We start from the raw sequence: 140,898 nt of genomic DNA on the forward strand, positions 1-140,898 counted from the left end.
AGACCCCTCACCCTGACTGCTCCTGACGAGCTGGCTGTCGCTTTGAGGGGTTGAGCCCGCCGTGAATGTGTGCATGAATGGATGAATGTTTGGCAATATTGTAAAGTGCTTTGAGTGACCACTGGGTAGAAAAGCGCTCTATATTATAAATGCCATACCATTGAGCTGTGGACATCATTGGTCCGATGCGGAGAACATCAAATCCTTTGCCGCTGACGTCAGCACTCCCCCCTCACCCCTCACCCCTCACCCCTCTCCTGTCTCTCCCCCCAAACACCTGTCCCCCCCCCTCCCCCTCACTTGTCCGCAGGTAAATACGTCTACCAGCCGATGACCGACGTGGTCCAGCTCCCCAGCACGCCCATCCCCTCCGGCCCGGCAGGCCACGCCCCCTCGCTGAGCCTCTCCGCCCTACTGGCCGAGCGCTTCCTGAGGACCGCCTCCTGCCTGGTCTCCCCGACGACCTCTGACCCCCTGGGCCTGGGGGCTCGCGCCCCAAAGAAGGACTACGCCGTAACACGCATCGACGGGCGGGCCTTCTACGTACCCCTCGCTCGGCGGACTGCGACCTCACGCACGTCTCAGACGACCAGCGTGCCGGAGAACGCAGAACTTTGGGATAATGCCGAACTTCAGGATAAAGCCAAACCTCGGGGTAAAGCTGAACGCGGTTTACGACCGTGTTCTCGGTCGGTTTTGTCCCGTGGAGAAGCTCCGCTCCGAGGGGAATCTCCAGCCCAGAGACAGGCCTCGGACCAAGGGTTGGCTGGGCAGAAATCCTGGGGCGGCCGCTCTCCTGCCAGCCTGGAGGACTCGGGAAAACCCGGAGTGGACCAATGCTGCGCGGATCCAGAGCCCGACGAGGGACAAACCGACATCAGCGAGGCTCTTTACGAGGATCTAAATGAGGAAATGAATGAGGATCTTAACGAGGGGAAGTGGGATCTTCCTCCCCTTTCTGGCTCAGGGTCTCTGCAGGACTTGGCCGAGGCCCTGGAAACCACAGTCTGACACACGCACGCACGCACACACACACACACACACACACACACACACACACGCCGCATGCTATATGTAAGCAATTTCAACTAGGGTTCGAACCGCTGGGTTGGCTTGTCACGGTTCGGGGCGTGTGCGTATTGTCCGGTTCATTCTGTTAAAAATTCATTCTAAAAAAGGGTTGCTTGTGACCTGAACCGAACCGTGAACTCTGAACCGCTCCACCCCAGATGTAAACGGTTCTGTTTAATCTCTGCTGTTGAAGGTGGTTTGAATTTCGCAGTTGATCGAGGGTAACAACTCATACCACTAATAAAAAATGCTTTAATGGAAACGCTGACTGCCTTGGCTATGGTAACCGTTTTGTTGGATTGCCGTTTTAATCTTCCAGCTTTAACCAATTTTTTTTACTTTTCACTTTGAGATACATTCTGTGTTTGAAAGATGCAATTAGAATAAAGTTTGAATTACTCTTAGAAAGCCAGCCAGACCGCACAGGGAGTCGTTTAGCTCTGAGAGCTCGTAAATGATTAGCATCATATTATGTAGCTTAGCTCAGCCAACTCTTGATTCCCTAAACTAAAAGTCAGGCTAGCTGGAGGTGTGCGAGCGTGCGTGTGTGCGTGCGTGTATGGTGTTTACTTACAACAGAGCTTCTGCTGTAGTCTTCCATCAGGTGGCCAGACTGGAACCAGCTGGTAAACACATTTGCATGGGTGGTAACACATCAAATAGACAATCTATTTTGAGAACAGAAGATAGAGCTTGTAAAGCTCGTTCAACAGTTAGGAGGGTCCAACCCCTGGGACCCTCATCACCCAACAGACCTCTCTCCCTCAAGCTGCTGGTCTCCTAACGATCTGCTAATGAAGGGTGGGCGTAGTGGATGGTCTGGAGCCCAGCTGGTTCCTCCCCCTCCCTAGCCGAAGTCGGACCAGGAACACCTCCACCCACCCTGGGGAGAGCTCTGTCGTCCCCGTCCCCCCCCCTGACTCCAGAACCATAACATCCTGTCTTGGTGCCCCCCCCCCCTCCCATTTTATTTGTATAGCACTTAATCACAGGTCCAGTCTCAAAGGGCTTGACAGGCAATGTGTTTATGACCCCCCCCCCCCCCCCTGACCCTAGCCCCCCAGAGGGCCAGAAAAAACCTCAAGAAATCTTGAGATGGAACGCAGAGTGGGAGATCCCTCCTTCCTGGGATGCTCAGGAGTGCAATGAAGTGACATACATACATACATTTTGAATCGCTGATGGAGTCCTGGCCGGTTCACCATAAGGAAGGCATTCAGTTGTAGTCACTGCGAAATCGACTCGCAAATGAGGTTTCAGGGCCTTCAACCAGACAAGGAATAGAGGCACAAAGGCGATAGCACGGCCCGAGGATTCGAAACAACAACAGGATAACGAGAGCTGATAGGAATCCAAAATGAGGAAGTTGTGACATTCATTTTGCCGTACATTGTGAATGGACTTCATTTATACTGCGATATTCTAACCAGTGGCCACTCACAATACTGCCAAACATTCACCCATTCATACACACATTCACTCAGAGACGGCGAAGTCAACCAGGCAAGGTAACAGCCAGCTCGTCAGGAGCAGTCAGGCTGAGGGGTCTTGCTCAATGACAGCTCGACAATCACAGCTAGGAGGAGCCGGGGATTGAACCAGCAACCTTGTGGTTACGAGACAACCTCCCTTACCTCCTCAGCCACATGCCACCCCATTGTCTCGTAGTTGTCAGCATGTTCACACCAATCCAACGAGACACAAGCACACGGAGGATGTCGAATAATAAGACTTCCTGTCCAGATTGTTTTTGTCCTGGAATTCGGATGATGCAAGACCGTGGATAAACTCCCAACTGAAGCCCGGCCGCGTGGCCACACTGGTGTCAGACTCCTAGCCTGGGATTCGGCACTTCATTGAGGTAGACCCCAGACAGACATGCTGATGCAGACGGACAGATCAACCTACCTTCCACTCCCCCCTGTAAAGTCATCCCAAGCATTTTACAAAATTTAATTTACAAAATCTGAAATGAACGAGTGAATTTTTTTAACAATAACGAAAACATATTCAACCAAAACATGTTGTATGATATTTTATTTAATAATCCCCTTTTACAGATTATGATAAGTATTAAGTAACAAAGAATCATTAAGTCTTTTCCACGTCTAAGACTTGATAAACCGCAGATGCTGATACACGACACAGATAAACATCTATCAACAATAAAACATTTTAGTGTTCCCAAAGAGTTGTTTTTCATCAACAAATGCACTCACTGTTTCAACTAGTAGAGTACAAAAACTACTCTCTCCCTCTGAACCAGACGGGGTCATCCCTGGGTTATTTATACATGAGCAGAGTGACTAGTTCATCAGCTGGTGAACCATCCCACCACACTGCTGATAACTGCTAGTACTACTGTGTGTACAGGAGACGTATTCTCTGTACTACTCATACTCTGTGTAGGGATAGTACTACTGTATGTACACAGGCAGAAGTATTATGTGTACTGCTGTAAGTCTTTGTACTGCTTGAACTACTAAGTGTATAAAGGGAGATGTATTCTATGTACTGCTAGTACTATGTGTACTTCTACTACTGTATGTGTACAGGGAGAAGTATTCTGTGTACTGCTATAACTTTGTGTTAGAGCAGTAGGATTGTATGTACTGGTCGTACTGGTTTTAGTTCTAGTGGTTTGTCCTGGCCTTCTGGCTGCCCTCCGAATCGACAAAGGCTGCAAAGTATTCTGGACCTCAAGCGAAGCCGTTTCATAGTCGGACCGACCACGTTTAGGTCACATCACATTCCCCGATCTTGGATTACTTTCGATCTAACGTTTTGGTTGGGTTGTTTCCTGACGGCTCCATGGAGCAGGGAGCTGAACACTGGAGCCCCTCAGAGCCCCACTCTACTCCTCCACCGCCGGCGGGGGGGACAGCTTCAGCTTGAAGTCCTCGCTGTGGAACACACTTCCTGTGCCCTGGGGGGCAGGATGCAGAAGCCCCGAATTCTCGTTGCCATGGCAATGCGTGAGCTCCGAGAGGATCGCCAGCTGGTGGGGGACGACGACGACAAGAACACTGCAGTGTTTAGAAAAGCCTCAACTTCTCCTCCTCACGTCCTATTGGCTCCTGCTCTTAATGAGATGCAAACTCGTTGGCATCAGTGCTTTGTGAGCGAGCATCATCTAACCCGTGGAGCTGCAGTCTCCCACTGGTTACGTAGCAGACCTAGCGTGTAGCTTGTAGCTAGCATGTAGCTAGAGTATAGCTAGCTTGCAGATCAAACACAGTTAGAGTATACATAGAGAGTGGAGAGCTTGTATCTAGCACATAGATACATAGATAGCATGTATATATCATGTAGATAGCGCTTAGCTAGACGCTATCTACGTGCTAGCTCCACGCTATCTACATGCAAGCCTAAGGCTATCAACGTGCTAGCTAAACGCAATCTACGTGCAAGCCTAACGCTATCTACGTGCTAGCCTAAGGCTATCCAAGTGCTAGCTAAAGAATATCTACCTGCTAGCCTAACGCTATCTACGTGATAGGTAGACAGCTTTGAGCTATGGTGTAAGCGATGGGTGTTCGCGTTAGGTGTTAGCGGTGGGTGTTAGCGGTGGGTGAAAACGGTGGGTGTAGGCGGTAGGTGTAGGCGGTGGGTGTAGGCGGTGGGTGTAGGCGGTGGGTGTTAGCACTGGGTGTTAGCGGTGGATGAAAACGGTGGGTGTTAGCAGTGGAGGGTTAGAGCTGGGTGTTAGCGCCGGGTGTTAGCGCCGGGGGTTAGCAGTGGAGGTTAGCGGTGGGTCCTACCCGCGACGGCCCGTGGTACAAACACCGCAGGTGGTCCCAGGACTGGGCCTGCTGGGGGTCAAGGGTCGCCTCCACGAACAGCTGGAGGACACACAACACAAAATGTTGTACTTCGTGAAACACAGCATCAGGACCGGGACCAGTCCACCACCTGGGGCTCAGCCAGGCACCGTCCCCTCGGCCCGGTCCATAGAGCGGGTTAAGGCTAAGAGAGCTGACGCCAACAGAGCTAACGGTTAGTAAATGAGAGCGTTACCTTTTTCCCATGAGCCTCCAGGCCGGGCTCTCAGAGCGATGAGGTCACGTTCGTCTGGAGGGGGGGTACAGATGAGTGTGGTGGGGGGATACAGAGGAGGAATGTCAGGACCGATCCATCCCGTCTGAATAAACAGTGTGGTCGGGGACTCTGGTCCCTCCTGTCCCTGCCTTACTCAGCGCCCAATCAGCAGCTGTCCGTGTGACCCTATCAGCCAATCAGGGGCTATGCCTGCGTTATTATATGTGTTTAATGCTAACAGTCATCTGATCCCCACCAGTGTACCGGTGGTGGTGGGGTTCAGTTTTTGGTCATTTATAATCTTTATTTATAATAATATATTTGTGTTCTTCTAGGTATCGCAGTGTTTGATGTTCTCTGTGTAGTAAATGAGTCAAGTGAAGGTATCGGGTCGGCCGTTAACATTTTAGGCACTATCGGAGGAATGTCCAATCCTGGTACCGGTATCGGACCGACCCTAATCAGGACAATGACATCGTCTGGTAGCGCTCACAGGGAGGCGGTCAAACACGAGGGGGGCTCCACCGACCTGGGCTAGAGAGGTGCTCCGGGCCCGCCTCTGGTCTGCCATGGCTCCGCCCCTTCCTCCCTGATTGGACGAGCACTTGAAGCAGCTCCACTGCTGCGGTCGCTCCGAGCCGGAGCCACTCCCACAGTCTTTGGCCTGCAGGCACTGGCACTGGTACAGGTGGCCACAGCTGGAGGCAGAAACACGCAAACACACACACGAACACACAAGGCCACCAACAATTCATTGAATCGGAATACACAATGTATCAGGATTTACAAATGTTCAGCACGGTTTCTGTCGCCATCGCAGAAACTATTTCACAGAAAACGGTTTCCATGCGACTTCAGGTAACTCCGTTTATATGAGCAATACCTAGCTCTGTAAGCAGCTAGGCAGCTCTATGTGTGTGTACGGTTTTCTGTGTGTGTGTGTGTGTGTGTGTGTGTGTGTGTGTGTGTGTGTGTGTGTGTGTGTGTGTGTGTGTGTGTGTGTGTGTGTGTGTGTGTGTGTGTTGAGCCCTCGGGTTGACCCCTGACCTGAAGATGACGATCTCCTCGGGGGGGTCGTGGCGCCTCCTGTACTGCAGCAGGCAGATGTTGCAGGTGTCCTGCCGTGGCACCAGCCCCCGCGTCACGCTGGCCCGCAGGTGGGCAAGGGACCAGTGGAGGTCGTGGTTCAGCAGGCTGGTGGTGGTCTCAAGGAGGGTCTGAGGGGGGGGGGGGGACAGAGAGGAGAGAGAGAGAGAAAGAGAAAGAGCCATAAATAAACAGGATAATTAATTTATAATGACAATAATTAATCATATACGGTGAATGTTAATCAATATTTTTTATAATGTAATTGAATGTATGTCTTCTTGCCATATTTGACCTTGTGATCTCTATTTAGCACTGACCCCTGTCCTGTCCTGGTGCGTTGACCCTGTGATTGGCTGCCCTACCAGAGGCCTCAGACTCTTAAGGCTTGTGATTGGCTGCCCTACCAAAGGCCTCAGACTCTTAAGGCGTGTGGGTTTGTGGTGGTACCTGCTCATAGTTGAAAGTGTGAGTGTGTGTGAGTGGTACCTGCTCATAGTTGAAGGTGTGAGTGTGTGTGTGTGGTGGTACCTGCTCATAGTTGAAGGTGTGAGTGGTACCTGCTCATAGTTGAAGGCGTGAGTGAGTGTGTGTGTGGTACCTGCTCATAGTTTAAGGTGTGAGTGTGTGTGTGGTACCTGCTCATAGTTGAAGGTGTCCAGCATCCCCAGGATCAGACCCTGGATCTCTGACAGCTTCCCTTTACCGTACACTGGGTCCTGAGACACACACACACACACACACACACACACACACACACACACACACACACACACACACACACACACACACACACACACACACACACACACACACGCACACACACACACAGAACCGTACACACACACACACACACACACACACACAAATACATACACACAAACACACACACAAAAGGAAATACGCACACACACAGACACACACACACACACACACACACACACACACACACACACACACACACACACACACACACACACACACACACACACACACACACACACACACACACACACACACACACACACATAAAATCAATAAGCATCCTGCCCATCCACTATAGAGGATAAAAAAGCTCCAGTATTAAGGACAAACAATGCCCAAATCCACCCTGCCGCAGATGTTATTGTTATTCTTTTTTAATTTCCTGTTTATTAAATCTTGTTATTCCCCTATCACCGGCAGAATGCAGCTGGGACTTGAATGTTCACCCAAAATAGGACTTTTAGGAAAGAGGAGCTTTCTGTAAACGATGTCGTTATTTCAGATAAACGGGCCTATCGGAGCATGTTGGAGAACTCCCGCCAGGCGGACGCAGGTGAGGGGGGAGTGGCCTAACGTACACACCTGCAGGGTCCTCTGTAACCCTTACCCTCAGTGTTATGTATGCATTAGACAGTCAACAGTATGCATTGTTATTCCCATGGCTTAGGCACCGCTCTACGGCACCGGTTAGGTGTAACTGGTAACATTGTTCGGGTGCTAGTAAATCAGAGTTAAAATGGATATCAACGTCTCGACCTGCGTTCGACACGCACATGATGCACGACGAAACGCTTCCAGAGGGAGCAAGGAACGGTACGCTCAGTCAGGGGCATGAAGTGTAAACAACAACATCTGAATAATCTAAACTGGTACTCCCTGTAAAATGGGGGTGGATTGACAGGTATCGCATGGGATAGACAGTGCAATTATATATACAACCACCAGATGGCGCCGTTTCAATTCCATTCAAAAAGCTTTATGGCACGACTATTGTTGTGAACATGCCAATGCATTACTTATCTTTATTTTTTGTACCTAATGGAAGTATGTTTTCTTTCTCTTCGAGACTTTTGTACTTTGTTAATGCTAAATAATAATAAAAATAAAGATAAAATAATTATAAATATATGCATATAGATAATATATTTATGTTTTTTTTCAATACATTGTTAGTCAAGGCGGGGCCATAATGTTGTTCAGGTGGCCGCCTTAACCATACAGTGCTGGGGGAAACACTGACAATACAAACTTAATGCTTGAACGACAAACATCAGAGAAGATGAATGACGATGGAACGAGCTGATAATCATAGAAGGAAGAGAGAGAAGAGAGAGATGGGGTTGAGGCGAGGACAGACCTTGTTGTAGGGGAAGGTCATCCACACTTTGAGGGAGGGCTTGAGCCCGATCTGAAACAGAAGAAATTGGCTTTACATTTGCTTTGATATATGTGTTTATATTATATGATATAGATGATATGTTGGTAAATACGATGGTTTCAATCACATGCCATAAAATAAGTTAAACTGACCGTCTTGGGACTTCTTGACTAACAATTCTACAATACCTAAGAAACCAGTTGCTTTTTATTTTTATCATTAATGGGGAAAAAACACCAACATGGCTTCTTTGAATGTGTGTGACGTCATACACTGAAACCATCCTTCCTAATTGAATTTGCTGCTTCTTTTTCGTTCTCCTATAGTTGCGTTATTCGGCCGCAGTTGCCCCCAAAACGTTTTAACCGGGATCATCAGTTCATGCATCCCATAATGACTTCTATTCACCGCCGACCCTGACCCAGAGCCCATACCTTGATGAGGGCGCCCATGGCCAGCAGGGAGTAGGGTGTGTTGTGGTGGTCCCTCAGGTCCGGGGGGGTTTGCAGGGGCTCGATGCAGCATACCTCCCCCCTAGAGCCGCTGAAGAGACAGCGTGAGTCGCACGACCACATGCCCATCACCCTCCTGGCAGAGGACGACCAGACCGTCAAGGCACACATGTGTTTGATACGCTCGGTCACCCTTCTTACTTAAAGCAGCACCCATTTATTTCCGTCCACTAGAGGGCAGAAGATACAATCATCCTTTCATTAACTTAAGGTTATTAGGCTAATGGTCATTTTTCATAATTCAATTAAGCGGGCCATTTATTTATTTATTAATTAGACATTTTTATCCAGAGGGAAAGTGGTTTATACGATTTCCAGTGCATTTGAGAAAAAAATTCTTTCAGGAGCAGGTTGAGATTAGGCCATTAGAAGGAGGTGTGTTGTGTAGTACTTGTGTTCTCCAGGTCATTAACATGCTGTGTGGTACTTGTTAATTGCATGTCATTAACATGTTGTGCAGTGCTTGTTAACTCCACCCCATTAAAATGTTACATGTTAGTACTTGCTGGGTGTATTTGTTTACCTGAAGGCCAACTCAAACACTGATCTGCCGCTGTCGTTGTTGTTCATTAATATCTTTGCTGACTGAAAACTTTTTTATTTAGTTGTTTGACAATTTTACATTAACATGCACTACTGGAGTATGTCCTAAAACTTTAACGAGTAGTATTTTATTGTGTACTAAAGCCTTAACAAGTAGTATTTGAGTGTGCACTAGCACCTTGACATGCAGTACTGAGTGTGTAATAGTACCTTGACATGCAGTAGTGAGTGTGTACTAGTACCTCGACATGCAGTAGGGAGTGTGTACTAGTACATTGACAAGCAGTAGTGAGTGTGTACTAGTACCTTGCCAGGCAGAAGTGAGTGTGAACTAGTACCTTGTCAGGCAGTAGTGGGAGTGTACTAGTACCTTGACATGCAGTAGTGGGTGTTTACTAGTACCTTGACATGCAGTAGTGAGTGTTCACTAGTACCTTGACATGCAGTACCGTGGTCCCAGGGGGGTGTGCGTCTGTGATGGTCCTCAGCAGCTTCCCATTGGCCAGATCCCACATGGTGATCTGAGGAACACACACTCCACTTCAGAGTGCTGTAATTTGGAAAGGATTTTGTTCTTCGTCAATATCTGTTCCATGACATCTAAGTGCATTGCTGTATAAGAAGAGAGTGTGTGTGTTTGTGTGTGTGTGTGTGTGTGTGTGTGTGTGTGTGTGTGTGTGTGTGTGTGTGTGTGTGTGTGTGTGTGTGTGTGCGCGCGCGCACGCACCTGCCCTTTTGCAAAACCACACAGCAACCGCGAGCAGTCGTGGTTGACACTGAGGGCGGACACGGCGCCAAATTCTGCCTCAACTTTTGCTCTCTGGATCGCCGGTGTGTTGCGGTGCGTTCCGTCGCTTATCAGCATTCAACATGTCTGACAGGAATCAACCATCAAATGCTGGGCCCGTGTGCCGGACTCACACTCACAACACCCACGGGAGCTCAAACGTTTCAGGAGAAAAGCCATGCAGTGGGAGCACATCAATGTGGGAACACATCAATGTGTTCCCACTGCACGCATCAACGTATCAATGGAAGAGTAACCATAAAGGGGATTCCCGTGTGGAATAAACAAATGAATAAGTAATAAGTATTAATAAATAGAACAAGGAACAAGGCAGGTGTGCAGCAGAGCAGCGAAATGAAGCAGGACAGCAGGTTAGTTCAGATGCTTATTTGTGTACCTTGTGCCAACTAGCTAGACAGATTAGAATCTCAGCTGATTGAGCTGAACAGATAGAATCTCTTTCATACAATATATTTGTTTATATTATGCATTTTTTAAATGTGTTGCTATGCCTCACCCTAGATGAGTATGAGAACCCAAATACCCCACAGACATAGCAATGTATAAAGGGTTGGTTATACACATAAAAGGGGCTAAAGAAGATGATGATGATGAATAGTCCAGGATACACACACAAGCAGCATGCACCCTCAGAGAGACCCTACCTTTTCCTGTGGGGGGCATCGAATCGAAGGCATGATGAAGAGAGAACACCATCTTTATAAACACACACCAGACAATACATCCGCCACATCGCTCACACACCAACATTTGGAAGTATTTTTTTTTACTTTTATATAACCCTTTGTAATGTAGTTCCCCTTCCTGTATACATTTCCATATTAAACTTAATGAAGTTAATTAGATAAAAAGAAAGAAAGGTTCCAAGACAGGGCTTTCAAGAACGTATGGGGATGCAGGATATGGGCCAACCTCTGCAGCCCCTATTTCCTGTTTAGTAGATTTGATCCGATACCGATACCAGTATCGGTAACCGGCTCTGTGGGCGTCTTCACCTAAGACCTGTCGAAAGACTGCCACAAACCCCACAACGACCCCAACAATGATCAACTCAAGCTGGCCGTCGTATTGTAGGGTGGCGGGGCCACCCTACAATACAAGGGAGAGTAAGTTGTGATCCAAGCCGAGATGTCCAACACCGGCACGGCCTTGATGAGGGTCAAAGTCAGTGACAGGAAAGAGGAGTGTGGCTCTGTGTTCAGTACTCCCTGTAGGTTCAACCACATCAATCAGATGGTCGTCATAAAACCAGGTTTTAAAAATCAATGCACAACAATGCACAAAAGTAGGTTACCCTCTTAAAATACGCAGCCTTAACCACGATTATGAAGTTTGTGTCATTATTTACCACCCTGCTTATCTTACGTCTTCTTTTGTACACATTACCTTATTTTTTCGAAAATAAGGCCGCATTTATTATAAGCCGGGCGGTAGAGCGGTAAAATGGGGTTGAATGTTTCAAAACACCACAAAGAAGATGCTCCGTAGTATATGCCACATCTAAGAAGGCAACACTTCCTGGCCGTGTACACGTACTGCCCAATGCTGGCATAAATCCTGAACAAAACTGTTTAATAGCCGCGGTGCCGGTCAGGCCGGCCAATGTCTAATCAGAAACCTCTAATGTGAATTAGCACACGGGCTTCACTTCGTGAAGGCATTTGGATACTAATGTGAAACTGAATGTTTCATCACTCGAACACATATCACTGAAAACTGCACCGATTTTTGCTTTGCTTAGTGTTTGCAACTCCCAGCTATAAGCCAAGATTAATTTTCTAACTTTTTTTACATTTTTATGCATATGTATAATGGGTAGTCTGGCTATTGCCAGACCAAGCTCAATCGTACATTGGTCTTGGGAAGCTACTGTCATTTTCTTCAGCACAAGAGGCGTGATCAACGGGCCTAGTTCAACTGACTCTGTCTATACGCGATTGGCTGCTGGCCGTTGCTTCCTGTCTACATTGTGTTAAACCAGCCAATAGCACCAAGGGGAAAAGGCAGCTTGGACTGGAGCCCAGTAATGGAGCTAAGTTATCAGGTGGGGGAACCCGGGGCCACTAATAACCTGATCCTTTCGAACTTTTCTTATTTAGCTTACTAATTATGGGAAGCAGAAAATTGCACTGGTTTCAAATGTAAGTAAAAATACATCCCAAAATTCTGAATATCAACCTGAAGGATATAATGTATTGCTTGATTTTGTTATCCTTAATATGAAAATCGTTTCCCTGTGGGAAATTCTTTTGGCAAATCTTGCCCTCAAAATTGCCCTCTGATGAAAAAACAGAAACCTGGAGATTGGTTTACTGCAGAGATGATTTCATACAATGAATTCATTAACACTATCATCAACTGTTGAAAGATTTTCTGGTGATTACAACAATGATGGTATCATGCTAATCCTAAACGTTAATGATGCCAATTGAATGGGTCCAGGTTATAGCGTTTCATTCAAAGGTATTGTGGCGGGAACACTGATCCTTCCCTCCGTTTGAAGGCCGAAGTAGAAAGAGCAGAGCTTGCGGCGTGCGTCGCGTTGAAGTAAAAGTAGGCTGGAAACTCGAATACCTTGTAGCATTGTTAACTTCGGACAGCCAATGTCTCTCAAAACAAGCATCGGATGAAATCCTTGTCAGTGTTCACAAGGCCACTGAATACAGATGTTGCCATTCCCCAACCCCCTTTTTCTGGAACAAGTTCTAAGGCCCATAATCAAAGGGATTGAATTCAGAAGCAGATGCAATCTCTGCAACTCAGTCTCCATTTGAAGTCCAATCGGAGCGCTCGGCCACAACCTTCTGCTGAAGACAGTGACTTATCTTCTGGAAACATGACCAAGTTATTGCAAAGAACTAATTGAATGGACACAACAACTTAAACAGCAACAGCATGCTACCTCTGTACCCCACAGAGAGATTGTTGTTTTTGGAGACCTCCTGCAACATACATCCTTCATCAGAGCATTTGAGGACCGCTGAAGGACAACACAAGTAACAAAGGGATGCCTGTGTTTTAAGAAACAAGAGTTCCTTCGGTTCTGGAACACGAAACAAGAAAATGTAGAAGAAGTTCCAGGGAGAATATGCAAATTTCATAGACAAAACACGGTACAGGGAAATGGATTCCATTCTCTTGCTGATTAGAGACAAAGATTGCATGGTCTTTGTTGAGTGAGGTATTTTGTTTACAATGTCACCAAATTTGTTATCCGCTTGAAGTATGCTTACCGCATCGGAACAATTGACAACGACTTCTTGGGTTGAAACAAATTATACAAAGTTCCGAGAAGAATATAACAATTTCATGCAGGATGTAATTAATTATAAATCATTAGTACCATTTAATTCATTTCTTAATATCCCCAGCTGAAATGTGAGGAAAGGTGTATTGCACAATACCTTTGGTTATAGATTGTCAAGATTTGAAAAAACTACAACCTAAAGTATCGTACAATTGCACGTTGCCTGGACAAGTAGAACACATTGTGCAATCTCTCTAAATGATGAATAACAACTCCTTAAAGAATAAGAGAGAGGGCATGGGAGGGAAGGTCCCCCCCCCCCATGTTTTCACATGAGGCGGGGTATTACACTGCAGAGATGAGCCACATTTGTTCACTTAACATTTCAGAATCATTGTTTGGAAGAGGTTTTAATGATGGGATTATGTTTGAACGATCCCCTTTAACCAAGAAGTTTACAAGAAGTATAACCAGCCTAATCAACCGCTCTCTTTCATCCATGCAAAAAAACAACAATTTTGACCTTTTATAAGTTTTGAAACAGACACCCGACAACACATCTGCTCCATCGCTGTTTTTCAACTTTGGGATGGGGATGGGGATGCAGGAACTGGCCAACCTCGGCAGCATATTTCCTGTATAGTAAGGTTGTTCCGATACCGATCAGAATCGCCATTCCTCAGACACTGTCAAAAATGCAGTGTTGGCGAATTTGCGAGTCTATGCACCAATTCCGATCACATAACTAGCTCATTCACTACACAGGCTGAGAAAATCGGAGGAGGAGCGATAGTGAAGTTAGGCCAGTTCTTGATTCCCTGAGTGAATAAAACCTGTTGAGTTGACTGATAGTTGACTGATACCCGTTCAGAGCACCACTCTTCAGCAACACCTCGCTGCCTTCCTCATCGACGCTGAAAAGGGTAAAAAAAATATCTCTCGCATTACTATCGGCAAAAAGTTATATTTACATCCCAAATTCAAAAAAAATTTAACGGCGTTAAATTTTTTATCGCGCGATTAACGCAATTATTTTATAAAAAAAAAAAAAAAAAACTTTTTTTTTTTTTTTTTTTCTTTGGCTCAAAACAAAGAAGCAGTAGCCTGACTGCTATGTTCAAATGACATTTGTTCAAAGCAGTCGTTTAATTGCACTATAGGCTCTTTTTTTGCATCGTCCTGTTTTGATCAGTGTATATGCCAATGTTGTTATCAATAAAAAATCATTTGAACAAGGCAAGCCGATGCACTTCACCATGTTGATAAGAGAATTAAAATGAGAAGAATTATGGGACAAAAAAATCAAGGGATATTTAGCATAGAAAAATAATTTGCGATTAATCGCGATTAATTAGAGTTAACTATGACATTAATGCGATTAATCACGATTAAATATTTTAATCGCTTGACAGCTCTACTCTTAATGCATACTGATGTTATGTCTTTGACACATATAAGATATATCCACGCTTTTAGGCCATCCTTAAAAATATACCGACTGGCCGGTTGTAAACTTGCGGCAAGCAAATCAGAGGCAGAGTTGGCAGGTGTTGTTCACACATATTCGAAAGCACGTATCGATTCTCGAGTCAACAGTGAGAAACAGGAATGGTGAGCCCAAATAATCCAAAAGAGATTAATTGAACAAGCTAACCAATAGACTGTTAGCCTGCTATATTCTAATCCAACCCGGTCTCACGAAAAGACGTGACACTGTCACGTTATTTAATCTATTGAAACGTGATCAGGAACACGTATTTTAAAAATTTTCGTGTCAAAAAGCACAATTTTCACGAGCACGAGAATTCCCCCAGGCCGTGGTGCAAACAATATTATTCACGAGTTATAATCAAGCCCAACACATCAATATTAGTGACAACCCATTAAATACGATATCATTTCTAGAGGTCATGGCAACGTCCGCTCGCGACACTGGACTTGCGAGGCGTCGATGCGGACTTTCATTACATAGCCAAAAACAAGACAATAGATGGCTAGATAAAATAAACATTAAGACATACAGCGCACCTGAATTTAATATATCCGTGAATTGTCACAATTTCTCAGAATCAAAGGTGAAAGTAGAAACGGGGGGCCAAAAGATGTCATATTGTTAGTTATCACAGACAATTTTTAACAATAAATGTTCTGTACGGGACTTTAGGGGGAACGCTCCCGGACAGAACCTTAGTTTGGAAATTGTGCTTTTTGACACGAAAAAAATTAAAATACGTGTTCCTGATCACGTTTCAATAGATTAAATAACGTGACAGTGTCACGTCTTTTCGTGAGACCGGGTTGTCTAATCGTGACCAAGGGCTTTCATAGCTGATATCACTCTCAATCATCCTCTCTCTCTCTCTCTCTCTCTCTCTCTCTCTCTCTCTCTCTCTCTCTCTCTCTCTCTCTCTCTATATATAGATATATCTATCTAGATATAGATCTACATCTATATATCCTTTCCAACTAAAATGTTTCCAATGTACATTTCTACATGCAATGTAGCAGCTCTCATTGATTAGAGTGGGAGCGTTTCCTTACGGCTCGACTTAAGGCGAGTGGTGTTACAACAACTCCTTAAACAACCAGAGAGAGGGCTTGGAAGCCCAGAGGGGATATTACACTGCTTACTGTGTTTACTTAAAATTTCAGAATCAAAGTGCAAGAGGTTTTAATGATGACCTAGAAGTTTATTAGAAGTTTGTGATTGAAGTGATTGGAGCCTATCTGCTCTGTTTCCAACAGCAAAGCAGAGACCATGGCTGGCATCTACCCACAGTAAGTCCACCATTGGTTCATTTAAATGCAGAACACACAGGAAGTACAACCCTCTCATTTTCAGCAGATTCTTCTGCTGATGTTTGAGTGATCCCCTTTGAGGAAGTAATTTATTCGAAGGTTAAAGAGAATGGAGCCTAACCAACTGCTCTGTTTCATCCAGGCTAGAAAACCTTGTCCGTGGCTGCTACGTGGAGTTAGTAAACTCCTGTGATACCGTCACCCTCACTAACCCACAGTAAGCCTGTCATTTGTTCAATTATTTGCCAGACACACAAACAGGGAGTACAACTCTCAGATTATATATTTTAGGGACAGGAGAGTAATGGGGCTTGGATCCCAGCCATAAAGGTGCTGGGTTCAATTCCCCATGTCGTCAGTTGGCATCTTCGACCAAGATGCCCGCTAACCCCTACCTGCGCCTTAATGACAGGTTTCTAAAACTCATTTGAATTCCTTTTGGATAAAGCGTCAAAGCGTCTATAAAGCAAATTTATTAAACCATACTTAGGCTATCATAGTTCATGTTTTCTTACCCCATCAGTGTGTTCAATTTGGGGACAATAGGTTACATAGTTATCAATAGTTATTCCTATCTTCAGGTTGTACATCGAAAGAGGGCGTTGCAGTGTCCCCCTGGCCCTCAACCTGGGACCGAAATCCAGCAAAATGGCTACATTCGTCAAGACCAGCGGCACGGCCACCGGTGCGGTGGGCGTCCTTACCTACGACCTGGTGAAAGCCGAAGCGCAGAGCAACGCCCGTAATATTCAACTCAAGCTGGCCGTCATGTACTCTGTGCCCTTTAACCGTAACAGTTATACAAACTGGTTTGCCATTGGCCTCATGAATAGCCAAACTAACTGCTGCAAAGAGCTCTACTCCCGTATGTACTACAATGAAGTAGTACATTATGGTGATTTTGTCCGTGCCAAAGGGGGTGGCAGCAGCCTACAAAAAGAGAGAGACCATGTTGTGGTCCAAGCCAGCATGTCCAACACCGGCACGGCCATGCTGAGGGTTGAAGTCACTGAAAAATAGAGCAGGGCGGTTAATCAATTTTTATTCATAATTCGAATTGATGGTCTAGGACGATCTTTTTAAATAAAAATCTATAAAAAAATAAATAAAGATAAAATTTAACTTTTTTATTTTTTATCAAGTGCAGTGATTTTAATCTGGTATTTACAGTAGCACCACCACTTCCTTCTCTGAGGTCCCGTGGTCCATAGTAACGCCCCCTCCTCTTTAGAAAAAGTAAAATATCAACATGGCAGAATGCGCTGATAAAAGTGAGTATGTAGAGATTGCCTAAAGTCTGTGGCAACCAAACTGAAGCATGCAGCAGAGTAGGAGATGTGTGTTATTTATTTTGCTTTTGTTAATCATTGTTATTCTTCAAATACAATCCAAACTTATAAAACGGGTTTAGTTGGAAAAAATCTGAGATACATTTTTTAGGCCAAATCGCCCAGCCCTAGTGACAACAAAGAGAAGAAGGATGGCCCTGTGTGAATACCCCCTGTAGACTAAACTATATCAATCAGATGGTCGTCATTCATTAAAGCCTTGACCATGATAATTAAGTGTTGTGTCATTCATTACACGTATCTAATGCCTCGTTTCCACCGAGCAGTGCGGTACGGTTCGGTGCGGTTAGATTATATTGGCGCTTTCTCCTCTAAAACTTGGGCAGGGTCCCAAAAATAAGCAGGCTGAGCCATGCTGAGCTGCGCTGAACCACGCTGAGCCTCCTATTTTCGGTACTCCTCCATTGGGGTACCAAGTAGGGATGGGGATCGAAACCCGGTTCTGTCAAGGCACTTTTTTCAAAACCCGAAAATCATTAACGTTTGGGCTTATCGATACCACTATCGAGTCCCTGCGTTCATTTATAAAAAGATTAGTCCCCTAGGTCCTGTAACGTAATGTTCTGTCCCCCGAGTCGCGTCACGGCATTTAAATCAAATCAATGCAATCACTGCAGCGTGTCCACCAATGTTTTTGAATGGAATTGTAAGCAAACAGGTATTACAAGTCTGGCAGTTAACTTTGCTCACGAGGATGGCTGAACGGGCGAAAAGGGCAAAAATCATTTCTGTAAAGGGAGGAACACAACCTCAATTGCCAAGGACATTAGCATTGTGCATCAAATAAAGACCAAATGCAGTACCTTCGACTGTCCGAGTTGAAAAGTATCCTCCTTCTCCTGTCACACCACAGACGGGCCCGTCTTAATCATCCACTCAAAGAACGAGCCGTAATCGCACACACAGACATTGTCGCTAGCCCCGTCAGTTAAAAATACTAATCCAATTGTGAAATCGATGTTTTAATCGGCATCATACAAGCTAGTTATCTTAAAAAGTAAATAAAGATTCAGATGTGCTGCGTGATGATGTGTTGAGGTTAGCTCCATAGGCGTCGATTATGCTGGGGACGCTGGGGACACGTCCCCACCAGATTTCGTCAAGATTAGTTTTGTACCCACCACTTGTAAAAAGATTAAAAATAATCGAGTTGAATTGTTATGGATTATTACACGGGTCTTCTCAATGCCGTGAAACGCTCCGTTCACTTGCATGGGCTCTTCACAACTTCCGGCGGTGAATTATATTTCATAATTCACCGTTGCTAAGTATAATTCACCGCTGTCAAGGATGCCGTGTTCTTTAGAAAAGGTACTCGAATCAGGATTGCTTTTAACTCACTTTATTCGGTAAAAGTTTAGTCTAGTCTCTATGAAGCAAAAGGAGGGGAATTGTATAGGCACGCGTGGAGATATACTTAGTAGGGCATCTGAAGGATGCGTTACCTGGAGTGTTCTGGCCCCCTGGGCTATGTGTTGTGACTTTAATACTGGGCAGGCGTGGGCTCAGTTATGTGCTCTGATTGGCTAAGCATGGCTCTGAATTCCCGCCTCCTGGATATCCGTATGTGTACTCTGTGCTGATCCCTTGCGGCTAGGTGTTGGCATTGCAACTTGGTTTGTGCCTTGGTGCTGACCTCTTGTGGCTTTGTGCGGGAATTACACTTGTTTTTGTGGCCTAGAGCTTCTGGGTCTCTCGAACATCTTGACTGCTTGTATCTCTAGAATTGACACATGATGAATGGCTTCCTGTATGAGCCCTCCCTAAGATGAGAAAGAAGCCTCTTTTATTGGTAAGGGCATATGTGGCTTGTTGGTATGAATGTGTGAATTATGTCACAAGGAAAGCAAAGGACTTTTGCCACTAATGAAGTCTTTGGTATCATTCCTGAAGTAGTCCGGTAACTTTTTAACCCCAGCGTCTTCGGTTGCTAAGCGACGTCAACATCATTGGAGGACTATTTCTCTGCTGATCAACACTCGAATGCTGGTAACAAATAAATTGTAAAAAGACACACCATGGGAAGTTATTTCTTCGTTTTGGCAAGTAGCCGTGTAACAAGCGGGGTAATGTATAGAACGTCGCAAAAGAAGCCCCTTCAGGGCGAAGCAAGACCCCTTCGCTGCGTCGGTGTCCTGTTCGCCCTGTCGGGACTTATTTTCCCGATAATGGAAAATAATTATCAGGAAAATATGGGAAACCGGGAAACAATAGCGTTGCCACATTCGTCAAGACCAGCGGCAGGCTGGTCATCTTCACGACCTGTCAAATGCCAACGACACAAAAGCTGCCAAAACAACCATCTCAAGCTGGCTGTCCTGTTCTCTGTGCCCTTTAACCGTAACTTCTATAAGAACTTGTTTTCTATTGGCCTCTTTAAAAGCACGATCAAGCGCGACCACGATAACTACCTCCTCATGTACTACGGACATGATTCTCGCTTTGTCCATGACATGGGGCAAGGCTGCAGCTAACAACAAGAAAAAACATGTTGCGATCCAACACTGGCACGGCCATGCTGAGGGTTGAAGTCAGTGACAACCAAGAGAAGGTTCGCTCTGTGTGAAGACCCCCTGTAGTTTCAACCACATCAATCAGATGGCCTTTTACACGTACTGCCCACTGCTGGCGTAAATCCTGAACAAAACGGTTGAATAGCCGCGTTGCCGGTCAACTACTCGGGGAGTAAGTGTTTGTAAGAAAGTGTAATTGTTTTTAAATTTTTGAAGGTTTTATCCTTTTTATGCATCTCCTGAACTTTGAGGTGCAAGTGTGTGCTGAAGGAGGGAGGCACTGGTTTGGTTTCACCACAATCAAAGCAAAGTCATTTGGTTTGCACAGTTGACAAACGTATTCATCAAGTATGCAGACTGCACCAGAACAAAGAACTTCTTGGGTTGAAACGAAGATTGTAACAAAGGTTGCAAAAAAAGATAAGAAGTTCCCAGGAAGAATACAAAGATTTCATGCTGGATGTAATTAATGATTAAATCGTAAAAGTGATTTATTTATTAATATCACCGAACCAGCTGAAAGGTGAGGAAAGGTGAGGTAGGAGGAGCGATACTGAAGCTAGGCCAATGAGAGGCAGCGATGGGTGGGAGATAAGGTGGGCATCACCAGGTCTTTATTACCTGTATATACCTGTATATACCTGTGTATAGTATACCTGTGTATAAAACCTCAGGTTGGTGACAGGTCCAGCACAAGTTGACTTGTACCCGTTCAGAGCACCACTCTTCAGCCCCACCTCGCTTCCTTCCTCATCGTCGCTTCGTCTTTTTTTAGACACTAAAAAGGGTAAGATCTTGGCAAACCTTTTTTTTTCTCTCCCTCAATCTGCTGGTCTCCTAACAATCTGCTAATGAAGGGCGGGCGTAGTGGATGGTCTCAGCTGGTTCCTCCCCCTCCCTAGCCGAGGTCAGACCAGGAACCCCTCCACCCATCCTGGGGAGAGCTCTGCCGTCGCCCCCGCCCCCCCCATCACATTTTATTTGTATAGCCCTTAATCACAGGTCCAGTCTCAAAGGGCTAGACAGTGTTACGTATTTTTAAGAACACAAGCTATATTTCCCTCACTTAACCACTAGGGAGTAGGACCATACATATAAGCCGTAAATACTATACATAGCCACAAGGGGAGCAAGACCTTACTTAAGGCTGCAATAAATACTTTAGCCACAGAAGGCAGCACCACAGACCAGGCGAGAAAGCCGAGGGTTACCTCACATCGGCTCCTCCCACTACTTCCGGACCGCGCTGTTCAGACCATAACAGACCTACAGATCGAGCATGTCTTCAGAATCTTCTTGGCAGCTATTAGACATACATGGGTTAATGCTTTTGATCAGCTAGGAGACAATCGCACGTGCTTAGATACATCTTCAATCTCTCTTTGCTTCAGAGTATCATTTTACCATACCGAAAATACTTTATACCAAATAAAGTCTCTTTAAAGCTATTCCTTTGGATTCGATCACTTTCCTTGAAGAACTCAGCAACAGGCAATGTGTTTATGACCCCCCCCCCTGACCATAGCCCCCCAGATGGCCAGAAAAATCTCCCCTTAATAGTGAGGAAGAGATCATGAGAAGGAACCCAGAGTGGGGGATCCCTCCTTCCAGGGATGCTCAGGAGTGCAATGGGGGCCATCATTGACATTCATACATACTGGGGTGCTGGCTGGTTAACCGAAAGGAGAGTCCAGGCATTCAGTTGTAGTCACTGCAAAATCGACTCACAAGTGAGGTTTGGGCCCATCAGATTCTTCAACCTGACCTGGAGTAGAGGCACAAAGCGGTGCTAGCACGGCCCGAGGTGAATGGACTTCATTCATACAGCGCTTTTCTAACCACTTGACACTCAGCTAGGAGGAGCTGGGGATAGAGCTACCGACCTTCCGGTTACCAGCCAACCCTCTCTACCTCCTCAGCCACATGTCTCACGGTCGACTCGTCAGCATGTTCAGACCAATCCACCGAGATACAGACAGGAAGTCAAACAATAAGAGTCTTCCTCTCCAGATTGTTTTTGTCCGGAATTCGGATGATGCAAGACCGTGGATGAACTCGCAACTGAAGCCCGGCCGCGTGGCCACACTGGTGTCAGACTCCCAGCCTGGGCTTCGGCACTTCATTGAGGTAGACCCCAGACAGACATGCTGATGCAGACAGACTGATCAACCTACCTGCCACTCCCCCCTGTAAAGTCAGTAAGGGGTCGATTGTGGAGTGTAACAAAATTTACACATTCCTACCAACAGGCCACATATGCCCTTGCCGATTAAAAGAGGCTTCTTTTTCCACGTTAAGGAGGGATCCGGAGACTATGGAGGCATCCAGCTCATATAGGAGGCCATTCATCATGTGTCAATTCTAGAGATACGAGCGGTCAAGGTGTTCGAGAGACCCAGATGCTCAAGTCCACAAGAACAAGTGTAATTCCCGCACATAGCCACAAACCAAGTTGCAATGCCAACACATAGCCGCAAGGGACAGCATAAAGACACATACGGGTATCCAGGGGGGCGGGAGCTCAGCGCCATGCTTAGCCACTCAGAGCACATAACTGAGTCCACGCCTGCCCAGTAGATAAGTCACAACACATAGCCCAGGGGGCTAGAACGCTCCAGGTAACGCATCTTTCAGATGCCCTACTAAGTGTATCTCCACGCGTGCCCATACGATTCCTCCTCCTCCTTTGCTTCAGAGACTAGTCCAAAACGTTACCAAATAAAGTGAGTTAAAGCGATCCTGACTCGGCAGACTTTTTTCCAGAAGAACACGGCAGGAGTGCCTCGAGGGGGCAAATCAACATCACCCCTGCTGCTGGAGAGGTTGAGTTACGTTCAAAACAACCAAATCATCGGAGCTGCTCCCACCAGGAAGGGAGATGTTGAGACATGTTTGGCAGATTCAGGTTTATTGGCTGATGCGTGTAAAACAAGTGGAGATGCCAAGCATATTACTAAATATTATTTACAAAATCTGAAATGAACTAGTGAACTTGAACAATAACGAAAACATATTAAACCAATGATATTTTTTATGATATTTTATTTAATAATCCCTTTTTACAGATTTTTAAGTATTAAGTAAATAAGAATCATTAAGTCTTTTCCATGTTATCTGCAGATGCTGATACATGACACAGAAAAACATCTATCAACAATAAAACACTTTAGTGTTCCGAACAAGTTGTTTTCCATCAACAAATGCACTCATTGAGTACAAAAACTCGAAAAAAATCTCTCTCCCTCTGAACCAGACAGGGTCATCCCTGGGTTATTTATACATGAGCAGAGTGACTAGTTCATCAGCTGGTGAACCAGCCCACCACACTGCTGATTACTGCTAGTACTACTATGTGTACAGGAGACGTATTCTCTGTACTACTCATACTCTGTGTACGGCTAGTACTACTGTATGTATGCAGGGAGAAGTATTATGTGTACTGCTGTAAGTCTGTGTACTGCTTGAACTACTGAGCGTATAAAGGGAGATGTATTCCGTGTACTGCTAGTACTATGTGTACTTCTACTACTGTATGTGTACAGGGAGAAGTATTCTGTGTACTGCTATAACTCTGTGTTAGAGCAGTAGGATTGTATGTACTGGTCGTACTGGTTTTAGTTCTGGTGGTTTGTCCTGGCCTTCTGGCTGCCCTCCGAATCGACAAAGGCTGCAAAGTATTCTGGACCTCAAGCGAAGCCGTTTCCTAGTCGGACCGACCACGTTTAGGTCACATCACATTCCCCGATCTTGGATTACTTTCTATCTAACGTTTTGGTTTGGTTGTTTCCTGACGGCTCCATGCAGCAGGGAGCTGAACACTGGAGCCCCTCAGAGCCCCACTCTACTCCTCCACCGCCGGCGGGGGGCACAGCTTCAGCTTGAAGTCCTCGCTGTGGAACACACTTCCTGTGCCCTGGGGGGCAGGATGCAGAAGCCCCGCCTTCTCGTTGCCATGGCAATGCGTGAGCTCCGAGAGGATCGCCAGCTGGTGGGGGGGGGGAAACAAGAACACTGGAGTGTTTAGAAAACCCTCAACTTCTCCTCCTCACGTCCTATTGGCTCCTGCTATTAATGAGATGCAGACTCGTTGTCATCAGAGCTCTGTGAGCGAGCATCAACTAACCCGAGGAACTGCAGTCTCCCACTGGTTACATAGCAGACCTAGCGTGTAGCTTGTAGCTAGCATGTAGCTAGAGTATAGCTAGCTTGCATATCAAACACAGCTAGAATATACATAGAGAGTGGAGAGCTTGTATCTAGCACATAGACACATAGCATTTATATATCATGTAGATAGCGTTTAGCTAGACGCTATCTACGTGCTAGCTTAACGCTATCTACATGCAAGCCTAAGGCTATTGATCTGCTAGCTAAACGCAATCTACGTGCAAGCCTAAGGCTATCAATTTGCTAGCTAAATGCAATCTACGTGCAAGCCTAACGCTATCTAGGTGCTAGCCTAAGGCTATCCAAGTGCTAGCTAAAGAATATCTACCTGCTAGCCTAACGCTATCTATGTGATAGGTAGACAGCTTTGAGCTATGGTGTAAGCGATGGGTGTTAGCGTTGGGTGTAGGCGGTGGGTGTAGGCGGTGGGTATTAGCGCGGTGGCCGTTAGCGGTGGGTGTTAGCGGTGGGGGTTAGCGGTGGGTCCTACCCGCGACGGCCCGTGGTACAAACACCGCAGGTGGTCCCAGGACTGGGCCTGCTGGGGGTCAAGGGTCGCCTCCACGAACAGCTGGAGGACACACAACACAAAATGTTGTACTGCGTGAAACACAGCATCAGGACCGGGACCAGTCCACAACCTGGGGCTCAGCCAGGCACCGTCCCCTCGGCCCGGTCCAAAGAGTGGGTTAAGGCTAACAGAGCTAACGGTTAGTAAATGAGAGCGTTACCTTTTTCCCATGAGCCTCCAGGCCGGGCTCTCGGAGCGATGAGGTCACGTTCGTCTGGAGAGGGGGGATGAGTGTGGGGGGGGGATACAGAGGAGGCAATGTCAGGACCGATCCATGCCCTCTGAATAAACAGTGTGGTCGGGGACTCTGGTCCCTCCTGTCCCTGCCTTACTCAGCGCCCAATCAGCAGCTGACGTGTGACCCTATCAGCCAATCAGAGGCTATGCCTGCGTTATTAGATGTGTTTAATGCCTAGTGTTTGATGTTCTCTGTGTAGGAAATGAGTCAAGTGAAGGTATCGGATCGGCCGTTAACATTTTAGGCAGAATCGGTGGAATGTCCAATCCTGGTACCGGTATCGGACCGACCCTAATCAGGACAATGACATCGTCTGGTAGCGCTCACAGGAAGGCGCTCAAACACGAGGGGGTCTCCACCGACCTGGGCTAGAGAGGTGCTCCGGGCCCGCCTCTGGTCTGCCATGGCTCCGCCCCTTCCTCCCTGATTGGACGAGCACTTGAAGCAGCTCCACTGCTGCGGTCGCTCCGAGCCGGAGCCACTCCCACAGTCTTTGGCCTGCAGGCACTGGCAGTGGTACAGGTGGCCACAGCTGGAGGCAGAAACACGCAAACACACACAAACACACAAGGCCACCAACAATTCATTGAATCGGAATACACAATGTATCAGGATTTACAAATGTTCAGCACGGTTTCTGTCGCCATCGCAGAAACTATTTCACAGAAAACGGTTTCCATGCGACTTCAGGTAACTCCATTTATTTGAGCAATACCTAGCTCTGTAAGCAGCTAGGCAGCTCTATGTGTGTGTGTGTGTGTGTGTGTGTGTGTGTGTGTGTGTGTGTGTGTGTGTGTGTGTGTGTGTGTGTGTGTGTGTGTGTGTGTGTGTGTGTGTGTGTGCTGAGCCCTCGGGTTGACCCCTGACCTGAAGATGACGATCTCCTCGGGGGGGTCGTGGCGCCTCCTGTACTGCAGCAGGCAGATGTTGCAGGTGTCCTGCCGCGGCACCAGCCCCCGCGTCACGCTGGCCCGCAGGTGGGCCAGGGACCAGTGGAGGTCGTGGTTCAGCAGGCTGGTGGTGGTCTCAAGGAGGGTCTGGGGGGGGGGGGGGGGGGGAGTCGGGTGACAGAGAGGAGAGAAGAGAGGAGAGAAAGAAACACATACGTAAACAGAATGATTTGAATTCATGTACAGTGACAATAATTAATCATGTAAGGTGAATGTTAATCAATGTTTAAACTCAACTCTACTTATTATATTTTTTGCATATTCATATATTTGAAATTGTGATCTCTGTTTAGCACTGATCCCTGTCCTGTCCTGGTGCGTTGACCTTGTGATTGGCTGCCCTACCTAAGGCCTCAGACTCTCAAGGCTTGTGATTGGCTGCCCTACCTAAGGCCTCAGACTCTCAAGGCTTGTGATTGGCTGCCCTACCTGAGGCCTCAGACTCTCAAGGCGTGCGAGTGTGTGTGTGGTACCTGCTCATAGTTGAAGGTGTGTGTGTGTGTGGTGGTACCTGCTCATAGTTGAAGGTGTGAGTGTGTGTGTGTACCTGCTCATAGTTGAAGGTGTCCAGCATCCCCAGGATCAGACCCTGGATCTCTGACAGCTTCCCTTTACCGTACACTGGGTCCTGAGACACACACACACACACACAAATACGTACACACACAACCGTACATACATCCACAAATAAAATGAATAAGCATCCTGCCCATCCACTATAGAGGATAAAAAAGCTCCAGTATTAAGGACAAAAAATCCCCAAATCCACCCTGCCGCAGATGTTATTGTTATTCTTTTTTAATTTCCTGTTTATTAAATCTTGTTATTCTCCTCCCCTATCACCGGCAGAATGCAGATGGGACTTGAATGTTCACCCAAAAATAGGACTTTTAGGAAAGGGGAGCTTTCTGTAGACGACGGTTTTATTTCAGATAAACGGGCCTATCGGAGCATGTTGAAGACCTCCCGCCAGGCGGACGCAGGTGAGGGGGGAGTGGCCTAACGTACACACCTGCAGGATCCTTTGGATGATGTCGGGCAGCGGGATGAAGCTGCTCATGGCGTTCAGGACCTTCATGGTCAGCTCCTTCAGCGCTGAGCCACACACAACACAACACAGAGGTCAATACACACTGTGTGTGTGTGTGTGTGTGTGTGTGTGTGTGTGTGTGTGTGTGTGTGTGTGTGTGTGTGTGTGTGTGTGTGTGTGTGTGTGTGTGTGTGTGTGTACCTTCAGAAGTATGGTTAGTGTTGGGTCCTCTCAGGAGCTTCTGAGGAGCCATCATGGCCTCCAGCAGAGGAAACCACAACACCTGGAGGAGAGACGGTTACCATGGTTACTACAACAACCAGCACAACACCTGCAGGAGCGAGGATAAACATGGTTACTACAAAAATCTCCAATACAATTGTAGAAGAGATAGTTACCACGGTTACTACAACAACCTCCACAACATCTTTGGAGAGACTGTTGCCATGGTTACCACAAGAACCACACCACAGACAGTGACCATGGCTAATACTACAACAAGATAATTACCAGAGACACCAACACCTTGAGTAAGACATTTCCATGGATACAACAACCCCATCCCCTTGGGGAGAGGCGGTTCCCACTGCAGGCACCAGGTGTGTGGACCCTGACCTCTGACCTCTCTCCTCCAGGCACCAGGTGTGTGGACCCTGACCTCTGACCTCTCTCCTACAGGCACCAGGTGAGTGGACCCTGACCTCTGACCTCTCTCCTACAGGCACCAGGTGTGTGGTCCCTGGGCTGACCTATGACCTCTGACCTCACACCTCTCTCTGCTGCTGGTTCAGGTTCTGGGAGTTCCGTTGGCACAGGGCGATGATGTCATCCAGAGAGCTCTCCAGGCCCTCCAATGGCACGCTGCCGTCCTTGGCCCCGCCTCCGTCTCCCTCGGCCACGCCCCCATCCCTGGTGATGGACTCCAGGATTCTCTTCAACTTCTGTTCGGACGGAAGGGACGAGATGATGTGTGATTTAATTCATTTATATGATATAAACTATATACTATAGACCGTATAATCTATACTATATCGCTACAGTGATGAGGATGAGGACGTACGGTGAGCAGCACGGTGAAGGCCCCGTGGGCGTCGCCCTTCTTCTCCAGCAGGTAGGAGGTGGCCTCACTGTGACCGTACTGCTCTGTCATCTGGAGACACACACACACACACAGGGGAGAGAGAGACAGGCAGGAGGGAGAGACACACACACAGGGGAGAGAGACAGGCAGGAGAGAGAGAGACACACACAGGGGAGAGAGAGACAGGCAGGAGGGAGAGACAGACACACAGGGGAGAGAGACAGGCAGGAGGGAGAGACACACACAGGGGAGAGAGAGACAGGCAGGAGAGAGACACACACACAGGGGAGAGAGAGACAGGCAAGAGAGAGAGAAACACACACAGGGGAGAGAGAGACAGCCAGGAGAGAGAGACAGACACACAGGAGAGAGACACACACACAGGGGAGAGAGAGACAGGCAGGAGAGAGAGACACACACAGGGGAGAGAGAGACAGCCAGGAGAGAGAGAGACACACACAGGAGAGAGAGACAGGCAGGAGAGAGAGACACACACACACAGGGGAGAGAGAGACAGGCAGGAGGGAGAGACACACACACAGGGGAGAGAGAGACAGGCAGGAGGGAGAGACACACACACAGGGGAGAGAGAGACTGGCAGGAGGGAGAGACACACACACACAGGGGAGAGAGAGACAGGCAGGAGGGAGAGAGACACACACAGGGGAGAGAGAGACAGGCAGGAGAGAGACACACACACAGGGGAGAGAGAGACAGGCAGGAGAGAGAGACACACACAGGGGAGAGAGAGACACACACACACAGGGGAGAGAGAGACAGGCAGGAGAGAGAGACAGACACACAGGGAAGAGAGACACACACACAAGGGAGAGAGACAGGCAGGAGAGAGAGACAGACACACAGGGGAGAGAGACACACACACACCGGGGAGAGAGAGACAGGCAGGAGAGAGAGACACACACACAGGGGAGAGAGAGACAGGCAGGAGGGAGAGACACACACACAGGGGAGAGAGAGACACACACAGGGGAGAGAGAGACAGGCAGCAGAGAGAGACAGACACACAGGAGAGAGACACACACAAACACAGACAGGGGAGAGAGAGACAGGCAGGAGAGAGAGACACACACATAGGGGAGAGAGAGACAGGCAGGAGAGAGAGACACACACACACAGGGGAGAGAGACAGGCAGGAGAGAGAGACATACACACAGGAGAGAGAGAGAGACACAAACACAGGAGGGGATAGAGAGACAGACAGAATAGAAAGAGAGACACACAGGAGAGAGAGACAGACAGGATAGAGAGAAAGAAAAACTGACAGGATATACAGACACACGTGCGTCCACAGGGAAGGAGACAGATGATGAGAACGTTAACAAAAAGCTCCAATAAAACACCATCACTTTAAACTTAGTTATAGTAGTTATTCAGTCACAAAATATGTTAATCTTTCAAGGTTCATGGGTGACCACACCCCCCCGGCCCCCTGACCACACCCCTCTGGTCCCCTGACCACACCCCCCCAGCCCCCTGACCACACCCCCCTGGTCCCCAGACCACACCCCCCCCAGCACCCTGACCACACTCCCCCGGCCCCCAGACCACACCCCCCCGGCCCCCTGACCACACCCCCCTGGTCCCCAGACCACACCCCCCAGCCCCCTGACCACACCCCCCCCCGGCCCCCTGACCACAAACCCCCGGCCCCCTGACCACACCCCCCTGGTCCCCAGACCACGCCCCTCTGGTCCCTTGACCACAGCCCCCTGACCACACCCCTCTGGTCCCCCGACCACACACCCCTGGCCCCCTAACCACACGCCTCTGGTCCTCTGACCACACCCCTCTGGTCCCCTGACCACACCCCTCTGGTCCTCTGACCACACCCCTCTGGTCCCCTGACCACACCCCCCTGGCCCCCTGACCACACCCCTCTGGTCCCCAGACCACGCCCACCTGGCCCCCTGACCACACCCCCCTGGCCCCCAGACCACACCCACCTTGATGGCTGCCTCCAGGGGGTAGAGCTGGGAGGTCTCCAGGAAGGCCTGGAGCCCGGGGGGGTCGAAGCGACACAACAAGCCCACCTGCTGCTCATGGAGGTCGGGGTCAAGGGTCACCGTGCTGTCGGCAGGCCGGCCCTCTCTGGAGGGTCAGACAGACAGGAGCAGGGACAGGAGGGTCGACAGATGAACAGACAGACAGGAGAGACAGACAGACAGGAGGAGAAGAGAGGGGAGGATAAGAGAGACACAGACAGACAGGAGAAGAGACAAACAGAGAGAAAGACATTCAGGAGGAGAGGAGAGATGGAAACACAGACAGACAGACAAGAGAGTTACAGACAGAGAGACAGACAGACAGGAGGTGAGAGAGACAGGGAGACGATAGGTCAACGGCCGTCGTAGAAGCAACCCACTCAGTGTTAGTACTCAGTACACACCCACATCAATGCAAATACACACACACACACACACACACACACACACACACACACACACACACACACACACACACACACACACACAGTACCTGGGCTCCAGCAGGCTCGTGAGGAACTGAAAACGTAACTTATCATCCTGGAGCGAGAGAGAGATGAAAAGTATTACATTTTGACAATGCCAAACATAAGTGTGAGACTCTTCCCGTCCACTAAGGGGCGAGAGAGAGCGAACCATCTGGAGCCCTCACCTCCAGCTGAGAGAGGATTGGTTGCACGTGTTCCGAGAAGTGACACGTGACCAGGTCAGCTGACCTGCTGGGGTCAAGGGCCACCAGTTCCTGAAAAATTCAAAAACATAACGTGTGTGTGTGTGTGTGTGTGTGTGTGTGTGTGTGTGTGTGTGTGTGTGTGTGTGTGTGTGTGTGTGTGTGTATGTGAATGTGTTTGTGCTTGCGTGCTGTAATGTGTGTGCGCGCGTGTGTGTGTGTGTGTGTGTCTATGGTGTGTCTGTGAATGTGTTTGTGCTTGCGTGCTGTAATGTGTATGCGTGTGTGTGTGTGTGTTTGTGCTTGCGTGCGTGCTGTAATGTGTGTGCGTGTGCGTGTGCGTGTGTGTACCTGTATGTGCTGTAGTGATTTGTCCCAGACGTTCTGTTTCTCTGCAGGGCTGTAACCCGGCATCGAGAGCAGGTTGTGGATGTAGCTGAACACCTCCACCTGTCACACACATACACAGGACCACACATACACAAACACACACAGGACCACACACACACAAACACAAAAGTGCACAATTAAGTAACCGCCCGATGCAACAGAGCAGGAATCAATCACTGTCTATCTATCCATGTATATTACACTACATATTAGTGTTGACATTTTGATTTGTGTGTGTGTGTTACCTTTCTAAGGTTGTCCCTCAGGTAACAGTCGATGATTTTCTCGTACAGATGTTGCTTCTCATACAGGAACTCACAGATCTGGTAGCTGGGGAGGGGAGGGGGGAGGGGGAGGGAGAGAGGGAGAGGGAGAGAGAGAAAGTGAGACAGAGAGACAGAGAGACAGAGACAGAGAGAAGAGAGAGAGAGAGAGAGAGAGAGAGAGGAAGCGAGACAGAGGGGAGAAGGGGAGAGAGAGACAGAGAATGGGAGAGCGAGAGAGAGAGGGAGGGGGGGTGGTGGAGGAGGAGAGAAATTTAGGGGAAAGAGAGGGAGACAGAAAATGGGAGAGAGAGGCAGGTATGAAGATGCATTATGGGGTTAATTCAATCTGTTCACTTGTATGTAGATATGCTTAGATCATGTCCTAGCTGATTAAAAGAGTTTATGAGGAACAGATTGATATCTCTCAGGATCAGATCAGCAGGCCTCATTATCGTTCATTACCATGTGACCAGGAGTCACAGTGAAATGTGTTAATTAAAGATGTTTCGATTCATCCCTATTACCGTAGATATGCTCATTAACTACATTGGGATTACTAATTAAGGATAAGGATTTAATTTAGCGCTTTTCTTCCTCGTATTTTCTGATTGGCTGAATCCCATCCAGGCCCCGGTCACAACAAGCACAACATTCTCCTGATTGGTTTGACCACTCACAACTCTGCCTTCTCCGCCAGGGCCAATAGGCTCCCTTCGTCAAACTGGACCACACCCCCAACGTGCAGAAGCTCCAACAAGACCTAGAAAACAAAAATCCCCAATTCATCAATAATCCATTCAATCTAAATCCATCAGTATCCGTCTGCTACACCTCCCGGTCTGGCGTGTGCGTGAACCCACCTGCTGCCGCTCGGTGTGTCGCGAGTCATCGTCCGGGCAACACAGGAACTCCAGGACCTGGGGAGCCAATCACACAACAGGATGAGCAGCAGTGGGTGGGCTTCTAGACAGGAAGTGAGCTGACCAGCTGAAGAGGAGGCGGGGTTACCTGGTCAAACAGCTTCCTGTTGACAAACAGCGTGTTGTCGGGCTTGGCCATCTGGCGGGCCAGGAAGGTGAAGAGCCCGCCCACCTGGGAGGGTGTGAAGTCAGGGTTGTCCACCATCACCTGGGAGACGGGGGACACACCTGGTCACACCTGGCCGGCCAATGAGGGAGCCAGCCAATCAGAGAGTGAGACCGTCACACAGTTAGCCAATGAGAGAGCTGACCAGTCACACAGTTAGCCAATGAGAGAGCTGAGCAGTCACACAGCTAGCCAATCAGAGAGCAGAAGAGTCACACAGCTAGCAAATCAGAGAGCTAGACAGTCACACAGTTAGCCAATGAGGGAGCTGAGACAGTCACAGCCAATCAGAGAGCTGATCAGTCACACAGCTAGTCATTCAGAGAGTTTGGCGATCAAACCGCTAGCCAATAAGAGTTGGACAGTTTGAGAGCCAACCAATCAGAGAACGCCAATTACAGAAACAGAGGAATAATAGGAAAGGGATCAGTCAGAGAGGATTACACGGTTGGACCAGTGACCCTACCAGGGGAGGGGAGCATGATATAACAACAGTATGTGAACCATTAGGGTAGACATCGGTGGTGAGAAGGTTTCTCCATAGAGAACGCCTGGAGATTGTCTCACAAATCGCAACGTTGACCTCAACACATCGGGCAGACGGGAGCCCTGGATAATGTCAGATGTCAGATCCTACAGCCCTAGATGGTTCTAAACACTCAGCCTCTGAAGGGTACCTTCAGCAAGATGTCCACTATCCTCTGCTGGTACTCCAAGGCCTGCTTGTCATTCCTGAAGTCCTCAAAGGTCTGTCCGGCGAAAGGAAAGAGAGACGCACGTTACACAAGAAGATGATCACACCTCTGGATCACAGGATTCTTCTTTATCATGTGTTTGTTTTTGAAGATCACTTGAATTGATCAGAGATCAAAATAATGATTTGAGGTGATCTAATCAGACTGTAATCAAGAGGTTTTTTTCGGTTTATATTGTAAAAAACTATTTTCTGTTCTGCTTATACAAGGCTCCTATTCTTTATATCGTGGACTTGGAATAATTTTTTTTTGTGAAATTACACAGTGAAAGATATTAATTTGGTTTCGCTTTTCATTATTCATATAATATATTAATAGGTTTAACGATTTTACGATTGAAATTGTGCTGAAACTATCCATTCTATATTCTGAGCAATGAATGTCAACATAACGTTTAAAATCATTTTTGGAATATAATTTAGGGAAGAAAGGAGGAAAAAGAATGTATGGGCCCCCCTGCCCAGAATTTGGTGGGCGATCGGCCTCGAGTGTTTTGATTGGTTGTCGTTGATCCGTTGGGCAGTTTGGGGACGGCCAATGGGAGGAGAGTCCGTACCTGGGGGGCGGGTGGTATAGTTTGGCTGAAGCTCACCAGCGCCAGAACATTGAGGAACTCTCTGGTGTCAAAGTGGAGCAGAGTCCTGATGAAGGGGAACACCTCCTCTTCCTCAGAGGTCTCCGAGTGCAGACGGATCAGGAAGTCAAACACCTGGAGGGGAACAAATGAACACAGCCGCTTCATATGAACACATGAACACAGTCACTACATATTAACACATGAACACATGAACAGTCACTTCACATGAACACAGTAACTACATATTAACACATGAACAGCCACTTCATATGAACACATGAACACAGTAACTACACGTTAACACATGAAAACATGAACAGTCACTTCATATGAACACATGAACAGTCACTTTAACACATGACCACATGAACAGTCACTTCATATGAACAAAGTCACTTAATATGAACACAGTCACTTCATATTAACACATGAACACAGCTGCTTCACATCAACACACAAACACAGCTGATTCGTATGAAACCATGAACACAGTCACTTCATATGAACACATGAACACAGCTGAATCGTAAAAAAACACATGAACACAGTCACTTCATATGAACACATGAACACAGCTGATTCGTACGAACACATGAACACAGTCACTTCATATGCACACATGAACACAATCACTTCATATGAACACATGAACATGATAATAGGATCACACAGAACATTGAGGAATACTGAAAAAATAATGCAGGGTTAAGGGGTTTGATTCCTCGTCTGGCTCTCAGGATAGAGCAAGGCAGTAACTCTGCCAGGGCCGGGGGTTCGAGTCCCCCCGGGTCCGGCCGTGCTGGGCGTGTCTGCCCTAGTGTGGTGTGCTGTGGACCCCCACCTTGTTCTTGACCTGGGGCACCAGGTCTTCAGGGATGTCCCCCAGGGGGTAGGCCCGGCCCGCCAGGCTGCAGCTGGGGGGGGGACACAGGGAGTTACACACAGACCCCCACAGAAGTACACAGCTACACACACAAACAAATGAATGCTTAGTAGATTTAACAGTTTAAATCTAGCTAGTTGTACCTTATATAAACCAGCAGCTTGTTCCCGATCACCACCTGTTCATCTGTAGAGGAAACACATTTGGGTTTATCTGCTAATACGTAATAAATTAAATAATGATGATGGTATTGATATAATAATTGCTGTGAAGCAAGACCTACTAGTCAGCTGTCTCCCCTCTCGGAGATGGGGTCCAATTTCAGCAAAAAGTTTCTGAAATATACATTAGAACCAAACATAGAGAGTTTAGGGTTCTCACATAACATAGAACCACAGAGACCTTAGGGTTTCACATAACATAGAACCACAAATAGAGACTTTATGGTTCTCACGCAACATAGAACCACACATACAGACCTTTGGGTTCTCACATAACATAGAACCACACAGAGACTTTAGGGTCCTCACGCAAAATAGAAAAACACATACAGACTTTAGGGTTCTCAGGTAACATAGAACACATATAGAGAATTTAGGGTTCGAACATAAAATAGAACTCTAAGATTTCAGTAGTAAACTGCATCCTCGTAAGCATCTATATCTCGTTAAGTCTTCGCTTGTAATTATCCTCGTTAATATCTATATCTCGTTGTCTTCAGTAGTAATCTGTATCCTCGTTAGTACCGGCAACTCGCTATGTGGTCAGTAGTAACCTGTATCCTTGTTAGCATGTTTATCTCGTTATACTTCAGTTGTAATTATCCTTGTTAGTATCTATATCTCGTTAAGTCTTCAGTATTAATCTGTATCCTCGTTAGTACGTGTAACTCATTAAGTCTTCAGTAGTAACCTGTATCCTTGTTAGTACTTGTATCTCTTTAAGACTTCAGTAGTAATCTGTATCCTCGTTAGTACGTGTATCTCGTTAGGTCTCAGTGATTCCTCGTACCTCCAGAGGAGTGATGTAGTCGTTCATCCCGCGGTTGAACACGTAGATCATCGCATCGTACAGATGATTCTCCCAGCACATCTGGACCACCTAGCTCACACACACACGCACAAACACCCACACCCACACAGCATTAACACTATTCAAAGCGTAAAGCGTAAACAAGTCCAGATATCCGATAAACCTTTCTCAGAAAGGTGTTCTAATAGGACGTTATTAATCTCGGAAGGGATTTCCCAACGACAGTTTGACATAACAGAACAAACAACCCCCCCCCCCCCCCCCCCCCCCACACACACACACACACACACCCAACCGGACCTACAAACCGAACTCGCACAACCCGATCCTATACACAAACCCCAAGAAACGCACGCACACACACACACTCGCACACACACCTGCTGCATGTCGAGGCTGGTGACGTCCAGGTGTACGATGAGCCGCTCCAGCCTGTCCATCAGGCCGTTGCCGTGGTAATGGGCCAGCAGGTCCTTCATGATGGGCGTGGTCAGGTGGGCCAGGCGCTGGCTGATGATGTAGCTCTCCAGCGCCTCCAGGAACATCCCGCGGGAAACCACGTTCTCCACCAGCCGCGAGTACAGCTGCTCGAACAGCAGGTCGCTGCACGCACACACACACGCACGCACGCACGCACGCACACACACACACACACACACGTACACGCACACACACACACACAAAATAATTGTTATACCTGTTCTTTTTCAAAACAGTCTTTAAAATGATACATTATTAAACACTCAAAATCCATTCAACTAAATCCGTCCTGCATGTATATGTAGATGTAGTGAATAGAGCTGGTCAAACACAGGGCACTGGACCAACACAAACACACATATGCAATACAAACAAGCACACACAGAAATACATCATTCATACATAACCATAATGTGAGTGTCTGTGTGTTTATTTTACCTTCTCTGAAGCAACAGACAGTAATCCACCACTACAGGAACCACCTCCTGGATATATGAGAGAGACAGAGACAGAGAGAGGGATTTTTGTAGTTAATTTATTTAGATGTACCGGTATGTATTTTATGTACTGCAATATAATAGTATATTTTTCTTACTAATAAAGCTTCATTAAATGTAATTTAAATTCAATGCATTGAGAGAGAGTGCGAGAGAGAGAGAGAGTGCGAGAGAGAGAGAGAGTGCGAGAGAGAGAGAGAGTGCGAGAGAGTGCGAGAGAGAGCGAAAGAGCGAGAGAGCGAGAGTGCGAGAGTGCGAGAGAGAGAGAGAGAGAGACATCTTTCACTGCATATGAATCCTACAGGTAGTTTTAAAGACATAACCCCTGAACTAAATGGAAACATTAAAGCTTGAACCCAGAACGCAGACTAAAGCTGGGTCCTAGTTTCTGTGGGCAGGTGGTCTGTGGTCTGGGGGTCACCTGGAAGTGCTGCTCTAGGACCTGGATCTTCCCCTGGTCCGGACACCGCTTCAGAGACCGCTCCACGAACAGGATGAGGATCTCCACCATCTGGACAGCACGCGCACAAACACACACACAAACATGATGACACAGACGCACAAACACACACACAAACATGATGACACACACGCACAAACACACACACAAACATGATGACACAGACGCACAGACACACACACACACACACACACACACACACACACATGCATGCACACTCACAATCACGCACTCACAGACGCAAATACACACACAGACACACACACACACATACGCACACACACACACACACACACACATGGAAATGCAACAATGTCTGACTAAAATCCACATCCACTGGAGGGAAGGAGGGAATGTTAGAAGAGTGAGAGAGCAGCTGGAGCTCATACCTTGTCTGCTACCACTCCCCTCCTCTTCCCTGGATCTCCGTACAGACCTGCACACATACAAAGCTTGGTTGGTGAAGAGCGTTTATACCCAGTGGCTTTCACAGACAGAGGGTTAACAACACAATGCGGAACCAACATGGTGCTACAATAACCTGTCTAGAAGAAATGTGTGTTTGTGTTCCTGTATGTGTCAGTTAGTGTGTGTGTGTGTTTACCCACCGACCACGGCCTTAGCGGTGCCCTCATGGAAGGACCAGGCCAGAGCTAGTGCCTCTCCAAACCGCTCCTGCCTCAACAGGAAGTCCACACGCTGGGGGGGGGGGTGGGAGAGAGAGAGCGAGAGCGAGAGAGAGAGAGAGAGAGAGAGAGAGAGAGAGAGAGAGAGAGAGAGAGAGAGAGAGAGAGAGAGAGAGAGAGAGAGAGAGAGCGAGAGCGAGTTATTCGAAGCACTTGGAATGCCTTAAAAAATAAAAAAATAAAAAAATATTGCAAAGTATTCTTCTTCTCTGATGTATTGTTGTTGTTGTTGTGTGTTCCTACCTCCCTCCAGTTCCTCAGAGTCATGATGTGAGCCGACTGCAGATAAACAATACAACACCGTTGTTAGATAACACAACGTATAATATGTAAAACAATATATTATACAACATACAGTATAAAAATTCCAGATTCAATACATATCATACAATTTTAATTGTAGGTAACAATTAAAAATAATAGCACAAACATGATGTCTTCCATGTTGTATATGCTATAATTCTTTTCATTTAAATAAAAAATAAAAAAATAAAAATCCTGAAGCCGGTGGATACCTTGGTGCCCAGATACAGGATCTGCCCGGCGTAGCTGCAGACAGACTCATAGCAGGCCTTCTCTCCTACCAACGCCTGCACACACACACAATTTTCACAACTCCTCATATCCTCTCTCCACCATTCTCCTGTAACATCAGAACATTCTCACTCTCTCTCCTTCTCCCTCTCTCCCTCTCTCCCTCCTTCTCTCCCTCCCTCCCTCCCTCCCTCCCTCCCTCCCTCCCTCCTCACCAGGGCCTCTGAGACGTTGCCCCCGGTGGCCAGAGACTTGAAGTGCCGGCTGTTGTAGACCAGCTGCACCTGCTCCAGGTCCAGCTGGTCCAGGACCTCCTGGCTTGGCCGGTCCACCACCTGCAGCTGCTCCTGGCTGTTCACCAAGACCAGGGTCCGGCTGCTGATCCACTGGGGAGGGGTTAAGACAAGGTTCAACATCCTACACAACCGATTAAGTCCACAGAAAAACAGTCAATGGTAGACTGCATTTATAAAGCGTTGTTCTAACCAGTGGCCGCTCAAAGGAATTTACAACACTGCCTCACATTCACACATTCATACACACATTCACACAACGACAGCGGAGTCAACCACGCAGGCCGACAGCCAGCGCGTCGGGAGCAGTCAGGGTGAGGCGTCTTGCTAACCAGCTAACTTTCAGTTACCAGCCCACCCTCGCCTCGAGTCCGATGATGTCATCACCCTCGCCTCGAGTCCGATGATGTCATCCCCCTCGCCTTGAGGCCGATGATGTCATCACCCTCGCCTTGAGGCCGATGATGTTATCGGCCTGCTGGTACTCACGCTCAGGCTGATGAGGTCACAGTTGAGGTGCAGCTGCCTCTGCTTGACCACGTGGATGGAGCCCGCCTCCTCCTTCTTCACCTGGGCACACGCGTGACGGAGGGAGGGCGGGGTCAGCACGCGCACACGCCTCAACATGTCTAACTCAGCACTCTAAAAATGTATCAATTAAAATTGTATTTCTTAATTGTGTCTTATAATGTAGCATTTAATGCAAATATACTCGTTGAATTGTTGTTAGTTTCACTGCTATTTGTATCTATGTAATCTGAGTAAGGGGAAAGTGAGTCGTCTTGATGAGAGGGGAAAGGGGCGTGTCTGCAGGAAGTGGTCAGAGGGTTCCGGGGTACCAGCAGGAAGTGGACGGTGTCCCCCCTGCAGAAGGCCAGGACGGGGTTGTAGGTCTTCTGGGCGGGAACAAACTGCCAGGCCAGCTGGGGGACACTGGAGGGGTCAGACTGGAGGGGGAGGGGGGGGGGGGGGGGGGGGGGACGCATAGGAGCACGGGTCACAAATCATCATCATGATCATCATATTTTCCCGCTAGGTGCAGTAGTGGCTTTCGGGGCGCTCCCGCTTTAACCTTTCGTCCAGCAATCGCAGGAACTGTGTTCTCTTCATCATAATTCTCCTGGCCTCGATCCTTGATGTCCAGCAGCCTCTCTATCCGAGTCCAAACCTCAGGTCAAATATCATCTGTTTCTGTAGTTCGCTATTGTCCAGGCTACATACATGACCCACGCACTTCAGATGTTGTAGGTAGCAAAAGTCACGCTTTGGGAGTTAGATAGAGCAGCTGTTCGTTGATCTTCAACCCTTACCCTCAATGTTATGTATGCATTACACCAGGGGTTCTCAAAGTTTTGACAGCTGAGGGCCAATTTAGGAACCCAAAATTTGACTGAGGGCCGCCAAAGGAAAAAAGTAATGTACAGTGGGATTAAAACGAACAAATGTAACAGGATTTAATTGAAAGTTAGAGAGAGTCGACTTTTCTCTTTAGCTGTTAACTGTGACTGGTAACATTGTTCGGGTGCTAGTAAATCAGGGTTAAAATGGATATCAACGTCTGGACCTGCGTTTGACACGCACATGATGCATGACGAAACGCTTCCAGAGGGAGCAAGGAACGGTACGCTCAGTCAGGGGCATGAAGTGTAAACAACAACATCTGAATAATCTAAACTGGTACTCCCTGTAAAACGGGGGTAGATTGACAGGCAACGCATGGATAGAAAGTGCAATTATATTGACAACCACCAGATGGCGCCGTTTCAATTCCATTTAAAAAGCTTTATGGCACGACTTGTTGTAATAATAATAATAATAATTCATTGAATTTATTTAGCGCTTTTCTAGACACTCAAAGACGCCTACAGTGAAGGGGGGGGGGGGGGGGACCTCACTAACCACCACCAGTATGTAGCACCCATTTGTTGTGAACATTATTGCCAATGCATTATCATGCTTACCTTTATATTTTGTACCTGATGGAAGTATGTTTTATTTCCCTACGAGAGTTTTGTACTTTTCTAATGCATAATAATAATAACAATAAGATTACAAATATTACATAAATTTAGCACAAAAAGTAACTAAATTTAATGTATGGTAGATTATTTCTCTGAGGTAACAATGCTTTTTGGCAATAAATCTTTTACCGTTGGAAAACCTGTTTAGTTCCCTTTCAGATGGTGCCCCATTTGTAAGGAACATGCATTTTGGGATGAGTAGCAGCGTTGAGTATGTGGGTGGCGCCCATGAAAAATTTGCCAAATCTTTTCTGCCATTGTCAAACAGGTTAATCTGCTGGTGCTATTGACCCATGTTTTGAGCTTCTGGTACCCCGAGATGCTGCCAATCAGGTGCCTGATTGGCAACTGATTGACAGTTCATAGAAGAGAAGGAGAGAGGGAAGAGAGAGATGGAGTTGAGGCGAGGACAGACCTTGTTGTAGGGGAAGGTCATCCATACTTTGAGGGAGGGCTTGAGTCCGATCACAAGAATCTGAAACAGAAGAAATTGGCTTTACATTTACCTTGATATATGGGTTTATATTATGTGATTATATATATATTGGTTAATACGATGGTTTCAATCACATGCCATAAAATAGGTTAAACTGACCATCTTGGTACTTCTCGACCAATAATTCTACAATACCCAAGAAACCAGATAGTTTTTATTTTGATCATAAATGGCTGCTTTGAATGTGTGTGACATCATACACTGAAACCAACCTTCTTATTTTCTATTTCCTTTTCCTTTTTCATTCTCCTACAGTTGGGTAATTCGGGCGCTGTTGCCCCCAAAACATTCCACCCGGGATCATCCCAGTTCATGCATCCCATAATGACTTCTATTCACCGCCGACCCTGACCCAGAGCCCATACCTTGGTGAGGGAGCCCATGGCCAGCAGGGAGTAGGGTGTGATGGGGTGGTCCCTCAGGTCCGGGGGGGTGTGCAGTGGCTCGATGCAGCACACCTCCCCCTTAGAGCCGCTGAAGAGACAGCGCGAGTCGCACGACCGCATGCCCATCACCCTCCTGGCAGAGGACGACCAGAACGTCAGGACACACGTGTGTTTGATACGCTCACTTAAAGCAGCACTTGTTTATTTCCGTCCACTAGAGGGCAGCAGATACAATCATCCTTTCATTAACTACAGGTTATCAGGCTAATGGTAATTTTTCATATATCAATAAAACAGGCCATTTATTTATTAAGGAGACATTTTTATCCAGAGGGAAAGTGGTTTATATGATTTTCATTGCATTTTGGAAAAAAAGTCTTTCAGGAGCAGATTGAGATTAGGGCATTAGAAGGAGGTATGTTGTGTAGTACTTGTTATCTCCAGGTCATTAACATGCTGTGTAGTACTTGTTAACTGCATGTCATTAACATGTTGTGTTGTGCTTGTTTACTGCAGGTCATTAACATGTTGTGTACAACTTTCACCTCAAGGTCATAAATATGTTGTGTAGTTCTTGTTAACTGCAGGTCATTAACATGTTACATGTTAGTACTTGCTGGATGTATTTGTTTACCTGAAGGCCAACTCAAACACTGATCCTCCGCTGTCGTTGCAGATGGCCAGTGTCGGGTCGTCTGTAAACTGAGCCCAAAGAAAAGATGTTGAGGCAAGACATCTGTCAATCATACTGGTTCATTAATCTGTTGTTATTAATCTGTTAATATTACTGTTAATGGATCTGTTGTTATTAATCTTTCCATTATGCTAGTTAATTAATCTGTTGATAAACATTTGTAGTTAGTTGTTGTTTGACAAGCTGTTCGAGTGTTATTTTACTTTAGAATGCACTACTGGAGTGTGTACTAAAACCTAAACAAGTAGTATTGGAGTGTGTACTAGTACCTTGACATGCAGTAGTGAGTGTCTACTAGTACCTTGACATGCAGTAGTGAGTGTCGACTATAACCGTGACCTGCAGCAGTGAGTGTGTACTAGTACCTTGACATGCAGTAGTTAGTGTGTACTAGTACCTTGACATGCAGTAGTTAGTGTGTACTAGTACCTTGACATGCAGTAGTGAGTGTCGACTATAACCGTGACCTGCAGCAGTGAGTGTGTACTAGTATCTTGCCATGCAGTCGTGAGTGTTTACTAGTACCTTGACATGCAGTAGTGAGTGTGCATAGTACCCTGACATGCAGTCGTGAGTGTGTACTAGTATCTTTCCAAGCAGTAGCGAGTGTGCACTAATACCTTGACATGCAGTAGTGAGTGTGTACTAGTACCTTGACATGTAGTAGTGAGTGTGCACTAGTACCTTGACATGCAGTAGTGAGTGTGTACTAGTACCTTGACATGCAGTAGTGAGTGTGCATAGTACCCTGACATGCAGTCGTGAGTGTGTACTAGTATCTTTCCATGCAGTAGTGAGTGTATACTAGTAGGCCTACCTTGACATGCAGTATCGCGGTCCCAGGGGGGTGTGCGTCTGTGATGGTCCTCAGCAGCTTCCCATTGGCCAGATCCCACATGGTGATCTGAGGAACACACACTCTGCTTCAGAATACTTTCATTTGGAAAATATTTGTTCTTCATCAATCTGTGTTCCATGACAAGTGCATTGCTGTATGAGAAGAGATGATCTTCCTCTCTGTCTGTGTGTGTGTGTGTGTGTGTGTGTGTGTGTGTGTGTGTGTGTGTGTGTGTGTGTGGTGTGTGTGTGTGTGTGTGTGTGTGTGTGTGTGTGTACGAACCTGCCCTTTGGCAAAACCACACAGCAACCGCGAGCAGTCATGGTTGATACTGAGGGCGGACACGGCGCCAAACTCCGCCCCCGTTGCCGTGGTTCCCAGGCACAGCCGCAGCGCCTGATTGACATCTGGAAGACAGGAGGCAACACGGTTTAGATAGACCGGGTAAATCGCCTCACTTACGTTGTGTTTCTCCGGTTTTGCTCTCTGGATCGCCGGTTGGTTGCGGTGTGTTCCGTCGCTAATCAGCATTCAACATGTCTGACAGGAATCATCCCCTGCTGTGTGCCGGACTCACACTCACAACACCCACGGGAACTCAGACCTCTCAGGAGAAAAGCCATGCAGTGGGAACAAGTATGAATGGAAAGGTCACCATCAATTCGGGGAATCCCGTGAGGAATAAACAAATGAATGAATAATAAGTAATGCATATTAATAAATACAAAAGGGAACAAGGTGGACGTGCAGCAGAGCAGCGACGTGAAGCAGGACAACAGGTTAGCTCAGATGCTAATCTGTCTACCGAGTTAGCAACAGACATAATCACTTTCCTATAATACATTTATTAAGATTATACCTATATGCTTCCCCCTGGATGTGTATGAGAACCCAAACACCCCACACACATAGCAATGTATAAAGGGTTGGTTATATACATAAAAGGGGCAGAAAAAGATGATGATGATGAATGGTCCAGGATACACACATGAGCAGCATGCACCCCTCAGAGAGACCCTACCTTTTCCTGTGGGGGGCATCGAATCGAAGGCATGATGAAGAGAGAACACCATATTAATACGTTGTGAAACAGACACTAGACAACCGCCACATCGCAGACACCCCAATATTTTGAGTCTTTTTTATTAACTTTTATATAACTTTGTAATGTAATTCCCCTTCCTGTATACATTTCCATATTATACTTAATTAAGTTAAAGGGGTAGTTCGGAATTTTGGACATAGGGCCTGATTCCGAAGTGAGCATTGGTATTCTATATCACTGGAGACAGTTTTCAACACATTTCATTCAGTCCTTCTAGTTGCAGAGTTCGCTCGTGCTAGGCTAGCGCATGTCAACGGGCAATGCTAGCCTGCTATTAAAAACTGTCTTACCCACTCCACAGTACACCCGAGGTAAATCAATTATGACGCCAGACTATAGATTTAAATGTCTGTGTTGATAGAATAATGTTAGAAATAAAACTAACCATGCATCGCATGAATCATCGAGGGACTACTTTCTCAGCAGAAGCGGAATTCTACTATGCGCTGGTTAGGTTTGTAACCGAATCACGACAGATGCCTTCCACTTGGCCTTCACCAAGTTCTCAAAGCACTGGGACATACATCCAGCCAGAGAGGTCTACAGGCTGGTAAGGGTGTTCGATCCAAGGCAGGCTCCAGCTATGGAAAAGTCGATTGAAGCCTACAACACACTGAAAACCAATGGCAAATCCATCACCAGAGCTCAGTGAGCAGTGTGATCGCCTTCCAGCACTGTGTGTCCAGGGAGCAGTGTTGGTTTTATTTCTAACATTATTCTATAAACAGACATTTAGATGTATAGTCTGTGTCGTTATAATTGATTTACCTCGGGTGTACTGTGGAGTGGGTAAGGCTGTTTTTAATAGCAGGCTAGCATTGCCCGTTTACTTGCGCTAGCCTAGCACGAGCGAACTCTGCAACTAGAAGGACTGAATGAAATGTGTTGAAAACTGTCTCCAGTGATATAGAATACCAATGCTCACTTCGGAGTCAGGCCCTATGTCCAAAATTCCGAACTACCCCTTTAACTTGATAAAAAAAGAAAGCTTCAAAGACAGGGCTTTCAGGAAGGAATGGGGATGCAGGAAATGGGCTCTGCAGCATATATTTACTGTTTAGTAGAGATGTTCCGATACCGATACTAGTATCGGAAATTCCTCAGATACTGCCTTAAATGCAGTATCGGTATCGGCGAGTACGCAAGTCTATGCGCCAATCTGATACCATCACATGACTAGCTAATTTACTACACAGGCAAAGAACGTCACAAACACTGCGGTGTTGTGCTGCGTTAGCTAACGGTCGCAGGTGGAAAGTCGGAATGGGAAACGCATCATCTCAGACCTACGTGCGTTTGAGCTACCAAGTTGGAAAAACATTGATGCTCACCCTTAACTATTTACAGAATCATGAAGGACAAAATAGTATCGGAACATCTATATATCTATATCTATATCTCTATATATCTCTATATATCTATATCTATATCTATATCTATATATATCTCTATATCTATATCTATATATATCTCTATCTCTATCTCTATATATATATATATATATATATATATATATATACACATCCGTGTTCCAGAACTGAAGGAACTCTTGTTGTTTCTTAAAACCCAACTACAGTTGTGACTGCTTTTTTGTGTATATATATATATATATATATATATATACATATACATATATATATATACACACATATATACACACAAAAAAAGCAGTCACAACTGTAGTTGTGTTTTAAGAAACGACAAGAGTTCCTTCAGTTCTGGAACACGGAACAAGGAAATGAACAGGAAATTGAAGGACAAATATACATATTTCATTGATTATCAAGTTTCATTGTATGAAATGTGTGATTTATTACACATTTACGGACCTTGAAGTTAAAGATTATAGTCAGAGTACAGACCTTAAGTTAAAGATTAACATTTTGAAGGAAACCAAAAACCCTCGGCTTTCAAATCCCAGCATGATTTCTTTCATTGGCAAGAAAACCTTCCAGACCGTCTGAGACCCTCATCCCCCTAGGGGTGGCATGTGGCTCAGGAGGTAGAGTGACTTAACTGGTAACCAGAAAGTCGCTAGTTCGATCCCCTGCTCCTCCTAGCTGAGTTCCGCGATGTCCCTAAGCAAGACACATCACCCTGACTGCTCCTGACGAGCTGGCTGTCGCCTTGCATGGTCGACACCGCCGTCGTGTGTGAATGTGTGCATGAAAGGGTGAATGTTAGGCAATATTGTAAAGCGCTTTGAGTGGCCACTGGTAAGAAAAGCACTGGTTAGAAAATGCAGTCTATTCACCATTTATCGGACTGCACTATAAATTTCATGGACAAAACACTAAACAGGGAAATGAGATAAAAATGAATCATGCCTCCTGTTTCTGGCTAATCACACACAAAGACTGCATGGTCTTTTTTTTAGTGAGGCTTTGGTTTGGTTTCTCCACAATCACGTCATTCTGTTTACAACATCAACAAAATTATGCAGCATATAATTAAGGATTAAATCATAAGTAACATGTTAGTTATTTATTAATCACCGAACCAGGGGGAAAGGTGCGGAAAGGTCAGGTGAGGAGAAGCGATAGTGAGGCTACGACCATGAGAGGGATCGATAGTTTGGGTTGGAGATAAGGTGGGCATCACCAGGTCTTGATTCCCTGAGTGAATAAAACCTGAGGTTGGTGAGAGGTCCAGCACAAGTTGACTGGTACCCGTTCAGAGCATCACACTTCAGCCCCACCTCGCTGCCTTCCTCATCGTCGCTTCGTCCTTTTTTTTTTTAAACACTGAAAGGGGTAAGATCTAGGCAAAACTGTTTTCTTCACTCCCATAACAATTGACAAACATTTATATTTACAGCCTAAATTGAAAGATCATTTTAGTTACAAGATCTACCCGATAATAATATGGTGGATTCACTTAATAATTGGTGTCGTGTCTCAGTCATTATTTTGAAGATGTTTTAATGAGTGTGTTTATCTGACTCTTCTGGACCTGCCCCTGTGTTCCCCAGACCAGCAGAGACCATGTCTTTCTCAGCTGCACCGTGGAGATCAGCAACTCCAGCTCCAGCGTCCTCTCGGACCCAGGGTAAGCCCTTCATCGATTGACAAACAACATCAGGGTGTTGAACACGTGCTAAATAATAGTGGCCAGTACTTGGTCACATTGGTATGTTTGTTTGGGTGTCGTCCGAGTGTCTCTGTCCTCTTATTCAGGATGCTCCTGCCGAGCGGGCAATGCTCCTTGCCCCTGTCACCCCTTCTGATGCCGGGCTCCGATGGCGGAGCCTCCTTCACCGGCCCCGCAGGCGACGACTTGGACTGTCTGTTCGCCTACCTCCTGCCTAACAAAGGCGTCATGCTGGCCGTCTGGTTCAACGTGCCTTCCGAATGCAGCAATGGTTCCAACGACTTCGCTGTGGCCATCTATGACTGAGTAGAGTTGTTCCGATACCGATACCAGTATCGGAAATTCCTCAGGTACTGCCTAAAATGAAGTATCGGGTATCGGCGAGTGCTTTTTTATTGTGATTCTCATCTATCCCAATTGTTTCCACGTATATGCTCATGCGCTCGACGAGCACGGAAGCGACAGCCTGCAGGAGTGTGCCCGCTTGTCGTGCCGCTCGACAGGAAGCTGTGCCTCCTCTCTGCCTGCTCGCCTCTCCATTGAGAATTTATTAGCAGGCGCGACATACGCTTCCCGTCTGAAAAGCCCTTTATGGCACCTGAGGCAGAGTCCTGCACGGGTTTGGGTACCCAGGGGTAGCCGACGGGAGACTCGCACAACTTGGATGAAACAAGCTAAAAATAATGTACTGTGTCGGAATCAGAAACGCATCATCACCGACCTACATGCGTTCGAGCTACCAAGTTGGAATAACATGGATGCTCACACTTAACTATATTACATTTATAGATTATAAATGCAAATGATCTAGTTCTGGAAAAAAAAAAAGAATTGACAGTAAGTGAACCGGTGCTGAAGTTCAGGAGTCGGAAGCGGTGCTGGGAAGGATAACATTGCATCCGAACATCCCTTCTAGTATCTATTATATATATATATATATATATATATATATATATATATATATATATATATATATATATAGTATGAGAACTAATATACATACATATATATATTTTGGCCAAACTTATTCATCTTAAGTATGCGAACTGCACCGGAACAAACAACTTCTTTAGGTTGAAACAAAGGTTGAAAAATATAGATACATAGAAGAAAAAAGAATTGAAGTGAAGCGATGCCGAAGTTCAGGAGTCGGAATCGGTACTGGGAATGATAACATTGTATCGGAACATCTCTTCTGTCTTGTAACATATTATAGTACACATATGCGGACTGCACCGGAACAAACAACTTCTGTAAATGAAACAAAGGTTGCAAAAAAGAATAGGTATGTATGTGTATGTATATAAATATATAAATAAAGCAGTCACCACTGTTGTTCCTTCAGTTCTGGATCACGGAACAAGGAAATGTACTGTAAATTCCAGGAAGGTTGCATGGTGATTTAACCCTTAATATAATTAAGGGTTCAATCCATAAGTAACATGTTTAGTTATTTGTTAATGTCATGGCGAAAGTGAGGTCAGGAGAAGCGATACTGAGGCCTAGGCCAATGAGAGGCAGCGATAGTGTGGGTGGGTGATATGGTGGTTATCAACAGGTCTTGATTCCCTGAGTGAATAAAACCTGCACAAGTTGACTGGTACCCGTTCAGAGCACCACTCTTCAGCCCCACCTCGCTGCCTTCCTCATCGTCGCTTCGTCCTTTTTTTTTTTTAAACACCAAAAAGGGTAAACTATTTTTTCTTCTACATTACAATTCAAGGGTTCCTATTGTAAAAATCTGAGTTTTTCTAAACTTACACTTGCGATGTTAACAGTTAACTGTTTAGCTGTTAATCTCAAATATTTGGACAGATAACAGATACAATTTTTTTTAATTGTTTAATTGTTAATCTGTCAATTTGTACTAATTATAAAAATATATACATCCATAAAAATAAAGAGTTGTCCCTAAATATTCTAATTGCCAAAGTATCCTTTGTTAATTTTGGAATCAAACATTATAACTGTAATTTCGTTGTTTAGTTAATCAGTACGTCATCAATTATTGACGTTATTTTGCCTTAAAGATTTCATTTACCTTTAATATGTGAAGTTGTCAGGCATGATGCAATCTTAATGCATACTGTTGTTATGTACTTTACAAATTTAGGTATATCCACGCTTTTAGAAATTCTGTTTCTGCTTTTTTCCTCTCAACGAAGAGAATTGAGAAACGTCGAGACTGACAAAACTGTCAAGATTTGTCACTAGGAGGACTTTAAACTAACCGATTGGCTGTTAGCCTGCTATATTCTAATCGTGACCAAGTGGCTTCATAGCTGGTATCATTAGTTAGTCGTAATAAAAGCCTGAGTAATAATCTGTTTTATTTAATAAAGTATATGCTCACACATGCTTGACATAACCAGTGGACACCTAACAAAAATCTGATGTAGGTGTTTAACTATTTGAATATACCTTTGGAAAATTAAACGATTATATGAAGTTGGAATTTGAGATCATGCATTGGGCCAGCCTTTTTTTCCAATGAAGAAAAGCATTAAAAAATATAAAAATAGAATTCCATGTCGGTTATCGGTCGGAAAACAATTCAAATCCCTACTTTACACACAGAGACGATGAAAAATGTTCATTGGAAACATTCTGCCTCTTTGAATTCCTGAATTCTACATTCTACATTCAAATTCTCCTGAATTTGATAATTGGTGACGTCTCTCATTTCAAACTCATTATTTTGTGTGTTCCCCAGCCCAGCAAGAGACCATGTCTTTCTTCAGCTGCACCGTGGAGATCAGCAACTCCAGCGTCCTCTCGGACTCCAGCTCCAGCGTCCTCTCGGACCCAGAGTAAGCCCTTCATCGATTGACAAACAACATCAGGGTGTTGAACACGTGCTAAATAGTAGTGGCCAGTACTTGGTCACATTGGTATGTTTGTTTGGGTGTCATCCGAGTGTCTCTGTCCCCTTATTCAGGATGCTCCCGAGCAGGCAATGCTCCGTGGCCGGGCCCCTGTCACCCATACTGATAGAGGGCTCCGATGGCGGAGCCTCCTTCACCAGCCCCGCAGGCGTCGCCTTGGAATGTCTGTTCATCTACCACCTGCTTGACAAAGGCGTCATGCTGGTCGTCTGGTTCAAAGTGCCTTCTGAACGCAGCCATAGTTCCAACGAGTTCGAGGTGGCCATCTATGACCCGACCGAGTGCGACCACAATCTGCTCCAACGCATGACCAAGCGCTCAGAGAAAGGCCCTCTGAAGGCAACCAAGGCGAGTGTCTCCTGTCACGGCTTGGTGGTCCGAGCCACCATGTCTGACACACCCAATGCCGTGCTGAAGGTGAACGTCAGCAACGTTCCCCTTCCTACCAAAGGGGTGAAGGTCGGCTCTGCGTGAAGACCGGCTCTGTGTGAAGACCCCTGTAGTTTCAACCACATCAATCTGATGGTCGTCATGAAACCAAATTTTAAAATCAATGCACAACAATGGGTGTCAGAGTAGGATACCCTCTTAGAAAACGCATTAAAGCCTTAACCACAGAAATTAAGTGTTGCATCATTTTTTACACCTCTGTTTATCCTAGTCATCCAATCACTTATTTTGTAAAAATTACCATATTTCTCTATAAGCCGCAGGAGCGGTAAAATGGGGTTGAAAGAAATTGCTCCATAGTATATGCCACATCTAATAAGGCAAAACCTCCTGACCTTGTACATGTACTGCCCAATGCTGGCGTGAATCCTGAACAATACGGTTGAATAGCCGCGTTGCCGGTCAACTGCTCGGGGAGCAAGCGTTTGTAAGTAGTGTAATTGTTTTAGATTTTTTAGATTGAGGTTTTATTCTTTTTTACTGTAGAGTAAGACAGGATGTTATGGTATAGAGAGGAGGAGACATGCAGCAAAGGACCACGGGCAGGAATCGAAACGCGTTCACTGTGGTAATGACTGGGCCTTAATGGTACACACTCCACCTGTGAACCACCTGGGCTGACTAAAATGTTTATCCCTCAGGAGCATATCACTGAAAACGTCACAGATCTTTCCTAATTTTTAACGAACTGCCAGGATGTACAACATACAATAAGTGTGTAAGGGGGGGACGGTGGGGGGATAAGAGGGATGGCTATGCAGAGTCTCGGTGTCTAAGTAAGGGCCCTATTTTAACGGTCTGAAACCCATGTGAGAAGCGCTAGTAGTTTTGTGGGCGGATCGCTGGCGCTGTTGCTTTTATACCTGGCGGATAAATGACTCTTGCACCCGATGCAAATCTAAAATGGGTTGGTCTGAAACCCGTAGGTGTGTAATGGGCATAACGTGAAACAAACCAATGAGAATTCCATCTCCCAACCCCTGTAAGAGCCAGCGCATTTGAACTTGACGAGTTGATATTTTGACAGCGAGCTTGCGGCCTACGCTGAGATAGATGCATGACCGCATGAGTTGGGCCGTTGGAAAGAAAGAGACCGGCCCAGACCTGTTCAGCGGATCTGCGCCAAATGATAGACAAGACCTGGGCCAAATCTGGACCAATTACATTATGCTGTCTGGGTGACCACATGAATTTCAAACTTCAAATGGCTCAGTTTATGGCCAAATAATAGGCCTAATTCACACATGGAATAGCGTTTTCTTCTACAACTTCAGAAACTGAGTCGTCAGGTAAATATCGCAAAAGAGAACTTAACACACATAAGAAATGTGGTCCTGTGGACCCAACTGTGGGTTTATTTAATGATATGCCGCAATACATTAACAAACATCGTTTCTTACCAGTATTGTATACATTATCGTTATCGACTTGTGCTCATAATATGCATTAATATAATAATATATTAATAATATAATAATATACATGGCCATGGACTGTATTATGCGTTCCGTGTTTAGTTTGCATGTGTTTAAACAGATGGGTGCACACACGCCCCACTCATCACCCGCATTCATTCATTCTTTTAAACACTCACTCGCGGTAAAACTATGTTTTCTCACAATCAAATACTCATCAATCCTAAAAGTTATGGACTGGTACATGATGTCTGTGTTAAGAATGTATGTGTTTGCTGTATGGTGTTTGCAGATGCATTGATTTATGAATAAAACTTATTACCGCTGTATCAGCTGTTCTTTCCCAAATCATTTAACCAATGTTATCATTTACCCTAAAACGAGATTTTGTTTTAGAAGGCTGGGATATACTTTGCTCGAGTTTATTATTATTATTATTATTATTTTAATGCATGGCATAGCCTACTACAGTGTTCATGTAGTAGGCTTATGGAATTTAAGCCTTCCACAATCCACACGCTATTTCTATGCAGTTTCACACATGTGAACAATCTTTGATATCATAATATTTCAATTAGGCAAATTGTTTGCATGTTTGTGCTGTGTATTGCCTACGTGTGTAGTGTTGCTTTCATCAACGAAAATTATGACTAAATATTGTCATAATTGGCCCTTCGTAATGATCAGGGCCGCCATTGGCTTGCGTCTCCATCTTATTTATTCTGAGGTAGCTTTTTATGTCGGGAGGTGCCACAATTTGTCTCCTCGTTACTTCCTGATACGCCCCTCCAGGCAACTTGTTACCGGTAGTGGTGCAGAGATGACGCCTCATGAAACGTCAAAGCCTCGCAGCCAGACGAACCATCAAAGTGGTTCGACCTCCAAGCTTCAAATGAGTACGCTAGGGACACCTAGTGGTGAATGAAATTATGATGAAAGAAAGAGTTTCCTGTGATGATGTGATGTTTGCTTCGTAGCCTACAACATCAAAACATTTGAGAATTAAAGTCGTTTCAGTGATACGTGCCGTTCATAAATATTTCCCAGGCTCATGGTAGAAAACAAATCATTTGACAAAGATTTTCATCCCGGGCAAAATAGAATGTCTTATCAACTACAGTAGCCTACTAATAATTGTAATAATATAACTGCATGATGACTGAGAATGAGTGTCATTAATTACATAGCCATTAAAGTGATCTTGGAACTGGGTAGTCTTCTTTTTGTAAAAATGTGCCAATTGTGAACCCATATCGCGGAACAGCCCGAGATGAAGCCTCGAGCGTCACAAGCTACATCATTTCGCCTACGGAGCTTCGTTCGGGGAACGAGCCGAGGTACTCCGACACACGCCCCGATGCCTCGACGCAAACCATAACATCACTAGCTACCGGTACGTACGCACACTTTTCCTATGGACGCTCTGACTCTTGTTTGCAGCATGGTGATTTGCTTTTTCACACTGGTCGCTTTGCAGCGCTTTTGCCTGTTGCTTGCTGGTGCGTGCGGGATTATTGACCGTGTAACATTCTCGTGTGGATTCCTACCGAACGTTAACATTCAGCGGTGCTCCGTGAGCTCGCTGGCTTAAAGGGACTCTTACCTTTGTTGCATTTTTACACTTTTTTTGGATAAGGTTAAATTGGTATTAATAAGGTAATAACACTCTAATATGCAAGACAGACCCACCAGGAGTAAAAACAAACAATTATTTTACTCTCATAATATTTAGTGAAAACTTCAACCAATAAAATTCTTCGGACCGAATGACCTTATTGGCCGACAGACCTGTCTGTTTGCTGCATGGATATATAAGGTTTTCCGTCTGCTTCTTGTGGCGCATTCGGGCCCGCGTCATCAAGGCGCGTCCTCAACTAGAGGGTTTGTTTTGATTCCACGGCAGACAGTAGCGAGTAGCTACCGTAGCGACTGACGATGGCAGACCAAAGTGGTCCACGGCGTACTGAAACTGCACCATTCAGTCCGATTAGGGGACTCATCTCGGACTCAGACTCACAGAGTTACCCTCCTCTGGAGCCTCAGGAAGACCTCCAGACTGTTGGCCACCAACTGCACCATTCAGTCCGACAAGGGGACCCGATTCGGCCTCAGAAGCCAAGTGGTCCCGCTCCCCTGGATGATTCTCAGGACCTCCAGACCGTTGGCAACCAACCGCACCACTTAGTCCGATTAGGGGACCCGTTTCGGACTCAGACGCGAAGTTGTCCCGCTACTCTGGAGCTCCGGGAAGACCTCCAGACCGTTGGCCACCCAACCGCACCACTCAGTCCGATTACGGGACCCATTCGGACTCAGACGCGACGTTGTCCCGCTACTCTGAGCTACAGGAAGACCTCCAGACCGTTGGCACCCAACCGCAACCACTCAGTCCGATACGGGACCCATTTCGGACTCAGACGCGACGTTGTCCCGCTACTCTGGAGCTACAGGAAGACCTCCAGACCGTTGGCACCCAAACCGCACCACTCAGGTCCAGATTACGCGAACCATTTCGGACTCAGACGCGACGTTTGTCCCGCTACTCTGGAGCTACAGGAAGACCTCCAGACCGTTGGCACCCAAACCGCACATTCAGTCCGATTAGGGGACCCATTTCGGCCTCAGACGCTACGTTGTCCCGCTACTCTGTTTGTAATGCTTATACACCTTTCTTATACTCAGTTGGGACCACTGTCCTTCAACATGGGGCCTCAAAACGGTATCACACGAAGCCCATAAACTACAGTGAGCCACCTGCTAAATTTCTGTTTACTAGACCCCTGGTAGATATTATGACCCCTGGGAGTCTAAACATAACCCATGGGAGTCTAGAACTTTTGTACTGTAGCGACCCTGGGACAGTTAAATAGTTTGTGTGTTATGTGTTACATTATATTTCGTTGTCCGCTATGCCAGTTGTTCTATGTGCATGTATTGTAATGTTCTTCTTGTCAATCAGCGTGGGGGCGAATCATTAGGTCAGCTGGGGGAGGGCCTTGGAAGAACAGGAGGGTGGGGGCCTGCACGCGAGTGAGACCGTGTGGGGGTGCCGGGGTAACCGGGGTTTGTTTTGTGTCGGTTTTCTGCCGTTGGTTACAATGTTACGGGTTTCAGTGACCCTGGTTTTGGTTCATTAAACTACCTTCAACTACTAATGACTCGACATCATTATGTCACCGGCGAGGTCGTTACAGTACTCTAAAAAATAACGCTTAGTTTTGTACTCCTAAAAAATAACGCTTAGGGGGTGGGGCATTGGAGGAAGGCGGGATGATTTGAATGTGCTGTAATTCTCAAATGCAACAAAGGTGAGAGTCCCTTTAAGTAGGAAGTTGCCAACTTCCTGGTATGTATCCCTTATTTTAGATCGCTATTGTTTTTGTTTTAGAATTATGTTGAGCACTAACGGGGTGACCTGGGGGGTATACCACGAACCTCCGCTGAACATACCCAGGCTTTCTTGGGAAAACCTGTCTCGACAGAGACGCAACTCGCAATCAGAGTTAAATGGTACCACGACGCTCACTTTAGATTCAATTAGTTGAACCATGTTTTCCGCTTTAGGTTCAATGCCGCGTTCACATAAAAGGGGCGTTTATCGCGTCATTTGACTCACCCTAATGAGAAATGAATCGAGCCGAGAGCGGTGTATTTCACCCAAGGAGAGCAGTGTATTATTATGAACTCCAACGAGGAATTCAAAGTTCAAATCACAGCCAAGGGGAAAAACGGTTGCCCATAATATGGCCTAGGGTTGCGTGCTGGCAAAAAATAGCCGACGCGTTAATTCGTAAGTGAAAGATCTGCATATTGTCTAAAAAATATCATGTATCATCATGCGTTTACCCCCATAGATGTGGTGCCAGCAAGCTCCTACAAACATGGGGGCCAAGCCAAAATAAATATAAAATATTATTCAATGTGGTAAGTTGTAAGCATCCATTTGAATAATTTCAGGTGAATCTAGCCTATGATTTGCAATGGCCTAGGCTCCAACCTTTAATCTCATGTTTCTTACTGTAGCAAATAAAAGAAAACCCAAATTAATACGCCTGGGAGGGGGACCGCTCCACCACCCTTCACCACTTCGGAGGAGCTGGCTCTCGCCAATAACGAAGGTCGGCCGATGATGGTGGAAGGGGGGATGTCCTCTGACCCCACTGTCTCGACACGACAATCCAATGCGTTTGTAATGAGTATGTATTCATGTATTGGCAATGGACATAAATAATTGTCTTGCTAATCAAATGTGAAATGATTGAGTGTAAATTAATTGTGTCCATTTTTAGTTGAAGGTACAAACATTATTTTGGAGGAGCCGCCGACAATCAATCTCCAATCAGAGGTATATAACTATCAAAGCAAAGTATCACGTATTCTTCTAAATGTTTAATTTTTGGAAAGAATGTCTAGGTTTCCCTGAATTCTAGCAGGAGACTCTGTCGCCCTGTGACTCCAGGGCGACTATGGAGGTGATTTTTCTTAACAATTCTCACAGCTATAATATGAATTTGTAGAATAAAAAATACCTAGGCCTAATTGTGTCACTGACATAGCGGTTATGTAAAGGATAATGGACAACACGGCACTTGGACTATCCAAGGTTAATGTACGTTGAACGTGGGGCCACCTTTGAACTTGAAACACAGACACACTGCGCAACAGTAAGTGCACGGCTTCTTTGTGTAGCATTGCATTGCCTACATTACGGTCCAACAAGGACGATCAAATAACGAATACCCTCTGATGAGAATCTGTATCTCTCAAAGAATATCGTCAGACAATGCCAAGGGATCGGTTCTGTCCTGAAAAACCTTCTGTCTCCGGAGAGGCGCCCTGTCCGATAAGTGCGCGAGGTCCACGGGAACACCCACAAATGGTGACCCCATTGACGGAGGAGGGGCTAGGAAGCTGCGCACGCCGATTTAAGGAGCCTATCTCCGGGTAGAATAAGCTGAAAACCTGCTCCGACCAGGTTTGGTTGCAAGCATAAGTCACCATGGTGATACAGCGACGCTTAAAGAGATCGACTTTCGTTGGGTCCACGTAACCCAGGCTTTGAGCTCAACATACCCTCGCTAAACCTCTAATCGAGGTTCGTACTAGTACAGGCCCCTGTATGCCTTCTAGGTACTGCCGATTGTGTCGTTTGCCGACTGCTGTTTTTTGCCACCCGTTGCTTACCTGCAAAGCTGCCTTAGCCGTCTTGGGCTAGCCTGGAAGATAGCGGCGAAGACGCTAACGACGACTCCTTTAAACCATATCCGGCTATCTGTTGTCTGGTCCTTGTGTGTTTCCATCTGTCCGTGTCGCAATTAGTGTGTGTGTAGAGTGTTTGCGTGTGCGTGAGTGTGTGTCCTGGGGAAGTGTTTGGTTTAATTTGGGGATTCTGTTTATGGTTTGTTTGAGCCCTGCTTCTGTTAAGCCACTGGCAGGAGGCCTTTTTATAGCTGCGGATAGCCAGTGGGCTATCAGGCATGTTTAGATCCTTTGGGCCTGGTTTGTGCATTTGTGTTTTTTAATTTTTCAGTTTGTTTCTTTTGATTATCGAGTTTGACACTAGTGGGAGGCTGTTTGTAACTGCTGCGGATCACTAGTGATCACGTAGTTGGCCAATTCCCCATTTGTTTTGGTTGCTCATTTCTTTTTGTGAATTACATTCTGTGAGTTTGGTTGCTAGCACTTGTGGTAGGCCATTCTATAGCGGCGGATCACTTAAAGGTTGTATGGGATTTGCGAAACGCCAGCAGATTTTGAATATACACAACTCAAATGGTCCTACCCCTTCTCCTTCAACTCTGACTCCACCCATTCCAAGTACATGGACGCTCAATCATGCACGAGCTAATAGATGTGCGAGAGCGAGCCATTAGCTAGTTAGCTAGCTCCAGTAGCTACCGCAGGATAACAACAAACAGAAGCTTGCTCTGGGTCACAAGCTTTGAGTATGTGCACGAAGGGGTCACGTGCGGGGGGAGTGCAGTACGACCGTTTGACGTACTTACTGTCCAATGCCACTCGGTGGTTCTGGAAATCATTGGCTGGAGTTTTTCGAGCCCTGCCCGTTCCACAGATGATTGACTTGTTTAATTTTCATGTCAGTACTTCTAACTCAGTGGCTGTAAGTGGGTTATGAATTATGATAAGTATTTCAAGTAATTTTGCAAAATGGCCAAAAAGAGAATTCCATACCCAACCTTTAAAGGTTGGGTATGGTTGGGTATACTATATTTTTTGGCCATTTTTGCAAAATGACTTAATCGTTATCATAACCCACTTACAGCCACTGAGTTAGAAGTACTGACATGAAAATTAAACAAGTCAATCATCTGACGAGGTCTGCCCAGTTCAGTGGTGCAATGGCTTTATTGATCAGTAAGATACCTCCATGTATCATTTGCGCTGGAACACGCCTCTGCTTTTCGCCTAACGCCTCTCAGGGCGCAAATGTAGTGGCGCGAGATTGCGATGGGGGGAAATCAGCTTTGCGCCCGGGTGCAAACTAGCAACGATACATGTGTCAGTGTAGAAAGTTATTGTGCTGGATGCAAGATAGGGCCCTAAGAGTCTAAGTGACTCTTGAGTCTTTTGCGGAGCTGGTGAGCGACTCTGCGGTCCTGACATCGACAGGGAGCTCGTTCCACCACTGCGGGCCGAAAAGGAGAAGAAAACGACTATGAGTGGGGTGTTTACTGGAGCGCTCTGTCTGGTTTCACCAGCGCACACTACACTCACCCATCAAAGGACTGAGTAGGAAGAGTGGGAGATGAGTGCTGGAGGATGAACCCAGCATGATGTTCCCGTCCTGATGATTAACAAGCCCTTAAGAGCGTTGGCGGTGTGACTCAGGTACAGGTGTGGTCCAACCTTCTGGTGAGTTCCAGGGAAGGGACAGGGGGCGGACGGGGGGAGACAATCCGAAAGAGTGACACTGAGGCCAGGCCAATGAGAGGCAGCGATAGTGCGGTCTGTTTGTCCTAGTCATCTGATTATTATTTTGTGCGAATTACCGTATTGTTCTATAAGCCGCAGGAGTGGTAAAACGGGGTTGAAAGAGGCTGCTCCATAGCGTATGTTACATCTTATAAGGCAAAACTTCCAGACCATGTACATGTACTGCCCAATGCTGGTGTAAATCCGGAAAAAAACTGTTGAATAGCCGCGTTGCCGGTCAACTGCTCGGGGAGTAAGCGTTTGTAACTAAGTGTATGATTTTTGATTGTTTGAAGGTTTTATCCTTTTTACTGTAGAGTAAGACAGGAAGATATGGGATAGAGAGGAGACATGAAGCCAAGGACCACGGGCAGGAATCGCACCCGGTTGCTGCGGTAATGACTGGGCCTTAATGGTACACACTACCACGTGTGCCAACATCGTTTTGTTTACGTCACCAAATATATTATCCCATGATGTAGGCTGACTGCGTCTAACCATTGATGAGGACTTCTTGGGTTGAAGAAAAGGTACAAAGTTCCAGGAAGAATACTTAATCAGTAATCTGACATCGTAACTACGGAGACCCCTCGAGCATTCGAAGTTCTCCGTCGGGATGTCGGATACGCAATGCAATTCGCCGCCCATCGTTCTTATGTGTTGACTACAAACCATGTAAATAGTGTTGTACATAAACTTCCAAAGCTTTTTCAAATCACATTTGGTGTTTTATTGCTCCTTAATGTGCAAAGTTAAACAATGTACAAAACTAAGTAAATAAGGTGCAAAGTCAAACCGGAGAAGTGATTCCGGAAATTATTTTGTTAGAGAACCATCACAGTGCTTGCCGTCTCCGTTGCGTCGACAGGATAGTTAAATATTTTTTGGATGCGCCCGTAATCTACTGAGAGGTCTCAATAGGCTCTCCGCTATGGAGAGGGCTCTCCGTGACTATGTACAGCACTTTACGGAGGACTATAAACCGGCATTTACTTTCATCGTCAGCACCGGCCCCCTTCTTCTTGGCACGGCTGTCAACATCAGGAACATTCGCTAGTTCGATTTTCTCAAAAAGTTTCAAAATAGATCTAGTAGTAAGTACGGGTAGCATCGAACTAACGTTAGCCCAAGGGAGGCTCCATGATTGCTAAATCGAATGAGGGAGTAAAAATTGCCATTAAAGAAGGAAAGCATAGTATGCCTTGCGACTATGCTTCGCAGTATGCCTTGTGAAACCCAGTATGCCTTTGAAACACCTCATGATTATTCAATGAAACGCTACCAGGAACGCCTAATGGCGTTCCTGGTAGCGTTTCATGTTAGATTTTTTATTTCATGCCAATGACAGATAAAGAATGTGAAGTTAAACCTTGTAAATTGAAAATGCACTCCTGCCTCTTGCCTTACATAGATATCATGTGATTATGTTTTCCACTGTAGTCATTTGTGTCAATGTGTCATGGACTGAAACGCCCAAAGCCTTGCAGCTGGAACCTTCTCATAAAACCTGAGGTTGATGACAGGTCCAGCACAAGTTTATTGATAACCTGTTCAGAGCACCAACTCTTCAGCCCACCTTGCTATCTTCTCATCGCCGCTTCGTCCTTTTTTTAAAAAAAACACTAAAAAGGGTAGATCTCGGCAAACCTTTTCTTTCTCTCGCATTACAATTGGCAAAAATGTATATTTACAGCCTAAATTGAAAGAACATTTCATTTACAAGAACTACTGGGTATTAATATGGTGATTCACTTTTGATAATTGGTGACGTTTTAATTTTTAAACTCATTATTTGAAGATGTTTTAATGAGTGTGTTTATCTGACCCTTCTGGCCACTGTGTTCCCCAGCCCAGCTGAGACCATGACTAACTTCAGCGTGCAACCATGGAGATCACCAACTCCAGCCCCAGCGTCCTCTTGGACCAGGGTAAGCACTTCAGCGATTGATAAACAACATCAGGGTGTTGAAACATGTTGCTAAATAGTCGTGGCCAGTCCTTGGTCATATTGGTGTTTGTTTGGGTGCTGTCAGAATGTCACTTGTCTCTGTCCCCATCCTCAGGATGTACATGCCGAGCGGGCAATGCTCGTTGCCCCCGTCACCCCTTCTGATGTCAGACTCCAGCGGCAGCGTCTTCCGTCACCGGCCCCTTTGGCCACGACTTTATGGCTGTATTCACCTACAATCCTGCTGGCCAACACATGCTGGCCGTCTGGTTTCCACGTGCCCGTACCCAGAAGAGAGGATTCACGACCTTCGCTGTGGCCATCATTGACCGGACCAAGTGCGACGACAATCTCCTCAAACTCATGACCAAGGGCTCAGAGAAAGGCCCTCTGAGGCCAGCAAGGCGAGTGTCTCCTGTAACGGCTTTGTGGTCCGAGCCACCATGTCTGACACATTCAATGCCGTGCTGAAGGTGGAGTCAGCAACGTTCCCCTTTCTAACTAAGGGGTGAAGGTCGGCCCCTGTAGTTTCAACCACATCAATCAGATGGTCCGTCATGAAACCAGGTTTTAAAATCAATACACAACAATTGGTGTCTGTGTAGGTTACCCTCTTAATAAATGCATTAAAGCCTTAAACACGATAATCAAGTGTTGTGTCAATACTTACACCTCTGCTTATCTTAATTCTTTACTTATTTTTTGTTCACATTACCACATTTTTCGAAAATAAGGCCACATTTATTATAACGCCTCTGCCTTTTCGCCTAACGCCTCTCAGGGCGCAAATGTAGGCCACAACGACTCTACGAGTGGGGGTTTACTGGAGCGCTCTGTCCGGTTTCGTCAGAGGTCCCCACACTTACCCAATCAAGGACTGAGTAGGAAGAGTGAGGGATGAGTGCTGGAGGATGAACCCCGCGTGATGTTTCCCGTCCTGATGATTAACAAGCCCTTAAGAGCGTTGCCTTGTGACTTGTTTGCTCAGGTACAGGTGTGGTCCAACTTCTGGTGAGTTCCAGGGAGAGAACAGGGACGGGGGGGAGCCAATCAGAAGGAGCGACACTGAGGCCGGGGCCAATGAAGGCAGTGATAGTGCGTGTGGGAGATAAGGTACAAGTCGCCTGGCACACCAGGTCTTGATTACCTGAGTCAATAAAAACCTCAGGTTGGTGAGAGGTGCAGCACAAGGTGACCGGTACCCATTCAGAGCAACACTCTTCAAGCCCACACTCGGACCTCCTCATCGTCGCTGGCCTCATCTTCTGCAAACTCTTCCAGGCCCTCTTGTCATATACGGTCCGTTTCGGAAGTGAAAAAGGTACGTCCATTTTGAATCGCTGGGTGGCCCTCCACCTTGTTAAAAGACGTTCTCTAGAAGAGTCGTTTTTCTGCGTAACAATTGGTTAGAATTATATTTAGGGTCTACCACTACCACAAGATATAACTGGAATGGTAAAATATTGATTTGACAACCCTACAGTTTCCATTAAGATGTTTTAGGAGAAAATAAAGCAATCCTGTCGTAACTAGCATAGTTCTAGGAACATAATATTAATAGTTACGTAGTAAGTAGTAGTAGTAAAAGCAGCAGTAGTATAGTAATAGTACAAAGGATCACGCCCATCACTCAACATGACTTAATGTTTCATTATTAAGAGCTGAATATGAATATCTCCATTCTGAGTTCAAACCACACCACAGTCTCCCCTACTTCACAATTTCCACTGCTGCGATGGACTGAGGACACTAGAAGACGACCAGCTTCAGCCACCTAAGCCGGTTTAACCTGACCCCCCGTTGTGTCTCCTCCAGCCCAGCAGAGAACATGCCTCACCGCAGCTGCACCGTGGAGATCAACAACTCCTCTGGGTCGTACAGCCTCTCTGACCCCAGGTAGGCCCGCCATTGGTTCTATTTACCGGCAAGCACTCGAACAGGAAGTACAAGCTGGTGGAACTAGCAGAGGAGTCGCTCACCAGCTTTGGACGCAGAGTCGCTCACCAGCTTTGGACGCAGAGTCGCTCACCAGCTTTCCGCAAGAGACTCACTTGTTCAGAGTTCTACCAGACTATGCATAGCCTCCCGCTCCAAATGTACTTAGAGGTCCCGTTTATATCACCAGGTTTGAGTGTGATTAGCCGTTACAAGCCGCTTTGAAAAGCTGCCCCTTCTGACATCACAAGTGGGCGTGTCTACCAAGATGTATGCTGGACAGATCAGTCTACCAGTCTACCCAGTGGACTGTAGCAAACGTTGCTCATCTATCCGTCATACATCTAGGTAGACACACACACCTCAGGTCAGAAGAGGCAGATTTTCGAAAACGGCTTGTAATAGCTAATCATGTGAATTAAGCATAATCTTCCAAGGTTTGGGAACAGTAGAGTAGCGTGGATGGGTTTTTTCCCCATTTCTATTCAAAAGGAACCGGGTTCGATCCCCGATATCCGCACGAACCGGTTGTAGTCCGCCCTGAGCTAGACGCCTTAACCCCGACCCGCTTCTGAATCCACTGTGGGTCCCTAATGACACAACAGTAGTCATTTGATCGTATTTGTTGGTTTGAGTACGTCTGGCGTCTGGGGGTCATTGTCCTGCCCATCTGGACCCACTGAGGCCATCTGATAAAAATATGCTGAGTCAAACCAAACAATTACGATCAAATGACTTAGCATGGTGTAGCATCTTAGCCTAGCTATGTTTCTTGCACACAGGGAATGGGTTAACTTAGTGATTGTTAGTGCTCGACACTTGGTTCTTTGAACATCCTTACCGTACCGACAGTGATATATTGTTTCTCTAACTTCTGACTAATGTAAGTCTCTTTGGATAGAAGCGTCTGCTATACGCCCTCAATGTAAACATCATATTCGGGTCATTGTATTTGCTCCATGGGGCTCCCCTGGGAGCTGTCGGGTGCTAACCTGCTGTCCTTGGCCCCCCCGTCCTCAGGGTGTTCATGGAGAGCGGGTGCTGCGAGGTGCCCCTGCCCCCCATGGTCGGCCCGTGCTCCCAGGCCAGCGCCTTCTTCAACAAGACGGAGGGCGCGGCCACGGGCGCGGTGGGCGTGTTCACCTACAACCTGTTCAACTACGATCTCAACGACTACAGCCACTTGCTGGCCGTCATGTACTCCGTGCCCTACGACCGCATCCTCTACTCCAACTGGTGCGCCGTGGGCGTGTTCGAGCGCGGCACCGAGTGCGACTACAGCCTGTACGACGCCTTGTACAACGGCTCCGAGGACCGCTTCGCCCGCGCCAAGGCCGACGGCGGGGGCGTGTCCTACGAGGGCGACTACGTGGTGGTCGGCGCCTCCATGTCTGACTCAGGGGAGGCCGTGGTGAGGGTGGACATCAACGACCTGGGCATGTACTAGGGCCGGGAGGTGGGGGAGGTGGAGGAGGTGGAGGAGTGGGACTAGACTAGGACAGGGGGAGGTGGAGGAGGGGAAGGAGCATGGCTAGACAAAGACAGGGGGAGGTGGAGGAGGGGGAGGAGGTGAGCTAGACTAGGACAGGGGAGGTGGAGGAAGGGTGGTGCTGTGTGTGTGAACCCTCCCGTGGTTTCAATCAAATCGTATCTTGATAATAAAAGGTAATAATGATAAAGGTGATCGTTATCTTTTAACCGGTGCACTAAAGCCCACTAACGACATTCAACAGCGGTTGGCGTCATTCTTTATTGCTAGGAAGTCATTTATCATTTGAATTAAAGAAATTATAATTTTATATTTTTGACTCCCCGTTATTTTACCTCACCTCTTGTATCTGAGTGTGTTGCACTAAAACCTCTGTGGTGATCGTTGAAGGAGGTACGGCTGAAATCAGACAGCCAGACCACTCCACCGGCCCGCCCCGCCCAACATCCCAGTCGTCCTCATGACTCAGACAGCCGATACCACGCAGAGACCCAGGGAGCACTGGGTGCTAATCTCCCGTCCAGTCAGAGATAAGCAGCCTGGCTCCTGTGATAACACGCCCCGGTACTACGAATACTACGGCCAGGGAGGGACCGGCCGTACGTTTAGTAACCTCTCAGGATTGGACCTGCGATAACGGCGGTGCTTAGAGAACCTACAACACTCACCAAACACCAGGGCCAGCCCATGGGAGGTCCCCACCGCGATGACTCCAGACACCGTCTACAAGGAGGACGAAGCAGACCAATGAAACACAGGAACCATACTTGATAGGCTCCGGCCTGAGCAGGGCCTGGACTTCTGCATGAATACAGCTTCAGAGAGAGCGGTGGATGAAGGGAGGGACAGACAGGTGGACACTGAGCACTGACTCCCACACCGTTTGATTAGGTTTATTAAGATAAAGTTACATGTTATTGTCAGGTTGGGTCTTGCAGCAGCTTGTAAAACAGCAATGGGCAAGAACTGAATAATACAATGAAAGTAATGAAGAATAATACAAATAACTAAGAAAAGATAATCAAAAAGACAGAGAGCCTCTCTAGTACCAGGGTACTTACTATGGCTGTAGGGAGTCCTGCATCCACTTTATCCTGCAGAGACGGAACACAAGGAGAGACCGTTACAAACGCTGTGTGTGTGTGTGTTGTGTGTGTGTGTGTGTGTGTGTGTGTGGTGTGTGTGTGTGTGTGTGTGTGTGTGTGTGTGTGTGTGTGTGTGTGTGGTGTGTGTGTGTGTGTGTGTGTGTGCATGCGTGAGTACGTGCATGGCTTACAGCAGCAGAGACGATCTGGGCAGAGATCCCCTTCAGCAGACTGTGTCTAAGAACAGATCCGTGCACGCTGGCGTTCATCTCCACGGTCTTCTTCCTCCTTCAAACACACAGACACACGCGCAGACATCAATATGACACAATTTTGACATCAAGTGGTTCATCAGTCAGAACTATTCAATGATTAATTACAATTCCATTGTTAACATTCTTCAGAATACCCGAATAATAGGACAATACATGGGGCTCTGAGGTGGACACATTAAACTTAACTTAAACGGACAGATGATTTTACATCACTGATCGGCCGACATTATGATCCTAAGGTATACACTTCAGGGCCATCACTTCATTAATACATATAATAATAATAATTCTAATATCGTTATACATTGCGTTCATAAGCACTTTTCAAGGCACTGCTTTACATAGTGTATGCATGTGTGTGCACGTGCGTGTGTACCACCAATCACTGGCTCTCATAGCGGAGAGGGGAGGTATAGAACTATCCAATCAGACACCAGAGGAACACCAGTGGGGTGGCCATGTTTGAACAAGAGCCCGGACACCGGGGTCATCCCCTTCTATTGTCGCCGACGCTAGTGAGTGGCGCTGCGCTACCGTTTGAGGTGGGCCGGGTCCCCGCTGTCGGAGCTGGCCAGGGACGACGTCTCACAGGAGTGGCTGTCCACGGGGTCCGTGTTCAGGAGGCTGGTGTCCTCCCACAGGAACGTCTCCTCCTCGGTCTCAGGCTGCAGAGGACACAGAGCACATGGTAAATGGACCGCGTTTGTACAGCGCTTTTCTAACTAAAGCGCTTTACAATGTGACCTAACTTTCAACCATTCGTACGCACATTCCCACACCGACGGCGGGGTCAGGAGTGGTCAGGTTGAGGCGCCTCGCTCAGGGACACCTCGACACTCGATGAAACCGGTTACCAGTCAACCCGCTCTACGTCCTGAGCCACATGCCATCCCACACCCCCTCAGTCACATGACCACACTCAAACCCTGGACCAGTTACAAGGCGCGTCTCGTTCATGGAGATGAGGGGATGTATGTGAAGCAGCGTATTCAGAAGACTTTGCCAGGAAAGCAGGATATGTGACCCTTATTCGTGTATGTTTTATCGTAGAGCAGGTACATTAGACTACAGCATATACCGGTGTAGAATAAGAGTACCAGCAGGTATATAAAGTAGTTGGGGTCCAAAAATGAACCACTTCCACCAGCCAATGGAGAGTAGATATGAACATTAGGCCGGTAATCAATGTGCAGGGTCACAAACTAGAAAGATCACTTTGCTTTCCAGTATGCAGGGTTAAAAAACAACAGTCCTGAAAGTTCATTTTGGACCCTGCAAGTACCTCATTGATAAAGACGAAAACTCATGGCATAACTGTAACGTATTAATATAGAATAACACCATGCATTATATCTGTACCTCATTAATATAGAGTAAACTGGCATTATACTGTACCTCATTACCATAGATTTAACACATGCATTACACCCTACCTCATTAACATAGAGTTACAGGCATTATACTGTACCTCAAAAAATATATAGAAAACACATGCATTATACTGTACCTCATTAACATCGAGTAAGCAGCAGTTATACTTTACCTCGTTAATATAGAGTTAACAGGCATTTTACTGTACCTCATTAACATAAAGTCAACACATGCATTAGACATTCCTAAATGAATATAGAGTAAGCACAAGCAGTCATTCGTCTCAATAGTGTCATTGAACACAGGCAGTGAACTGTACCTCATTTAGGATGCTTTTCCAGTGTAGGAGGGGTGTCAACTTGGGGAATGTCAAACTCCTTATCGTCGATCTGAGGACAGAAGAATACAAGATTATTAAGAACATCATTTGTCTTCCCATCAGCTCTCCTCTGACCTGAGGAGTCCAATCTAACATATATGATTAGACAGAAAGACACACAGACAGACGGACTGCAAGAGATTAAAGATAGGTAAAAAACAAAATAGAGAGACAGCATTATTATATTCAGTCCAGAGTGCCGTCGCCAGCGCTGTGATGAGAGGGGCCATGGCCCATAAGGAGACACTGAACATGATGACAGGAGGAAGGCTGGTCCACTCACTGCGTCTATCTCCATGAGGTTGAGCTGCGAGGACGCCGACAGCAGGCTGCGACAGTCGGGAGACTCCGACATGCTTCCAGCTTCAACACCCACTCTGTTAAAACGTTAAACTGGACCGAAACTGGAGGAGAAACACGACATGAACACAGCGGATCCAGCCCAGTCCTGCGCAGTGCACTTCCTTGTTTGCAGCGGAAGGGAGACCTCACGTGACCGGGGATGTCACATGACCGGTCACATGTTAACTTACGTTCACGAGGGTTAAAACAAACATGAAGTTATTAACGTAATTCTCCATAAAATAGATAATTATTATTATGTACAATTACCATCATTACATTTTTATGATATTATATACAACTGCATATACGTAAAAAAATGTTTTTTACTCAAAATGCAAATAGCCTACTCCAATTTTATCTAAATTTGAATCTATTTATAATGCATAGTAAAATACGCATTAGAAATATACGTCCTATTAAATATAACAGGGAATTGTGGTTAGTGTGATAAAAATGCATTGTGTGTGTGTGTGTGTGTGTGTGTGTGTGTGTGTGTGTGTGTGTGTGTGTGTGTGTGTGTGTGTGTGTGTGTGTGTGTGTGGTGTGTGTGTGTGTGTGTGTGTGTGTGTGTGAGGTTATTTTTATGCAAATTCTAGTTTTTCTTGGGCTTAAACGTTTCAGTAATGCCAGAAAGTACTAAAAATACTAAAATATAAATACATCAAGTACTCGTTGAAGAGGCCGCCTACCAAACACTAATATTACAGAGAAATACAGACGAATCATTGAGGGGGAATATCGGTGGCGTGAAAACAAAACTGACAGGAGAAATCGATCCATAATAAATAATAAAGAGCAGATAATAATCAGAGTAGCGGAACGTTTAAAGAACGCGGCGAAGGAACTGCGGCGCTGATCAGTACGAGGCTGGGAGCTGTCCCTGGGCCACTGGTGCTGAACCCGGGGGGGGAAGTGATGTAGAGCCGCGCTCCTCCTCTGGCAGCCGCCACGTTTCACCAGCTCGATCCCACACCTCAGGCTCGGAGACAGAGCTGCTCTTTCCGAGGATCATGGCTCATCCAGAACAATGAGAGCCTTGGTGGGGTTTTAAACCGGGCCGTGGATACTGGGGAGAGTCAGGGTGCCGCGGGACCCGGGCTTGAGGTATGGGGCTTCGGGTCTCGGCTTGTGAACACATTCTTCGACTCCCGTTCGCACGGTTCGGTTCGACTGGTGTTTTGTTCGACTGATGCTATATATGCTATAATACGGCTATATATTTAGACTACGAGGAAGGGAGATCAGCCAGCGCCGCAGGACAGGGGCTTCCAAACCGCCCAGGATGTAGCCCACCCCCTCGGACTCATCCCTGGGAGGAGGACCGGACGCTAGGACCCCGGACAGCGGGATGGCTGAGACCACACACCGCTCGTACCGGAACGACTGGGGAGGGGATCCTACGGATGGATATCGGTCCACGCGTGTTTTTAACCGGACGGTAACGACCGGGACTACGGCCTGACTTCAGGACCCGGGCGGCGGGTGTAGAGTCCAAGAGACCAGCGGGAGCACGGAGTGTTTTGCTCGAGCGGCCGGAGGGGAAGGCCCAGCGAGGCGGGTGTTTTTAGGCTCGTTGTCCCCGCGGGGCTGGGGTTTTGAGACCCGTCAGGTCCAGCCTGGGGAGAACCGTACGAGGACTCGCGTTTGCGTTTCGCGGTGAATATCAGGAATACCATCAGATATAATATCAGTTATTATATCAGTAATAATATCGTTATAATATTAGTAATAATATCAGTAATAATATCAGATATAATATAATTTATAATCTATGTAATAATATCAGTGTGTTTGCGTATATTTTAAACACCCAACCAATCAGAGGGACGCTCGTGCTCTCTTCACTCAGGGCGAGAACGGTTGGAAATAACGGTGAAAACATATTCTAATTAGGCAAAAGAAACACTGATTGCGTCGATTATTTTTACCTCGTTATAGTCTATTTCGGATTCATACCAGTTTGATTGTTCACTAGTTATAACTACGCCGCCATTGTTTTGTTGGAACCCGGCAGATTTCCTTTACGCTCAGAAACCGAACTTCCCTCCCTGGCCCGAGCGCTGATTGGTCCGTCCACTTATAGAGTTCTGGAAGGCGGTTTTAAACGGGCTCAAGGCCGCGGGAAACATGAGGTGAGCTCGCGAGATCGGGACGGTATCGCGAGGCTACCTTAGAACGTGGTGGTCGCAGGATTTGGACAAAAATAAACAAAAGAATGCGACTTGGGAGTACAACCGGCTGGTCAACGGAAGAGGAACTCCGCTGCCAAAATAAGAGTAAGACCTGAATTTTTCTTCTTTTTTTTCTGATATTAACGTCTTCTAACGGTACCTTTCAACCGCCCGCCACATGTTGTCGGGGGTGGTCAACTCGGCTGTCTTTATTCTGATACAGACAACTTTATTGATCCCAAGAAGGGCAGTTCATTTGCAGCTCACCCAGCTTACCTCCTTATGGGAATTCACCTGGCCCGTCCGCCGATGCAGGTAGGCGGCTGGGGGGACGCTACAGGACGCTGCTGCTGCCGCTTCACTTATCGCTTCTCCGTCGCCGCGTCCCGCAGCGATCTGAAGGTTCATCCGCCGTTCAAATTGGAGGCGCGGCGTACGAGCAGCAGCTGCATGAGCGAACTGCCACCACCGCCATACCGCGATGCGCTTAGCAGTGTCATCACCTGTACAAGAGACCCGCTCACAGCCGAACCGTCTTCACCTCCAACCAAAGCCCGAGTGACCCAAGCCCCCCGCCCCCAAGCCCCCTGCGGGCCAGAGGTGGATGAGAAGGAGAGGGAGGAGGAGGGGGAGGAGGAAGAGGAGAAGGGGAGCCGGGAGGAGAAGTTTCACGACGACATGTCCATCAACAGCCTGAACGACAGCGGCGCCCGCACGCCGCTCTGCCGCATCTGCTTCCAGGGTCCGGAGCAGGTGGGAGACACTGTGTGTGTGTGTGTGTGTGTGTGTGTGTGTGTGTGTGTGTGTGTGTGTGTGTGTGTGTGTGTGTGTGTGTGTGTGTGTGTGTGTGTGTGTGTGTGTGTGTGTCTTGTGGTCTTGGTGGTAGGGGGGGCTCTCCTGGGTTGTGTGGATGTCAGGGAACTAGCCTTGTCTCTCTCTCTCTCTCTCTTTCTTTGAAAGGATTCAAACTGAAAGAGTCCACCGCTACAGCGCACACACACACACACACACACACACACACACACACACCACACACACACACACACACACACACACACACACTATAGGGTGCACAGACATACACACTTATATACACACTATCGGTGTATGCAGACACCACAAACACACACACACACACACACACACACACACACACACGACACACACACACTCACTCACACACTATTGAACAGTGCAGGTGTTCCCGCTTCCTGCTCCCTATGCTGCCCTCTCCCTGACCCCCCCTCAGCCCCCCTGTCCCCCCCGGTCGCTGGTTATCTCACTGTGTGTTATCTCACTGTGTGTTATCTCACACTGTGTTTTATCTCTCTGTGTGTTATCTCACTGTGTGTTATCTCACTGTGTGTTATCTCTCTGTGTGTTATCTCTCTGTGTGTTTATCTCACTGTGTGTTATCTCACTGTGTGTTATCTCTCTGTGTGTTATCTCACTGTGTGTTATCTCACTGTGTGTTATCTCATTGCGTGTGTCCTCCTCCCGTCCTGCAGGGGGAGCTGCTGAGCCCGTGCCGCTGCAGTGGCTCGGTGCGCTGCAGTCACGAGCCCTGACTGGTGAAGTGGATCAGCGAGAGGGGCCTCCTGGAGCTGTGAGATCTGCTACTACAAGTACCACGTGGTCAGCATCAGCACCAAGAACCCCCTGCAGGTAGAACTGGGCGTCTGCGTGGGTCCAGCAGGCCTGCTACATCATAGCAGAACCTCTGGTCCAGCAGTCCTACTGTGTTAAGGCAGAACCTCTGGTCCATCAGTCCTACTGTGTTACAGCGGAACCTCTGGTCCAGCATTCCTACTGTGTTACAGCGGAACCTCTGGTCCAGCAGTCCTACTGTGTTACAGCGGAAACCTCTGGTCCAGCAGTCCTACTGTGTTACAGCGGAACCTCTGGTCCAGCAGTCCTACTGTGTTACAGCGGAACCTCTGGTCCAGCAGTCCTACTGTGTTACAGCGGAACCTCTGGTCCAGCAGTCCTACTGTGTTACAGCAGAACCTCTGGTCCAGCAGTCCTACTGTGTTACAGCAGAACCTCTGGTCCATCGGTCCTACTGTGTTACAGAGGCACTCACAACTATGGTCACCCATTTGATAGGTAGCCAGTAGGGAGAATAAACCCCGCCCATTAAAGCTGAATGATTGACTAGAAGAAACTGTAGTGAATCAATCCATCAGACTGTCCATCATTCACAAACGTAAAACCGAGGTCTTCAATGCAAGCCATCTGTTGAATACCGCTTGAAAGGTGGTCTAATGGCTGTATGGGAAACCAATAGGAGCACGGGGAGAAATAGACAGATAGATGGACTCAGGCTCAAGACACCCAGCGACCGTTGGACATCAGACCTCCCCTCCCGCCTCATGGGAACACCGGGCGGTCAGAGCGGCACCAGGCCTGGAGCCCACGGCTCAGCAGGTCTGCTGGTACACTGGGGCCAGCGGCTTACTGAGGCTCCCACAGTGTGTGTGTGTGTGTGTGTGTGTGTGTGTGGTGTGTGTGTGTGGTGGTAGTGTGTGTGTGGTGTGTGTGTGTGGTAGTGTGTGTGTGTCTTCATGTCTAAGTGTGCGTGCGTGTGAGTGTGTAAATGTGTGTGTGTGTCTGTGCGTGCGTGCGACGTAGAGAACTCCAGCTCTCTGAAGCGACGACAGATCCTATAGCTCTGCTCTGCGGACATGCTTCAAGGATTCAAACACTGCTTCTGTTCACCAGGAACCAAGAGACAACAAGACCGGTTCTATAACGCCTGCTTCTGATTCCGCCCAGACCGGTTCTATGCGCCTGTTTCAGATTCAGCCCAGACCTGTTCTATATGTCTGGTTCTGATTCAGCTCAGACCTGTTCTATATGTCTGTTTCTGATTAAGCGCAGACCGGTTCTAAAAGTCTGGTTCGGATTCAGCCCAGACCGGTTCTATAAGTCTGGTTCTGATTCAGCCCACACCGGTTTCTATAAGTCTGGTCCTGATTCAGCCCAGACCGGTTCTATAAGTCTGGTTCTGATTCAGCCCAGACCGGTTCTATGCGTCTGCTTCTGATTCCACCTGAAGCCTTGATTGATTTCCTTTGCTACTTGTAGTTAAAAATAACAATCCGTTTTTAACAGCCAATTAAATCCCCACACCAGGGAGCCCGAGCAGTCGTTTGTATTTGTGGCGTGAAGCAAATTAAAACCAACCACAGAATTCACCCCGAAGATACATCCGGAAAACCCTATTCCCGAAGCTTAGGTATTCAGCCTCACAGGACCAAGACAGTGAAGCCTCTGATCTTATTATGAAAAGACCTGAAATAACTCCCTCCTCCCTCCCTGTCGCCTTCCCTATTCCTCCCCCTCTATCCTCCCTTGCTTTGTTTCCCTTTTTCCCCCCTCGTTCACATCCTATCTCCCACCTTCATTTACTCCTCCCCTCCCTCCCATCCTCTCCCCCACACTCTCCCCCCCACCACTCTCCCCCCGCCCTCCTCCCTCCCTCCATCCTCTCCCCTGCCCTCCCTCCCATCCTCCCCTCCCTCCAGCCTCTCCCCCTCCTCCACTCTCTCCCCTGCCCTCCTCCCCTCCATCCTATCCCCTGCCCTCCTCCCCTCCCTCCCACACTCTCCCCCCCCACCACTCTCTCCCCTGCCCTCCTCCCATCCTCTCCCCTGCCCTCCCTCCTATCCTCCCCTCCCTCCATCCTCTCCCCCCCCTCCCCTCTCTCCCCTGCCCTCCCTCCTCCCCCCCCCTCCACTCTCCTTGCCTCTCCGCCCCCGTCCAGTGGCGCTCCATCACCCTGACGGTGATTGAGCGCGTGCAGATGGCGGCGGCCCTGCTGGGCTCCCTCATTCCTGCTGGCGTCTGTCTCCTGGCTGGTGTGGTCGTCGCTCAGCCCCAACGCCCGCTGGCAGCGCCGCGACCTGCTCTTCCAGATCTGCTACGCCATGTACGGCTTCATGGACCTGGTCTGCATAGGTGAGGAGCGGGAGGGGGGGGTTGCAGGATAGTCTGAGACATGGATCTGAATTTAACGGGAGACGCGCTAGATAAAAGCGGTCGCTGAATGTGAAAAAAAGGATGGTTAAGCATTGATTAGCATATTAGCATTTATTTAATTTGTGTGTGTGTGTGTGTGTGTGTGTGTGTGTGTGTGTGTGTGTGTGTGTGTGTGTGTGTGTGTGTGTGTGTGTGTGTGTGTGTGTGTGGTGTGTGTGTGTGTGTGTGCACGCGCAGCGCAGTGCTCATCATCCACGAGGGCCCGTCCGTCTTCCGGATCTTCCACCGGTGGCAGGCAGTCAACCAGCGCTGGAAGGTCCTCAAACTACGACAAGGTACCGGAACCGGCTCCGTCCGGCCTGATCCCGTCTGCTCCATAGAGGAGAGGGAATATTTCGGACAAAAATTTATAAACGTTTTTAAACAAGGGAATTTCTGCATAAGACCCCTAACTAGTACTAATAAGACCCCTAACTAGTACCCAGACCACTAATGAGTCCGGAGGCCGGACCCCTGTAAATCATGATCATGTGCCCCCCCCGCCTCAGGCCCGGGACCTGGCGGAGCAGCAGAAGCCGGATGCCCCCCCCAGGAGACAACCCCCCCTGCCGTGCCCCCAGCGGACGGGCCCCCCCGTCGCCCAGCCCGCCCCGGCACAGACAGACGGGCACCGCCCCCTTCCTCGCGCTCCTCGGCTCTCCTGGCCGCCGTCGCCATGACGATGACCCCGGCCCACCCAGGTGTGACCTCCTCGCCCGACCCGGAGGAAGAGGAGGAGGAGCGGGGGGGGCCAGCCATGGAGGAGTCAGAGGTCACGCCCACGACGGCGGGGGGGGGTGACGGCGGGGTCCGAAGGGGAGAACCACCTCCACCAACACAGGGAAGGTGGAGGTGGTGGAGGTGAAGGTGGTGGAGGTGGAGGAAGTGGAGGAGGAGGAGGGGGCTACCGCTGGACCTACAGCATGCTGCACCTCCTGGGGCAGCGGGGGGCCCCGGGACCCCAGGCCCGGAGCCCCAGCCCACCTCCTCCAACCCCCCAGACCCAGGGACCCAGAGACCCCAACAGGGAGCTGGTGATGAGGGTCACCTCGCTGTGAGGGGGGCCGGGGGCGGGGGGGGAGAGGGCTCCAGCGAGGGAACAAAATAAAACTCTAAACTAAAACATGTGGAGGTCGGAGGACGGAGGGAGTCAGTGTGGTGACTGCAGAGACCCCCGCTTTGGGGGAGTACAGGGACAAGAGGGGAAGGGGGGGGGCAGGGGAGTGGGGAGGTGAGGGAGTGGGTCAGAAACGGCGAGGTGAGGGATCGGGTGAGAGATGGGGAGGAGGGGGAGGTGAGGGAGTGGGTGAGAGATGGGGAGGGGGAGGGAGGTGAGAGGATGGGGAGGAGGGGGAGGTGAGGGAGTGGGTGAGAGATGGGGAGGTGAGGGAGTCGGGTGAGAGATGGGGGAGGAGGGGAAGGCGAGGGAGTGGGTGAGAGATGGGGAGGAGGGGGAGGCGAGGGAGTGGGTGAGAGATGGGGAGGAGGGGGAGGGCGAGGGAGTGGGTGAGAGATGGGGAGGAGGGGGAGGCGAGGGAGTGGGTGAGAGATGGGGAGGAGGGGGAGGCGAGGGAGTGGGTGAGAGATGGGGAGGAGGGGGAGGCGAGGGAGTGGGTGAGAGATGGGGAGGAGGGGGAGGCGAGGGAGTGGGTGAGAGATGGGGAGGAGGGGGAGGCGAGGGAGTGGGTGAGAGATGGGGAGGAGGGTGAGCCGTTGGGGGTGAGGGAGGCATCGGGGGAGAGGGAGTGGGTGAGGGTGAGGGAGGGAGGGATCAGGGGAGACTGTGTTGTCCCTATGGTGCAAAGCATCAGTCCGTTCTCCTGTCGACCGTCTCCTTAACACGGAGGACGGCCCCTAGAGACCCGTGGCCCTGCAGGGTGATGTCACAGGCCCCTAACGACGCCTTTAAAACCAAGCAGGGGACCCTGACCCGCGGATAGAGGACCTGACCCGCGGGGAGAGGACCCTGACCCGCGGGGAGAGGACCCTGACCCGCGGGTAGAGGACCCGGACCCACATGGGGGGGGGGGGGGGGGACCGCCCGTGTCTGCATGAATGGAATGCCTTTTCATTTAATTTATCGGTTTTGGTTTCGCTGCTACTTTTGTACCTCAAAGAGTCTTCTGAGCTCAGCTCTGCTTCTAAAGTCTGCGGTTTTAAGTTGCATTAAAAGCTCTTTAAAAGCTCTCCAACCACGCGCCTCTGTGAACCGCCGGAGTCCAGGTGTGTTTGCTGTGGTCTACGACGTGCGTTTTGTTTCCCCCTCCAGCGTTCGCCTGGCAGAACTCTGTTTCACACATTATTTGCTGCTTGATTACTTCAGCGAACGAGTCTGCTTGTTGATCTTCGACGGGCCAGGTCTCCTTTATGAGCAGAAAAGAGGATCTGTTCCTGTGGTTGGTTTGTCCTGGGCAGCGCTTCTTAAAGTATGAGTCGGGACTGCAAATCGGACTTGATCCGGAGTCCTGTACAGAACACAAGTGATGTGTGGTAAATTGACTGCATTTACACTGCGTTTCCTAACCAGTGGCCACAATACAATACTGTTAACATTCACCCATTCACACACCGACGGCGGGGTCAGCCACAAAAGACGACACCAGCTCGCATTTAGGGTGAGGTGTCGTGCTCAGGGGACGCCTCGACACAGGATCGAACTAGCAACCTTCCGGTTACCAGCCCACCCCACTTCGAACTCCTGAGCTACAATCCGCTCCTGACACCAAAGGATCTCCAATCCCAGCGTGCTCAGAGTTCTCGGAGTGGGCCGTCAGGTCCAGTGGAGACACATGTTGTCTTTGAGACCTAGACCACGTGGGCTCCTTTCAGAGTAGACTCTAGTCTCGTAGCGTCTAGTGTGTGTGTGTAAAGTGAAACTCAATGGGCAACAATTCAAGACGCATTGCGTTGCAATTTGTAAGACAAATTTTATTAGTGTCCTATAAATACATTGGAATTTAAACGGAATTGTACCGATTTCTTTTGTGTGCATATTTTCCACGGTGAACCAACCAATAGGGTAAGAGGAGAGGGGAGGTACATCCTTGTCTTGGCCGGACCCCCATAATCCCATTTTACAGCCCACTTCTCAGTGTCACGTTCAAACAAAAAGGACCTATCAGGCTAGAAGGGAGCCCAGAGTCGATTCAACATTGTGTGTGTAGGTTATAGGAAAAAGCAGTGGAACCCAGCAAAGGGGGTCCAAACCGAGCATGGAAACACAGGAAGACCCCCTAACACAGGTAAACCCCCTAACCAACAGTAGTAGTGGGGTACACAGTCAATACTGCATAGTACCGTCTATTAACGGTCTCTGGTGAACAGAGTCTCTTTCACTCCCAGAAGCTCAATGCTCGTCGGTCGGTGAAATGATACGGGACGACCTGTTCATTCAAATGGAGACCTTTGTCTTTATTATTCACGTCTCTCGTAACACTTCTTTCACAATCTACAGTATCTACAGTATTTAACACGTTACAAAAACACCAAAGGTAATCACTTTAGGGGGGTTTGTACTAGAGGAGGGAGAAAGGCACGACTGTGACGCAATGGGAGTAAGCCCCACCCCCCCCCCCCCAGCGGTCCGACACATCCTGTACTGCACTAACGGACAGGAAGTGAGACCGGATACTTCCTGTAGGACAGGAAGTGAGACCGGGTACTTCCTGTAGGACAGGAAGTGAGACCGGGTACTTCCTGTAGGACAGGAAGTGAGACCGGGTACTTCCTGTGGCACACCATACAGTCCATGAAGGTAATGTCCCAGGTCGGAGCCAAGTGAACTGGCGGGAGAAAAAAGGATGGAACACGACGGAGAAGGTTCACTTGGATGGAGGTTCTCCCTGGTCGCATGAGGAGCTGGGGGAGCTGGGGGGCCGGGTCGGAGGTGGAGTTGGCCGCGGCCGGAGGGGTCTGGTGCTGTCAGAGGGGGTGGAGGTGACCAGAGGGTGGAGGTGGCCGTGGCTGGAGGGGTCCGGTGGTGTGAGGGGTGGAGTCAGATGTTTTAAAAGGCCTCCGAAGGACGGTGTATCTCTACTCCAGCTCCACCAACAGATCGCCCTCTCCCACCGTCTCTCCGGCCTTGCAGTGGACGCTCTTCACCTGAGAGGAGGAGGAGGAGGAGCAAAAATGACCAAAGGGTTCCGGAGGAGGAGATCAAAGATGACCAGAGACGACCAGAGAGTAGGACCAGATGAAGACATGGACACCACACACAGGACAGTGAGCTCATTCTGTGCTGGACCTGGGAGTAGAGACATCACTAATATCTCCCTGTTGTTTGACATAGTCAGCGGAGTGGCTCACCTTTCCAGTCTTGGCCGCCGTCATGCTGTTCTGCATCTTCATGGCCTCGATCACGCAGATCTCCTGGCCCTCGGCCACCTGCAAACACACAACACGAGGAGTTACACAGACGCTTGATCAAGACACAAACCTATGAAGGGGTTGGCTTTGAGCTGGGCGGCATGTGGCTCCGGAGGTAGAGCGGGTTGGCTGCAACCACAAGGTTGCTAGTTTGATCTCGCTCAGGTTTCCCTGAGCGAGACGCCTTACCCTCACTGCTCCCGACGAGCTGGCTGTCGCCTTGACAGGCTGACACCGCCGTCAGTGTGTGAATGTGTGCATGAATGGGTGAAGTTGGCAATATTGTATCGCGCTTTGAGTGGGCACTGTTTACAAAAGCGCTGTTTGAATGCAGTCCGTTTAGCATTTAGCTTCACACTACAACCAAACATGGCAGGATGAGAAGATGCACCACTCGGTATTACGAGCAAGTGAACATGGGTAGCGTGGAGTGAAGGGATGGCTTCCTACTCCTCCTCATGCACCAGCTACAGTCACATGTTCAGCGCTGCTTTCCTAGTCAGAGGAGAACCTTTAAGGAGAGATATACTGTACGTATCCAAGAGGCAGAATGTGGGCCTGCTTGACTCCATGCTGCCTAAACTGTGGAGCGACGGGGGGATTCCCAGCTGTCGACGTGGAGCCTCAGTGCTGGCGGCTGCGCCCTGAACGGAGGTCACTTCACATCCATACTTTGTGCGTTGGAAAATTATGGTGTGTTCACTTCACAGTAGCCAGTGGATTGTGTTATTTGCACAGAGTGAGTGAGACCATGTGAGTAAGTGAAATAATGTGACTGAGTGAGTGAGTAAGATTATGTATGTTAGTGAGTGAGTTAATGTGGGTGAGTAAACGTGAGTGCATGTATGATAGTGTGAGTGAGTGAGCGTGCATGTATTCACCGTGTCTCCGGGCTTGACGGACACGGCCACCACGGAGCCCGGCATGGGCGAGCGCAGGATGCTGCTGGTGTCTTCTGGAACCTTCTCCGGCATGAAGGAGCTCAGCTCAGCAGCCAGCGGGGACAGGACGCGCACCTTGAACTACAAACACACACACAACCAGAGATACACACACACACACACACACACACACACACAACCAGAGATACACACACCCACACACAACCAGAGATACACACACACACACACACACACACACACACACACACACACACACACACACCACACACACACACACACACACACACACACACACAACCAGAGAGATACACACACACACACCCACACAACCAGAGAGATACATACACACACACACACACCCACACACACAACCAGAGATACACACACAAACACAGCCAGAGACACACACACACACACACACACACACACAACCAGAGACACACACACACAACAAACAAGAGACACACACACACACAACCAACAAGAGACACACACATCCATAGGAGACACACACAACCAGAGACACACACACAGACACACACCCACCCACAGAGAGACACATACACATTAACACAACCACAGAAACACCCACACACATACACACTTTGTTGATATGGCAATACACCTATCGGCCAATTATGTAGATTTTCTGTATCCGAAATCTAAATGGTCTCTAGCTTAAGCATGGTACTTTTATATACATACTTACATACACACATATGTCTATTTTATTAAGAGGCAGTCTTACCGATGTTCCCAGGTACTGAAGACAGATGTCCCCAGACGCAGTCCTGGACAGACACTAGAGCACAACATGCACTCAGTCATCATGTCTGGAGTAAGAACACTCAATGTTAAACAGGCTCGCTGTAGCTAACCCTCAGGCTACACTATAAACCTGGAGCCAACCGCTTGGTAGCTCGTAGCTGTAGCCAACTAGCTAGGATCTAGTAGCTTGCTGCTGATAAAATAGTAGCTAAATACTTGTAGCTGTAGCCAACTGCTGGATAGCTAGTTGCTGTAGGTAGCTAAGCTACCTAGATGGCTAGTAGAAGTAACCATCTGCTAGTTAGCTTGTAGCTGTATGTAGCCAAGTGCAAGCAAGATACTAGCAGTAACCATCTGCTAGGTAGCAAGTAGCTGCAGCTAAGAGCTAGTAGTAGTAACCATCTGCTAGTTAGCCGGTGGCGGTAACCAAATGCTAGTTTGATAGCAGCTGCTGCCAAGTGCTACATGGCTAGCAGCTGAAGGCCCTGAAGTACCTGCAACATCCTGGGAGTGTTGTTGATCTTCAGGGGCAGCAGGGGGGAGGCAAGATCCCACTCCCCACTCACCACCAGGCTCTCTCCCCCCACCTCCACCTGGGGGAGAGAGGGAGAGGGACAGACACAAGCAGAGGGAGGGAGACACGGAAAAAAGGGAGAGGGACAGACACAGAGGGAGGGAGGGAGACCGAGAGAGGAGATTCTGAATACTTGAATAGTTCCGGGAGAACTTCTTTCAAAGGCTGAAACAATAGAAAACTCTGCAAAAATACAAGAAAAATGAACTATAAAAGTGGTGAGGGTAAACTGTAAGAGTTTTCCCCATGAGCTGCAGCTCTACTCTGCAGTAGGGGACTCACCGTGTAGGTCTGTCCTGTTCTGGAGACCACCACCGGGTGGCGCTCCCCCCCCAGCTCCACACACAGGTCCCAGCGCCGCCGCTCCTGGGAGGAGGCGGACACCCTGAGGACACAGGTCAACCCTTCAGGACGCGAGGTGCTCCGACAGCACCGGTACCCTGGTCACTGGAGAACCTCTGGACAGACGCCGTAGCTACGAGTCTCCTAGTGATCAACACGCTTGCTAAGCTACGTGTAGCCTAGTGATCAACACGCTAGCTAAGCTACGTGTAGCCTAGTGATCAATACGCTAGCTAAGCTACGTGTAGCCTAGTGATCAATACGCTAGCTAAGCTACGTGTAGCCTAATGATCAACAAGCTTGCTAAGCTATGTGTACCCTAATGATTAACACGCTAGCTAGGCTACGTGTAGCCTAGTGACCACGCAGTAGCAGCGTTTCACCACTAGAGGGAGACAGCTGAAGCAGACCCAGGTCAGCCTAGTGGGGTGGCTCTCTGGTTCCTGTGGTTCCTCACCTCAGCGTGCCCAGGAAGGTCTGCGCGCGCAGCTGTGCGGAGACGTGCAGCGCGGCCGCCGAAGCCAGCAGCTCCCTCTGCCCCCCCGCCGTCAGCTGGTGACCATTGAACCCGTCGGGGTAGACCTCCGGCAGGAAGTTGGTGCTGATGTCCCCGGAGATGAAGCGGGGGTGGGTGATGATCTCCCGCAGGAGAGGGATGTTGTGGGTCACACCTTCGGGAGGGGGAGGGAGAGAGGGAGGGAGACACAGAGGGAGGGAGAGAGACAGAGAGGGAGGGAGAAAGAGAGGGAGGGAGAGAGAGGGAGGGAGACAAAGAAGGAGGGAGAGAGACAGAGAGGGAGAGAGAAAGAGAGGGAGGGAGAGAGAGAGAGGGAGACAAAGAAGGAGGGAGAGAGACAGAGAGGGAGGGAGAAAGAGAGGGAGGGAGAGAGAGGGAGGGAGAGCTTTAGGACAGCATTTCCTCTGTTGGGCCATGACCCCCTTACTGTACCGATAGCAACATATCGTTGTGCACGTGCACGCGTGTGTACCTCTGATGACGTAGTTATCCAGGGCGTCCTCCATCTTGGAGAGGGCCTCCGCCCGCGTGGCCCCGTAGGTGACCAGCTGCCGGAGACAAACGAGAGGACAACTCAGTCTCCCGCATCGCTACATCGTCACGACCAGTGCCGGAGCGGAGGGAGAGCGTTACCTTGGAGATCATGGGGTCGTAGTAGATGCTGATGTCACTTCCTTCACTGATGCCGCTGTCCACACGCACCTGTGAGGGACAGGAAGAGGAATTACTGAATGGGGAGAGAGGGCGCCATGTTTAGAACTGTAGTTGTGAACACAAATGAACACACTACGCAACCAAATGGCCATTACTTGAACATATAAACGTGTATGAATGTATGAAATGTATCAAATATATAAATTATATGAATTACATGGAAATGTACAACATAGGGATGGATATGAATACTCACATAAATTTGGTATTCCTGTTAAAATGCTACTATTGTATATTAATGTCTAAAACAAACTAGGATGTGTGGACCCACATGACAGACTAACATGTGCCTCACAGACCATTATGTGGATATGGACAGCATCTGTAGCTCAGCGATCTGAATGTGAAGTCGAACACAGACGCGTCCTGATGGGTAACTGAGAGGCTGAACGTACGTTGCTGAGGTTCAACGGCTCCTGGTACTGAGACAACCTGCCGATGGACGGGAGGCCGAAGGACTTGTACGGGTCCTAAGAGGGGAGGAGGGAAGGAGAGAGGAGGAGGGAAGGAGGGAGGAGGGGAAGGAGAGGAGGGAAGAAGAGAGGAGGAGGGAAGGAGAGGAGAGGAGAGGGGAGGGGAGGGGAGGAAGGGAAGAAGAGAGAAAGAGGAAAGGAGAGGAAGGGAGAGGAGGAAGGGAGAGGGGAGGAGAAACATTAAGGATACATTTTATAGGTTCCAAGATGACAACAACAAAATGTTTCAATATGGATTTGAATGTTAGTAACGCAATAGCAATACAATGTGTTCTAGAAAGTAAAAGGAAACACAAGGCACACTCATATACACACCAACACACACACACACACACACGCGCGCCCCTACCTCTGCGTAGACGCGGCTCTCGATGGCCCAGCCGTTGATGGGGATGTCCTCCTGTTTGTGGAGGAGGGGGTAACCCTTGGCGACGCGGATCATCTGCTGCACCAGGTCCAGCCCAGTGATGAGCTCTGTGATTGGATGCTCCACCTGGAAGCAGTTCAGCCAATGGGACGGCAGTTACAACGCAGGCCGAGGAGAACATGGGGAGATTTAGTAGGGAGAGATTTCTTCCTGCTAAAAAATTGTGTCTTCTCACTTCACACAACGAAGACACAGACACACGCAGAATCTCAGTCACACACAGACACACACAATTTCGGTCATACACAGACACACCCACGAAATTTCAGACACATACACACACAATTTCAGAGACACACAGACACCGAGCCAGACAGACACACAAACAAAGCAGACAGACAGGCCGATGGACAGTTGAGTAGAGAGTACGAGAGACCGACGCGTGACGCAGACGGTTGGAATGCGGCCCTCCCCCACCTGCAGCCGAGTGTTCATCTCCAGGAAGTAGAAGTTCTTGTGGGAGTCGACCAGGAACTCCACGGTGCCGGCGGAGGAGTACTGCACCGCCTGGGCCAGCTGCACCGCCTGCTCCCCCATGGCCCGGCGGGTGTCCGCGTCCAGGAAGGTGCTGCGCACACACCCACACAGGTCAATACATCACAACACACACAACTGTAGGTCAACACATTACAACACACACAACTGTAGGTCAACACATTACAACACACACAACTGTAGGTCAACACATTACAACACACACAACTGTAGGTCAACACATTACAACACACACAACTGTAGGTCAACACATTACAACACACACAACTGTAGGTCAATACATTACAACACACACAACTGTAGGTCAACACATCACAACACACAAAACTGTAGGTCAACACATTACAACACACAACTGTAGGTCAACACATCACACACACGGGTCAATACAACAGATCACACACAGGTCAATACAACACACACACACACACACACAGGTCAAAACATCACAACACACACAACTGTAGGTCAACACATCACAACACACACAACTGTAGGTCAACACATCACACACACGCAAAAAGGTCAATACAACACACACACACACACACCTGTAGGTCAGCACATCACAAAACACACAAAATTACGACTGCATTTCAACACACACAGACACACACAAACCCTGACCCTGACACACAGATGTCACTGGTTTTCTGGGAAAACAAAGAATGGGGTTTAGGTTTGTGTGGGACCATCAGCTGTCGGGGGTCTAGCGGGGCTGACCTGGGAGCCTCCTCCACCACCTTCTGGTTCCTCCTCTGGATGGAGCACTCCCTCTCGTTCAGCCACAGAGCGTTACCGTGTTTATCAGCCAGCACCTGCAATAACACACTACACCTTCAACAACAAGCATCACCACTGGTTTATCTGACCACAGCTTTAATAACAGACTACACCTTAAATAACACACATCAGCCCTGTGCTCATCAGACTACACCTTTATTAAAACAAGCACCTTTAATTAGATGTAACCCGATATAGGTACAGTGTGTATGTGTGTGTATATTTCTATATCTCTGTGTTTGTTAATTTCTATGTGTGTGCGTGTGTGTGTGTGTGTCTCTCTATACCTGTATCTCTATGTGTGTACCTGTATCTCTATACCTGTATCTCTATTTGTATATCCCTATACCTGTATCTCTATGTGTATCTCTCTATACCTGTATCTCTATGTGTATCTCTATTCCTGTATCTCTATACCTGTATCTCTATGTGTATATCTCTATACCTGTATCTCTATGTGTGTATCTCTATACCTGTATCTCTATGTGTATCTCTATACCTGTATCTCTATTTGTGTATCTCTATACCTGTATCTCTATGTGTATCTCTATTCCTGTATCTCTATACCTGTATCTCTATACCTGTATCTCTATGTGTGTATCTCTATACCTGTATCTCTATGCGTGTATCTCTATACCTGTATCTTTATGTGTATCTCTATACCTGTATCTCTATGTGTATCTCAATGTGTATCTCTATACCTGTATCTCTATGCGTGTATCTCTATACCTGTATCTCTATGTGTATCTCTATACCTGTATCTCTATGTGTCGGGGGTTGTCGATGAACTTCTCGATCAGCAGTCTGCTGTCACCGAAGCTGGAGGCCGCTTCCTGAGTGGAAAAGCGGAAGCCATCCCTGAAACACAAACACACAATGTCAGACACACACGCACACAAACAAACACACAAATTCAGACACACGCACACTCAAACGTCTGCAGAGAGACGGAGAAAAAGAGCCAGACAGACCAATCAAGCAGACAGACCAAGACAGATGGATACAGACCAGGTAGAGAGACAGACAGGCAGGCAGGCTGACAGAGCGACAGGACAGACAGACAGACAGACAGACAGACAGACAGACAGACAGACAGACAGACAGACAGACAGAGCGACAGAGCGACAGGCCAGACAGACAAGACAGACAAGACAGGCAGACAGACGGGCAGGCAGACAGGCAGGCAGACAGGCAGGCAGGCAGGCAGGCAGGCAGGCAGGCAGGCAGGCAGACAGACAGACAGGCAGCCAGAGTGACAGGGCAGACAGGGCACCTGGTCTCCTCTTCGTTCCAGGCTATCCTCATGCCTTTCCCTCCTCCTCCGGCTGAAGCTTTGATCATCACCGGGTAACCTGGACACAAACACGCACGCCCTAAAGAGCCTGGACCCAAACACACCCGTACCCCCCTGAACTCTAAAGCGTTTGACAGACAGCTCCTTCCTTACCGATGTCCAGGGCGATCCTCACCGCGTCCTCCACCGTCTGGAACACAAGGCGTTCGTCAGCGACTCATCGTTACACACAGTCCAAACATCGTTTAAAAGGTGACCTATTATACCACCAGGTGTGAGTGTGATTAGCCATTACAAGCCGTTTGGAAAATCTGCCTCTTTTGGCTTGTTACAGCTAATCACACCCACACCTGGTGGTATGATAGGTCACCTTTAAAATGTAGTTTTTTAATTTTCATGTACCAAAACAGACTTGAGGCCCATTAGACAAGAGTGAGACGCTACACTAGGATTGTGTGGCGTCACCACCACGAGGATCAATCTGCACTCTGCGGGCTTCGTACGGACATTTGACAGACGGACGGCGTGGTAACCAGGGTGCGCGTTGCCATGGGGACCGTACCTCGACGACGCCGTCGAACCCCGGGATGGTGTTGACCTGGGCAGCCTTGGCGATCAGCTTGCTCTCGATCTTGTCGCCCATCGCCTGGATGGCGTGCGTGTCCGGCCCGATGAAGGCCACGCCCTCCGCTGCCTAGCAACCGAAACAAGCCGCTGTCAATCAAATCCACCCTTTATATTTATAACTTTCTTTAAAGAGTGCTTATAAAAAAGAAAAAACACCAATGAAGTTAAAAAACATTTTCTAAATATTAAATTTGAAACATTTATCTAAATAGAGACTCGTGAGTCACTGGGATACATTGTAGAGTTAATTTTAAAAAAGAGTATAGAATTAAAGTAAAGAGGCTGAAATAAATTAGATGTTGTATTATTAACAGATGAGAGATGACAGATTGTGTTCGTTTGGATGATTCATAATAAACACAACAATTATTCAACAACCACATACCTTTGTGTAAGTTAACTATGACAGGATCCCTGCCGTTTAAATCAACGCGGTATCATTATCCACCACTAGGCGTCGCCCTTGCTAAAACTCCGTTACACCTTTTTTGTTTACCGAAACGCACCAAAAAAGAAAGCTCAACGTAAACTCTAAAACGACATCGAAAGTTCTACACTAAAAGTAAACATCGATCTCAGTACAATGACAGAAGAATAAGAAAGACAATTATTTAGTTTTGTGCTGGTTCAGGATTGCTTGTTTTATTGGTAGTTTAATTGCCATGTAGGAGCCCATCATCACCACTCCCCTAGGACACTAACAAGGAACTGGAGACGCAATAAAGCGTTCATTTGGAGAGGAAATACTCAAACTCTGGGATTGTAACATGCTAATGTTTATGGTTGTCATTTAGTTGAACACAATAAAAAAAACGTCTGTTGCTTTTATTCGTGAGATGGGAGTCATGTTCAGCTTAGGAAATACATCTTTCAACTAGGCAGACAACCACAACCGCACCCCCCCCCCCCCCCCCCCCCCCCCCCCCACACACACACACACACACACACACACACACACACACACACACACACACACACACTTCTGCAGCAAGAAAACAAAGTAGGAGTTTCTCTTAGAGAACAGTTTAGGACCTATAGCCATTTGCGCACTATAATTTACTGTATACATGAAAAACCTGTTTATAATGCAAAATACAACTTTTGTTGTATTTTGCATTATACTTTGGATTGAGTCTCGACTTCCTACCCATAGGGTAGGAAGTCGAGACTCAATCCACCCAACCTGACTGGTACACATCATCTATCCCTGGTCTCATCATCACATGGTACATCGTTCATCCCTGCTTGTCTTCATCATCACACGATACACAACATTTATCCCTGTTCTAATCATCACATGGCACACATCATCTATCCCTTTTCTTCTTAATCATAGCATGGTACACATCAGCCATCCCTGGTCTAACCATCACATGGTACACATCTATATCCCTGGTCCTCTTTATCATCACATGGTACACATCATGCATCCCTGGTCCTCTTATCATCACGTGGTGATAGACAATCCTAGCGTCTGGGGTTAGACTCCAAATCAGAGTTTATCTGATGAAGAAGCAGCCAGCTGTACCCAGTCCTCCACCCCTATCTGCTTGAGGACTTTATCACCCCTCCTCCCCCCTCTCCCCCCCTCAACCCCCCCCCCCCCCCCTCCCCCCTCCATCTGTAGTTCCCTGCAGACTCTTTCTCATGCTAAGAGGGCCCTTACCCCCCTGAGGCCCAAGGGCCGCGTTAGCATGGAGATGTCTGCCCCCAGTCCGCACAAAGACCCTCCATTCAACTGCTAATGTTATGACATCTCCATTTCCACACACACACACACACAGCTACACAAAAACACTCACACAGCTACACGGGAACACACACAGGACCCGATGGCCCAGCCACACAACCCCGCATTAATATGCATTTATACCCCTGAAAAAAATACAGTTACACAAAAGAAAGCGCACTACCCCTGTTTGCACACACAGTGATGTCGAAAGGGAGCAATATATTCGTATAACTGTTGTTTCATGTGTAAACATCCACTCCTACTGGTTTACTTGTTTATTATGTTATCCCTATAAAATGTTACCCCTAGATATAGCATAGCAGGACTGCTGGACCAAAGGTTCTGCTGTAACACAGTAGGACTGCTGGATCTGGTGTTAGTTTATCATTGATGCAAAGAAATGTTCTGTGTGAGCTGGAAAGATTCGCATCTGAATGAAGTGTGCCACGTACATGACGCGTCCAGCTGTATTACGGACTATACGGACAACATTCAGTAAAAACATGTCGTTGTAATTTGCATTTTTAAATCTCAATTGGTGCTGGACCCAGCAGGACAGAGTCCCTGTCCAGCTCATCCGTGGGCGACGACTTAAGGGCTGATTATGGTTCCAGGTCGACGCAACGCAAGGACCAGGAAGATGCTGCAACGCAGTCGTGGACCTGTTTTGGTTCTGCGTCGGGTTAGTTAGCGGACCAGTCCCAGACACAAGGTTAACATTTTTTGGAGGCGCACGTCATGCTCTTACGGTGGACGCAAGGAGGGTCCGCAAGGACGTAATGGGTCCGTAAACCCCCTGCGTTGGGTCGACGTGAAACCATAATCAGCCCTTTACCCCGACTAAAAGTGAAGGAATGTCACTTTTAGTCAGTTAGGGGTTCGGACCCAAGACCGCCGGATAGGGGGAGGTCAAACCCCCCCCGCCCTCCCCAACACTCGCCCACCCTCCCCCCCTCACGCAGAGCCTCGTAGCTGGCGTCAGGGCGGCCTTATCTCTAATAGAACAACCCTGTGGTCATTAGTGTGAGCGGCCGTGTGGCTGTGTGTTTGAAGGCGTCCCCCTCGGCCCTGGCTATCAGCGCGGGCCGCGGGGGGGGGGGCAGGTGACAGAACCAACAGAGGAGGTGTGAGGGGACCGGGCAGCACTCACCAGACGCCTCGCAAACTCTTTGTTTTCCGACAGAAAGCCGTAGCCTGGATGGACCTTCAGAGAGAGGGACAGACAGACAGCAGCGTTCAACACGGTGCGTGTGTGTGTCTTAGCGAGCATTACTTTCCCTAATGTTAGCCTCCCACAGCTAGCCGCTAATAGTGTGTGTCTTAGCAACCACAGCGATTCTGCTATGCATGAGCTTGCACGCAGAAACACACACACACACACACACACACACACACACACACACACACACACACACACACACACACACACACACACACACACACACACACACACACAGCTAGCCTTTCGCCCTGTGTGTGCCGGTCGGAGGCTCCGCCTACCGCCTGGGCGCCGGTGCTGCGGACCGCCTCCATGATGGCGTCCATGTTCAGGTAGCTCTGATTGGTCGGTGCCGGGCCGACGCACACCGCCTGGTCGGCCATCTTGACGTGCACCTGGACGAGAAGAAGAGGATGAAACACCGATGTATTGATCTATTGATCAGAGCGGTCGCCTAGCAAGAGTTAAAAGGGTCAGCGTGTCGGTTGGCCGCGGAATGGCGGACACACATGTGGCCACGTCATTTGCATTAATTAACATCATTGCAAATTAACCTTTCCTTTTCACATGCATCCGACACACACACACACACACACACACACACACCTGAGTGATTGACAGACAACTCAATGGGATTAACATTAACATCTGGATAAACAAAGTGAGTGTGTGTGTTAGCATATGTGTATGCAAATGAGTATGTGTGTGTGTTTGTGTGTGTGCTTGTGTGTGGGGGGGATGGTGTTGTCCTGTGTGCGTGTGTGAGTTTCCTTGCAGCTCCTCGCCGCTCTTCTTCTCAGTTGTCGTTCAAAACACAGCTTACTTTAAAATGTGTTCTCACTAATAATATAGTTTGAGAGTGAGCCAGGGAGAGTGTGTGTATGTATGCATGCATACATTTCTGTAATATATATATATATAAAATATATATATTTATATATATAAATATCAATCCATCTCTATGGCTATATCTCTATATATCTGTGAGGGAATGGAAACGCATGTCTTGCTCCGCTGGTAAACAAGTCAAACATTACATTGAGGGCCGCATTCCAACACTCTGCCTCAGACACGTTCCCGGTCGCTGTTTGCATTGACTGATGGTTAGAGGTTGGACTCACCGCGCTGGCGTCCACGTCGCTGTGCACCGCCACCGTCTGGATCCCCATCATCCTGCACGTCTTCATCACCTGAGGAAGAGCCGGCAGCGTCAGCCTCCACTGGTACGGACCAGCGTCAGCCTCCACTGGTACGGACCAGCGGCAGCCTCCACTGGTACGGACCAGCGGCAGCCTCCACTGGTACGGACCAGCGGCAGCCTCCACTGGTACGGACCAGCGACAGCCTCCACTGGTACGGACCAGCGACAGCCTCCACTGGTACGGACCAGCGACCCACCACTCTGGACTCACCTGGAGCCCCACGGACATTTCTGCACCTAGTCTCTACTGGGCGTTTAGACTGATTCTCTGCGCATTCCTTGGTAGTGTGTGTGTGTGTGTGTGTGTGTGTGTGTGTGTGTGTGTGTGTGTGTGTGTGTGTGTGTGTGTGTGTGTGTGTGTGTGTGTGTGTGTGTGTGTGTGTGTGTGTGTGTATGTATGTATGTATGTATATATATATATATATATATATATATATTTCAATTTTTTATGCATCTGTATCTATATTTATATATCTATATAAATATACATCTCTATATCTATATCTATCTTTATCTATATATTTATATTTGTATTGCGGGTAAGGGTAACACATAAATATAGTTTTGCTTTCATCACCTTGGATGAAATTCATTACAATAGTAACTTTTATCCATATATCCAAGTGGCCAAATAGTTTCATTAAACCCGTCACAATAATGAGTCACATCATTGGGTGAGATTCTAGTTGCTTTCTGCTTTGTACTCACACTCACATTCAAGTCTCAAGTCTAAATCAAGCTCTAGCTTAATGTAAGGGTAATTTCAGCGGCGTTGTTATTAAGCCTAACCTCATCTTGTTCTTTAGATGCCTCTCTTCTTAAAGTTTAATGTGTGATGCTTCCCGGTGCTTTAATGACTACGTCTGGGAGTCATAAAGTTAATCTTATCTTCTGTTATTCATGCAGCAGCAGGTCTTACCCTGCAGGCGATCTCTCCTCGGTTGGCGATGAGGATTTTATCAAAGGTCTGAGGAAAGGACAGATTAGAGGAGTCAGCTCCCTCCGACTTCCCCACGTCGACCCAAACATGCTGATAAACCCACAGAGAACCGACTACACGTCCACAGAACAGGCAGGCTGTCCTCTGAGGACAGGCAGGACCCTCTAGAGGAGGGGGAGCTTGACTTGGGTTAGGTTGGCGACTAAATGTCTAAAGAGTTAGAAAAGTATGATAAATAGTATGTATACTATTATATCATTACATTGTGCTGAACTAAGGAGAGATGACAGCCTATAAACAGCTGAACTAAGGGGAGATGGCAGCCTATAAACAGGTGAACTAAAGGGAGACTGCAGCCTATAAACAGGTGAACTAAGGGGAGATGGCAGCCTATAAACAGGTGAACTAAGGGGAGATGGCAGCCTATAAACAGGTGAACTAAGGGGAGACTGCAGCCTATAAACAGGTGAACTAAAGGGAGACTGCAGCCTATAAACAGGTGAACTAAGGGGAGATGGTGGTAGTGTAGACCCCCCCCCCCTCACCTTCTCCTGAGGGACCGGGACGGTGGAGTAGCGGACGGCAGAGTGGGCCACCGCCTGCCATCGGGCGTGGAGCGATGCATTCTGGGAAACCAACGGCAAACATCTCACATGACAGAACGATATACAACCAGAGAATTCAACTTTTAATACACTGTATTCAAGAATACGTTCTGATTGTGCTACAATCACAACACACAGAAACATTCACTTTTCCACACAGTGTACTCGTCGTAACACTACAACCAATGGTGTCACATCTGACAAGACGTTTAGTCTGTTGTTCATCACACACACGCAGAATTAGGACTGTAGGTCACAACACACACTTCCTTCCCTCTACTCCAGCAGATCATTACTAGGACCCCCAGTACATGCATCGCCCTGGCACTTGTTGTTCGTATCCCAGCAGCGTGAATTTGGACCCCGGGTCTAACCCCGGCATCAGTCTCCCCTGGGGGTTATGATAGCAGTGTGTGGGGGGGGGGGGGGGGGGGCACTAGTTTGACATTGACGTCTGCGGTGGGACATCGAGTCAACTAAACGACAGAGGAGTCCGTCAAGGACAGTCTGACCACTCCGCCACTCCGTATGGACGGTGGGGTCTGATCCACACGTCCTGGGGCTGTAACCTCACACGCAACTGCTGGGTGACTGCTGGACCCGCTGGCTGACTGTGGACTAGTGGAGGAGTTAGCGGGGTTAGCCCCGACTCCTGTCCCGTCTGTGTATAAAGGCTGCGGACCGAGGGACGGGACGGGTCTTCGGGAGCAAATTGTCGATACGACAAATTCATTATCGCCGTTTAATTATAGTCGGTGCGAATCCTCTGTGAGTCTCACCTTTGCAGCGACCAGTAGTCTAGGGAGCGACAGGGTGCTGATGTGCGCCGCCATGACTGCAGCCGACGACGTGATGACGTGAAGACGCAGTCAGAAGGAGGGGCTCCTCTTGACCAATTAGGGGCCGGCTCAGAAATAAGCGTTCATCGTATTGATGTTGGATGTTTGGGTTAATGGACTTTTGATGTATGCAGGTTTATTTATAGCAATATAGAACCGAGGCTTAGACGGACGACATATAAAGGAGGTTTATTGCATTCAGAGATTAATTTACAACGTTTTGGCACTTTCTGATTCACATTCTCAGGTCAATTGTTAACATTCTTTGGTCAGCCAGTCCTTGTAAACAGCACACAAGTAGTCTAGGATTGTTTAGAGAACACTTCAGTATTAACAACTTTTTTCTCTATTTTTGGTGCAATCAATAGCTTATTGTTGTCTTGGAGTCGATACACACGGAGCTCACACGCTTCTTTCTGCAAGTCCAAAATATAAACAACATTCTGACAATATATATGCTAAATTCTATCTAAAAGTAACAAAAAAAATCGAATCCCTGTGTTTTATTGCTCATCGTCACAGACACCCTGAGTCCAATTGGCTCCCCTGGTGGTCCATAACCGCAGACGTGGTCCCGCCCAGGAGACGGTTTGATTGTCTCCAAAAAAATCATAATACAAAATAATAAAATATATGAGGAAATCATGAAAAAATATATTTTGTTTTCAAAACGCTCAACCATTTAATAACATGTCCACTCATGATCCCACGACATGCGTTGCACGCTTTACTTCTCAGTGGATTCTCTGAATGTCTTTGGTTTTGTATCGACCCAACCGGGGCGTCCAAACTACAGTGCTACTGAGTTCTGATTGGCTGCTTGCTGTCACAGCAGCGCTTCATGCTGGGTCACATGAAAGAGGAAAAAGATGGCCGCAGCCGATACAACTTTGCCTGAGCTTCGGGCCGCAGGAAACGGTGGTCAGCCGGCTCTGGTCTGCTCTTCAGAGACCTTCTCTTCAGAGACCTACACCTAAGAGACCTTCTCTTCAGAGACCTCCTCTTCAGAGACCTTCTCCTAAGAGACCTCCTCTTCAGAGACCTTCTCCTAAGAGACCTCCTCTTCAGAGACCTTCTCTTCAGAGACCTCCTCTTCAGAGACCTTCACCTAAGAGACCTCCTCTTCAGAGACCTCCTCTTCAGAGACCTTCTCTTCAGAGACCTCCTCTTCAGAGTAACCCTGGGCCATGTTTCTCCAGAGGTCCATCCCGCTCTACCTCTGGTCTGGCGTGGTGCACTCCCTTTGTGACCCAGAAGTACCCCCCAATCTCCCCCCTCCAGGTGGGAGTTGGCACCACCTGCTTCAGCTCGAACCCCAACCCTGAGATTTATAAAAATGAAATAATGCGACCAAGAGGCCGCACCTTGAGCTCTGTGCAGAAGGTTCCCAACTGGGTTTGGGGAGGGCGGCCACCGCATCAGGACCTGACCCCCCCCCGCCTGGCCTGTTAATGGGGGGGGTCTCTCATCCGTAAACATGGCGACGCCCGGTGGGGCCCTCACATGAAGCCGCTGCCCCGGACCTCCTGGCCCGCCACCGTGTACCATTCGCTGTAGTTGGACGGAACGGGGCCGCGGGGGGGCCCCTCGGGGTCCGGGGACGCGGGCCCCTGGGAGTCGGACCCCGGGGAGCCCGCCTCCTGGGGGGAGGAGAGGGACTCGTAGCCGCTGCTGGTCGCTGGGGAGCAGTCGGCGTCGGCGAGGGAGACGTGAACCTGAAGGAGAGGAGTGACGTTAGGACCTCTGAGGGGACACACCGCACCGGAGACTGCCACACATGCATGCACACCTCTCACACACACACACACACACACAGCAGCATACACACTCAGCCACACACACACACTCAGATGTACACACACTGCCGCACATACACAGCCATACATACTCACACCCGCACACACACTAAGACGTACACACACACACTCAGAAGTACACTCAGATGCACACACACACTCAGTCGTACACAAACATAGCCGTACACACACAGTCACCCTTACACACACGGACACCGATTTTTTTATATCCAGCTAAAAACATCCAAACTCTCAACCTATCGGTTCATTTGGGCCGGATCATATGATTGGATGGCTTCTACAGGTCTGGAACTGACCCACATACTGGGTTATATTTTATGTGTTAGATGATTGATTGATTGATTGATTGATTGATTGATTAATTGATTGTTGGATATATGTAAAGAGCATCTAAGGAAATACTTCTAAAAAAAATAATAATAATAGTATTGAAACCACAAACAAAACATGATTAAGTCTCAGTGCATCGAACTTTCTTAGACTCGCAGAGGATCGTCCGTGGAGGGGCTACAGGCCGTGCGTAACGGGGCTGCTGCTGTGCGTAAAGTAGCCTAGACAACTCATCCCCAATGGACTCATCCCCAAACCCTCCTCGCTCTTACCTTCATGGTGTGTTTGCGCAGGGAGCTGGGGTGCGTGTAGGACTTGTCGCACATCTTGCACACGTAGGGCTTGTCGGACGTGTGCACATGCATGTGCTTCTTGCGGTCGCTGCTGTTGGCGAAGCGCCGGTCGCACTGGAAGAAGTCGCACACGAACGGCTTCTCCCCTGCGGACAGAAACGAACACCTCGTGTCAAACTCGGAGATGATTGACGGCTTTGATGATTGCTAAATTGGCATTGATAAATTTAAGAATTACAAATATAACATTTTAAATACAACAGTGCACGTGCAGCAACTATGGAGTAAAACGGTTACCTGTGTGCGTCCGCTTGTGTATCTTGAGGTTTTCCGAGCGCGCAAACACCTTGAGGCAGCCCGGGAAGGGGCACGTGAAGGGCTTCTCTCCGGTGTGCACGCGTATGTGGTTCACGAGCTTGTACTTGGCCCTGAAGGGCTGTGCTTCGCGCAGGCAGTCCTCCCAGCAGCAGACGTGGTGGCTCTGGTCGGGACCCCCCACGTGCTCCACGGAGACGTGCGTCACGAGCTCCTGCATGGTGCCGTAGGTGCGCCCGCAGAACCGATGCGCCTCGCCCGCCGGTTCTGCCGCGTGGTCCGGCCCGGTCCACCGGCAGATGAGGTCCTGCTTCGTGTATTGCGGGCGCATGTACCGGAAGAACGCCCCCGCCCCGGGGTGATGGTGGCCCGCGAGCCCCATGTTGAGCCCCCCCGGGGGGCCGTAGTCGCCACAGGTCTCGCCTCGAGCGCCGGACGCTCCGTGGTGGAGCTGATCCTGGCTGAACATCTCCATCCCGACCCCCGCGGGGAGCCCCGGGAACCGGCCCACCAGCTGCTGCTCTGGGTGGTGGAGGTGGTGGTGGTGGTGTGGGTGGAATCCCGGGAATCGGAGCTGGCTGTGGCCGTGCGCCGGGCGCTCTCCGCCCGGGTGGTGCGGCAGTAGGGAGCTGGTCATGGACCGGAATAGGTGCTCCTGGGCCTGGCGGTCCACGATAGCCCCGGGGGATGAGGACTCCGGCGCCACGAAGCCCAGGTTCCGCGCCAGGAAGTCCCGCGTGGCGTATGAGGAGGCAACGGAGGGGTCCTCGCGGCCGTGGCACGCGGAGGGGTGCTGGTGGGGGTCCCCACTGTGTTTGTAGGAAGAACCCGCGACGTGGAGCTGGAGCGCCATGGTGGGGTCCCCAAACATACCCGGAGGGTCCCGCTCGAGCTGCAGGTGCATCTCTCTCTTTCTCTCTGGAGGTACCTTGCTCCTGGGTTGCTGGTATCCAAACGGACTCAAACACCGTGCACGAGGCGCGACGCAGGGGGAGAGCAGAAAGTGTTAAGAGTGAAAGAAGTCTCGACTCAAGTCAACCAAAACAGAACAGCTGAGGCTAAACGTTCAGGCTGCGTCAGTGTGGGAGTTGGTCCGGCGTCCCTTCTAATGTGGCCCTAGAGTTACCCCGTCGCCCCCTTTTTAAGAACCCCGGGGGTCCCACAAACAGCGACCGCGTCCCATTGGTCAGACGTTTAAGTGGCCTACAGCGGCCAGCCAATGGGAGTTCCCCTGGATCCATAAAGGAGGGGCTAGGCTCCTATCCGTACAAACAAAACAATGTGTGTGTGTGTGTGTGTGTGTGTGTGTGTGTGTGTGTGTGTGTGTGTGTGTGTGTGTGTGTGTGTGTGTGTGTGTGTGTGTGTGTGTGTGTGTGTGTGTGTGTGTGTGTGTGTGTGCGTGCGTGCGTGTGCGTGTTTGCGCGCGCGGGCGCGCGTGTGTTTGTGTGAGAGAAGGGACGGTGATAGTTTTCTGTCTTGTGTAAACTAGGTTTAGTTTATCGGCGACTATTGTTGCAAAGAGACGCAATTATGTCACAACATTCTAATTACAACAACAACTCAGGCTTTTAATTAATGAATGGTATCAAGCCTCTGTTTATTGACGTGTTTTGAGTAAAGGCATAGATGCCGGTGCTAATAACATTCATAATAATGTAGAAATTCACAACAACAGATGGTAAAATATTTAGTATTATTAGTATTATTCCTTATTCTTATTTAGCCTTATTCCGCTATTCTCTATGAATGAATAACTGTTGTCTAGTCACCTCCATGTTAATTAATGTGCTCATTTAAATGTGCGTGCAGCGCCAGGGTGCTACCAATGTGTTTAGCGCCCGGTCGCCACCTCGTCTCCTCGTCACTTCGTCTCCTCATCCCAGCAGAGGGTCTACCCCCCGCTGGGCCGTGTCGTGTTGTGTGTTGGCACGCACCCGCCATCGCGATCGCGACGTGCACGACAGTTTCATCACAAAGGCGGGACTCAAAATGTAGCGCGAGGACAAAATAATAATCGAAACGAGGGGGGGAAAGAAAAAAGGATCCGGGGAAGGAGACAAGGAGACATCCGAGGGGGCGAAGGAAGCGAGCGAAGGCTGCGCGCCGCTCTTCGCATTGGAACGCGGCCCGCTCCGTTTCCTTTGACTCGACTCCCCTCCATTCAGTGTGTGCGGAGGAGGGTCTGGCTCCCGGGATCCAACACTAGCAGCGGGGGGTAACAAGGCGACCGCATGCGCTCTTCCCCCCTCGACAAAAACACCCGGGAAGGAGGGCCGAGAACACCGAACGGATTCCCCAGAGCCGCCAGGATTCGACTCATTTCAGCGGGGGACGAGAGGCCCGCGCCCGGCGACGCGGCAGCGGGGAAGCCCGCCGTGGCTAGCATGAAGCGGACGGCCGGTGTGACCAGGCACAATGGCCTCGTCTCTCCGCTGGGGAACAACAACTCCGGGGCCTCCTGCAACATCGCCCCCCCGCCGCAGCAGCAGCGCTCCGGCGCCGCCGCCGCCTCGGACGCCACCGCGTCCGCGGTGGCAGCGGCGGCGGGGGCGGCGGACGGCCTGCTGGACTACTCGAAGGGGGGGGCCGTCATCAAGACCGAGCTGGTGTGCAAGTGGACCGAGAGGGAGCGAACTTCGTCCAGACAAAAGCAGCTCGACAGGCGGACCCCCTGCGACCAAAGTTTCGGCTCCATGCACGAGCTGGTGGACCACGTCACCGCGGAGCACGTCGCAGCCGGGCTCGAGTCCCCTCTCTCGAGCCATGTGTGCATGTGGGACGAGTGTCTGCGGGGGGGCAAGGCGTTCAAAGCCAAGTACAAACTCATCAACCACATCCGCGTGCACACGGGCGAGAAGCCCTTCACCTGCGCCTTCCCCAGCTGCGGGAAGATGTTCGCGCGCTCGGAGAACCTCAAGATACACACGCGCACCCACACGGGTAGGACCCCCCACCCCCCCCATCTCCCTTCCATCTCTTAGGGAACCCGGAGCTGCGGGCCTCCCCCCACAACAACCGGGCGACCCGCGCGGTGCTCGGTTCGGTGCCGCCGTGGTGCGGTGCTCGGTTCAGTGGTGCGGTGCTCGGTCTGGGGCCAGCTCGGTGTGAACGTGTCGATGCTGGGTGTGTGGAATGGATGGATGGAGAGGGTAAATGGAGAAGGAGCAGGAGAAGGAGAAGGAGTGTTTACAGGGCTTAGCCGAGCGGTGATTGACGTGGACCCCCTGCCTGCCTGCACACCCCCTCCCCCCAAACTAGGAGTCGTCTGAGGTGACCGGGCCGGCTGGGATCACCAGGAATACTACCAGGAGTGTTACCAGGAATATTACCAGGAGCGTTACCAGGAGTCTTACCAGGGCTCCGTTCTGAAGTTGATGTATATTCTGAGGGTTAATAATCAGCAGTATAGCCTCGGATCATATATAGGTTGACGTCAATTCCCACGATTGTTTATCACAGAATATAAATACTACCTCTTAATAGAAGTTGAAATACTGCACCTATACTGCTATTACTAAATTACCACTACTGCTATTACTGCTAATTAACTACATGAATTACCATATTGTGTAGCGGACGTGTTAGACTAAACTGAGCTGAAGTGATGATGGCTAAACGTGTTAATGAATCTTTTAACCCGATTGGTAATGCTATATATATATATTAAAAAAAATATATATATATATACCATCACAACAACAGGCTGCCTAGACCCACCTTATATGGTGTTTGATAGTAGTACTACAAACACAGCACACACACACCAGCCCTGGTGTTGCGTTGTGAGCAGACAGATGTGGGCTCACCAGCGACAGACTCAGACAGGTCTGTCCTTTGATGTGGGGCTGCCGCTCTCAACCAATCACGTTCCACCTTGCTGGCCTCTGAGACCATCTGATATTCTGTCAATGGAATAAGTTCCTTTTCTTCATTGCATTGATGTGCTTAGAAATCAGAGCAGGAAGTTGTGAGGGCACAAGAGTTGAGATGTTGACATGCTTGGCTGGGCGATGCTAACCACCTTATTGAGGATGTGGTTTGACTGTGTCGAACCCGGCTCACTAGCTGTCACCATTACAGCCTTTAGTGAGGACCCTACTGGGCGTTAGTGAGCAGATACTGGCTTTGGGGGGGGTCACCGATATGTGGAGCTGTTCCCCCACTCAGATCCCCCCCAGGTCTGTTTTGCTGTCTCCTCTTCTGCATGGCTCCTTCTGCTCCACGATTTAGGGGCCAGAGTGCTGCTTTCTGCTAGCCCCCTACAGGGGTTTGTGTGCTGGGCTGTGGGCTCTGCATGTCATGCTCTCTGGGAGTGTTTGGAGGGGATGGGTGTGTTGGAGATGTTTGATGTGTGCTGCTGTCATCTAACACTTCCTTTTAAGACCCTTAACCCTTCCCTATTAAGGCCAGGCAGACATTGTATATCGGAGTTGGTTCTAAATTACTTAACTGGTTAAATAAAGGTTAGAAACAAAATTCAAAATATTAAGGGGAAATGCTCAATGTTGCCTGCAGGGAGATTTGGGGTATTGAACCAGAACTTTTTTTCTGGGAGTGCACAGAACACCCTCATCGTACTTACAATGGCGGTAGATTGCAAAAGTTGTAAACAATTGAATTGGTTGAACCTAGCTGGAAATGCTAAGACCAACCGTATGGAAAGTATTAAACCTAGCCTCCTCTGCTAAAGCTAACCCTATGGAATATGTTGAGCCTACCACTGGGCTTTGAACCCATAACCTTTTGTCTTGAAGCGCAACACCCTGACCTTAGTTATGGCTGAAGATTGCAGAAGTTGTAAACAATTGGATGTGTTGAACATAGCTTCACCTGCTTAAGCTAACCCTATTTAACTTGTTGAACCTAGCTACCACTAATAAAGCTAACCTTATTGAACATTTTGAACCTAGCTACCAGCACTATTGCTAACCCCTTTTGAATGTGTTGACCCTAGCCTCCTCTGCTAAAGCTAACCCAATTGAAAGTGTTGAACCTAGCTGCCTCTGCTTAAGCTAACCCCATTGAACGTGTTGACCCTAGCTACCAGTGCTAAAGCTAACCCTGTATAACTTGTTGAACCTAGATTTCAGCGCTAAAGCTAACCTTATGAATGGGTTGAACCTAGCTAACAGTGCTAAAGCTAACCCTATTGAACTTGAGGAACCTAGCTACCCGTGCTAAAGCTAACCCCATTGAAAGTGTAGGACCTAGCTACCAGGGCTGAAGCTAACCCTGTGGAACATGTTGAACCTAGCCTCCTCTGCTAAAGCTAACCTCCATGACCGTTATCGTCCTCCAGGAGAGAAGCCCTTCCAGTGTGAGTTCTGCGAGCGACGGTTCGCCAACAGCAGCGACCGCAAGAAGCACTCCCAGGTGCACACGGCCTCCAAGCCTTATGACTGCAAGGCGCTGGGCTGCACCAAGTCCTACACGCACCCTAGCTCCCTGCGAAAGCACATGAAGGTCCACGTCAAGTCCTCGCCTACCTCCGACCCCAGCGACCCCTACGACCCCGTCCTGCGCCCGCGCTGCCTGCAGCCCCACCAGAACCCCTTCGAGCCGCTGGACCTGAAGATGAACCACCACCACCACCACCACCTGCACCCCCTGTCCCCCTCCCTGCTCGACACTAAGCCCTACTTCCCCTCCCGGCCCGACGGCTTCCAGCGGCAGGAGCTGGACCAGATGCTGCGGCTGCGGAGCGCGTCGCCCACGGCCGTGCCCCTGGACCTGTCGCTGTCGGGCCTGATGAAGAGCCGCCTGGCCCAGCAGAAGCAGGGCGCCCGCGGCCAGCGGCGCTGCCTACCTCAGGTGTCGAACATTAAGGAGTGGTACGTGTGCACGCGCACCGCCGTGCACCAGGAGTTCCCCCTGCTCAACCCCGAGGACATCAAATCAGAGCCCAGCGACGAGGAGTACAACACGTAGGGCCCCGTGGCCCGCGGCCTGGCCGCGGCGGACTCGGTGAACGCGTGGAGGAGGGCCGGCCGGGAGGGTCCGGATCCCTCTGCTGGACTTCATATCAGGGGCTTCATGTCCTCGGCTCAGGGGGACCGGGGACCTACCGTGGTGTGATTGTGTGTGCGTAGTTGTCATCACCCCCCCACCCCCCACCCCCCACCACCCCGTCAAACACACACAAAAACACACCTGGTATCAGGGGAGCGAGGGGGTTTGAGGTTAGAGGCTGGCGTCGTTCCAAGGCTCAAAGGTCAGGTCAGGGCAGAGAGGCGGTGTGTCTGTGTGTGTGGGGCCTTGCTGGACCGCTTTGTTTTGAATGGGACTGTGTTGGGGACGGTTGTAACAGCGACACCTTTAGAGGTTCGAGGCTCGGGATTAGAGGACAGAGACTCCGCCTCGGTCCCGCGACGCTACCGCGAATTCCCGCCACTGATCAGTATTCCTCCGCCCCCCCCGTTCTTGTCTTTGTTTACCGATACGAAAAACACGACGGGAGAGGTTCTTTCCGAAGGTCCGATCATCACCCAGGAAACATTTTGACGTTAAGTGTTACACGGTGATAGTCCCTATAACGCATCGTTAGTCTAACGTTAGTTACTAATATAGAGAGGTTTGATAGAACGTTTCAAACAGAAAAACCAGAGCCCTCCAAACTTTCACCCCTTGCCCACTGCTTCCGTCCGTGGACGGATCCCATTGATTTTGAATGGGGCGGAGCCGCAATGCATTGTGGATCCATCCGCTCCGTTGGATCCATCAGCTCCGGGCTTGGCTGACGAATGCCTCTGTAAAGACGACTCCCCCATCAGTCAGCCATGACTTCCGTCATCCGTTGACGGACGGATGCAGTGGGCAAGCTGCGTTACTGCTTGAGCAAGCAGTCGTTTTTTTTATACTTTTTACTATTATGGAAGTCATATTTTCCCATAAGATGTTCTACGTTGCCAAACTAACAGAGCCAACCGTCCTTTAGAACCCCCCCCCCCCCCCCCCCGCCAGGTATCCATGACGACGAGGGTACGGCAAGCAGGACCTGATGTAAATGTATTCTCTCAAAGTATCTCCGCGATAGCTTCATAGTGGTCGCTCCGACACTTATGAGGACGTTTAATAACAATCAGCTGGTTCAATAACGATCAGCCGGTTTAATAACGATCAGAGGGTTTAATTGATCGGTGAAAGCACTCGATAACCTGTCAAGAAAAAGACCAACCTATAGAAAAGCATACTTTGATATACTTGTAACTCCCAAACCTTCTTAAAAACCTTAATTGGGCCCAATTAATGAATGAGTTCACCTGAGAATTATGTTTGTTAAACTCCATCATTGATTTGAGGTAAATCTGGTCGATTTGAGACCACAGAGCACATGTCCTCTGGGCCAGCAGTGACCAGAGACAGAATTGTTCACAGACGTCTGATCACACCGTGGTCCATACTCCCAGGATCGATGAGCCAGTGTGGAGGTCTCCTTTATTTAATGTCTTCTTACGTTGTTTATAGCGCTTGTCCTAACCCAGCCCCCCCCCCCCCCCCCTCCTCAAAAAAACCCAACCTATTTATTCCCATACATGTATATTTTTTTAATAAATGCAAAAAAATACATTTTTTCAAAAGCATTTAAAAGAAAAAAAAATGGAGACCAATCCAGGATCGAAGACATACCCGTGTTTTAGGTAACCTGAAGATATCGAAAGCCCTTAAACCAGTTTTGTAAACGTGTTTCTCTGTAATATTAATATGCGTTTTCTATGAGTTACCTGACCCCTGCCAGTGTTTCACAATAAATAGTCCTTTGGCCATCGAGTTGTCCATCCTTCATTCAGCGAGGGGCGTCCCCAGAGCTCAGACTAAACACGGGACAGCCGAGAGCCCGGACAGGGTTTTTATTGTGTCGTCTTCTCCGGCGGAGTGTGGGGGTTCCTCGTCAGACCTCCTCCGGTGTTTCTAGACCTTTCCTACTTCTCAGTAATAAATTAATGTGTTTCCACGCCGTGGATCTGTTGCTTCTGCTCGGAACAGGGGAGAGGTTAGAGGTTAGAGTTTGACGGGTCAGGTGAAGGTAGAGACACCGTTGAACACGGCGATTGTTAACAGAAAAGTGCTTTGGTTTGGGGGGGGGGGGGGGGGTTCTTACAAAAATAGAAAAGTGGGGTAAGGTTATTAATATAGAAGATCTGACACGCAATGCGGCGTTGTGCCTCATGGTCTAATCAGGGCAGGTTTCACCGGTCCTCTTCATGTTTTGGAGGCCGTTGTGACCGTTTTATCAGTGTACTTTATAAGATGATGAAGAACATTGCTTTGGGTTTAAACCGGACCAGAACCAGGCTCACCCTACAATACCCCCGCTCCCATCTGGGATTAATACAGAACATCTCATAAAAAATCACACTTTATTAATCACCAGGGGGGACATTCAGGAATGGTCTTTATGCTGCTCCTCGGAAACGTCGAGAAGTAAACAGGAACTGGGGTTCGCTAGATGTCGTCTTAAAACCTCTGTTTAGTGTTCGGTTAACTCTGAGAGCCCAACCCCAAGGTATGGAAGACTTATGGAGAGAATGGTACCTAACACACACACACACACACACACGCACACGCACACGCACACACCAGCTCCGAGTCTCGCTATGAGCTACATTGAGAAGCATTCCTCCGTTCGGGAAGACCCGCATCGCTACGACAAATCAGCTGTCCCTGTCCCAGCGGGACCCGAAGCAAACCTTTCATCGAAAAACGCTGTTTTTTAAATTGTGCGTCCGAAAGGCGTTCTCAGTGGACGGACAACGTGGTGACGCAAACAAAACAAAGCGCGCGACCTGAGGCGTGGACGCGCGTGCCAGCGGCTGCCACGCAGGGGTCACATGGGACATAGGGCCACGATAGACCTGGTTTCTGCGTGGTGTGTGTGTGTGTGTGTGTGCGTGCGTGTGCGTGTGAGAGAGATCAAAATGTCAACTGTGAACACATGAGCAGGCACATGTGCGACGTGTCTGCGTGTGTGTGTTCGTCTGTGCGCGCGCGACTCCAAACGGATACGTGTACCCCCTGCGGTGAGTTCAGGGGTGCACGCAAGCAAGTATGTAAAACGTGTAAAATATGGAGTTATACTTGCCGTAAAGAGATATAAACTGTGTTTCCTTTGCTTCTTAATGTTGTTTCTTGTTGTGTGTGTGTGTGTGTGTGTGTGTGTGTGTGTGTGTGTGTGTGTGTGTGTGTGTGTGTGTGTGTGTGTGTGTGTGTGTGTGTGTGTGTGTGTGTGTGTGTGTGTGTGCAGGCGTGCGTGCGACGAGCTGGACTATATCTGCCGCGTGGTTGTGATATTTTATGTATGTTTATTATTGTGTTCAAATCTATTTTCCCATGGTTCCTTATTGACTCATTAAACATTAGCATTCAAAAGACGTGTGTGTCTTCACTGGGAACCAGTCCGGGAAGGCCTCTCTACTGGGAGGGACGACTTCTGAGGGGAACTGGGATGACTGTCCGGTCACTGGAAACGGTCGCTCGTCTCCCTTTGTCCCGACGGTGAAACGCGATTCTCCCTGGTGTGTGTGTCGGACTCGTACAAGACACTTTTTTAATAGCATAAACACACACAATGCGGTGTCACAGAGAACACGAGCGGCGGAGGAAAGAGGGGGAGGGAGGGAGGGAGAGGAGAGGGGGGAGACAGAGGGGAGGAAGAAAGGAGGGCTTTGGGAAGTGCGACGCATTGTCTGCATGCCCACGGTTTCCCTGGAGACGGGAGGATGGGTCTTTTGTGGCGGATTGGTTCCCCCCCTCCTGGTGTAGGTCCCCCCTGCCCCCCTGAGGTCTCCCCCTCCCGGGTGGAGATCTCTCTGCCCCGTCCCCCCCGGGTGGAGGTCCCGCCGACCCAGACCGCTAAGAGGACCAGACACGGTTATTTCCGCCTCTTCTTCCCTCACCGGTCCGACACAATGGAAGATTAAAGCGTCAGGTTGGTGCTTATCTTCATTTATTAACGTCATGACGGTGCACGTCACGCAGGTCTCTCTCTCTCTCTCTCTCTCCAATTCTCTCTCTCTCTCAGTCAATCTCTCTCTCCCCCTCTCCGTAAATTCAACCTGGACTCGGTAAATTCGGTTCTTCGTAACGTAATGGTCAATACTGGATCAATATCAAAACGATCTGTCAGCATTAATCCCTTGGACAGAATTCTAAAATCGATGACCTTTAGTGTAAATGCTGTTCAGGCAGCATTTACACTAAACTCACTTTTAAGTTATGTATATTAAGGATTCAATAAGGCCTAATCATCACAATAACTCTTAGATGTACATCTATTTATATAATGAATTACTCTGGATGGAAAACAAACACATTCTCTCCCTTGAATATGTGCTTCTGTCTTCATTGGGGGTCTCTCTCTCTCTCTCTCTCTCTCTCTCTCTCTCTCTCTCTCTCTCTCTCTCTCTCTCTCTCTCTCTCTCTCTCTCTCTCTCTCTCTCTCTCTCTCTCTCTCTCTCTCTCTCTCTCTCTCTCTCTCTCTCTCTCTCTCTCTCTCTCTCTCTCTCTCTCTCTCTCTCTCTCTCTCTCTCTCTCTCTCTCTCTCTCTCTCTCTCTCTCTCTCTCTCTCTCTCTCTCTCTCTCTCTCTCTCTCTCTCTCTCTCTCTCTCTCTCTCTCTCTCTCTCTCTCTCTCTCTCTCTCTCTCTCTCTCTCTCTCTCTCTCTCTCTCTCTCTCTCTCTCTCTCTCTCTCTCTCTCTCTCTCTCTCTCTCTCTCTCTCTCTCGCTCTCTCGCTCTCTCGCTCTCTCTCTCTGAGCGAGTGGTTGAGTGTCGTGGCTCGAGAAGTTGAAAGAGCCAGTCAGCCAATCAGCTCCCCCGCTGAGAGCCCCTGCTGAGCTGAAAAGGAGACCCTGAATGGAATCCGGCCAGCGCCTCACCAAACACAGGACCCGAGCGTTCACCCTCTGCTGCCGGGCGGCGTGAGGAGAAAGAGGAATAATAGCCAAGCACCGATAAATGATTAATACATTTAGCATCCACGCGTCTGTGTGTGTGTCTGCGAGCAAACCCGACAGGGCATTTGAGGATCCACTCGCTCAAAGCGGGGCGGGCGGGCGGGCTCGCTGGCGCAGAAAAAAAACAAAACAGAGTGTGATGACGAGAGAATCGTCGGGGATTCAAAGTGACAGGAAGACAGAACGAAGCGCCATGGCGTCGGTGCATAGTCTGAGAGGCCCACATCTGTAGCGCACAGCCTGCGTCTGTTCCATGTCGGCCTCGTTAAATACAGACCACATGACTCCGGTCCGCCGACGTGTCCTGAAGCCACCAGCTCTCTCTCTCTCTCTCCAGGCAGGAGGAGACAGACGCTTTCAATCATGACTCATGAGGTGGATCATGCTACTATTGAAATTAATCAATCAATAAGTAACGCTGGGATGAGTGAATTCTGTTTGGAATCTTTCATTTGATAACGTGTCTGTTGAGAAACTTCTTGGTATTTGCTGGAAATGTTAAAAGGAAGGCAAAGACATCTCCTAAACAGTGCCAGCTCAGAACGCCATGACGCCACAGCTTGGAGGAAATAGGTGATGTGTAAGTAAAGAGAGAGAGAGGGGGGAGAGAGACGGGAAGGGAGGGGAGAGAAATGGGGGAGGTAGGCGAGAGAGGGGAGACATAGAGCGATGGGGGAGGGAGAGAGAAGAGAGGGGGAGGAAGGGAAAGGTAGGGGAGAGAGTGGGGGATGAAGAGAGGAAGGAGAGAGATGGGGATTGTGAGGGATTATGTTTTTGGGTGAGAAATGGGGAGAGAAAGGGATTGAAAGAGAGGAGGTGAGAGGGATTGAGAGAGAGAGGGAGCGTGGGAGAGGGGAGGGAGAAAGGGGGAGTGGTTGGGGGAGAAGGAATGGCCTGGGGCGATGTGAGTGATCAAAGACAGGACGGTCCTGCACAAGAAGGAACATCACACACACACACACACACACAGGTTCTCGTTAAGTAACCCCGCTGAAAAGTCTTCCATAAATGAAGATCTTGACATCCGATTCGTCCGTCCAATGATCACAACCCACCGGACCCCTTCCTCCTCGAAGACCCCTCAGGCCGGACCGGAGGGCGGGCCTCAGACAGACAGGGTCCAAGACACGGGGACACACAGAGACACCAGGAGTCCATCACGTGGCTCCTTCCTCTCCCCGCGCGGTCAGTCATGGGGCCGGTAGCTCTGAGGCACCACTGAAGGACCCTGGCCTGTCCTTCCCAGGCCTCCCTCCCCTGCCTCCCCCCCGGTCCTCAACCCCCCCCCCGGCCTTCTCCCCAGCTCTGCCCCCCCCCCCACCTGGCTTCTATCCTCCCCCCTGCTCTGTCCACCCCCCTCTCTGTCCTCCCCCCCTGGCCTTACCCTCCCTGCTCTGTCCTCAGCCCCTCTGGCCTCACCACTCTGACCTCACCCCCCCTGGCCTGGCCCCCCCCATGGCCTCACCCCCCACTGGGACACGGCTTCAGAGAGAACTATTGTCTGCCCTCCTGTGTGAGTCAAGTGTTCTGTACGATAGAGGACTCTGCATCACTGCTCTATAGAGGACTCTGCATCACTGCTCTATAGAGGACTCTGCATCACTGCTCTATAGAGGACTCTGCATCACTGCTCTATAGAGGACTCTGCATCACTGCTCTATAGAGGACTCTGCATCACTGCTCTATAGAGGACTCTGCATCACTGCTCTATAGAGAGGACTCTGCATCACTGCTCTATAGAGAGGACTCTGCATCACTGCTCTATAGAGAAGACTACATCACTGCTCTATAGAGAAGACTACATCACTGCTCTATAGAGAAGACTACATCACTGCTCTATAGAGAAGACTCTACATCACTGCTCTATAGAGGACTCTACATCACTGCTCTATAGAGGACTCTACATCACTGCTCTATAGAGGACTCTACATCACTGCTCTATAGAGGACTCTACATCACTGCTCTATAGAGGACTCTACATCACTGCTCTATAGAGGACTCTACATCACTGCTCTATAGAGCAGTCTGAGAACCCCCCAGTCGCCCCCAGTCCACGCTGACCGGTCAGGCTAGGGGCTAAGAAAGAAATTCAACTCTCGGCTCCTGCTGGAAAACAAACCCTTTTATTGTATTTCTATTTTGTTACGATATCATTTTACATTCTATAATTTTTTACCAAGTAAAGAAATAAATGGAGATAGAGTGAGAGCGAGAGAATCAGAGAGATAAAGAGAGAGCGAAGGGGAGAGAGGACGAGAGTCGTGTCCGAAGCCCAAGCACACCCATCTGATGCAGGAATCGATCGATATGGATCAGATGCTGATACATATCCCCCTCCCCCCCACCACACACACACAAATACATACAGGCAGCCATGCTTTTTGAGGCGGCCATGTTAACACGGTCACATGCCCCAGAGAGTGTAAGAGAGAAAGAGAGAGAGAGAGAGGGAGAGAGAGAATGAAAGAAAGAAAGAGGGAGAGAGAGAGTAAGAGGGAGAGAGAGAGAGTAAGAGGGAGAGAGAGAGAGGGAGAGTACACTACTCCAAAGATACGGAGGATGAGGCACAACAACACCGCACATGTTAAAAAAGAAAGACAATTAAGAAAATAAAACGGAACCGAGGAAACATTTAAATTAAATAACAGACAGCGAGGGAACGTCTCACCAGATACAAGCAAAGAAACCAAAACAGCCCCCCCCTACCCCCCCCCCCATTAGAAAACAAACGGCAGAGAATATACAAATCATCGATTCCACGCTGCTGGTGGAAAAGTGCAAACGAGCCCCTCCCCTTTCTCCAGACTGCCCCCCCTCCCAGCGCTAATAAACTATCATCAAAGAATCATCTCATCCACATCCGAAATGTTGCACCGGTCAGACGACCTCGGAGCCTCTTCCAGCTCGACCCAACCCAGACACCTACACCAGAACTCATCTTCACCTCCTCATGTCCGTTCCATCAGTCGTTGGCCTCCAGCTCCTCTTCACCGGAGAGACCCCGACCATGACCCCGACCCGAAACAAAAAGGTCTGCATGCGGAGCCACTTTATTACACAGCAGACGCGACAACGACGCTGTGTCAGGATGGAGCAGGAGCTGCTGTAGGGGGGCGGGGCCAGGAGCTGCTGTAGGGGCGGGGCCAGGAGCTGCTGTAGGGGCGGGGCCAGGAGCTGCTGTAGGGGGCGGGGCCAGGAGCTGCTGTAGGGGGCGGGGCCAGGAGCTGCTGTAGGGGGCGGGGCCAGGAGCTGCTCTAGGGGGCGGGGCCAGGAGCTGCTGCATGCACACAGACGGGCCGGGGGCAAGACGGGCGGGGCCAGGAGCAAATGTAGGGATCGGGGACAAGATGGGCGGGGCCAGGAGCTGCTGTAGGGGGCGGGGCCAGGAGCTGCCGTAGGGGGCGGGCCAGGAGCAGCCGTAGGGGGCGGGAGCAAGGAGCTGTCCTGGAGAGGAGCCGTGAAGAACTGAGGAGAGGAGGAGGACTTCGTCTCAGGAGGTCGAGTCCAGCGCCGCCCTGGTCAGTTAAAACACTGACCTGCGCCCGCAGGCTGAACACAACCACACACACACACACACACACAAAATTACGACTGTATGTCAACGTCATCCGGTCAGGGCGCTCTCTGACCGGGTCTTCAGTCGCTATGGGAACAGAGACGGTGTAGCGTGGGGACCGGGTTGGCTCAGGGTGTGGGAGGAGTCACGGTGATGGGGGGGCGGGGTCAGGGATGAGGAGCAGAAAGCCGGTCTTAGTCGAGTTGGTCAGGTAGGGCAGCGGGCCTTCAGTCCACCTTCACCACGCTGTAGATCTTGGTGACGAACCAGAAGCAGGCGAAGAACCCGATGGTACCTTCAGGAGGAACACAGGAGAACGTCAGGAGAACTTCAGGAGAACTTCAGGAAGGGCCTTCAGTCACACAGAAACGCTCCCAAGGACCTTATCTAGAAACTACAGACTGGAACTCTGCTATGGGCCATTAAGGAGCAGGTAGGGGTTAGACAGTAAAGAGACAGGTCATTGAGGAGGTAGGGGTTAGACAGTACAAAGACAGGTCATCGAGGAGCCGGTAGGGGTTAGACAGTACAGAGACAGGTCATTGAGGAGCAGGTAGGGGTTAGACAGTACAGAGACAGGTCATTGAGGAGCAGGTAGGGGTTAGAGAAACAGAGACAGGTGATTAAGGAGCAGGTAGGGGTTAGACAGTACAGAGACGGGTTATTGAGGAGGTAGGGGTTAGACAGTACAGAGACAGGTCATTAAGGAGCAGGTAGGGGATAGACAGTACAGAGACAGGTCATTGACGAGGTAGGGGATAGACAGTACAGAGACAGGTCATTGACGAGGTAGGGGATAGACAGTACAGAGACAGGTCATTGACGAGGTAGGTGTTAGACAGTACAGAGGCAGGTCATTGAGGAGGTAGGGGTTAGACAGTACCAGTGAAGAGGAAGAAGATGAGAGTCATGATCATGGTGTATCCGAAGTAGAGGATGGTGCTGGCCAATCCCGTGATCTGTAGCTTGGACAGGAAGTAGTGGATGGCGTAGACCAGGAAGTAGACGGCGGTGAAGCCGCTAGTCAGGAAGGAGCGCCACTGCCAGTGGTAGTCCTGTTAATCAAACACAGAGCTGTCAATCAAAACACATCACATGTAGTCCTGTCAATCTAAACACCGAGCCGTCAATCCAAACTCAGAGCATCTAGTTCTGTCAATCTAAACACAGAGCTGTCAACCACAACACATAACATGTAGTCCTGTCAATCAAAATACAGAGCACATGTAATCCTGTCAATCAAAATTCAGAGCACATGTAATCCTGTCAATCAAAACACACATAACTTGTAGTCCTGTCAATCAAATAACATGTTGTTTGATGTTGAAAACCGCAATGTTTCCATAACACACATATGAAGCAGTGCACTCTGGGTAAAACTACAATGTGATTAGACGAAGGAGGCCAGACGTTGGTAGAACTACGACGTAATTGAACGAGAATAGACGCTGGTTTCGCGAACTAGTTGCTTCCACAGTCCAGCGAGGATTTGACCCGGGGCGACCTTTGACCTACCTCGGCACACAGGTGGAAGTAGCAGAGGAGGATGGTGGCCTCAGAGCAGGTGATGACCAGGATGATGAAGACGAGGAAGAGGAAGCCGAACATGTAGTACATCTGGTGAGACCTGACGACACACACGCACACACATTAAAAATAACCCATCATTAATCATTCAAACCAAATTAATCAAATGAGAATCGTGTGGGAGGAGCCTGTAGACTGAGCCTCTGACTGGTCCCTCGTCTTTGACCTCTGAAACCTGATTGGCTGAGAGCCCTCACCAGATGGAGTTGAGGATGAAGAAGAGCTGGATGAAGATGCAGCCGAAGGGCAGGATGCCCCCCATGACGATGCCGGGAAGGGGCTTGGTGTAGAACGACTGCTCCGGGATCTGACGCGGGATCTGATTGGTCCGCACCGGGTGCTCGATCCCCTGCTCGACCAATCAGAGAAGACCTCACTCAACAACAGCCAACCTTCGGGTTATGGTTATTAAGATGAAGAGGCGTGTGTTAACGTTAACGTTTGCCAGTGTGTGTTGAGTTGATTGTGTGTGTGTGAGCATGTGCGTTCAGGTGAGTGTGTGTTTGAGGTTTTGTTTAAGGTTGTGTTTAGGTGTGTGCGTAGGTGGGTGTGTGTGTGAGGTTGTTTTTACTTGTGTTTGTAGGTGAGTGTGAGGTTGTGTTGACGTTAGGGCTTTGACTCCGAACTTGGTCATTCTAATATAATTCGAATATCAAAAAATAAATCAAAATTCGAACGAATATTAGGCAGCCCTTAATATTTGAACCTGTTATGGGCAGGCCAAGAAGGAGAGACGTCCGAGAACCCGACGCAGTCTATTCATAATACTGTAATGACCACGGAAGAGGCAGTGAATGAAGTATTGATTAGACAGCGATTTATTAGAAACCTAATAAACCGTTGGAACACGCAAGACCGGTAACCATAGCAACGCCGGTAAACAAACCTCGCGAATTCCAATCCAGGACCTACTGAAGGCATTTATTGGTCAAAATATTATTCATAAATATTTGAATATATTAGAATATTAATAAACAACAGCAAACTTCGAATATGATTTTTGTCAAAAGCCCTAGTTGACGTGTGTGGGTTTGTGTGTGTGAGGTTGTGTTGACGTGTGTGTCCTCACCGTTCTCTTGAAGCCGAAGTACGCCCCGATGAAGGTGAGCGGGACGGAGATGCAGAACCACAGAGCCAAGATGGCCACCAGCGTCCCGAAGGGCATGGCCGCCGAAGACCCCTCCCACCACAGGATCAGGTTCATCAGGAAGAAGTCCGCAAACACCACCCTGCACACACACACACACCTTGGATTAAACCAGACCCTGAAAGGGGCGGAGCTACGCCTGGTTTCCTGTGCCATCAGACATACTGTCGGTCATTGATGCGCAAACTGAGCATTAAGCCACATGTCAAGTGGCTGCCCTCATGAAGATTCAGACATTCAAAGGTTGATGTTATCTTCGACCATGTCGACTTGACTTCCTGGGAGACATGCTCAGGGTTCTGCGCTGGAAACGTATGTGGGACCGGGGAAAAGAAAGAAAGAACGAAGGAACGAACGAAAGAAAGACAGAGAGACAGAGAGGGAGATAGAGAGGGAGATTCTTACCCAGGACACAGGAAGGCGGTGAGCAGCACGTTGGTCTTCCACTTCTCTCCTCCGAACGCTGGAGGACCGTGAGACAAGATAAACAGGATGTGGTTAACAGGAAGTCAAACTAAATGTATAGGCCCACATTTTCTACACACTAGAGTTGCAGTTCCTGCGGTCACAACCTGCCTCTACAGGTTTCCCCTCTCTCTCTCTGCTGTGGGTGATCGGTGACCACACAGTAGACCTCCCAGTCACCACCCCCCAGGGACCACCACCCAGGGACCACCACCCAGGGACCACCTCCCAGTGACCACCACCCAGGGACCACCTCCCAGGGACCACCTCCCAGTGACCACCTCCCAGTGACCACCACCCAGTGACCACCACCCAGTTACCCCCAAGTGACCACCACCCAGGGACCACCACCCAGGGACCACCTCCCAGTGACCGCCTCCCAGTGACCGCCTCCCAGTGACCACCTCCCAGGGACCACCTCCCAGGGACCACCTCCCAGTGACCACCTCCCAGTGACCACCTCCCAGTGACCACCACCCAGTGACCACCACCCAGTTACCCCCAAGTGACCACCACCCAGGGACCACCACCCAGGGACCACCACCCAGGGACCGCCTCCCAGGGACCACCACCCAGGGACCGCCACCCAGTGACCGCCTCCCAGTGAACACCACCTCCCAGTGAACACCACCTCCCAGTGACCACCACCCAGTGACCACCACCCAGTGACCGCCGGGGGGGGGGGGGTGCTCTTACACTTGTAGAAGCGCGCGGCCACGTAGCCGGCGGGGGTCCCCAGCAGCACCCAGAGCACCACGGCGCACGTCATCAGGGCCCCGCGGTTAGCAGGGGACAGGAAGCCCAGGCAGGCGAAGACTGGAGGGGGACACACACACACACACACACACACACACAAACACCCACACACACACACGGCTCAGTGTGTGGTTTCTTTGGTTGGATAATAACAAAGTCATACTGTAGTAGTGACTGCAATCCGAACCAATAAAAGGCCACACTGTTAATCATTAATATTAAACATCACAGTAACATCGATCTATGTGTTTGACCTCAGTCTCTAGACTCATCACGAGTTCCAGCAGTACCGAGATCGGCTCATAGAGGGCAGCAGAGACACACTCGCTACAGTAGTCCAGCATGTAAGAGGTGTCTTACTCTTGATAGAGCAAGACACCCCCATCAATTATAATCACGGATAAATGATAGAACCCATTCATTAAACGACATTCCAATTATGATACCATCGCTGGATTCCCAGGTTACTTGGACATCGCATCAGGTTGGCAATGAAAACCTGAACGGATTCTGACTCCGGACCTCCAGCGGACTACCCCAGGGGGAGCCATAGGGAGAGGACAAATTGTTGGGACACGGCCCCAGACTCACAGAGGGTGACGAAGGTCATGATGAAGATCTGGGTCCCCGAGCCCAGGAACACAGAGAGCAGCATGCCCTTCCTAGGGGGCCGGAAGACGTCTCCGTGGACCAGCTTCCAGCCAAACTCCTCCTGAGCATCCTCCTTCACTCACACACACACACACACACATACACAAACACACACACACACACAATTGTTTACGTCCTGAATATGGAATGTGTCTGATCATGTGATGTGGGTCATGTGATGTGGATCATGTGATGAGAGTCATGTGATTCATGTGTCACACTGATCGCTGCACAGAGAGTAGCTTCACTAGCAGTCTGCTGCACTGCGGTTTGACGGGAGCTACTAGCATGAAGCAAACACAGAGAGTTAGCATGAAGCAGATACAGACAGTTAGCATGAAGCAAACACTAGCCTAGTGGGTTTGCTCCTAGCCGGTCTAGCTGTTCGACTTTGTCTAGATTTAGCATGAAGTAGATAGAGATTTATGCAGGAGTTATGCAGAGTTATGCAGCAACACAGGTAGCAGTCAGAGGGCCAAGCATCATTAGCGCATGTAGCATAGACTGAGATGGCTATGTAGCATCAGCACATGTAGCAGACTCAGAGAGGGCTACTTAGCATCAGCAGCAGCAGGCACAGCGGGGACTACGTAGCATTAGCAGCAGCAGACTCAGCGGGGACTACGTAGCATTAGCAGCAGCAGACTCAGCGGGGGCTACGTAGCATCAGCAACAGCAGGCGCAGCGGGGGCTACGTAGCATTAGCAGCAGCAGAGGCAGTGGGGGCTGTATAGCATTAGCAGCAGCAGACGGATGGGGATACGTAGCATTAGCAGACAGAGGGAGCTATGTAGCATTAGCAGCAGCAGACGCAGCGGGGGGCTATGTAGCATAAGCAGCAGCAGACAGAGGGGGCTAGGTAGCATTAGCAGCAGCAGACGAAGCGGGGGCTACGTACCACCGAGTCCATCTGGTTATAGCGAGCGATGTCCTTGTGGAGCGTCCTCAGCATGATCATGGCCACCATGCCCGAGAGGAACAGCACGATCACCAGGGAGTTCATGATGCTGCGACACAACACACCAGTCAGGGGCCGCCAACACACCACACAATCAGGGGCCGCCAACACACCACACAGTCAGGGGCCTCTTGTGGGCCCCCTCCAAGCCTGCTGGTGTCACAGCCTCTTCTTAGTGTGTACGTCTACTTGAAGTGAAGGATGACTTTCACCATGTTCAGTGTGTGTGACGGTGTTTCAGTGAGTGTGTTACTGTGGGTGTGTCTTACTGTGGCTTACTGTATGTGTGTGTGGTTTTTGCGCTACCTGAACCACTGGATGTTGGTGTGGGGCATGGACTCCAGGATGTAGTCCCACCTGGAGGCCCAGCGGATCTTCTTGTCCTCCTGAGGAAGAGGAGAAAGACCGCCCATCATCATCATCATCATCAACCATCCAACTGTTGCATGACTACAGTCTACTGTTACCATCACTACCATCTAACACTCCATCTGCTGTTATCACCTCAACTGTAACCATGACTACAATGTAACGCTCCATCTAGTGCTATCACTTCAACTGTAACCATGACTACCAACCAACACCCCATCAACTGTAACCTCGACTACCATCTATCACTCCATCTGGTGTCATCACTTCAACTGGTACCATGACTACCTGCCATCTTACACTTCCTCCGGTGTTATCACCATCGTTGCTATAGAACCAGCAATGCTATCGTTTGGCAATAAAGCAATAAAGTAACTTGGTGCTCCGACTGGCCCTACGTCACCGAGGAGCTCATCTGAGCGGTGAGACGTTCTGCAGGTGACCTCATCAGAGGGTGACCTACCACAAACGCAATGCTGTAGGTGTACGGTATCTTCATGTCCCCAGAGTCCTTGTTTTTGATGAACATAGGGCCACCCTGGCAGTCGGGGGCGTCCGCGTTGGTGTGCTTATAGCTACGGCAGAGGAGAAGGGACAAAGTCATTCCTCAGAACTAACAGGCTAGCCGTTTAGCTCCTAAGCTAGCCGGTTAGCCCCTTGCCTAGTTAGTTGCCCTCAAGACTAGTTGGTTACCCTCTAGACTAGCTACTGAACTCCTAGACTAGTTAGTTAGCTAGCTGTTAGACCACTAGCCTAGTTGGTTAGCTCCTAGCCGGTCTAGCTGTTTAGCTGCTAGGAAGTTACCACCTAGCATGGCTGATAACCCCTAGCCTAGCTTGTCAGATCCTGGAATAGCTGGTTAGCTCCTGGGATAGCTGGTTAGTTGCTAGGCTAACCGGTAAGCCTTTAGGCTAGCTAGTAAGCTGCTAGGCTATCTCGCTCGCTGCTGAGCTATGTGGTTAGCTGCTATGCTAGCTGCTAGGCTAGCTGGTTAGCTGCTAGGCTATCTGGTTAGCTGCTAAGCCAGCTGGTTAGCTTCTATACTAGCTTTTCATCTGCTAGGCTAGCTGCTAGGCTATCTGGTTAGCTGCTAGGCTAGCTGGTCAACTTCTAGACTAGCTGCTAGGCTATTTGGTTAGCTGCTAGACATCTGGTTAGCTGCTAGGCTATCTGGTTAGCTGCTAGGCTAGCGGGCTACCTGCGGGGCTCCATCTTGGCGGCCACCAGCCGGGCCCCCAGCTCCCCGGTCTCCACCACGTGGTAGTGGATGGTGATGTCCACGTGGTTGAAGATGTAGAAGGTGTCCTTCTCACTGAAGTCCGACTGAAACACACGAGCAGACCTTCAGGAACCCGAGGAGGCCATCGCCTTTGACAGACGTCACGTGTCAAATTATGTGTACCGTAGTTGAACGAGGCTTGTTTGTTTTAAAGCCAAATGATGGATAGAAAATATATCTGTTCATCTTTGAGAAATACATTGAACCTTATGCTGTGGGGAAGAAGCAGTGGTTTAATGGTCTTATCTGTGTTTGTGCGTCTCTCACGTTGACCACGCAGGCGTCCTTGGGCTGGCCCCCCTCTGTGACATAGCAGCCAATGGGGAAGCCGGGATTACAGAACTTCTGCCCGTCCTCCACATCGTAACACCAGGTGACGGGCATGTTGTCCACAATCCTACACACACACACACACACACACACACACACACACACACACACACACACACACACACACACACACACACACACACACACACACACACACACACACACACACACACACACACACACACACCTTTGAAATGTAATGCATAGAGATATCTATCTGCACACACAGAACAGATCCTAGAACTGCTCCCTATTGCCTCCTAGAGGTGACTGGTATATATTTGCATATATGTATAGCCAAAAAACACAGCTTTTCCTAATGGAATCTACTCTAATGAAGCTATATCAATAGTCTATATACCTCAACCAAAGTTGTGAATCATCTATTTCTACATACCTCTGACTAAGTATGCCTATACACAATATAGGCAAGGCAAGGCAACTTTATTTATATAGCACTTTTCATACACAAGGCAGACTCAAAGTGCTTCACATATAAACATTGTCATGTTTAAAAAGATATGTTAAAGAAAACACAAGTGGTCAGACAAGGAAGGATCAGTCACAGAGAGATCAGAAACATTGAGGCTCTTTGTGATAACCAGGTATAGAGTGTACCCCTTACAATGAGTAGCCTCTTTCACATGTTGAGACAGTTCAAATGTGTCCAAAATGGTAAAAAGTTTTTTTGCACACTTGTCATTCAAATCATCTGTATGAAAATTGAAGTCACCAGTTATAACTAGACAGTCAAATTCTGTGGAGATGCTAGAAAATAATTCTGTGAAGTCATCGAAAAAATTTGCAGAGTATGTGGGTGGCCTGTAAATAATTAATAGGAGAACTCTGGGGGAGCATTTCAATACAGCACTAAGGTATTCGAACGATGGAAAATCACCAAATAACATCCGTTTCCCCTGAAATACATTTTTAATTATAGCAGCAACCCCTCCACCTCTTTTTCCAGATCTACATGCATCAAAAAAGTTACAGTTGGGAGGAGCTGTCTCTATCAGAACGGTTGCACTGTTAATTTCTTCCAGCCATGTTTCAGTTAAAAACATAAAATCCAGTTTAGAAGTAGTAATAAAATCATTATCTAAAAATGATTTGTTATTAAGAGACCTCACATTAAGTAGAGCCATCCTGATGGTGTTGTTGATAGGCTTTAAGGTAGTTTTTGGTTTAGAGGCAATAGATATGAGATTTGTGAGGTTAGCAGTGTGTCTAAGTTTCCCTTTGTTTACTCTGTTAGTGGTAACAGCATGAATGCGAAAGTTGCCCTGCTTTGACATAGGCAACCTTGGGTTCAGCAGATTATGTGAAACTTCCTTTATACTGTGTCTACGGCTGAACCCTTTTTTGTCTCAGTAATACTCAGGACTACTATCAGTACAGGGGGGGGGCTGGGGCGCCATCCTCTTGGGTGTTATCAGCCTGTGGCCATGACGTGGCGATGCTATCATTGACACAGATGCAAGTTTGATGCCAACATATTCCAGTTTCTTAAATTCGGCTGGAAAATCGCAAAGGGAGGAGACATTGGGGCTGGAGTTGTTGTTGTGGCTATGGGAGAGATGAGGCTGGAGGTCATCGTCGATGGGGGAAGGCAGAGGAGGGGGGTGGCCGTTCCTCGCCAAGCCAGCATCAGCGATGGGGGAAGGCACAGTGTTGATGGCGTCAGGCGGGCTGGTGTCTATCTTCAAGGTCTGTGGGCTGTCTGCTATCTGTGTGTCAGATAGTGGCAGAGTAGATGTGTGGGGGAGGCTGTAGTCTCGCTTCTTCTCAACCTGTGCTCTGACTGTGGCCTGTGCCTCAGACCATGGAGATTTGTGGGAAAGCGAGAAGAGAAGATTGTCCCTCAACAGTTTTGAGCCTAACCTGTTCCATATGGGAAGTTGCATGTTTTGATCTTCTTACCGGTTATATCCTTGATGGGTGAGTCTCCTATAATCAGAGTGTCGATAGGAAAGTCCAAGGCTTTTTCTGCGGTCTGATCCGGGAGTCATAAAACGTGCCAAAATGTATTGCTGAATCGAGCGATGGAGGACGACGGAAACAAGCTATATATTGTTAGGTATTATGATCATGAAATAAAATAAGATAAAGTAGATCTGAACGATGAATTAAGTAGTTTTTTCCAATGCCTAGCGGAGCTTCGGGAAACATGACCTCTCTCTCTGCTGCCTCTTATCGCTGACAATATACAAATAAACAAACTGAAAATGGCTAATTCCCCAAACAGTTCATAACATGGTCAACTACATTGTATTATCATAGAAACAGTTATAAACATGGGTGAATGGCGCTAGGATAATAGAATAACAGTGTGGACCCCACTTTGGTGCAGGCCTGTGATTCAGAGCCGTCATGAGTGCGGAACTAATGTCTCTTTGTTTATTGTGGTTCAATTTCACCTTCTCTCGACGGGGTTTAAACCAATCCAAGAAAAGAGATTATGGCTTGTTCGGAGAACAGGTTGGGGGTGTGATGTGCGAGCGAGCGAGCGTGCCTGCCTGTGTGTATGCGTGCCTGTGTGAGTGTGAGCGAGCATGCCTGTTTGTGCATGTGCGTGCGTGCCTCCGTGCATGTGTTTGTGTGCCTGTGGTGTGTGCGAGCGTTCAAGGCTGTTTGTGTGTGTGCCTGTATGTTTGACCGTGCGTGCCGGTGTGTGTGCACGTGCCTGTGCCTCTGTTTGTGCGCGTGCCTGTGTTTGTTTGTGTGTGCGTGCGTGCCTGTGTATGTGCGTGTGTGTGTGCGTATGCGTGTGCATCCTACCAGTGGTGCTGATAATTGAGCAGCATGCCCTTCTTCAGGAAGTCCATGTAGGTCTTGTCCGTGGGCAGGTTGGTGTTGTATTTCTTGTTGCACACCAGCTGGCACTTCTCAGACTTCTTGAAGGTAAACTGAAACCAAGAACCAAAAAGGTGCAGAAGTCAGGGCGACATTTCTTCATTAAAAGGGTTTCCATTCGTATACATATCAATACGTATATTGTTGTTCCACGGGGGACTGCCCCCCCCCCCGCTGAGTCCCCCTCCTGGCTCCCCCTCCCCTGGCAGCCATGACCCCAGCCCCCCCGCGGTACCTTGTAAGGCGAGGGTTCGATCCGCTCCCCGAACAGCACCTGGCCCAGGTTCTCAGACGGACGCTTCTCCGCCTCCACCGCACAGAAGTCGAAGCTGGAGGAGGAAACCACGGAAACGGACGATAAACACACCGTGATCACGTCGTTAGGGAGCCTCAGTCGTGGTTCAGAAAGAACCATCAGGTCAAGGCTGGGGCCGCTCAACGAGTACCAATCATTAGCATTGCATTGATTGATGAGTCTCCTCCATGATTAGAGATGTTCCGATACCATTATCGGAAATTCATCCGATTTTGCCTAAAATACAATATTTTAGATATTATACATTGGGGTCATCGTAAGAGAACCCTTCAATAAGAACAAGTGCTGTCAGTTGTTACAATGCTAGATGCTGTATCGGTTTGTACTCGGTATCGGCCGATACTGAAGTTCAGGAATCGGAAAGGAAAAAATTTTATCGGAACATCTCTATCCATGATCCATCAATATGTGATTATTATTCACGGTGAAACTGTTTTTAATTTCAAGTGTATCTAAACACTGAACATCAACATCCCAACACGCTCACAACCTTCTCAGTGGATGGTCCGTTTACAAAACATCCCTGAAGAAAATTAACTCCTCCACACAGATCTCAGGTCTACTGGGCCTGACCTCCCAGACGTCGCCCCGAGGTTGACCGGTGAACAAAGCATCGGCTTAGGTTGCAGATTCAGACACCGGACACCACAAGGTGATGTGTCACAGAGACGTGTCTGACACGCCCCCCGCAGCTCTGCATTGGAGGAGGACCGCTGACGTCTGAGCCACGCACGTCACTCCGTGCCTCACACACCCCTCTTACGCACTTATTGTATGCTGTACGTCCTTGTACTTAATGTACACACATATTGTATGTCGAGGCACGTATGTGTACACTTACTGTATGTTGTACGTCCTGGCACTTAATGTACACGCATATTGTCTGTTGTACGTCCTGACACTTAATGTACAACCTTATTGTATGCTGTACGTCCTTGCACTTCAAAAATAGTACTTAGCATTGTGTAGCGTCTTATCCTAGCTATCTTTGTTGTATACGGGGAATGGATTAATCTAGATATTGTTTGTGCTCGTCACTTGGTTCTATGAAGATCCTTACTGTCCCGACGGCCATATATTGTTGTTTCTCTTTCTTCTGACAAATGCACTTATTGTAAGTCGCTTTGGATAAAAGCATCTGCTAAATGCCCTGAATGTAAATGTAAACATATAGACAGTGGTAGTCCTCATCTGTGGCACAGCTGGCCGGTTAAGACAGAGAACACATCTCTCTCTGCATCACTCTGTGGTTCGAGGAGGGATTCCGATGCATGTGTACTCACGCGGTGTACTCATAAGGTAGGACCGACTCCACCGAATCCAGCCGGTTCACAAACAGCTCGATGGTAGACTGGAAAAGACACGCAACAAACACATCAGGGCTTTTTATACAAACACACACACTCTGAGGAGGCACCTGGGAAAGACCCTCCTATTATTGATGGTTCATGTAGATCGGATCAATAGTTTTATCTAAAACATGGACGTCATTTTAATACTTACTTACTACAAATATCAATTGGACGATGATCCCATTGCCATTTCAATAGTAACATATCATTTTCTCACTAAACTTTCATAGCTGCCGGTCTACAGCTACTTTACAAGTGGAGCTGGAAGTCTGCCTGTCTGGTTAAAAAACTGTTCATGTATCCACCACACTAGAGTGATGGTGTAAACACCACCACGGTCTGGCCAGCTGTCACAGCAGAAGGCCACAACTGTGCGAGCTAGTAAAGAAGATACGTATACAATAAATAATACAACTTCAGATAACTACAACACAAACACGGCAATAACAATAGTTGGCTTGGCAGGGATGTTTGCGACATAGGAACGATCAGTACCAACACAATAACCTACTCTCACAACCCTCCTGTTATGTTCCGGGTCAAATTGACCCGTTTTAAAGTTTGAAGATCTAGGAAAAATAGTTAAAAGTATTTTTTCAGTATGAAACTTCTTCTGCTTGCCTTAATTAGTGTAATCAACATATGTTCAACTCACATATTTGCAACCACCCCCTGCATGTTTATATCACATAGATACTGTTCGGGTCAATTTGACCCAGCAGTAAAACTGGAGGTAAAAGGGTGTCAGAAATGTCAGACTAATTCTTTCTTTACAACTGTGAGACATATTTAACCCAATTCACACACACACGCGCACACACACACACACGCGCGCACACACACACACACATGCAATTTTTATGACTTTTGATGAGAACCATTTATGTTCTCTTTTCTCGCGGGAAAACTCCAACCACATTCAGTGGACACTAAACAGGGGAGGGTCAAAACATATCAAATATTCTCTGCATGGGAGTCCTACCAACATTACACTGTGTCAGGCAGACCTTTACAAAATGAGCAGCAGAAGCAAATGGTTGACAGTCCAGGAGGCTCGGGACTTCATCACTGATCATGACAGTGAAATAGAGGAGGATGTGTCTGAAGACGAAGACGATCTTGAGCTAAATTCAAATTCTAATGAATCTGATTTTGAACCAGATGAGAGAATTGCTATTCCTATTCCTCCAAGCAAGACATTCCTGTCAAAACATGGTGAAATATAGTGGTCTTCATCCCCAAATATGCGTCAGGCGAAACTGTCTGCAGAAAACATAATAAAGACAGTGCCAGGGCCCACTAGGATGGCAGTGACGCGTGTGACTGACATCAAGTCAGCTTTTGAGCTGGTCATGCCAAATTCAATACAGAAAATCATTCTGGAAATGACTAATCTATGAGGGAGGCGTGTTTTTTGTGAGAAGTGGAAGGAGCTGGACAAAACACATTCAGATGCGTATTTGGGGCTCCTCATCCTGGCTAGGGTCTATAAGTCCAAGGATGAATCGACAGCCAGTCTGTGGGATGCAGGGACAGGCAGGGCTATATTTCGAGCCACAATGTCTCTGGAGACTTTTAACATTTTCTCCAGAGTAATCAGATTTGATAATCGAGAGACAAAGGCTGGTAGACGGGAGAGAGACAAGCTGGCAGGACAGTGTGGGACAAGTGGGTAGAGCAACTTTCACTACGCTATAACCCATGCCCTAATATCACAGTGGATGAAAGGTATGAAGGCCTAACCCATTATAAAGTGGTGAAACATTAAAAAAAGTTTGAACAAATATTTTTTTTAATGAAAAACGAGTGAATTATCTGTTAGAGGTAAGGAACACCATTGCACTAAATATTGATAGAATAGTTACTAATGGAGTTAGTAATGACATGTTCACACTGCTTGTTAGGATTTTTTTTGGTTTAATACATCTTTTGGATAATAAACATGCACCGGGTCAAATTGACCCGGGAACACCATTAATGTTCCTGACAAACGAACATAACAGGACTGCCTCAGCACTGCCTGCTAGGCTGATAGCAGATAGCCTAGCAGCCAGTGGTGAGCGGTAGCATTGCTGCTAAGCTACCCAGCAGCGCCGTTCTGCTATCAGCAGCGCTACCTCCGGCTTCCGACCCACAACCAAGACCACCTCTCCGAACCGATCGCATCCCGCGGTGCCCCCCCGGTCATCCTACCTTGCAGTCGGGAACCGCGTTTCCTTCGCCCACCGTCGCAGGCTCGCAGAAGCTGACGGGCGCCAGACCCGGGAGGTAAAACCCTAGTACCCCCTGTGACAGAAACCAGAGGACCAGTAGAGGGCCCCGCAGGGCGGACCGGGCGCTCATGGTGCTGCGCAGCGGGGAGAGCGACGCCTCTTCTCGGGGGATGCTGCGGGTCCGGTGGGACAGACGTTCGGTAGTGATCAGAGGACCGTCCTGACAGCGACCATCAGCCGCTTTCTGCCCGGAACCCGACACGTCATCTGCGGCGTCGCACTCGCTCGCTTCCGGGGAGATGCATTGTGGGATACTGGAGCCAGATGTTGTTTTGATAATAGATCAACTAAATAACATTTTATTTTGCGTCAAGGTTGCCGAACAGTTATTGTATTCATAATATTTATTGTATATTATCATTATTTACAAAAGAATAGCATTTTAGTAAATCATTAATGATGATCTAAATATAAATATATATAAATGAATATTACCAAAATTATGAAACCCCAATATAATATCTAACGGAGTGTTTAATTGGATGTCTCGTCAGATCATGGATATGAGGTTGATATAGTGCAGACATCTTTCTTAGGCTTGTCATTAGTTTACAGCTGGTGGAAGAAGAAACCATATGTGAAAACCATACGTGAACAAATATGTGAAAACCACTCATTTCTAAACCAATCACCATCGGCCAAACCAACAATCAGAAACAGGTAAATCACAGCGGCTATGGTTAAAAAGGAACTTTACTAGGTTATGAAACAAACAACCATTAAAATATTTACAAGAATACTCCAAAAACATTGAAAGAAACAAGGTTGCGAGGCGAGGAGCTGGGCTCAGTCCCGGTCGGGGCTGCGATAAGAATCGGGCGGTGCTGAATAGAGATCAGATCTGGGTGGAGGTGGGGGGCTCAGATCTTGGTGGAGGAGTTGAGCTCAGATCTGGGTGGAAGTGGGGGGCTCAGATCTGAGTGGAGCTTGGGGGGCTCAGATCTGGTTTGGGGTGAGGGGCTCCGATCTGGGTGGGGGTGAGGGGGCTCAGATCTGGGTGGGGGTGAGGGGGCTCAGATCTGGGTGGGGGTGAGGGGGGCTCAGATCTGGGTGGGGGTGAGGGGGGCTCAGATCTGGGTGGGGGTGAGGGGGGCTCAGATCTGGGTGGAGGAGCTGAGCTCAGTTCTGGGTGGAGGAGCTGAGCTCAGATCTGGGTGGAGGTAGGGGGCTCAAATCTGGGTGGAGGTATGGTGCTCAAATCATGTTGGAGGTGCGGGGCTCAGATCTGGGTGGAGCTGGCCGGCAGCGTAGACTTGTCCAGGTCGTCAAAGTAGGGGTGGGCCATGGCCTGGCGGGCCGAGATCCTTTTGGGCGGGTTGTAGATCAGAGTTTTCTACGGACAGAGGAGTGACAGCGTGTTAGACAACGAGTACAGGTGTGTGTTGGGGGGGTGCGCTTTGTATTTGATCCTGCCAAAACCGGTCTGTGAAGGAACCTCTCACACCGACGACCGATGGGAGTGTTGCCTTGCCCACGAGGCAGCGGCGATACGACAACAAGTAAGTCGAGGCCGTTCCGCGGCTCCTCGGAGTCGAACGTCGCCCTGCTGTTCAAACACCCTCCGTGTTTACAGAAGGCCGGGTCTGATCTCAAACCCTACTCGAGCCAAAACACAGCTCCCGACCACAGGCCAGAACCGGAGGAGCCAGAACCCTCGACAGCCCGCGAGATCACAGCCCGTCGGATCCCTGTCGGATCCCGCGGCCGATCAGACAGCCTGGCAACGCCACGGGTTACGGTGCCATGGTTACGGTAACCTAGCGTAGCCACGCGGGATGAGAGAGGTGTAAACCTCGTTCACATGCAGGAAGGATTTCCAGCTTCTAGCGTATTGGCCAAATATAAAACCCCCTTTTTCAAGTTAAAAAAAAATATTTTGTAAAAATCATGATCTTTCAAAGCGCCGTGCGAGAATCAGAATAGGGATAGGCCGATGGTCGATTCTATCAACTGTCGACGATAGATGGATTCCATAGTCGATCATCTCAAGTTGCCGAAAAGGCGATTTTATTTTTATTTTATTGCCGGAAAAACAGTGCTGTGGTGTGCTGGCTACTTTTACAGCTTAAAAAGCACCGCAAATTGTAATTGAAGTTAACTGGCACCGGTGGAAACGCACTCTGTAGCGCTGACCTGCCGTATTGACTCACTGCCAAGAGCGGAGAGGGGCTCGAAACCTACCGTTCTGCTCGCACGGAGAAATTACATCACACTCCACGGCATGTCACTTTGAAAAAGTCTGTCTGTCTGTTAAGAGAATGGCGGAGCCATTGCGCGCGTGTTCCGTCAACGGAAATCAATAGCCGCGTTTACATGGCACATCCTATCCGCATAGATTTCTATGCGGACTAGATCTGTTCCTAAAATGTGATCCGAATGTACTGTAGTAACAAAAGTGTCCGTTATGTCTCTCGCACACACTTCTCTGGACCGGCGTCGTCACACATCTCTGGACCGGCGTCGTCATAATGGACGTCTTATCACTATTAGCATTGTGAATTTGATTTTAATGAAAGCACAGCAGGAGAGAGCTTTTCTCTGCCTGCTCCTTCAATTAAGAAGGAGGACAGCACAGCTACGTCCGATCTTTATATTTACCCCCACCTCCTTAAAAGTCCTCAAGAGGACTCCTAACTCAGTAAGACCTATCCACAAAGAATCGTAAAATGCCTGCGAGACGAAATGTTAGGGTATTAAACTTGTTGTGGAGTTAGTGCGCGATGAAATAACATCCCCGACTAACAGGAATAATCCGATTAGTCCCGAAATAAAATGTATGGCAACACTACGTTATTTAGCAACAGGGGAATTGCAACTTTGCAACGCCGACGATTTAAAAATATCGCAGCCATCAGTCAGCCGTGCCGTAAACTTTCCTTTGGACATTCAACATTTACACAGGATCAAAGCCAACTTCATGGCAATTGCAGGTATGCCCGGTGTGGTCGGTGCTATTGACGGGACGCACATAAAAATAATTGCGGCATCAAAAGACGAGGACGTGTTCGTCAAAAGGAAGAAAGTGCATTCCATCAACACGCAGGTCGTTTTTGATGCAAATTTTAACATAGCCTACTGGATGTTGTTGCAAAGTGGCCTGGATCTTCAGCTACCCATGATTCGCGCATTTTAATGGTGAGCGGTCTGAGGCAGCTTTTTGAGGTGTACCAGTTGGGTGTCACTTGCTGGGTGACAGTGACTACACCACCTATCCATGCAAGACGTGGCTCTAGACACCCTACCTCAATCCACAACCGGGAGCACAGTTTAAGTATAACATGTAAGTGATTACGCAGATTACGCCTAGTCCTATGCGTAAAACACATCGTATTGGCTCTTTGACGCCTTTTATTTGTTGAATCCATATTTATTATTGTTTACCGTTTTCCTCCATATATGCTAGAGCACACAAACATACACGAAATGTTGTGGGGAGAGGAATAGGGCAGACGAAACGTCAGTTTCATGTCCTCCACGGCGAAATACGCCTCACCCCAGAGAGGGCAAGCACAGTCATCACTGTATGTGCCAGTCTACACAACCTCTGCAAGCGGAGGAACATTCCACAGCCAGACGACGATGATGATGATGATGGCGATCAACATGACAATGAATTTGGCCGTGTGGAACCGAGTGGACTGGCATTTAGGGATCACTTTGAAAACACATTTTAGGTAAACACCTTGGCACAAATCAGTCAACACTTGAGTAGTTCATAACATTTATTTTCTTTTAAATTTTACGTATTTTTATTGTTTGCTTTCTCTCTCTCTCTTGTACGTGCAGGCTACAACGTCATTATCGTGGTCTGCACAAAATTGTCATCATGCGTGTTTTCTGCTAACTGCTCTATAACTACTTAATAGGAATTCAGTTCTAGCCTAGGCCATTTCCTTGTTCTTCGGTGATTTAGTGGGCTCGTCTGAACAACCAATCACCGAACTGACCGCTTCTAAACTCATGCACGAGAATTGACGTAATCCATAGCAACGGCACGTCACTCTTAGTGATTCATCCTTAGTAAGAGTAGGTCTCAGCGGCTTTGTGAATAACTTTTAAGAAAAAACTCCTACGTAAAATGTTTTAGCGCGAGTTAGGAGCACTCCTAGCGGTAAGATAAAATGCTTTGTGAATACGGCCCCAGATGTGTCCATGTAAACGCGGCTAATGAGAGCAACTGAAAAATATGCAGGTAAGAAGCTAAAACTGTAATTCGGAAAAAAGTATAAAAGCTATCGAAATTGCGTTTAGATACTATTGAAGAAACAAGTGTGTAGATTTGTTCAATGGTTTGAAGTTAGGTTTATTAGTTCCGATGTGTTGAATTATCAGAGGTTGACCAGACGGCTTCAATGAAACAAACTGAAAGTAGTATAAAAGGAATAGTTGCATTGAAACGGTGATATTGACGACCCCACGTGACACATTTTTTTAAGAAAAAAATTGAAAAATAAAAACAGCAATTTTATAATGCAATAAATCAGCTGAATTTTTTTTTTTTCGTTAGGGGGCGCAATCGGACGATGAAAGCTTGTAGACGAACGCCCAACCGTAGATCAGAACATCCAGGACGCTCTACTGTCCGTCCACTCCCAGAGAGGAGAGATGAGGAGGGGTGCGCGCTAGGGATGGGCAAAACGATTATTTTCCCGGGAATCAGTTCTTTCAGTTCCGTTCACCATCACGATTCTTTCGTTTGATTCGTTCGTTAAATTAGATTACGTAATTTGACAGGGAATCTCACAGGTTTCTGCCCCATCCCCCCCCATTGCTTATAAGTATTGGGTACCGGCGCCAATAAAGTATTTTTCACATCCTCCATAAGGGTACCGTCGGCGGTCGAAACGCCAGCCGTAATTTAGCTGCGCCGCACCGAACCACGCGGTAGAAACGAGGGGGGTTAAAACAAACGAAAAAAAAGTTTTCAGTCACTGTGCGCTCGGAAAACAACCCTTTCCATGGTAGGAAAAACAATACTTTATTAAAGCACGCAATTGTGTTGTAGAACAAAATAAAAAGAAAACATAAAGTGCTTGCATGATATTGAAGCCTACAGCGATCGTTAGTTAGCTTGTGTGGTGGTGCGTGGTCATTTGTTGTCATTCGTTTTACCATGTGCCATGGCAACGCGATTGCTACCTGCTGAGGTACTCATTGGCTGAATCGTGGAGACCGTTTTAGACTCAATCAATATGAGTTTGCGGGGAGACGGAGCTCTGTTTGAATTATTATTTATTTTTTTAAGTGGACTGCAGTCACGCTATAGGGGGATTATTTGTTCATCAACACGGCGGATGCACGAGCAGAATGATCGCAAGAAAGAAATTAGTTTGACCGGTTGCCATGGTTATCTCCGTGTGGTTCATTTGCAGTTGCTGTGTTAATTAGGATGTTGTCAGCTTACTGTTTCATTAAACTGTAATCAGAAAAAGCAGTTATATGCTATAGACCCTATAGTATCTGTGGTATAGAGGCTGGGACGAATTTCAAATTATAAACATGTAAACTTTATGTTGAAAGTATAGACCGTCGCGATTCCCATTGAAACAATGGTAAATCATAACCCTAAAGGGTTATGATTCATCTACGCGTTGAACTCGTTCTCCCGTCTGTCCCGGGCTAAACCACTCACTCCAATCAGAAAACCTCCCTGCAAGAGGGGACCTAGAACCAGCCAATGAGAGCCCAGCTGGGATTAGGAGCAGACCCCGTCATCGCCGTGGTTACTTACGGCCAGCAGGTCGAGGCCGTTCTTGTCCAGGTTCTTCACCATGGCGGCCAGGTTCCCCGCCTTCCACTTGGGGAAGGTGTTCTTGTAGTCGGGCAGGGACTCCACCTCTGGCCAGATGTCGTTGTTGGGGGTCCCGAGGGTCCTGGAGAGAGACAGAGAGACAGACAGAGACAGAGAGAGACAGACAGACAAAGAGACAGAGACAGAGACAGAGAGACAGGGACAGGGGCAGAGACGGAGAGAGAGAACAAACCTATGAAGTCAGAGGCACACATGCATGGCAGAAAATGTGTTTGTTTTTCATCCAGAGTAATTCGTTTAATAAATACGTTTTCTGTGTTAGTGTAAGACTTTTAATGTTGGACATTGAATCATTAATAGACAACTTAAAAGTGAGTTTAGTGCAACGTTTCGGGATGGAATGTAAGTGAATGGAGACAGGCAGTCGGACGTTAGAGAACGCCCCAGACCTCACGAGGAGGGTAAAGACACGGCTGTGGTCAGAATTACAGGAACATCGCCTGGCTTCCTTCTGACCGAAGGTACCCACCCCAAAACACTGCATTTAAACAGCGCATTTCTAACAAGTGGTCACTCAAAGTGCTTTACAATACTGCCTCCCATTCACCCATTCACACTCCGACAGCGGAGTCAGCCACGCAGGGCGACAGCCAGCTCGTCTGGAGCAGTTAGGGCGAGGCGTCTTGCTCAGGGACACCTCGACACTCGGAGGGGCCGGGGATCGAACCGGCAACCTTCCGGTGACCAGCCGACCCGCTCTCCCTCCTGAGTCACATGCTGCCCGGTACAAACGGGTCAGAACACGCGAGGCTCTGGCGGGCTCGTCCACCACGTGCCGACCGAAGGAGAGGGGGGGGGTCCGTACCTGAAGATGCGGAAGAGCTGGTCTATCTCTGAGTCCCCGTGGAACAGGGGCTTCTTGGTGGCCAGCTCGGCGAAGATGGTGCCGATGCTCCACACGTCCACCGGCGTTGCGTAGCGCGCCGAGCCAAGCAGGACCTCGGGGGCCCGGTACCACAGGGTCACCACCTGGGGGGGGGGGGGGGGGGGGGGTTTCGCACACAGAGGCACAACATCTTCATCAGAACGCCATCGGTCACGTCACTGAGGGCCATGTCTTGTATACAGCCACAGCAGTTTGCACCGTTTGTATTTTAGCACTCTTCCGGTGAGTCTTCTATGGTTACCACCCACCCACCCACCCACCCACCCACACGGTGTCTTCTGTAATTCTGGGCCCGCCTCAGAGGCCCCGCCCTCCCGACCCCGGGGCTCTGGGCCCGCCTCCGACCCTGTAGCTCCACCCTTAGGGCTCTGGGCCCGCCTACCTCGTGCGTGTAGACGCGGATGGGGACGCCGAAGGCCCGCGCCAGGCCGAAGTCGGCCAGCTTGATCACGCCCTTGTTGTCGATGAGCAGGTTCTGGGGCTTCAGGTCACGGTGCAGCACCCGCCGGCAGTGGCAGAACTGGATGCCCTCCAGGATCTGGTACAGGTAGCTCTGGGGGGGGGGGGGGAGAGGGGTGTGTGTGAAGGGCTGGATCTTACTGGACCAAGCTTTCCATTGACACATTATTTATCCTATTGGAGATGATGATGTCATCCGCAGATGACTAGTCCATCACTCGCTAAGAAAATGGAAAACCTGAGAGAGCCTTAAGGAACACTCGCCTGTAAAACCATCACTAAAACAGGCCCGTGTAGTAAATGTTGTAGCTTTAAATCCACACAAAAATCAATAAACCAACAACAAGATTGATTCCTTCAGATTACTGCATCTGTTTCTACTACTCTACTCGCTGTGAATACAGCAGATCCATTCGAGGGCTAGGGGCCGGTCGGGCCAGGCTAGGGGGCATAGGGGCCGGTAAGGGGCTAGGGGCCAGTCGGGCCAGGCTAAGGTCCAGTCGGGGCAGATGGCTCTCCCAGGCATACCTTGACCAGCATGGTGTCCATGTACTCGCCGGACGGGATGGAGTCCAGGTACTTCTTCAGGTCCATGGACAGGAACTCAAAGATGAGGTAGAGGCGCGACTCCTGCATCAGGACGTCCAGTAGCCTGCCACACAGAGAAAGAGTCCTGGATGTTTAGTGGGGGACGGACGGACGGACGGAGGCCCTCACCCTGAAGTCCCAACGAGACACGGCAGACGCAGGGAAGGCCTCACAGGGGACAGGACGGTCCAGAGAGACTGCTCTAACACACCGCAAGGACGACCACCACACAGGTTGTTCATCAGGTTTTTAATTTCCCACTCCTTTACGTAATATTGAATTACGCATGGATAGCGTTGCCATGACAACGCTTCCACCAACACACAAACAATGCAGCGGATCTTAAATGATTTGAACTGCACTCGTTTCACTTTCCTGTGGATGCAAAACGAGGCAAGTGAACGGGTCTGCGTTGACTACGGTTTCCGTTTGCAGATCCGTGTCGACAACCCATCCACGACCAGCGTCCCTCCTCCTCCTCCTCTGCACCCTGGCGTCAAGAAGCTGACTGAAGCCTTTATTCTGCTGGTTGGTTCGACTTGGACAGCGGGCAGCGCATTAATCACCTCTGGTCAAAAAGTTGTCTCCTCGGTGGCTTTTGATTTATTAGCTCAGTATAGAAAAAGCTGCTTGTTACCGAGCTGAGACGAGAATAAACAGGAGCTGGGTAGTTAACAAACTACTCCTTGTACCTTCATAGATGCCTGCCGAGTCAGTGGCTTATCGTTTCCATCTTCTGGTCCACGAGATCCAAATCATACTTCTGCAGCGAAACCCATCCTCTTTACATTATAAAGATACATGGGAAAAAAATAAAGTGACTCTAGTCTCACTAGTCAGGCTTCAGATTGACATCTTAAGTCTGACGGCGGACGAGCTCAGACCTCAGTGAAGAGCGATTCAGTTTCATTCGCCTTGTTTATTTGGTTTCGACCAATGACGTCGGCGGAGATCGGTTAAGCGTTGTCCGCATTATTAAGACTAAAGCCCAATCACATTTCTACCCCTTACCCCTCCCCCTTGTTTTGAAGGGGTAAGGGGAAGGGGAAGAAATGGGATTGGGCCTTACACCGGGATTCCACCGGACGCGTTACGTCCGCGTTACGGCTGCGGCACAGAACGGCTGCGATAATCCTAAACCTAATGTACTCACCTTCCACTCCCAAAACTACTGCAATTAAATGCAACGCTTTGTCCTTCCGGCCATTGTCCTTATAAAAAGGATAATTTGGTACATAAATGACTTAATGTTGCGGAACTTTGACAATGAGTCTCTCGTCGTCCATGTTGCCAACCCTCTGAGACCCTTTGATTGATTGACTGTTGACCTGGTGCCACCGGTCATGACGTAATAATGTTGATGTGAAGTTGTGATAGGCCACATGAGTATTGTGTTTTATTTTGAAAATTGACCGGATGCTCTATGGCTTTTACTTTTTCACTTCCTGCCCTGCTCGATCTGCTCTGTTGAAATTGACGCGGTTCAGCAACGGCTTGCGGCAAAAATAGAAATGCTACGGAATGATAGCGCTGCGGCACGGCGAGCCGCTCCTGGGACGCTGCTGAGACGTTCTGCAGCCGAGCCCGGTGGAAACGGTCTCATTGATTAGAGTGGAACCTAACTGCTTCGGTGACCGCGGCCAAGAAGTGCCGCAGCCGTAACGCTGCCGTAGGCCCAATCCCATTTCTACCCCTTACCCCTTCAAAGCAAGGGGGAGGGGTAAGGGGAAGGGGTAAAAATGGGATTGGGCCTAAGGCTTGAAGAGCCACCTGCTCTCCCGTCCGGGTCGCTGGGAGAGACACCCGCGGGTCGACATTAATCACGTTAGCCTCTGAATCAGAGCCGACCTCCGTACCCACACATCTATGCAACGCGAAGCCCAGGAGAAACTAGCTCGAGTGCGCTAGAACCGGGGGTCTGGGGGGGGGACGTACTGGACCACGTTGGGGTGCTGGAGCTCCTTGAGCAAGGAGATCTCGCGGACGGCCGTGCTGGGGACCCCCTCTTCCTCGCTCTCCAGGCGGATCTTCTTCATGGCAACGATCTGGCCCGTGCTCTTGTGTCTGCCCTTGTAGACCACGCCGTAGGTCCCTGGAAGACACCAACACAGTGTGGGTGTAAGGATAAACTGTTGCAGTGGTGTAATTGTCATCTGTCCGGGTGGAAGGGATATCATATCGTAAGAAAATACAACAATTCAGTAGTGTTGATGACTACGCAAACATGTTCGAGTTGGGCGAACTGAACATCCCAATGTCACTTAATTAGGATCTTAAATAAGATTATAAGGCAATATTTATACACTACCCTTCAAACTTCAACACCATATTTTAAATAAATGTATAAGAGGTAGTAAAATACATATAATAGTACTATCTACAGGAATGACAAGTCAGTCACCTCAAACCCACCCATGTTTAACGCATCGCTTGAGTGTCAATGAATCTGAATAATAAGACGAGCGTCGGGCCTTACCTTCTCCGATCTTCTCGATTTTCAGGTAGTCATCCATAGCTTACTGAAATAAAGCAGACACAACGGTGAAACATCAGCAGGAGATCCTCGCTGAACAACACTCAGACACACAACCAACCATGGAGTTGCTGTCCCACACATTAGTCAAGATGATGCAGACGGGTGAAATTGGACTGGATTGACTTAATGACACACACACACACACACACACACACACACACACACACACACACACACACACACACACACACACACACACACACACACACACACACACACACACACACACACACACACACGTCTGATCAGGTCTCATTTTACATCCATCCGAGTGAACTCATTAGATCTTATTGTAAAACATTCGGATTTAACTAAAGTGATCAGATTTCATATTGATGGAATCTATTAATCACTTCAGAAGTCTTGTCTTCACAGCGACAGCCATCGTCTGCAACACATTCAACTAACGACACACAACTAACCAGAAAGTATTTAAGCAACAAAATGAAGTTACCTGCGGTTGAGACTCGATGAAGTGAAGAAACAGGATAAAATCAGCAATGTAACGACTCAGAGTCCTCTAACTAGACGTCTCTAATCTAACGACTGGTATGAAATGGACGCCGCCAACGATGGTTCAAAAAAAGAGACCAATCGGCCGTCCCGATGCCTTTCAAAAGGGCCAATCAGAGAAGGGGAGCGTCGTCCCCGTGACCTGCGAAGAAGACCCGCGATTGGCTTGAGGTCTACCGTAAATACAGTAATACGAGTCTCGCCGCTTTCGATCATACGTCAGGCCCTAGTTACCCCACTCAAGTGTAACACGTGTCATCCCAATGCAATGTGATTATCGATGCGTTTGTACATAAGTTTAAACACAACCACAAAAGTTCCTTCACAGCCGTTGCAAATGCTGCCAGAAAGTGCCACTTGTATTTTGTGCTTCGAACGTATGAGGCTATATAAATAGTTGCCTTGTAACCTTATTTACATAATTATATTTTATATGAATTCATGTAGGTTTCCCCTCAAGTTTGAGTTTAATAAAAAAATATTTGAACTATAGGCATAAATGTCACTTTGCATACTAATGGAAGTTTAAATTAATCATTGTGCATGATCATTAAAAAGATGACCATTTCATTGTTTTCACACACACACACATGTCACACACACACGAAAGTAAAGTCAAAGTTGAATAGAGACAAAGTAAATCTTTTTTATTGGTCGATGGTTTATAAAAGAGCACGAGTTATGCAGTGATATCATCGAACACGTAGGGTTGACAGTTGGTCCAGTGGTGGGTTCACTGCTTCCCGTTTCCACGTGGGGGTTGACAGTTGGTCCAGTGGTGGGTTCACTGCTTCCCGTTACCGTTGATGGGGATCTTCTTGAAGGCTTCGGAGTCCAGCAGGGCCCTGACCTTAGGCCGGGCGGACATCTTCTTGACCAGGTCATTGAGTTTGGGGAAGTTATCCAGGGACTTGGGGCACAGAACCAGGTGGTTCAACAGCAGGTCAAACAGGTTGTAGTCCGCGAATGACAACTGAGGGCCAGACACAGGGGAAGACTGAGCATGGAGGCTGTGATTGAAGGAGGACTTGAATTTGGAAATGGACAAAATTCCAACTGATTTTAAAATGGGAATCAAAACAACAAATTCAATTCAAATCAGGATTTTGGTAGCACAAAACATGCTTTGCATTTCTACTGTAAAAAAATAAATAAAAATAATAATAATAATCCCACAAAAAAAACATGCATTATAAAAGCTGCTCACCTCTTTCCCGACCAGAAAGCCGGAGTTGGTTTTAGCCATGAACGTCTCAAACTTGCAGAGACTGTTCGGGAGGTCTTTGAGGTACGCTTGCTTGCCGGTGTCCTGAAATAAACAACCGAGGCAAAACATGATCACATACTCACCGTAATGTATTCATGTACTCAATGTATTAACATATTGTATCAAACTATTAAAAGGGCCCCTTATTATACCAACAGGTGTGAGTGTGATTAGCCGTTACAAGCCCTTTTGAAAGTTTGCCTCTTCTGACATCAAAAGTGGTTGTGTCCACCTAGATGTGTGCCGGACAGATCAGTCTACCAGCCTACCCAGTGAGGAAAATAGGTGCCCTTTAAGGCGCGTCTCCACTCACGTATTCCTGGTAGATTAATTTGATGTACTTGGAGCGCAGGTCCTCGACGCCGTCGTTCATCATGTCGATCAGAGAGGCCTCACGGGAGTCCTTCCCGTACGCTCCTGGAGACGGACAACACCAACACGCAGACGCCATCAGCTCAGGGTCGAGTTAGTCTGTGGCCAGTGTCACCACGGTAACCGGAGGCTGCTCTGGCCTTTGATGTGATTTGATTTATTTTGAATAAAAGACATATCCAAGGGATATAAGAAAAACATGACCAATTGCAAGCACTTATTTCCATCATGGTCCCCGATGTTACAAGACAGGACATATATCCATATAAAACAAAACAAACATCATAAAAAAATAGACTATGAGAGGCTAAAAATATAAAATAATCTTCCCTAACCCTTACTTTTTGTATTAAAGTGCATTCATAGACAAACACCAACAGACAACTGCTCACATGGAGGAAGACATGGATAGTCGTCTATGCTCTTAATTTTCAAAGGTAATTTATTCCAGTTCACCACACCACTATATTTGAGAGTACACTTACCAATGTTTGTTTTGAACTTAGGCAAGTACAAGTCTGCATTACTAGCTCTGGTGTGGTAAGCATGGGCATCCCTACTCCTTATGAAGTGATTTTTAAAAAAGGTATGCCGGTGACTTGTGATTGCAAACATTATGGACCACCCTGAGCTGCAGCTGAGCTGCCCTAGCCTCCAGGGGGAGCCAGCCCAGCGGTGGGAATTGGAGCTTACCCACGTGATTCCTTGATGTGAGCCCCAGCACTACCCTGACTAACCTATTCGGAGCAACCTGCAGTTTGTCTTTTAGGGCCATAGTAAGACCAACACACCATTTGTGTGAGGCTGTATGAAGCCTAGTGATTGTAGACTGGGTAGCCCTGCCCATTCTGCCGGCGATTTGAGTTCGCACTGCAGAAGAGCAATACATTTCTTTCTGCTTCCGATACGTTTTTTCGGGAGCCAATCACCGAGCTGTCTTCTCAATTGCGTACAGAGTCAGTTGAACTAGGCCCAATGATCACACCTCTTGAGCTGAAGAAAATGACAGCAGCTTCCCCAGGCAATAGCCAGGCTATAGTGATTGGGTAGCTATCCATCCTCTCTAGACGGGCTCCGGTTCTACCACCAGGTTTGAGGGGAGGAGCCTTTACACGATCAACCCCCCCCCCCCCCCCCCCCCAGACTTACGATGGATTGATCCGCCTACCATTTGTAACAGTCCACTGGTTAAGCTGCCTGGTCACACACCTGGTGTTGAAATAGGGCCCTTTTGTGACGCGCATTACCCCGACGATCAAGGTGTTTGCTCCTCAGAAGGCTCCTCCCCCCCGGTCACATTACCCCGGAACAACAGCAGGTACATAATCCCCATTCTGAATAAATAATGCATTCATCATTTGTCTCGCTCTTCTAAACCAACCGTAACACACGGTGGTACCACCGTGTGTTACGGTTGGTTTAAAAGAGCAAGACAGATGCTCGTTATGCTACGCCAAGACGGATGCTCGTTAGGCTTCGTCACCATGGTTACGGCCCAGGTGGCGCAGGATGGCGTTGGACTGGAACAGGACCAGATCTCCGTCCTCGAACTTAGGCATCTGGCCGAACACCTGAACCAACGACAGGGAGGAGACACACGGGTTAAGACACCTGGGAAGAAAAAGCTTCCACACAAGATATACAGGTCAGACGATCACTGGAGGTTGTGATTGGTCCACCAGGGAGCGGAGAAGGTCTACTCACACAGGTGGCCTTCAGGTCCCCCTGCTGCCATTCCTCCATGCTCACCAGCACCACCTTCAGCTCCTGGCCCTTGTCGGCCAGCATGATCTTGATGGCGCCAAGGCGGCCTGGAAACGCAGACGCAAAAACCAATTTAGGAGAGCGCTGGAGGGGACTTAAACTTAGTTAAAGTATCACAATGTAAACACAACGTAAACACGACGGACGGTCAGATCACGAGGGAATGGATATGCTCAGTTGAAATGTTACTGTATTACGATACGATAGATAAAACGTGATGCATGGAAATCACTAGAACATTAAACATGACAAAAATACGCACAACCCATGCCATTATAATCCTGGATCTACAGCAATGGTTTTTAATTAGGGTTGCATGCCATAAGTGAGTCACTATATCCATCCAATCTCTGAAGAGCATGTCCACAGAGAATGTTAATCATCTAACTTTTTGGATTGGAATAATTGATAAAAAAAATAGGAACGGGTGAAATTTAACAATTATTCGCCGAAGGCGAAGTTAATACTAAAAGTCTGTGAATAGTGAACACTATTCACAGAGCCTGAGATGAATAATTGTTTTAGTATATATTACATGTGAACGCTCCAAAAATAAAACACGATAACACTTTTGCCCGGATTTATTTGTGATTATTAGCGGTTATTTGTTTTTAATAGCGTGACGAGCAGACCCTCAGACAACATTTTGCGATGAAAAGAATATACCGAGTATAGCATATACTAAAATAATTTATATTGAACTTGAGTAGCAGTTGATCTAGGTCATTCTTTCCCCAAGACTGGTTCGCGGGAATTTTAATTGGGTCGCCAAATAATTGTATAGGCCTATTAAAAGAAATAAAAAAAGAAATACAGAAATACTTTTGCACTCATTTGGCAGCCATCTCTACATTTTCAGTTTTGACTGTCTTACATTTTGCTGCTGAAGCACACAATTTTTTCCCCTGGGTAATTAATAAAGGTTTATCTTAACAAATTGATTGATTGATTGACTGCTGATAACAATAGCTGCCCATAAACACAGGCCTACCTGTTCGGCATGAACATTAAAAAAAACTTTAAACAAGAAGCATGTTTTTGATAGTACTGTTCTATTTTTTATATTGGGTTTGTAATTGAAAAAAATGGCTCCCCAGAAAGAAAGTTTAGGAAACGCTGATCTAGGTGATAATAAGAAAAGAATTATTTCATGAAATGCTCACACAACACAAGTCCGTTTTCGGGAAGTGAAACTTTAGCTTTGAAAATATCGTTCTGCATAAACCACAGGTACAAACCAACACATCTTCCTGACATTAAAATATCAAACAATATATTAATATAGATAACTTTTATACAGCAAACGGTCTACTTGCACATACGCACACAAAATCTGTTTCCGAAACAAGAGCAACACGAAACACACGACGCGCGGAAACGTACAAATAGTCTGCACCGTCTTTAATAGGTCCATGGTCTGCACCGTGCTGCTACTGGGTCGCGTCCCATTTTGGTTCAGATTTGCAACATGAATGAAAATATAAAGTGAAAATACCTTTGACTGCAAAGTAGGTGGCGGTGTATGGAGGCACTGCAGGGGAAGAAACGAGAGAAGTTCAAGTTCAGAGAACAGCCGAACATTGTGGAATCATGCACTCTCTACCAAATCACAGACGATGCAACACGTGTCTTGCAGAACATAAACAGGATGCATGCATGATCTTAACCGAATGTAGAGGCACATATCTCAGGTTCTATACACTTACTGGTTAGAGTCGGTCTGGTGTGCTGTCGTCGCTGTCAGAGGGGGCGAATGACAAAGTGTGTCAGCGGGGATCGGGTTATATAATCCCCAAGAGGAGGAAATGGGACGATCGAGCAACCTCCTCCCTCTCTCCTTAAATCCCTCCCTCACACACTAATGATTTGTGTCGAGTCATCATGAGTGAGCAAACAACCAGAGGAGGGTTTCACCTTGTCTAAAGTATGAATTCAGTATGAATTGTTTTGGTTTGCTGTCACGCAACGCTGTCAAGCCACGGAAATCTACCAAGTGTGCTGGGATTTTCACAATAAAAGCCCACCATTTGTATGGTTTCGAAAAATTCAGGAAGTGTATACCAATGGATTGAAGGAAGATGCGTACAGTTGTTATAGTCATTGAAAGTATTGTTACTTAAACAACAACAAGTTGATAATCGATATATTTGGAGGTTATAGTGTTGATGGGGAGATACTGTGGTAGAAATTAGTGAGTAT

The 140,898-nt window shown here is 48.3% G+C and overlaps 10 protein-coding genes and 2 pseudogenes across 19 annotated transcripts in view; 5 read left to right on the forward strand and 7 right to left on the reverse strand.

Annotated features, from left to right (window-relative positions):
* The window catches only part of LOC115560448 (UPF0524 protein C3orf70 homolog A-like), a 3,846-nt gene extending 2,513 nt beyond the window's left edge, over positions 1 to 1,333 (forward strand). Inside the window, exon 2 of the mRNA XM_030379874.1 lies at positions 311 to 1,333. Within this exon, the coding sequence (XP_030235734.1) occupies positions 311 to 1,011 (701 nt within the window). The 3' untranslated portion in view covers positions 1,012 to 1,333. The remainder of the gene's footprint in view (positions 1 to 310) is intronic.
* Positions 1,334 to 3,316: 1,983 nt separating this feature from the next.
* Positions 3,317 to 9,908, reverse strand: LOC115560346 (vacuolar protein sorting-associated protein 8 homolog; annotated as a pseudogene).
* Positions 9,909 to 15,951: 6,043 nt separating this feature from the next.
* LOC115560449 (DELTA-sagatoxin-Srs1a-like) lies at positions 15,952 to 18,265 on the forward strand. 2 transcript variants are annotated; one of them, XM_030379876.1, is made up of 3 exons: positions 15,952 to 16,227; positions 16,400 to 16,464; positions 16,829 to 18,265. In XM_030379876.1, the coding sequence occupies exons 1-3, from the start codon at positions 16,207 to 16,209 to the stop codon at positions 17,265 to 17,267; spliced, it is 525 nt and encodes a 174-aa protein (XP_030235736.1). In that variant the 5' UTR covers positions 15,952 to 16,206; the 3' UTR covers positions 17,268 to 18,265. The 2 variants fall into 2 exon arrangements, with proteins under 2 accessions (XP_030235736.1, XP_030235735.1); XM_030379875.1 differs by having other exon boundaries at positions 15,952 to 16,226; positions 16,390 to 16,464.
* A 4,868-nt stretch (positions 18,266 to 23,133) lies between these two features.
* On the reverse strand, positions 23,134 to 68,031 carry vps8 (VPS8 subunit of CORVET complex). Its single transcript, XM_030379877.1, is given in 46 exon segments — positions 23,134 to 24,094; positions 24,767 to 24,847; positions 25,008 to 25,061; positions 25,449 to 25,617; positions 25,953 to 26,122; positions 26,583 to 26,663; positions 27,048 to 27,130; positions 27,267 to 27,348; positions 27,836 to 28,006; positions 28,126 to 28,215; positions 30,111 to 30,255; positions 30,643 to 30,689; positions 30,802 to 30,891; positions 31,171 to 31,269; positions 31,455 to 31,539; positions 32,153 to 32,235; positions 32,336 to 32,392; positions 32,484 to 32,603; positions 33,239 to 33,310; positions 33,909 to 34,025; positions 34,735 to 34,807; positions 34,920 to 34,962; positions 35,060 to 35,111; positions 35,788 to 35,877; positions 36,189 to 36,411; positions 36,727 to 36,773; positions 37,207 to 37,296; positions 37,635 to 37,681; positions 37,854 to 37,944; positions 38,175 to 38,210; positions 38,447 to 38,521; positions 38,681 to 38,851; positions 39,248 to 39,328; positions 39,598 to 39,705; positions 41,195 to 41,254; positions 41,641 to 41,794; positions 42,296 to 42,363; positions 43,173 to 43,259; positions 43,476 to 43,600; positions 65,112 to 65,166; positions 65,505 to 65,537; positions 65,720 to 65,816; positions 66,338 to 66,468; positions 67,494 to 67,508; positions 67,510 to 67,563; positions 67,837 to 68,031. Coding segments are annotated over 46 exon segments (4,218 nt in total). The 5' UTR covers positions 67,909 to 68,031; the 3' UTR covers positions 23,134 to 23,950.
* LOC115560456 (DELTA-stichotoxin-Hmg2b) lies at positions 48,992 to 64,753 on the forward strand. 7 transcript variants are annotated; one of them, XM_030379883.1, is made up of 7 exons: positions 53,222 to 53,531; positions 55,993 to 56,062; positions 56,162 to 56,334; positions 56,428 to 56,483; positions 60,921 to 62,340; positions 62,835 to 62,915; positions 63,975 to 64,753. In XM_030379883.1, the coding sequence occupies exons 6-7, from the start codon at positions 62,848 to 62,850 to the stop codon at positions 64,399 to 64,401; spliced, it is 495 nt and encodes a 164-aa protein (XP_030235743.1). In that variant the 5' UTR covers positions 53,222 to 53,531; positions 55,993 to 56,062; positions 56,162 to 56,334; positions 56,428 to 56,483; positions 60,921 to 62,340; positions 62,835 to 62,847; the 3' UTR covers positions 64,402 to 64,753. The 7 variants fall into 7 exon arrangements, 6 of the variants coding, with proteins under 6 accessions (XP_030235747.1, XP_030235743.1, XP_030235746.1 ...); XM_030379884.1 differs by lacking the exon at positions 53,222 to 53,531 and adding an exon at positions 55,469 to 55,484; XM_030379886.1 differs by lacking the exons at positions 55,993 to 56,062; positions 56,162 to 56,334 and having other exon boundaries at positions 53,225 to 53,531.
* A 678-nt stretch (positions 68,032 to 68,709) lies between the features above and the next one.
* Positions 68,710 to 75,293, forward strand: LOC115560455 (E3 ubiquitin-protein ligase MARCH4-like; annotated as a pseudogene).
* Positions 75,294 to 76,996: 1,703 nt separating this feature from the next.
* pcca (propionyl-CoA carboxylase subunit alpha) lies at positions 76,997 to 92,937 on the reverse strand. 2 transcript variants are annotated; one of them, XM_030379878.1, is made up of 23 exons: positions 92,847 to 92,937; positions 92,008 to 92,088; positions 91,442 to 91,489; positions 90,443 to 90,511; positions 89,603 to 89,716; positions 89,253 to 89,306; positions 86,306 to 86,437; positions 85,897 to 85,933; positions 85,723 to 85,801; positions 85,205 to 85,307; positions 84,390 to 84,484; positions 83,589 to 83,739; positions 83,094 to 83,237; positions 82,667 to 82,741; positions 82,191 to 82,259; positions 82,030 to 82,105; positions 81,498 to 81,711; positions 80,981 to 81,083; positions 80,619 to 80,717; positions 80,105 to 80,158; positions 79,336 to 79,476; positions 78,395 to 78,472; positions 76,997 to 78,190 (listed from the first exon to the last, which is right to left on the reverse strand). In XM_030379878.1, exons 1-23 carry the CDS (start codon positions 92,898 to 92,900, stop codon positions 78,122 to 78,124), a joined length of 2,139 nt encoding a protein of 712 aa, XP_030235738.1. In that variant the 5' UTR covers positions 92,901 to 92,937; the 3' UTR covers positions 76,997 to 78,121. The 2 variants fall into 2 exon arrangements, with proteins under 2 accessions (XP_030235738.1, XP_030235739.1); XM_030379879.1 differs by lacking the exons at positions 85,205 to 85,307; positions 85,723 to 85,801; positions 85,897 to 85,933; ... (5 more) ...; positions 92,008 to 92,088; positions 92,847 to 92,937 and adding an exon at positions 84,867 to 84,873.
* A 1,077-nt stretch (positions 92,938 to 94,014) lies between these two features.
* Positions 94,015 to 97,035, reverse strand: LOC115560454 (zinc finger protein ZIC 4). Its single transcript, XM_030379881.1, has 3 exons — positions 95,644 to 97,035; positions 95,326 to 95,492; positions 94,015 to 94,621 (listed from the first exon to the last, which is right to left on the reverse strand). The coding sequence occupies exons 1-3, from the start codon at positions 96,563 to 96,565 to the stop codon at positions 94,406 to 94,408; spliced, it is 1,305 nt and encodes a 434-aa protein (XP_030235741.1). The 5' UTR covers positions 96,566 to 97,035; the 3' UTR covers positions 94,015 to 94,405.
* Positions 97,036 to 97,074: 39 nt separating this feature from the next.
* LOC115560452 (zinc finger protein ZIC 5) lies at positions 97,075 to 103,424 on the forward strand. Its single transcript, XM_030379880.1, has 2 exons — positions 97,075 to 98,601; positions 100,961 to 103,424. Exons 1-2 carry the CDS (start codon positions 97,893 to 97,895, stop codon positions 101,587 to 101,589), a joined length of 1,338 nt encoding a protein of 445 aa, XP_030235740.1. The 5' UTR covers positions 97,075 to 97,892; the 3' UTR covers positions 101,590 to 103,424.
* A 5,287-nt stretch (positions 103,425 to 108,711) lies between these two features.
* On the reverse strand, positions 108,712 to 124,763 carry tm9sf2 (transmembrane 9 superfamily member 2). The gene is made up of 17 exons (XM_030379768.1): positions 124,423 to 124,763; positions 122,161 to 122,228; positions 120,797 to 120,890; positions 120,487 to 120,614; positions 117,646 to 117,775; positions 117,298 to 117,422; positions 116,563 to 116,674; positions 116,037 to 116,116; positions 115,671 to 115,779; positions 114,713 to 114,845; positions 114,062 to 114,181; positions 113,306 to 113,363; positions 112,823 to 112,982; positions 111,951 to 112,102; positions 111,682 to 111,793; positions 111,050 to 111,221; positions 108,712 to 110,461 (listed from the first exon to the last, which is right to left on the reverse strand). The coding sequence occupies exons 1-17, from the start codon at positions 124,570 to 124,572 to the stop codon at positions 110,394 to 110,396; spliced, it is 1,971 nt and encodes a 656-aa protein (XP_030235628.1). The 5' UTR covers positions 124,573 to 124,763; the 3' UTR covers positions 108,712 to 110,393.
* Positions 124,764 to 124,958: 195 nt separating this feature from the next.
* Positions 124,959 to 135,376, reverse strand: cdk1 (cyclin dependent kinase 1). Its single transcript, XM_030379770.1, has 8 exons — positions 135,238 to 135,376; positions 134,724 to 134,766; positions 134,183 to 134,339; positions 132,188 to 132,311; positions 131,583 to 131,753; positions 131,120 to 131,283; positions 130,234 to 130,375; positions 124,959 to 125,835 (listed from the first exon to the last, which is right to left on the reverse strand). The coding sequence occupies exons 2-8, from the start codon at positions 134,758 to 134,760 to the stop codon at positions 125,722 to 125,724; spliced, it is 909 nt and encodes a 302-aa protein (XP_030235630.1). The 5' UTR covers positions 134,761 to 134,766; positions 135,238 to 135,376; the 3' UTR covers positions 124,959 to 125,721.
* A 541-nt stretch (positions 135,377 to 135,917) lies between these two features.
* On the reverse strand, positions 135,918 to 140,676 carry LOC115560369 (glutathione S-transferase P). 2 transcript variants are annotated; one of them, XM_030379772.1, is made up of 8 exons: positions 140,406 to 140,676; positions 140,195 to 140,230; positions 138,640 to 138,746; positions 138,419 to 138,506; positions 136,877 to 136,980; positions 136,504 to 136,605; positions 136,067 to 136,269; positions 135,918 to 136,015 (listed from the first exon to the last, which is right to left on the reverse strand). In XM_030379772.1, coding segments are annotated over exons 1-7 (627 nt in total). In that variant the 5' UTR covers positions 140,407 to 140,676; the 3' UTR covers positions 135,918 to 136,015; positions 136,067 to 136,080. The 2 variants fall into 2 exon arrangements, with proteins under 2 accessions (XP_030235632.1, XP_030235631.1); XM_030379771.1 differs by having other exon boundaries at positions 135,918 to 136,269.
* Between the last annotated feature and the right edge of the window lie 222 nt (positions 140,677 to 140,898).

Source organism: Gadus morhua, chromosome 15, assembly GCF_902167405.1.
Source record: "Gadus morhua chromosome 15, gadMor3.0, whole genome shotgun sequence".
NCBI lineage: Eukaryota > Metazoa > Chordata > Actinopteri > Gadiformes > Gadidae > Gadus > Gadus morhua.

Coding starts and splice junctions, on each gene's coding strand:
- LOC115560449 (XM_030379875.1), top strand. CDS start 16,207: ATGGCTGGCATCTACCCACA. Junction 16,227..16,389: donor ATGGCTGGCATCTACCCACA/GTAAGTCCACCA, acceptor TGTTTCATCCAG/GCTAGAAAACCTTGTCCGTG. Junction 16,465..16,828: donor GTCACCCTCACTAACCCACA/GTAAGCCTGTCA, acceptor TCCTATCTTCAG/GTTGTACATCGAAAGAGGGC.
- LOC115560456 (XM_030379887.1), top strand. CDS start 62,848: ATGCCTCACCGCAGCTGCACCGTGGAGATCAACAACTCCTCTGGGTCG. Junction 62,916..63,974: donor TACAGCCTCTCTGACCCCAG/GTAGGCCCGCCA, acceptor CCCCGTCCTCAG/GGTGTTCATGGAGAGCGGGT.
- pcca (XM_030379878.1), bottom strand. CDS start 92,900: ATGGCGGCGCACATCAGCACCCTGTCGCTCCCTAGACTACTGGTCGCT. Junction 78,473..79,335: donor CCGTCAAGCCCGGAGACACG/GTGAATACATGC, acceptor GTGTGTTTGCAG/GTGGCCGAGGGCCAGGAGAT. Junction 78,191..78,394: donor CGGCGGCCAAGACTGGAAAG/GTGAGCCACTCC, acceptor TCCTCCTCTCAG/GTGAAGAGCGTCCACTGCAA.
- LOC115560454 (XM_030379881.1), bottom strand. CDS start 96,565: ATGCACCTGCAGCTCGAGCGGGACCCTCCGGGTATGTTTGGGGACCCC. Junction 95,493..95,643: donor ACACAAGCGGACGCACACAG/GTAACCGTTTTA, acceptor TTCTGTCCGCAG/GGGAGAAGCCGTTCGTGTGC. Junction 94,622..95,325: donor TGCGCAAACACACCATGAAG/GTAAGAGCGAGG, acceptor CCTCTCCTTCAG/GTTCACGTCTCCCTCGCCGA.
- LOC115560452 (XM_030379880.1), top strand. CDS start 97,893: ATGCGCTCTTCCCCCCTCGACAAAAACACCCGGGAAGGAGGGCCGAGA. Junction 98,602..100,960: donor ACACACGCGCACCCACACGG/GTAGGACCCCCC, acceptor ATCGTCCTCCAG/GAGAGAAGCCCTTCCAGTGT.
- tm9sf2 (XM_030379768.1), bottom strand. CDS start 124,572: ATGAGCGCCCGGTCCGCCCTGCGGGGCCCTCTACTGGTCCTCTGGTTT. Junction 120,615..120,796: donor TCGAACCCTCGCCTTACAAG/GTACCGCGGGGG, acceptor TCTTGGTTTCAG/TTTACCTTCAAGAAGTCTGA. Junction 117,776..120,486: donor CTCAATTATCAGCACCACTG/GTAGGATGCACA, acceptor GTGTGTGTGTAG/GATTGTGGACAACATGCCCG.
- cdk1 (XM_030379770.1), bottom strand. CDS start 134,760: ATGGATGACTACCTGAAAATCGAGAAGATCGGAGAAG. Junction 131,754..132,187: donor TGGACACCATGCTGGTCAAG/GTATGCCTGGGA, acceptor CCCCCCCCCCAG/AGCTACCTGTACCAGATCCT. Junction 125,836..130,233: donor ACGGCCTCGACCTGCTGGCC/GTAAGTAACCAC, acceptor CTCTGTCCGTAG/AAAACTCTGATCTACAACCC.
- LOC115560369 (XM_030379772.1), bottom strand. Junction 138,747..140,194: donor CACCTACTTTGCAGTCAAAG/GTATTTTCACTT, acceptor CTGCGTTTCCAG/GCCGCCTTGGCGCCATCAAG. Junction 136,981..138,418: donor CCACCTGGGCCGTAACCATG/GTGACGAAGCCT, acceptor GTCCGTCTCCAG/GAGCGTACGGGAAGGACTCC.